We start from the raw sequence: 144179 nt of genomic DNA, 5'->3' as shown, positions 1-144179 counted from the left end.
CTGAGCCTGCGTGTCCGGAGCCTGTGCTCCGCAATGGGAGAGGCCACAACAGTGAGAGGCCCGCGTACCACAAAAAAAAAAAAAAGAAAGAAAGAAAAAACCTATTAAGGTGAATTGTATGACTACTTTGTGGCGTTACAAGATAGTCCCTGCTAACAAGGAACTATAGATGTCTTCTAGGAGTTTATACACACAAGGACACACAGCCATTTGTGTTTAGAGAGAATTAACATTACAAAGTAATAATGTATTTGATCAACTGTCAGAGGTACAGTGCTCACACATAAACATGCTCTGCGATTTCAGAGCATGAAGAAATCCCTTCCTGCTGGGGAGCAGGTAAGGTTCCATGGAGGAGGCCTCAATCAGGTACACTTTGAGCTACAGGCTTATATATTTGTATATATGAAAAGGGGAGGCAAGCTATAGACTGAGCAGTTGGAAATATTATTAGTCAAGGCTTCAAAGTGAAACTGAGCAATCCTTGTAAAGAAGATAGTGGGATCACTTAAGTGGAAGCAGAGGATCCGTGGAGGAGAGAAAAGCAGATAAATCTTGAAGAGTCATTTAGTGAGATTGCAGAGGTCCTTCATTACCAGAATAAAAGGAAAGACCACTAGGGTTAAGGAGAGATTTAGTCATCATGCCCAGCATCAAACAGTTCCAACTTTGGCTGAAACTGAATGAAAAGAACATTAGACTCAGGGGATAACAGAAATGTTGTTTTTTTTCCAGAGGCTGCCCGTCAATTAAATGTGATTTTTACATGTTTTAAATTCCTTATAATATTCAGTGTTTCAATAATTCTTCTCAAATAAGCTTGTTGAAAACCAGCTCTATCTTGTGACAATTTGACTTCGTTAAATCATATTACTATCTGGACAAGTCAGCAATGGGTTGATATGTCATAACTTTGACGAGATTTTAATTCATTTCAAATGAAACTATCAAAAAGCTAATTGAAAAAATAGTTTACATCTACCCTCAATTAAATCATTAGGCATCAAAATACTCTGTGTCAAAAGGCTGGCATGATGCCTAATCTTGGGCCATATACGGATCATAGCAGAGCCCAAGCTTACTCTGCATATTACTGTGTATATCACATTTTCATAGTGACCATGAGAGAAGGCTGAATAACTAATCACGTAGCAAGTGGAGAATCACAACCACTCAGTCTGTACTCGTCAATCCTAATCATTAACTTTGTTCACATGTAAGAATACAAGATACTTAAAGAAAGAGAAAACAAGTCTGATTTCAACAATGGAAGATAGTACTTAAATGTTAATGTATTCAAATTATTTGTCTGGAGAGTTGCTCACTAGTATTTATCAAGAATATACATAAATTTACTTAGAGATTATGAGCAGCTGATGAGCCCCCTCTGATAAGAGGTGAGAGGGAAAAAATGATATTATATATATCTGCACCTGGTGGTGCAGTGGTTAAGACTCCACACTCCCAATGCAGGCAGCCCAGGTTCGATCCCTGGTCAGGGAACCAGATCCCACATTCATGCCACAGCTAAGAGTTTGCGTGCCACAACGAAGGAGGCCACGTGACACAACTAAGGAGCCCATGTGCCACAACTAAGACCCAGTGCCACCAAATAAATAAATAAATAAATAAATAATACTATACATTTAAAAAAAATGTTGGGAATCAACTTTTAAACTATATACTCACTTGGTCCATAGATTAATTCATTTAGTAAATATTTATTGAGTGTCTATGATATAGTATTCACCATTTTGGGTATTAGGCATATAGTAATGAACAAAAATAGTCTCTGCCTCCATGAATTTTTTTTTGTCTGTTTTTATATATGTTTTTTTAAATTTGTTTTATTGAAGTATAGTTGATCATAGTGGCACTATTTATAGTAGCCAAGACATGGAAACAATCTAAATGTCTCTTGACAGATGAACGGATAAAGAAGATGTGGGGTGTGTGTGTGTGTGTGTGTATATATATATGTGTATATATATATATATATATATATATATATACACATATATATATATACACACACACACACACACATATATATGTGTGTGTGTATATATATATATATATATATATACACACACACACACACACACAATGGAATACTCATCCATAAAAAGGAATGAAATAATGCCCTTTGCAGCAACACGGATGGACCTAGAAATTGTCATACTAAGTGAAGTAAGTCAGAAAAAGAAAGACAAATACTATATATCACTTATATGTGGAATCAAAAATATGACACAAATGCCTCCATGAAGTTTTTATTCTAGAAGGAGACAGATAATGAGAAACAAACAAACAAACAAAAAAGGTATCTAGTGTTATGTCAAGGAATGGTAAGTTCCTGGAAGAAAAATGAAGCATAATGGGAGAATAGAGAGTTTTAGTGGTGTTTTGTTAAATCAGGTGATCAAGGAAGGCTTGTACAACGTTTAGGAAGAAACCAGAACCAAGAGAGGGAGATAGTACTGAATACATCTGGGGGAAGATAACTAAAGACAAAAGGATTAGCAAGTGCAAAGGTTTTAATACAGGATCATGTTTACTACAAAGGAGGAAGAGAAATAAGCCAGTGAAGCTAGATCAGAGTGAGTGAGATAGAGAGTTTGGTTGGTAAGATTGAAGAGTTAGCAAGAGGCCCAAATATAAAGCATTGGTTTAACGTTAAGGACCTTGAATTTGAATCAAAATAAGATGGGAAATCTTTGGAAGGTTTTTTGTGGAAGACTGATCTCATTTGATTTGTCTTTCAAAGGGTTCATTCTAGCTGCTTTGTGAGAAATAGATGGAAGGAGCAAAGTGTGAAAGCAGGGGAACAACGCCTACTGCAATAATTTAGGTAAGAGCTTGTAGAAACTGGAACTACGGTGGTAATTATGGATATGATGAGAAGTGGTCAGTTTGGGGAACAGATTTTAAACTTTAGACCAACAGGATGGATTGAATGCTGGGAGAGTGAGAAAAAAGCAATCAAGCATCATATCTAAAGTTTCGGGCTTGAACAGCTGAGTGAATGGTGGCACCATGTCCTGATGGAGATGCTGAAGGAGAAGCACATTGAGGCTAGGAATGAAATTGAAAAGTTTGTTACAGAAATGTTATGTTTGAGATACCTATGAACACCTAAGTGGATACGCTGAGAAGGTACTTGAATATAAGTCTGGAGTTTCTGAAAGGTCTTGGCTGGAAAGAAAATTTTAAGAGCCTTCAGCATCTAGGTGCTTATTTAAAACGATGGAACTTGTTGAGGACTTGTTTGAAGTGAGTGCAGACAGAGAAGAGATTATGAGACTAAAAGGGGGCATTCCAATTAAGAAGTTGCAAACTGAAGAGGAACCAGCCAAGGAGACTGAAAATATAGACTAGAAAATAGGGAGGACTGCAAAGGTGTCCCGGGGCCAAGTGACGATGAGGTGATCAATTACACAACAAAAACTAATATGTCAAATAAGACAAGGGCTAAGAAATAATGACCCAGTTTGTTAACGGAAGTCATTGATATTAGAAGGGAAAAACAGTTTCAGTGGAGAAATGGGGACAAAAATCTGATTGAAGTGAATTCAAGAAACAGCAAGAATAGAAAGCTCAAGAAGGGACGTCCCTGGCGGTCCAGTGGTTAAGACTCCATGCTTCTACTGCAGGAGGCACGGGTCCTATCTGTGGTCGGGAACTAAGATCCCGCATGTTGCGCAGCACGGCCAAAAAAAAGAAAAAAATAGTTCAAGGAGGTTTATATGTAATGGGGAGAAGACAGTGGGAAGACAACCAGAGGAAAAACTTGTTTTCTAGTTTATTCTGTGTGAAAAATGGACAACTTATACCAATGTAATGAGAGCAAGTGCATCTCCTTGAATGGGTAAAAACTCAACCCAATTGCTTACTGTCCAGATGCAGGTAATGGATATCAGAGAGTTTCTTTTAACTTTATTTTATTATTAAATATATCTTACACAGAAAAATGAGTATATGTACATGTATTTATACATGCATATACATATATTTGTATAATATGTGTATGTGTAGAGAAAAAGAGAGAGAGAGAGAGAGAAAATGCATTCACATTTTAATATGAAAAGGAATACCATGTATCTACCACCCAGCTTTCGGTATGGAACATTAGCAGTACCTGTGTCACTCCTTGACTGCACCTTTCTCCTACTCTGGATTTTGTATTAATCATTCTATTGCTTTTTTTTTTTTTTTTTTTTTTTGCGGTACGCGGGTCTCTCACTGTTGTGGCCTCTCCCACTGCGGAGCACAGGCTCCGGACGCGCAGGCTCAGCGGCCATGGCTCACGGGCCCAGCCACTCCGCAGCATGTGGGATCTTCCCAGACCTGGGCACGAACCCGTGTCTCCTGCATCGGCAGGCGGACTCTCAACCACTGCGCCACCAGGGAAGCCCCTCCATTGCTTTTTAAAATGGTTTCAACACATATTAATCTATACAAAACAATATTATTGTTTAGTTTTATTCATTATATTTTAAGTGGAAACACACTGTCTATAGTTTGATGACTTATTTTTTCAACAGACATTGTATTTTTGAGATTCATCTATTTTGATCCATGCAGCTACATCCCATTCAGTTTCACTGCTATATAGTATTCATTGTGGTATATGAATATGCTAACATTTATTTATCTAGCTTATTGCCAGTGGACAACTTTCAATTGCTTCTAGTACTCTGCTCTTCAGAAAATGCTGCAAAGTACCTTTTGTACATAGTTCCTAAAACACATGTACTTCTTTCTCTTGGGTATATATCTAGGAATCAAATTTGTGGGCCATAGGACTCATCCATCTTACTTGTATTTGGTAATGACACACTGTTTTTCAGAACAGTTGTCCCAATTTACACCCCCTCCAGCAGGGTATGATAGTTCTTATCACTTCAAAATCTTGTCAACACTTGGAATTCTCAGACTAACTTGTATTCATTTTGTGGTTGTGAAACAGCAATTTAACATAATTTAATTTGTATTTGCCTTACTGTTAATAATGTTAAGCAGCTTTTCATGTGTTAACATTCCATTCAGGTTTCCTATTTTGTGACATCTGGGGTTTTTTTCCTCATTTTTTACTCCTGGGCTGTTTGCCTTTTGAGAAATCTTCACAATGGCAGTATCTACCTCACGATGAACTACTGTCCCCTACAACTTCTAAGCACAGTGAGGTAACAGGTTTGACACAACCTTCCACTGAACTGAATGGCACTGGAAGGTCTTGCTTTGCTGTTTCCTAGTATTAATTGGGATAGTTCCAAGTCTGAGAAAAAGAGAAGCAAGGCAGAAGCACTCACCCATGCTTATTGACTTCACAAGCTCTTAGTGCCACGTGTATTAACTGAGCAGATTGACTACAAGATGGCAGCCTTCTCTCATCCTGTACTTCATCACTCCAAACAATGTCATCCCCAGTGCAGGACTGACAGGCACTCATGTCCGGCCTCAGTTCTGTATCCCCAATCCATTAGTATTGGCTTGAGGTCAGCTTTTTGAATACAAGATCAATTCTAATATAGTTACATTGACTTCACTTTGTATCAGAGAGTAGATAGAAAGTTGAGAGGGATCAATAAACGCCAAACAACAAATCAGAAAATACATAGTGTGCATGAACCAGTTAGCATGCATGGATTTCTCTGTGCTAGTCATTGATTCAAATATAGGTAGTCCAGAAATAATGTGCTCATGTTTGTATCTGAAGCCAAAATGGAAATCGAACTCCTCAGCCTATGTCTTTAGCTGAATAGAAAATAGGAAATGACAAAATTCTTGGCCTTGTGTTCAAAATCTGAAGTTTTCTGGGTCTGTGTTACCTCTTCAAACTTAGTCTTGTTTTCTCTCCAGTTGTTTCTGTTGGACTAGTCTCATTTGCCTTGTCCTGAATATATGTCCTTTTGTACATATTTCCACCTCTCAACTCCATCATAAACATTAATGTCCCTCCCATCTCTTTTCTGCCTATAAAAACCACCCTCTAACCAAGGCCCTGCCCAAATCTATCTCTTCTATGAAGTCTTTAACGCCATTGCTCTGAGGCTCAAACTGCCAAAATCTTCTAGCACTTATTCTCCTTAGCACTAATTTATAGCCTTATCATGTTTACCTTATCATGTCTTCCTAGCAGGGTTAGTTTGCGATCTGTGTTTGCAACCCAACAAAATAATGACACCTGAAGATCTGGGACTGTGGAATATCCCCATCTGTGCCACCCATACAGCACATTGCCTGCATACGAGTAGATGCTTAATTAAAACTGATTTGTTAGTACAGACATGTGCTTGCACTCATACACCTCCTGATAACGTCATGTCCATCAAAGTTGACCAATTTCCACTAGGACCCTGCTCTCCTTTTAACTTGAGGCACTAAGTCAGACAATTTCTACATTCCCATCTTTTTCTTCCACCCATCCTGACCACAGTTTCATCTTTAAGGTGAGCACCTGCCATTAAAGAAAAATCAAGCTAAAATAGCCAGTGTAGTCCTGGCTAAAATACGTAAGCTAACGGACACCCTATTCCTTCCTAAGGTCTACTGGCACATCTTGGTATTCACAGATTCCAGCTTCTTGTTCCTAAATCTCATCATAGAGATTTCAAATTAGTCTAAAGATGAGACAATCATGTTCCTACAGAATCTTGAGCTGTCTTTGGGCCTGATAACATATGAAGTTATCGGTATTAATAAAGGTAACAGTAAATGTTTTTGACCAAAACAAAAACATTATATAATGCATACTTCTTAGTGCTTTACAGATATTTACTCATTTAATTTTTATAAAAATTCTACAGGATAGGTACTATTACTCTGCTGAACATTGCCTCTTATCCACTCTACATCCAGTGCCCTCCATTCTTTACTCTGCATCAGGCTCCTTGTCCCCAGGCTTATCACTGAATCCAGCCACTGGGAGATACCAGCAATATATTAGAGAGTGGGAGGAGAGAAAGGTCAATATTTTTTATTCTTTTTTTTGCGGTACGCGGGCCTCTCACTGTTGTGGCCTCTCCCGCTGCAGAGCACAGGCTCTGGACGCGCAGGCTCAGCGGCCATGGCTCACGGGCCCAGCCGCTCCGCGGCATGTGGGATCTTCCCAGACCGGGACACGAACCTGTGTCCCCTGCATCAGCAGGCAGACTCTTAACCACTGCACCACCCGGGAAACCCAAGGTCAATATTTTTACTTTATCAGCTTCCTTTTCACCAGGCCATGGATTGACAATACATGCTTTTCTCTTCCAAAGTTCACAACTTCCATAGCTAGCCCACTCGTAAAGCAACAACTCTCCTAAGAGTTATTGCTCTCTCCCCTTGCCCTTTTACCTAGGAAGGGTGAGGTTTTTTTATTGTCAAAGTGTTTTATTATCCCTTGCTAGTTTTTCTTAAGCCTGCTCACATCTTTGTAAATATTCCTTTTATTAAACTCTTTTAAATTGTCCTTTTTGAGTATAGCATCTTACTGCCTGGGCATGAACCTTTATAAGTAAGGAAACTGAGACAATGATATTAAGTAACTTGCTCAAGATCATACAACTAGTGAGCAGCATAGCTGGGATTCGGATCTTGGCTGTCTGGCTCCACAATCTGTGCTCCTATCACATATTGCTCTATGCTCTCCCTGGGTCTCCAAATTTAGCCAGACAACTGGTTTTTAACACCAGTATAAGCCTCCAATATATTCTTGTCAGCTGAAGCCAAGAGCAAAGGCTTCTTTCTTTGCCAGGAGAGAAAGATCATCAGATCAATTTCAGAAGGGATGTGGGCAGAGTTAACCATGAAAAAGGAAAGTATTACATTTGGCCATGGTTTTCCTATGATGTTCTTCTAGGCTTTACTGTTGTCTGTTTTGCATTTAAACAGTAAAGATAGGCATGGATTTAAGAAAAACTAAAAATAGTACACAACTGAAAACAAAGATAAGTGGGCAACAAAGAGCTATAGTATAAAATCAAAATCCCACTGTGAAAACTTCAAAGACTCAAGTCAGTCCTTTGCTCAAACTAAAGCCAATAACGAGGTTGAATTTAAACCAAAAGATAACTTCGGAAAGGAACTCTCATGAAGTTACTCAAGGTGGCTGATGAGATACTCCACTCAAATCCTACAATAAAGCAGCCAGTGGTTTGTTCTACAATTTACCATGAAGACAGCATTGTTTTAATGCCACTGTGCATTAGATGCCTATTATATGTGAGGGACTCCACCTTCATATTGCTGTTAAATTTCTCCACATCCTTAAAAGGTAGATAATATTAGTCCCACTTATCTGGCGTAGAGTGGAGGATCAGACTGATTAAATTATTTTCTCAGCATCAAAACATGAGTGGAGAATCAGGATTCAAACTCAAATATGATTCTTAATATTATGTATGTTTTTTTAAAAAAAGCACTATAATACTCAAACGTGTAGAATTACACAATAATTCAAAATTCAGTGCCCTGGGAAAGGTGAAAACCACCTTGAATTCTATTTAAGCTTTTCCCCATTCTGTAGTGCATATGTTATTTTGGCTGACTTTTGAGATTATACAGATAAAATAAAATGCACTTGTTTTCTTTTTATAGTTCCCTGAAAGCAGCCACAAGTGAAATAAGAATAGATTATAATTCCATGTATACAGCTGGAATTTTCACACCTGATAGCTGAAATAATTTAAACTTGTTAGCTCTATCAAACTCTGCCAATTGCAGAATATACTTGTTTTTATGCAATGCACATAAAATCTTTTACAATCCAAAAATATTGGGAATCATGTCCTTTTCTGATGACTTCTGATGATCATTTAAGAAAGAGACACCTCGATTTTGGATGGAGTTTCTCTCCTATTATTCTTTTCCCCTTACTTCCCCATCCTCGGCAATGTGCTCAACAGTAAATCAAGTACCTTATTTAAAAGCTAACTTAAAAAAAAAAGTGTGCGGTTTGGCAGATGTAAGCCATGAGTTTCTATAATAATTATTCAGTTTGGGGGACTGCAGTAGATACAACCACAAGATCTGGTCCATGAGCTTTTCTTTGCTGCATACAATTTTCTACCCAGAGGTACAGAGATCGTAGGCTTCTGCTGTTGTAGGAAGTGCTGCTAACAGTGTTTACAAAAATGGTTGAGAAAACCCATGTCTGTCTAACAGCTTTTTACCACATCAATTATAAATGCATTTTCCCTTGGGTGGTATTATCTCTCACCCAAGGAATCTCCCACTGTCCTGGAGCATTTGCTGAGGAGAATTGATTAGGAAGGCGGCTTCCCAGTAGATGGAAAAAAACTGCAAATGCTTCTGTTTGTTGATGCTGTTGTCCTTGTAGCATAAGTACTGCAAGAATGTGAACAATTACAGCCGAAAATTCAAGCGAAGCTGCTATGACAGGATTGGTAATTCACCCCTGCGGAGCACAGCATACCCAGATATGTGCTGCTGGAATATAACTACCTGGGCAAAGTGATATCTGCTGGTGAGGGAATTACTGACGTCAGCCATTTGTAGGGGCAGGAGGAAGACACATATTTTGTTCGGGATGGGCTGGAATTACCTTGATTGGCCACAGTGAACAGTTCTTCACTGATTATGTTTGTATAGACCCAGTTTTCTCTTCTTTTTTGGGTTATAATCATGGAATATTAACTCTAAATTAATTATCAAGAAGAGTTTATTTAAAAATGCTTTCAACAATTCTGGATATATTTCTCAAGATCATTTGTTTATTAATGTGACCAACTTTTAAAAGTTAATAATTTTTTTTATTTTTACTATATAAACCTTGGTGGTATTTGATCCTGACTAAGGCAATTGCATCTCAACCTTCCTTTCAGTCTTATTTCATATTGGAGTTGAATGGCAAAATTTTGTCTTGAAGGACTTTTTCTGTAACACGTAGCTCAGGATCAATATATAGGAAGTATTAGATTAATTAGTGATTAAAAGAAAAAATACAGCTTAAGTTGATAGACTTATTTGGGAAAGTGAATATAAGAAGCAAAAGTCTTAAAATTGCTCAGCCTTTTGAACCAGTAATCCATGACTATGAATTTCTCTTTAGGGAATAAATACAACTGTGCTGTTCAACACAGTAGCCATAAGCTATGTTGAGCACTTGAAATTTGGCTAGACTGAGATGTGATATAAGTATAATACCTACTAAACTTTACAGCGGAGGGTTGAATTGAGAGTTTGAGACTGGCAAATGCAAACTCTTATATATAGAATGGATAAACAATAAGGTCCTATTGTATAGCACAGGGAACTATATTCAATATCCTGTAACAAACCATCATGGAAAAGAGTATGAGAAAGAAAAAGAGTATAATACATACTGGATTTTGAAGACAATATAAAAAATGTAGGTTATCCCTTTAATATTTTAATTTAATCACATGTAGAAATGAAGTATTTTTAATATACTGGATCAAATAAAATATATTATTAGAATTAACTTCACCTGCCTCTTCTTACTATTTTAATATTCCTATTAGGAAATTTAAAGTTATGTATGTGGCTCACATTTGTGCCTTGCATTTTATTTCTATCAGACAGATATCCTAAAAAGAAGAAAGGACTATATGCATGTAAAGATATTTACTACCACATGGCTTATGATGCAGGCATTTTAGTATAAAACTGAAATATATATTTATCAATGAGAGAATGGCTATGAACATTAGAATAGAGATAAATGATTAGATGGTATGCAGATGATAGAAATGGCAATATGTGGAATACACTCAACTCACTATGTATTTAAAAGCAGCAGTTGTTCACAGTGAGAGAGCACAGGAGTGCTGGTCTTGAATAAAGACCCATAGAAAGGCAACTGACTGTTAATCTATAGGTAAGAAAGTGGTTGTTTCTTTAGGTTTTCATTGTTTTTTCCGTAATCAAGAGGGGCAAGACATTGTAAGAGAAACAGCTTAGGGAAACTATCTTGTGCACTGAGACTAGAGGGATAGGGAGAATGGAGGCAGAGAGCTCAGATTAAAATATGAGACATTGTTGAGACTGGTTCAAGATGGTGGAGTAGAAGGACGTGGGCTCACTCCCTCTTGCGAGAGCACTGGATTCACAACTAACTGCTGAACAATCATCGACAGGAAGACACTGGAACTCACCAAAAAGATACCCCACATCCAAAGACAAAGGAGAAGACTTTGGTAGGAGGGGCACAATCACAATAAAATCAAATCCCATAATTGCAAAGAAACAACTAAATGAAGTAGAGATAGGCAATCCTCCAGAAAAAGAATTCAGATTAATGATAGCAAAGATGATCCTGGACCTCGGAAAAAGAATGGAGGCAAAGATCGAGAAGATGCAAGAAATGTTTAACAAAGACTTAGAAGAATTAAAGAACAAACAAACAGAGATGAACAATACAATAACTGAAATGAAAAATACACTAGAAGGAATCAGTAGCAGAATAACTGAGGCAGAAGAATGGACAAGTGACCTGGAAGACAGAATGGTGGAATTCACTGCCGCGGAACAGAATAAAGAAAAAAGAATGAAAAAAGAATAAAGAAATAAAGAAATGAAGACAGCCTAACAGACCTCTGGGACAACATTAAATGCACCAACATTCGCATTATATGGATCCCAGAGGAGAAGAGAGAGAGAAAGGACATGAGAAAATATTTGAAGAGATTACAGTTGAAAACTTCCCTAACATGAGAAAGGAAATAGCCACCCAAGTCCAGGAAGTTCAGAGAGTCCTAGGCAGGATAAACCTAAGGAGAAACACGCTGAGACACAGTAATCAAACTGACAAAAACTGAAGACAAAGAAAAATTATTGAAAGCAACAAGGGAAAAACGACAAATAACATACAAGGGAACTCCCATAAGGTTAACAGCTGATTTCTCAGCAGAAACTCTACAAGCCAGAAGGGAGTGCCATGATATATTTAAAGTGATGAAAGGAAAGAACCTACAACCAAGATTACTCTACCTGGCAAGGATCTCATTCAGATTCGACAGAGAAATCAAAAGCTTTACAGACAAGCAAAAGCTAAGAGAATTCAGCCCCACCAAACCAGCTCTACATTCTAATCTCTAGTTTACTTGATTTAACTACAGGAGTCTAAATAATTCTTAGTCTGGTTAACAAAATACTGGTTAACAAACTATTCATCTTGGAAGGCTTAGCCTAACTATCACCTTTTAATGAGGTATTTCGTCTACTGTATACTGTTTTTTTGGTACCTAACTCTGTGATCACCGAAACCTATTCAGTCCTCAAGCTACAAACAGGAGCTCAAAACCTCACTCTGTCTTCTCTTGTATCCCTTTATCAAGGCACAATTTTCTATTGGCTATACTTTCTAACTAGCTCTTCATTTCCTCTCTTCATCTCTACCTTTTCTCCATTTTAGGCTCACCATTTTTTAGATGCCTGGATTTTGGCCCCTCCTAAGTGGTCTCACCTACTCTGATCTTGTCCCACCGGCCCAACCACTCTCCTTATAACCAATAAAGAATTATTCCAAAAACACAACTGATTATTCACTCCCCTCCTTGAAGGTCATTACTTACTCTCCATCACCTTCAGGGTAACATTTCTAGTTGTTTACAAAGCTCTCGGTTGCTGGCTCTATCCATCTGGCAACATCTCTCAGTATTTACTATTTTACAGTTTATGCTCCAGCAACACCAGTTTGTTTGTTGCTAAATACAGCATGTGGTTTTTAGGTTTTGTGTCTCTTCTCGTAATCTTCTCTCTGCCTCTTTGACCATTCCCGACCGCACTGCATATAAACAACTGCATGTGACTTATTCCCTCTTATCCTTTGAAATTAAAATGAGTGTGGTTTTCTCTAGGAAATGATTCAAAAATCAGTTCTGATATTGACAGCTGGTTTCACTGCAGTTCCTCTACTCTCTCCACTCCCATGTCATTTAAACATAGAGCTATCTATTCATTTCCATGATTTTTCAAAAATATCCATGTTTGTCCCCCTCAGCAGACAGTAAACACCTCAAGAGAAGAAAATATATCTTATCTGGTTCTCTGTCACCAGCTTCTATATGTGGTGGGCACTCAATACCAGTTTGCAGAATGAACTAGCAAAGAAGGCCAGCTGAGCCCATTGAACACAAAATAGTTATAATGACAAGAGTTTAACCCAGTTTTAATTGTATTACTGCTAGTGATCAAACTAACATTTACTTAATCTAAAGGCTCTCTCTTTTTTGTTCTAACCAAAATATTAGTGCTAAAGTGAACAATTCTCTTGGCTTCTCTGGAATGTTAGTTTCCACGTAACAAAAGATCCTGACCAGACTACCTAAAGAGACAGAGAGGAAAGGAATGTGCAGGCAGATGTCACCTTGAACTTGCTGGGTGTGTTTCAAGTTTATAAGATCAGTCAGTTATGGCTTGCAAAGGTGAATTCAGGTCCAGGTAAGTGTTAGTATTAGATATTTGAGTTTTGTAAGAAAAACGTTTTCCATTGGGTTGCTCATTTTAAATACCATGACCAGAAGTGTCCACAGGGAAATCAAAGAAATGTGTTTGCCTTTACGTCTCCTTGTCCTATGTGCTATCTGTTCCAGGATTGTGACACTGGACTGCTTTTGTTTGGTGAGTATGGATTCCCTCAGGGACCCTGACGTATCTTTTGAAATTCCAGAGAAACAGATTGTCACTTTATACAGTTCATTGGATAAGAATTTATGTTAAATTTATAAAATGCATGCTACGGAATTTTTAAAAATCTGGCCACATTTGCAGATATTCCTCCTCTTATACAATTTATTATAATGGGAACTACAAATAAATCAAAGATGTCTCCAGAATAGAAAATATCACTTATAATCACATATCCATATTTGCCATTGACAGGTTTAAAATCCAGAGATAGTATAGAAAAGGGTGGAACCATAATAAAATAATTTAAAATTTTTAAAGCCTTCCCTTGCCAAGACCAGCAGGTGGGAATCATATGCAGTATGCAAAACTTGGATCAGGTTTGTAAGGGATGATCTCCATAGCCCCTGTTTCTCTACAGATGACCCACTGCAAAGTCAGGAGCAAAGGCCACCTTTCTGGCCAGTAGCCCCTCTCTAATGTGGTTAGATGGCAGTAGCTCAGACTTTACATAGCAGCTGATGGCCAAATAATCCAAGTGTAATTAAAAGTCATGTTCAGAAGACAAAAAGAAATCCTCAGAGAGTGGTTTCCAGGAGTAAAGCTATCAGGAAGCCAGACAGGAGGCCAAATACAAAGGATATATGAGCCAAAAATTACTTGGGAAGAAAAGGGACCTGGCTAAAGATGGAAGCACTGAAGAGAGAGGCTCGAAACTCACCAGCTCCAGAAGCAATGGCTGCTCAGAGCTGATTAGCTACCTGAAGTTGACAGGAAAGGAAAATAAGAAAAATCCCTGCCTTGGACCTGAAACAAGAGAAATGCCCTAAGCTCATTAGCATCAGGGAGCCAAAGGCATTGTTCCCACACAAAATTAGCTGAGAGAATTATAGAATAATGACTGTCTTTGGAAAACAGTCTTAATGCCTGGATGGAGCTCTTGTGCCCCACGTACATGATTTCTCTTATGGACAAAAGGGAACCTCTGTATGGAAGTCTGTGACATCAGCAAATAAATTTGGCTGGATTTCCCTGGTGGGCATGAGAACTTATTGAGCCAATGAAAAATTATAAAGTGGTAAAACAGTTTGATAGGAAAACCTTTTGGAAAAAAAATGTTCTTCCTTCATCAAGGCAAGTTTCTGTGATTTAGGTTAGAAAAGAAACATGTCAAATGTGTACTCCAAGAAAATTGTACTACCTGAGTCTCCTCTTTGGGCAGCTTTATAACTAAATACAGAAGGCAGCTTCTTCTGGTTGACGCATTTTTTTCTGGATTATCTCAATTTGGTGGAAGACATGATCCTTAATGAAATATTTATGTGATAGGAGGCGAGATAAATTTCCCTCTGTATAAGCAGAATTATTCGCCAAAATTACTTTCAGACTATCTGATTTCTGCTTGTTGAACAGTAAGAGGGCATTATTTGGATAACCAGTCTTACAGAGCAGAAGTGCACACGGAGCCTGGACTATTCTGTGAAGAGTGCAGGATAGTGGGACTTTTTTCTGAACAACTGCTGCTTTTAAATAGGAAGTGCTTAGTAATTAAGTATACAAAATTTTTATTTTTAGTCTAATACAGTTTCAATCCAAAAGGCTGGAAAAATTGGCACCACGTATGTAAGCATGTGGCTGGGGTGACCTGGTTTACAATACAGACTATGTACCATTCACGACATTCACTTCTGGGGCAAGTGCTCTGGAGAATCTCAAAAATATCACTTACCTCCAGAGCAACTAAAAGTAAGACTCAATGAGAGGCTTCTGTGACTGTCAACCAGGAGGGAGGAATCCTACATAATAAAATACTAGGTAGGAGAAAAACAAACAGTGTAAACTCAAAACTGAAAGTCACGAGCACAGACATTTAAAATCGCAGGCAGTGATGTGTGACTTAGCTTGTTTTCTTATCAGCAACTCTAGAATAAGTGTCTGCAAGCTTGTTTGGGTTCTAAACAATACTTAAATAGCCCAAAGATATCTTAGGGAGAGCATATATTTTAGAGAAACTATAGAGATTTTTTTTCAAAAGTATATTGAATGGAACTGGAGGCTTCTTTGGTGCAGTGAGGTAGCTCCTGGTTTTTGTCCTATAGATGAATATGGACGTTTTCATGGAGGCAGTGAAATGGAGCAGTTAGAAATGATGACTGTAAAATAAAATACAGCTAGAATACAAGCCTAGTTCTGCCTGAACATTCCTTCATTTTCCTGAACTCCATTTTCTTCATCTATGAAATGGAGATAAGAGAACCTATATCGACAATTGTTATAAGTACTAAATGAGATGATGCTTGTTCCATGCTTAGCACAGTATAGGATAATCATTCCACAATCATGCAATAAAATAAAATTAATTAAAGAGACTCAGTAAGTCATAGATGACTTTCTATTTAGTGAGCTGTTTTAGAGATTCACAGTGACTGACGGTGAGTAAAATGTTTCTTTGATAAGGAAAACTTGGTGAACATAAAGTCTTATTACGCCACGAGAGGTAATTGTAGCAACTGCTATTATTATAAGGATACCCAGGAACTCAACAGAGTATTCTTATATCTTCCACGTTGTCTCCCTGGATTTCTCAAGGTGATAAATGACAGACGGTTCCATGTGACCTTCCTTTTTCTTTCTGTGGTTGTACCAGTTTGCTTTATTGTGCCTCTTGCATTACTTGACAAGACCCGCCCATATGTAAACATTAGTAATTTATTTCTTCAAATTTTAATGACGATTTTGGATTTTTAAAGTAGGAAATAAAGGAACCAAACAAAATAACATTCTTCATGTTTGTGATGAGGGTGGAGTTTGGAACTTGAGTGAAGTGGGAGGAGAAGGAGGGTGTTGTTGGGTGTGGGAGCTCAGAAACACTTAAGGAGGTCTTCATCTCTCAAGCAATAAAGGGCTTTTCCCGACTTCCTTTTGCAGCCTGTTGTATACCATGTGACATTATATTTCTCCCAACCAAGTGGGCTCTTCTAAATCAAGCCAAGATACACCAGATAGCCCCATATTTTCAGGAAAAGCAACACTTTATGTGTAGAACATATATGATTTGGTGTTTTGATGAAACAAGTCACTGTTATTCACTGCTTTCGAGAACCATGAATATATGACACTTTATAGTTTGATTTAAAGAAATCTTGTCTTATTGTTATGCAAACTGTTATCTTTACCAGCCCCAGATCTTGAACCATCACCATTTAAGACAATTTTCAAGAAATTAGAGTAGAAAGTGAATATCACTCCTGTACAGAAATTATTTGGCTTACCAGGGGAATTCTTAAAACTCTTGAATGAAATTCAAATACTATTTTTATTTAACCTTTGTTTTGAGAGAGAGGGTAAAAAATCCATCTCTTAAGGCAATTTCACTAGGAAGTTTGTCTTCATTCATTAACTCACTCGCTGCCTGTATTTGACCTTATTGACAAAGATGTTCAATATATAACTGGAGATCATTGTTATGACCACGGCTGGTAAAGTGAGGCAGAAAGTAAATTAGAAAACGAAACTATGACCTTTCTTGGATAAGTTAAGTTTCCACTCTGGGGGGAAAGACTGTGCCTTTAAAAAAAATATTTAAAGAAGCACTTCTGTTGGCTATAGCAAAGAGTAGAGAATTTAAAAAAAAAAAATTATTTTCTTTTCAGCAATCAGAAGTCAGTTATACCTTGAAAACAAACATACAAAAACAACCACCACCACCACCACATCATAAACCCCACAGAATTTTTTTTGGAGGTTAGTTCGTTCAATAATTTCAAAGTTTAGTTAGATGCACAGAGGTTATAAATTCATAAACTCTCTCATGCTGATGTAGGTAATATCGATGATACAGACTTTGCCAAAGATTGCCTAAATGACTTGAGGACAAAGAAAGAAAATACTGGGACATGAATTCAACCTGAAGGGTTTTAAAGAATTCTCTTATTCCTTGAAGAAAGCCTACTTTCATCTCCAATGCAAGCCCTGGCAACTGTGATACTCTGCTTACCCTTACTTTTGTTAAGTTAGGGCATTCAACACTTGTTGGAATCAAAACAAAAACATCAGAATCAGCTGGATGTCAAAGTTGGTATCTCATTGAAATTTACTTCTGCGCAATAAAATGGTTTATGTTCTGTTTATTTTATACATTTTGGGCTTATTTGCCCTTTTCCAGGAAGAAGCCATTTATTTTTGCATGAAAAATGAGAGGAATAATATTTGTGAAGATTTTTATAGTCAATATATGTAAAGGAAATACATTTCCAATGCAAAAATAAGTTGCATAGGGGAAACAATTCTTGCATGTGCTTCTGCGCATTTTTCTGTGAGGGAATTTCATAGATTTTACCAAATTCTCAGAAAGTCTAGAGAGTGAAAAATGTTACTGAATAACTGGTCTGTAGGAAAACTATTCTGAGTGATTAAAAATAATAGAACCAATGAGTAAGTAAGTACAGGAAGTTTAGATTTTGAAGGATATTAAGTAGAGTTGTAATTAGTCTTTTAAATGCTGTTATTAATAGGAGAGAGAAGAAGGAAAGAAAAGGTTATCTTTTCTGAAGTTGCTTAAGAAATGTCAAGTGTTGGGGCCATACGCATCCAATATCTCAAATAAATGAAGTCAATGAACTTGTCTGTAAAAGAAAATACCAACCCCCTGCCCCCCTGCCAGGATACATTTAATTTGGAAAGTAGGTACTTCATTAATCAGAGACACAAAATCACCTAGAGAAATTATTAAAATGCAGGTTCAGATTTGGTACATCTGGGGTAGAGCCTGAGACTCTGCATTTCTAACAAGTTCCCAGATGAAATCACTGCTGTTGCTCTGTCACATGTTGAATAGCCAGGCCTAAGGCTAACAAATAAATGCTGTGGTGAGCAAAGTAAAGAGTGCATGCATTTTTTTAAAATTAATTAATTAACTTATTTATTTTTGGCTGTGTTCGGTCTTCGTTTCTGTGTGTGGGCTTTCTACAGTTGCGGTGAGTGGGGGCCACTCTTCATCACTGTGCACAGGCCTCTCACTGTCGTGGCCTCTCCCGTTGTGGAGCACAGGCTCCAGACGTGCACGCTCAGTAGTTGTGGCTCACGGGCTTAGTTGTTCCACGGCATGTGGGATCTTTCCAGACCAGGGTTCGAACCCGTGTCCCCTGCATTGGCAGGCAGATTCTTAACCACTGTGCCACCAGGGAAGCCCCAAGAGTGCATGCATTTTATCTGACTTGCTAATTTATCTTGCTTTGGCACTTGGTTTACTTTTCCTTGTTACCTACACACTAGGGCAAGCATCAATGCCTTATATCTGCATTATTGTCATGCATTATTATGCATTATTGCATATACTAACTGTTCTCTCTACCTCCTATCTCCCCTCCTCTCCAAATTTATTAATAGCATTATTATTGTTTTTGTTATTACTATCATTCATGCTATCTGTCTTACGCTCTTTTAAACTCTTCATAAATATTGGCTCATTTATCCATCTGGCTGCCACACTAGTCACCTTGCAAAGTATTATTTTTATCGTATTACTTTCATGCTCCAAACATTTTAGCAGCTCCAATAGTTTCCTTAGAATTGGTTCAGATTTTTTTCTCCTGAACTCTCCCATTGACCATCATTGTTCCAGAGTCAGAACTTCCCAGATAAGGCAAATTTGTGCCATTCTGTATTAAATGTAAACTGTAACCTACCATAAATTATCTAGTAAACAGAGTCACCTTTGATCATCTATAGTCTAGAATATGTTTTCATCTTTTCCCTAGTATACAGGCAAGGCCTTTATAATTTTTATAATTCTCTATGCATGAGAGAGAGTACCGATCATTAATGTGTCTGGATTATTCAGTGTTTAAGAGTAGATGTGAAAAAACTAAAAATAGTACTATCATATGATCCAGCAATCCCACTACTAGGCATATATATGGAGAAAACCATAATTAGAAAAGATACATGCACCCCAATATTCATTGCCACACTATTTACAATAGCCAAGACATGGAAACAACCTAAATGTCCATCAACAGATGAATGGATAAAGAAGATCTGGTATATACACACAGTGGAATATTACTCAGCCATAAAAAAGAATGAAATAATGCCATTTGCCGCAACATAGATGGACCTAGAGATTATCATACTAAGTGAAATAAATCAGACAAAGAAAGACAAATACCAGATGATATCACTTGTATGTGGAATCTAATTTTAAAAAATGATACAAATGAACTTATTTACAAAACAGAAACAGACTTACAGATATTGAAAACAAACTATAGTTACCAAAGGGGAAATGTGGGTAGGAGGGATAAATCAGGAGCTTGGGATTAACATACACACACTACTATATATAAGACAGATAACCAACAAGGACCTACTGTATAGCACAGGGAACTCTACTCAATGTTCTGTGATAACCTAAATGAGAAAAGAATCTGAAAAAGAATGAATATATATATATGTATAACTGAGTCACTCTGTGTACACCTGAAACTAACACAACATTGTAAATCAACTATAAGCTAATAAAATATTTTTTTAAATGTAGATGTGAATAATAAAGATTATGAGAACGCTCAAGGGGAAAACAGGAGGAGACCTAGTAGGACCAAAAATAAGTTGGCATGTACATCCTAAATTTTTTTGCATATCCTGATACTAAGTTCATCCATACTGTGTCTTTGTTAATTGATATAGATAGTTATAATTTAGGTGAGGAATACCTTAAAATTATGAGGGGGTGCGGTTTTCATGAACTTAAGAACTCTTGGGAAAAAGTGTACAATTTCACAAATATTCATATCAGCACTATTCACAACAGCAAAAGGTGGGAACAATCCAAATGTCCATCACCTGGAGAATGGATAAACAAATGTGGTATGTCCATACAACAGAGTATTATTCAGCTCTAGAAGAGAATGCAATACTGATACACACAACAACGTAGATGAAACTTGAAAATATTATGCTAAGTGGAAAGGGCCAAACACAAAAGGTCAGATATTGTATGATACTATTTTTATGAGATATTCAGAATAGGCAAATCCACAGAGACAGAAAGCAATTAGTGGTTGCCAGAAGCTGAGGGGAGAAGAGATTGGGGCATGGAGTTTCCTTTTGAGGCGATGAAATATTTTAGAACTAGATAGTGTGGGTAGTTTTACAACATTGTAGATGGAATAAATGCCACTGAATTGTACATCTTAAAATGACTAAAATGATGATTTTGTAGTACGTGAATTTTATCTAAATTCTAAAATATGTATATGCTTGAGAGAAGTCTGGGGTATTATATTGTCTATGTAGCACTGGATTCTTTGGTCCCATGAGGTTACTGAGATCTCCCATAACTGTCAGCAGATTGGGCTGCTTCTCTTTAAAGTTACCACCAGGACCTCAAATGGCCAAAAGGTTGCTCAGATTTCCAATCCATTCATGCTAACCTTACTAATTCAAATCAGCCTATCTAGAATTCTGGCCCTTTATAATGAGATTTATTGTGACTTGACCTTAGTAAACATAGCTCCATATAGATAAATCACCTCAGAGTCCCATGAATGCATGAGCATGATTTTCACATCCATACTTTTCCTGATGTTATTAACCCCAGCTGAAATACTCCACCATCTCCACTAGACACATCTTATCCATTCTCTAAGTAGTAGCTAAAATTGCATCAGTATTTATCACCACTCTTTTCTGAAAGATCTTGTTTCCTTCTGAACTGATGAGGTATATCCAACCCTCAACTCCTTTAAGTATTTCCTCTGCTACCTTGTCTTTTCAACCAGTTTATGAGAATTTAAAATTGAGACCATCTGTGTTAATATGACTTAGCTAAGTCTGTAGGCCACTGATCTCAAAATAACTTATTTGTTTGTTCCAAGAAAGCTTTGCCCAGAAAAGGGAAGCTGTAACCTAATAAATAATTTCAGTTTGCTTCAGGAACTTCCCACAATTTATGTGACACCTAGGAAACAGCTTACTTATTAACCACAGATTACTTATCAAGACATTCACTCTGCTGTACTGCCAATCTCACAAGTATATTACAAATTGTACCCAATACCAATCAATCCCACCTTTAAAGATCTACCTTAAACCACTTGAACTCAGAAGCCAAAGCCCTATAAATATTTGAATTCTGGTTTCCCCAGTTCAGGCATTGCTTGATTACATCAAGATGGTGCTTTCCCTTAATGCAGGAAATCCTAACAAAGGTTTAGTGTTGTTCGATTAGCAGCTTTCTAGTGATAATTTGAGGGAGTTCAACATCCTAAAGCATGAACAGGGCTTCATTATACTCACTTTATCCATTGAACCATGATGGCTGCAGAGGGATGCACTTCATAGTGGAAGAAGAGTGGGAAGGAAGGGCTCTGTGGGAAGGAGGGAAGGAAGGAAGGAAGGAAGGAAGGAAGGAAGGAAGGAAGGAAGGAAGGAAGGAAGGAAGGAAGGAAGGGAGGAAGGGAGGGAGGGAGGGAGGGAGGGAGGGAGGGAGGGAGGGAGGGAGGGAGGAAGGGAGGAAGGGAGGAAGGGAGGAAGGAAGGAAGGAAGGAAGGAAGGAAGGAAGGAAGGAAGGAAGGAAGGGAGGAAGGGAGGAAGGGAGGAAGGGAGGGAGGGAGGGAGGGAGGGAGGGAGGGAGGGAGGGAGGAAGGGAGGAAGGGAGGAAGGGAGGAAGGAAGGAAGGAAGGAAGGAAGGAAGGAAGGAAGGAAGGAAGGAAAGAAGGAAAGAAAGGAAGGAAGGGAGGGAGGGAGGAAGGAAGGAAGAAAGAAAGAAAGAAGGAAAGAAAGAGAGAGGAAGGAAGGAGGGGAAGGAAGGGAAGGGAAAGGAAAGGAAAGGAAGGAAGGAAGGAAGGAAGGAGGGAGGAAGGAAGGAAGGAGGAAAGAAAGAAAGAAAGAAAGAAAGAGAGAGAGGAAGGAGGGGAAGGAAGAGAAGGGAAGGGAAAGGAAAGGAAGGAAGGAAGGAAGAAAAAGAAAGAAGGAAGGAAGGAAAGAAAGAAAGAAAAAGAAAAGGAAGAAAGAGAGAGAAAGAAAGAAAGGAAGGAAGGAAGGAAGGAGGAAAGAAAGAAGGAAAGGAAGAAAGAGAGAGGAAGGAAGGAAGGAGGGGAAGGAAGGGAAGGGAAAGGAAAGGAAGAAAGAAAAAGAAAGAAGGAAAGAAAGAAAGAAAGGAAGGAGGAAAGAAAGAGAGAGGGAGGAAGGAAGGAAGGGAAGGGCAGGGAAGGGAAGGGAAGGGAAGGGAAGGGAAGGGAAGGGAAGGGAAGGGAAAGGAAGGGAAGGGAAGGGAAGGAAGGAAGAAAGGAAGGAAGGAAGGAAGAAAAAGAAAGGACAGAAAGAAAGAAAGGGAGAGAGAAAGAAAGAAAGGAAGGGAGAGAGAGAGAAAGAAAGAAAGAAAGATTTTGGGGTTCCAGTTCATAGAGAAATCCTATAATGTGAGCCATCATCATCCAAAGAGCATGTGTTATTAAGAGCTAAGGTCTGGGAAGAATCTAGTTGTAAGTGAGAGTTTCTCTTTTAATTACACACCCAATTATTAGCCGCCTCTGGGACACATGTTTTCAAACAGAAAAATGTCTTCCCCAGAATTTTAAGGTAATTCTTTCTTAAATTGTAGCATAGCTCTCTAAGAAAGCCAGGATCCATAAAAGACTTCCTGAAGTTGCAATGGAGAGATGACTCTAGATTCTGTTCTCTCCTATGGTGGTTGAAGTGACTGAATAATTACTGATACCTAGAATTCTGTAGAGTGAGTTCATCTCTCCATTAACATGTCTAGCACTATTATTCCCAATTGTATCCCTGTGTATCACTGTTGATAACCACGTTGATTATTCATTACATTATGACCTGAAAATTAAAGGAAGAATGAAAGTTTATAAATAAGGGAAATAACACTGACTCAGAACTAGGTACAACTGGGGAACCAATAACCCTACACTCAAACCCTGGATGGAAAAAGCCCTTAATCATGCTATTAGGAAAATCTTAGAGCTATTACTAGAGAGCAAATTATAAAGGATACCACATTACAGTATTTGGATGAAGGGGCTTTTTAGGCAATAGACTAAATCCTAATCACAAAAGCAGTAAGCAGAAGAGTGACAGTTTTTTTTTTTTTTTAACATCTTTATCAGAGTATAATTGCTTTACAATGGTGTGTTAGTTTCTGCTTTATAACAAAGTGAATCAGCTAATCCCCATATCTCCTCCCTCTTTCGTCTCCCTCTCACCCTCCCTCTCCCACCCCTCTAGGTGGTCACAAAGCACCGAGCTGAGCTGATCTCCCTGTGCTATGTGGCTGCTTCCCACTAGCTATCTATTTTAAGCTTGGTAGTGTATATATGTCCATGCCACAGTCTTTCTGAATGAATAGTTTTCTCTCACTATTGGCTTTACCCTTGCTTACTTCACAACCTTAGGATTTCCAAACACAGTAGGACATGACAAAATTTCTGGATGATATATACCCATATTTTCCTGTTTTATAATTACTAATCATGCATCCTAGAATATCTTCTTGGAGGAGCTTCTTAAAATGTATCTTCTTCCTACAGCTCAAGAATAGCAGGGCTCCGTTATTCCAGTAATTTGGGAAAACAGTGAAACTCTTCTTCTAGTACTTGTTCATAAGTTAAATAATAAATCAATAGATGATTAATAAACTAGAGATATGAAAACCTACCAAAAAGCAAAAGAAAGGTTTCCAGGCCAATTTAATTCTATCAAGATAGTAACTGAATATATTAACATATCTAGGAAAGCCTAGAAGGAGCATTGGTCCCATGAAAGCTCAGTGGAAAGATAATAGGAAAGACCAATGCTGCTCGTGTCCCCCTGGGCAGGAGTTGGGGGAGAATGTTCAGGTCCCACTGGCACGACCTTCCCTGGAAGTGCAAAGAGTGTTCTTCAACCTACCTTAGCCAAAGAATATGTTCTGAGGACTTCCCTGGTGGCACAGTGGTTAAGAATCCGCCTGCCAATGCAGGGGACACAGGTTCGAGCCCTGGTCCGGGAAGATCCCTCATGCTGCGGAGCAACTAATCCCGTGCGCCACAACTACTGAGCCTGTGCTCTAGAGCCCACGAGCCACAGCTAGTGAGCCCACGTGCCACAACTACTGAAGCCCACATGCCTAGAGCCCGCACTCTGCAACAAGAGAAGTCTGTGTACCACAACGAAGAGTAGCCCCCACTCGCCACAACTAGAGAAATCCCGTGCACAGCAATGAAGACCCAACACAGATAAATAAATAAATAAATAAATAAATACATAAATAAATAAATACATAAATAAACAGAATATGTTCTGAGATTCTTTAACATACTGTTATGGTTCCATGACTGAGATCTGGCTTCCCATGTAGGCCTTGCTACCACAAGGAGCTGGTCATGCCCACATGGGTTCTAACTTCTCTGCTTGTGACCATCTTATTTCTCAATACATATTAATAGTTTCCTTGTTTAGATATGTCTTCAACAACTGGTTACTGTGATATCTCTGAAGGATAGAACTGTTCTCACATAATGATAACATTAAACTTCTGAGCCTGCAAAAGTAAGGGCTGCTCTGTCCAACTCACTATACCATTTTATTTTGAATTCTTTTATATAACCACCATCCTCTTCAACACCATTACCCTCCTCCTCAAATATTTAAACTCTTCCTTACTCACTTTCTATGTTACAGACAAAATAAAAACCACAAGATGAGACTCCCTCATCTTCTCCATTCTCTATTCCAAACCCATCAAATCAACTCACCTACATCTTCAACCATGTTATTTTCTTTTCCTGCTTCTCTGCATCTCTATCTTTCTCATTATATGTAGAGATTAGATACAGATATACAGATAATATATGTATATAGAGAGACAGAGATTGAAAGAGATAGAGACAGAGATGAGAGTTGACTCTTGAACAACACGGAGGGATTAGGGGCTGCAGACTCTCTGCACAGTCCAAAATCTGCCTGTATCTTACAGTCAGCCCTCCTATCCGCGGTTCCTCCTATCTGCGGTTCTGCATCTGCAGATTCAACCAAACATGGATCATGTAATACTGTAGTATTTACTATTGAAAAAAATCCATGTATAAGTGGACCCCTGCAGCTCAAACCCATATTGTTCCAGGATCAACTGTATGTGTGTGTGTATGTGTGTGTGCGTGTATATACACATACACATGCACATATATATGTATATATATGTATTTTTTCTGCTTTAACAGTACATTCTTCTACTGTGCTTTGAACTCCATCTCCTCCCTTTTAACTGGCTCTTTCATGTTGCCAATATTTCATACAACACGTATTACAAAATACTTATTATATTCCATACTATTCAGCAGCACAAATTTCCTCTTACTCTCATCACAACCTCTCAAGGTTGGCATTTCTATCTGAATTTTGCAGAGAAAGAAACAGTCACAACAAGGTTAAGTACAATACAGATGGTAAATGGAACAGCTGATATTTGAATCCAGGTTATTGACTCTGGAGCACTTTTTCTTGTTCATTTATTTTTTGTGTTGCTTCTTTCCTCCATTAGAATGTAGGTTCTATGAGAGCTGGAATCTTGTCTCTGTTGTGACACATTATATCCCCAAATCCTCAGTGACTTGTGCATAGTATATATTCAATTAACAGGGAAAGCAGCTCTTTTGTCCCTTTCCTGTTTGCCCATTTTTGTTCCCCTCTAACCTTGAAAGACCGTAATCATAGGAAGGAGATCACTAGGCAGCTTAAACTAACTTCTGACTTATGCTCAACAGAATGCACACCGTGCCTTGCCTAACCTGTTGATTCTTTTCCTAGATTAAATAAGTAAGAATGAAGAATTAAGTAGTTAAAGAATGACTAGCTCTCTACCCTCAACAGCCCCCATAGCAATCCTGCAGGCAGATCACATGGGCAAGGTAACATCTGAAAGGTCAGCTGTCTTTCCCCCCCTTTTCCCTTTAAAAATTGTCATAGCTGAACAGAATCTTCAGAGTTGGTCTCAGGACATGAGTCCACCTTCTCCCCAGATTGCCAGGTTTTCCGATTAAAACATCTTTCCTTTCTACTGACACCTGCTTCTTGATTATTGTCACTTGAGTGGCAAGCAGCCGAACCTGAGTTTGGTAACAATAGTAGTTAAATAAATTCATGAATTAATAAATAAATTCCCCTTCTACTCTCATGGATATGGAGGTGGAGAATTTGTTCTCTTGACCCCTTTGTTCACTATAGCCTGATATTCCTACCCTATCCATTGCCATATTAAGTGCCTTGTGATTCTTCCTTTTTCCATGGAATTCTTTAACTTGGCCAAAATACGGCTTACCGTTTTTATACATATGTTTCCTCTTTTCTTATTTCCAATTATTTCGCTTGAAATTATTCTTTCCTGAAAGATTCTGGCTATTGCTGGAACATCCTGTGCAGAAGGCTGGAGGGGCGCAATTTGGTGTATTTATCAGTCTCTATATGACCTTGTTGTTTCAAACATCCTCAGGCCAAATCTAATTTATTGTTTGCTTCATGAGCGTGTATTATCCTAGCTTTGTATATTCACTAGCTTGGTGTGGCTCAAATCAACGTCCTTTAGCTTATAGAACCTCTAGTTTCAATTCACTTCCTCACCAGATTTTCTTCTAAGTGAACAGGTTATATTTTTTTAGATAGAAATAGCGGTAGGTATGCTTTCTCCTTAAAATCCCCTCCTCTACTACTGAGAGCTACTGAGAAGTTTTTCCACAGGCTTATTTTCCACCTCTTCCTTACCCCTTCCCTGACCCTAGATCTCATAATGCTAATCAATAGATCGTTAGATATGCTTTTTGAGGAGATCGTTCAGTTGCTAGAAGTCTGCAGTTGTGCCTTTTCTCTTGTTATGCTCTCTCCTTGGGCCCATAGTCATGGAATTTGCCAGAGCGGCTTTAAATTTTTGATCTGGAGCAGTTTGCTCTGTGGAATTTGGTGCCCTGCCCCTACCTGCTTTGCCTTTGGCCTTTTATATTGTATCTAGCAGCTAATGCAAACTAGCTATAATACTTTTTTTAAAAAGTCTGCTTTTTAAAAAATACAGATTCTCAGGGTCCGCCCTTGGAGATTCTGATTGCAGGTCTGAAGTTGCATCTGCAAATGTACATTTATAAAAGCTCCCTAAGTGATTCTGATGCTTGACTAGTCTTAGCAACACCATGCTACTGAGATGAGTTTTCTTCATAGAGGATGAGCAAAAGCAATAGGTCTGTTATTGCTATCTTTCCTAAAAATTAAATTGTGATAGAGGTAAGAGACTTGGCTTTGTTTATCTTTATTTCCAACACATTGCTTGTGAAATAATAGTTAAAACATCTCATCAAAGCTTTTCCGGATTTCCTGAGGCTGAGGCTTCTGTATCAATAAAGAGCAAAGCTGGAAGCTAGAGTTAAGTCTGTTTTCACCTAAACATAAATGAGGTAGAGAAAGAGAAAGCAGATTCTGCCTCTGGAGATTTGAAAGGACTTAAATGTTAACACTAACATACTGAACCTAATTCTCAGCTTCAGAGGTAGTCAGGGCAATCACCCAAGAGATCAATGCTTGCTCTCCCCTGGGTACAGATGCACCCCTGCCTTTCCTATTCCAGACCCCAAACCTCATTTCTGACCAACTTCCCAAGATGAAGAATAGCTGTTGTTGTTTTTTTCTTCTTTTTCTGTGAAAAATTCATTTAGGACATAACATCGTAATTCTCCACTCCCACTCGTTTTTCTTCGTTTTGTGAAAATCAATAACCTATAGGACTGGATTTTATGAAGCCTGAAGCAGTTAGGAGAAAATAAAGGAATGAATCTTTGGGCTCAACTTATTTCACACACACACCTGCTTACAGCCTTTGTGCCAGCAGGGACTAGGGAAATACCTAGGTACAGATTCCGGGTGTCTGGACAGTGTGTGTGATGGATGGGAAGCACAGACAACAGACAGAGCGAGAGAAGGATACAGACACACACACACATACAGATACAGACAAAGAGAGAGAGAGAGAGGGATAACGGGATAACAAGGCAGTTACATGAACTCAAGTGCCAAAGGTCTTTTTACAATGCTTGTTCTGTGAGTAGAAGCCAACTGTTAAACATATATTGACTAGCTGACTAAGTTAATAAAGGTATTAATAAATGAATACAGAAATGGACATTTAGCAGCAAATGAGAGGATTCAAGTTGGGAGGATGTTAAAAAATATACCAGAAGTCTTTAACTTTCATGTTAGTAGTACTGGAAGGAATTCTACCTCTCTGATTATAGGGTGTCATGATCAAAACAGAATTGAAGGTTGCTTAATCTATCGGTGGTGTGTAGGATGGATTAGGCTAGGGAATAATAATTACGAGCAATCCCATTTGGAGAATGGTATCATGCTTTTGGCATGTGAAGAAGGTCAGCCCTGGGAGAAGGACAAAGGTAATAGAGAGAAGGGAATAGTAAGGGGTAGTATGTCAGAAAAAGAAGTGAGAAGATTTAGAAAAAGATTAGATTATGGGGCTAAAGGAAAAGAATATTCAGGGGAAACATACTCCTGCATTTCAAGAAGTTATCTCCTCTGGGATAAATTTTCCATACGGCTAATCACAACCTTCTCTGGATGTTCACTGGAATTTGTACATGCTTTTTGTAGAGTGTGCACTGTGGGCTTTATTGCTATTTATTTGCCTTTTATCTTTCTTTGTATTGGATTGTTTTCTTCTTTGGAATAGATATCTACTCTCAAACAAGAAGAAACTGCACTGGTTCCAGGTATGGACTGGAGGACCCTGGGATAATTGTCAGTGAGGGACAAGACTTGCCTGGTGTCAAGTGTTTTAAAAGAAGGAAACCAAAAGACAAGTTTCAAGGGTAAGCCAGGATTTACAGCTAATCATCATAATCTAGTAGAAGCACCACCTGCAGAGTCAGGGCACAGATATATAAGGTCATAGAGCAGAAATCAGAGACAAAATGAATATATAACAGAAGGTCTAAACCAGGAATAAAAATAATGATGATGATGATAATACATTTTGAGTATTTACTGCATGCCAACACAAGATAAATGTTTTTACTTGTTAATCCTTACATCAACACTAAGTAGAATATATTCAAAATTAGAAGTCCTAAGTAACACACTGTGTGTATCTCCTCTTTCTCCTTAAGCCCATTAAAGTTACAATAAGTATAGTAATAATATGTACCTCAGGAAGACAAAGCAAGTAAAAGAGAATGCAAACATAAGCAAATATTTCTGCATTTTTTTCAATGATGGGAAGAGGTTGAATAAGTGAATATTGACTTAGCCAAATGGAAGAAGTTATAATCTAAGTGCCTCCTGACTCCAGAAATCTCTGCCCTACCCTGATGGGGATAGAACTTTTTTACAATTGATGGTGATACTTTGTGGAGAAGAATGACACAGACTTGGCCCAGATAAAAAGAAACACCCTCTGTCCTACCTTCCACCTCTTCTTCCCTTCTCCGAGCTCCTGTCCAAATTTCTGGTGCTCTTAGGATGTTCCCAGGATCTCCACTACAGCCTCCACTCTGAATCACTGACATGTTCACAACGTGATGCATCCAAAGTTCTAGTCTTTTACAGACCTGATTAACTTAGGTCTATGGAAATAATTGTTTATAAGAGATATTGCCTTCAGATATTAGTCCTCATGTACTTGTGATTTTGCCCATTTTGACATGACCTTCAGTCCTAAAGAATAAGGCAGAAACCTCAAGTCTAATGACTCTCCACTGGATTATCCAAGAAAAACATTGGATTATGTTGGCATGCAATAAAGATGAGGATAAGAGCAATAACATAAAGGCACAATGTTAAGTATAAAATTTAGTGAACCTGGAAAGAAGCTGCTAGATATTTACTTCCCCCAATCTCAGTTCTAGGCTTCTTGAAGCAGAATGTTTTTGAATAGTCAGACATTACATCATGATTCTCTTTTCTCTCTCATTCCAATAATTGTGTTAGTTTTTCCATTTTAAGAAAACAAGTCCTCAGATTTTGAGATTAGTCGCAATAATTTTTAACAAGAGCAAAACAGAAAGAAGTAAATAATATATCTTTTCTCCTATCTAGCATGTCAAATTTTGATAACATAGGAGAGTTTTCCTATATTTGTCATTGATACACAAATTATCTGGAATAGCTTATTTGCAGGATCAAAAGATTATACCTCTCCCACCAACCGCCTCCCTGCCCTGCACCAAAAAGATAGAAAAAAACAAAGACAGGGAAAAACAAAGTCTTCTCAGAAAAAAAAAATCTATCTTGCTTCCATTAAAAATGTTCCTTTCTTCTATCAGTCCTCCTTTATCATTGTTAGGTGATAAATGGTTTGGCAGGATAAATGTAAGTAATTAGACAATACTGAAAGTTACTGTAAATGTAAAATTTTTGGATAAATGTCTCTGAGTCAGGTTACTTTAACTGTATTCACAAGACAGTTTTAAAAGGCATAAATTTAAAAAAGTAAATTAAAACAGTACTTATACCATATATTTTCATGTCTGGAGGAAGCCTCATTTGTCACCTGGTTTTACCTTTTCCCATCATCCCTGATAAGTCATCACCCTTCCTAGTCTTAAAAACTCACCCCCACTAAGGAGGGGCAGTGGAGATGGCTTTAAACTGCACTGCACTTTATTTCTCTTCTCTTGCCACAGAATTTATCCATTCAGTCATTCAACAGACCTTGATTAAGTATGTCCTGAATGCCAGGGCTTTCTCAGCATTATAATAGAAGGATCTACACATCCATCCACTCTTGTGAGTTTTAGCTAGTTGTTGATTCAATGACAGGATCAACATTTGGAAACCCTTTCTATCTAAATCTACATCTTCAAAGCTTGGAGCAGTATCATAGCAGTGACTAAAGCAATCGTGGTCACAATGCCCATTAACACATACTCATCAAACAAATACAGTATACTGGAGTAGGCAGGCAGAGTGAGTTAGTATGATCTAATTTACAGAAGGTCTCTGCCTTTTAGAGATTAATTGTCCAGGAGAATTCATAACAAACAAAATTTTAAGTCACAAAAGGAAGATATACCCAATGTGTAATGAATTTACAAAAAAAAAGGGGCTACTGCTACAGACTAGGAAGTCTTCAAGGGGGGGGATGTCATTTGAGAGGCCCAACTGCTAAAAAGAGTTTGAACCCCAAATGTGTGAACTTGAAACCTGAGCCTCCACTTTTAAATGGGAAAAAAAATTCACCTTCCTTTCTTACCTCACCCAAAGATTTCATGAAGAGAGTGGAGAGGTAAAAACGAATGTGCTAATTCACAAGATTGAAAGGCAGTTTAGATGCAAAAGATGTGTGTCTTTATACAACACAAAGTTCATACAGGAATCAGCACCCAAATGTCATAGAGGCTGAAAATACAAACCACCCAGAGTATTATCTTAGAAGTCCCTGGCTCTTTACCTGGTTATGAAGGACACATAGAGAGAGACACAATTATATCCCTTATCCTGGAACATTCCATGTGCTTTCCCTCTGCCCACAGATGGGCTCATCGAAGCCAGAACACTGGTAGATATGACCTATGGCAAATATTCAGTGGCCACAATCTTCTGTAATTTGGGGGTGCATCTCAAAGCCTCTGAGGTTACTGTACCCATCAAAGCAATGGGAATATAGTAGGGTGACCAAATATGCCAGTTTTCCTGGAACAATCCCGGTTATTAGTACTCCCATTCACTCTCAAAAACCCCCTGTTTAGAGGGTATGGACACCTTAACTATAGCCTGCTTTCCATAGGACATGCAGAGGTGGGCCACAGACCCCCATTTTCCTATGAGCAGAGTTCCAAGAAAAGCCATAAGGGCAGATGAAGGTATGGTTGTAGAGAACACAAAAACTGCTTAGAAACTATACCACAGGCAAAAAGCCTTCCCATGCTCTGCGAAAAATGAGCTGTTATCAATTCAATCTGGCTTTATGCTAGCTGATATTTGACCCTCCATATATATATTTTTTATTTGCTTCATTGGGTTATCAGCTGTCTCAAGTTTAAATGAGAAGCTTCTGGAAGGCAACGACTCATGTAACATAATCAAGATGATGCCAATGATGAGAAGAGAGCATACATACCTTATTTCATCCTTCACAAAGAATTCATGACAAGTATTTCAACTGATTCTCAATTTTCTGGAGTAATTCTACTCATAAAGGCAAGGAAACTGAATCCCGTTCGTTACTGAGCATTAATCAGTGTTGAATTGATGGTGTTAGGACTTAACCAGTCCCTCTGAATACAAATTCTAATCCCTGTCCACCAGACTGTACCTGTTTTATTGATAATGATTATGATTACAACAATCAACAGCCTGACAAAATGGAACGGGATCCAGAGACTTAATGGGCTTTTTGGAGGCTCTAAATTATCTCACAGTTTCTTCCCTTGCCATCCCCTAACTCTCATCCAGGTTCTTCTCCTGCCAGCCATTTGATCTAACCTAAAAGGATTTTCCCTAACCAGCCACATACACTCCACATGTTTTTCAGGTCCTCACCTCCTCCAGGAAGCATTCCTTGGTGCCTTGGGTCCATAGGGAGTTCTCACTTCTCTAAGCACTCATGCCCTTGACTTATAGAAACACTCACTTGGAAACTCAGTTGTGGACTATTTTTATATGACTCATTTTGTTTCCCTAGTATCTTTTGAACTCACTGAGGAAAGAGAATATACCTGTTTGTTGCTTTATCCCCAACCCTCCTGCCCCCATCTACCCTTGCATCACAGGCAAGGACTTGGCAAGCAAAGTAAACCCTGACACAAGGAGACTGAATCCTCTTGGGAAGGACTGGCAGTATTGTTTCTCACTGTGAAACTCATTTTCCCTAACTGAGATTAGGCTCCTCTGTGGGCCGTGAAAAGGAAGAAATCAGGCTCAGGAACCCACAAGCAGAGGCACCTGCTCTTGGACTGCCCTGATCCCTTACATACCTGAGGACCACAGGGTTTTGCCCAGGGCAGATGCAGGGAGGGAGGCCTGAACAGATTTTGCAAGGAAAGGAAACTTCTTTCCCTGAGGCTGGAATGTGTTAATGACTGTGACAATTTCTAACATGTTCCAGTCTGCAACCATCATGTGGACTAAGCCTCATTCCTGCCGCAGGCTGTAGTGTCCATCCTTGGGTTTTAATATCAATCATGACACGCTGTATCATTTCAAGCCTGTTAATTTAACTCATATTTCAAAATGTTGGAGAAATCTCAGAGGGAGAGACAGGGCAGGCATACAATTATTAAAAATCTGTTACACCATTAAAAGGCAGTGTAGAGGAGACCTTCAAGATGGCGGAGGAGTAAGACGTGGAGATCACCTTCCTCTCCCACACATACATCAGAAATATATCTACATGTGGAAAAACTCTTACAGAACACCTACTGAATGCTGGCAGAAGACCTCAGACTTCCCAAAAGGCAAGAAAGTCTCCACGTATCTGGGTAGGGCAAAAGAAAAAGAGACAAAAGGATAGGGACGGGACCTTCACCTCTGGGAGGGAGCTGTGAAGGAGGAAAAGTTTCCACACACTAGGAAGCCCCTTCACTGGCGGAGACCGGGTGTGGCCAGGGGGAAGACTGGAGCCACGGAGGAGAGCACAGCAACAGGGGCGCGGAGGGCAAAGTGGAGAGATTCCCGCACAGAGGATCGGTGCCGACCAGCACTCACGAGCCCGAGAGGCTTGTCTGCTCACCCGTCGGGGCAGGTGAGGGCTGGAAGCTGAGGCTCTGGCTTCGGAGGTCAGATCACAGGGAGAGGACTGGGGTTGGCTGCGTGAACATAGCCTGAAGGGGGCTAGTGCGCCACAGCTAGCCGGGAAAGAGTCGGGGAAAAAGTCTGGACCTGCCTAAGAGGCAGAGACCATTGTTTCCGGGTGCGATAGGAGAGGGGATTCAGAGCACCACCTAAATGAGCTCCAGAGACAGGCGTGCACCGCTGCTATCAGTGTGGACACCAGAGATGGGCATGAAACGCTAAGGCTGCTGCTGTAGCCACCAAGAAGCCCATGTGCAAGCACAGGTCATTACCCACACCTCCCCCCTCGGGAGCCTGTGCAGCCCGCCACGGCCAGGGTCCTGTGATCCAGGGACAACTTCCCCGGGAGAACACACGGCAGTCCTCAGGCTATTATAATCTCACAACATCACACCGGCCTCTGTCGCCCCAGGCTCGCCCTGCATTCTGTACGCCTCCCCCCCCCCCCCCCCGCCCCCGCCTGAGTGACCCAGAGTCCTCTAATTACCTGCTACTTTAACCCTACCCTATCCTGTCTGGGCAGGAACAGAGGCTCTCAGGCGACCTACACGCAGAGGCGGGGCCAAATCCAAAGCTGAGCCCCAGGAGCTGTTCGAACAAAGAAGAGAAAGGGAAATCTCTCCCAGCAGCCTCAGGAGCAGCGGATTAAATCTCCACAGTCAACTTGATGCACCCTGCATCTGTGGAATACCTCAACAGACAACAAATAATCCCAACATTGAGGCGGTGGACTGTGGGACAACTGTAGACTTGGGGTTTACTTTCTGCATCTAATTGGTTTCTGCTTTTTTTGTTTTCTTTTGTTTTTTGTTTTTTTTTCTTCGGTACGAGGGCCTCTCACTGTTGTGGCCTCTGCCATTGCGGAGCACAGGCTCCAGATATGCAGGCTCAGCGGCCATGGCTCACGGGCCCAGCCACTCCACGGCATGTGGGATCTTCCAGGACCAGGGCACGAACCTGTGTCGTCTGCATTGGCAGGCGGACTCTCAACCACTGCGCCACCAGGGAAGCCCATGTTTCTGGTTTTATGTTTATCTTAGTTTAGTGTTTAGAGTTTATTATCCCTGATAGATTTGTTTACTGATTCGGCTGCTCTCTTCCTTTCTTTTATATACATATATATATATATTTCCTTTTTCTCTTTTTGTGAGTGTGTATGTGTAGGCTTCTTTGTGTGATTTTGTCTGTATAGCTTTGCTTTTACCATTTGTCCTAGGGATCTGTCTGTCCTTTTATTAAGAAGAGTTTTTAGCACTTGTTACATTGGTGGATTTGTTTATTGGTTTGGTTGCTCTTTTCTTTCTTTCTATTCTTTTTATTACTTTTTAATTTTTTTTTATTTTTAATAATTAAATTTTTTTTTTATTTTAATAACTTTATTTACTTTTCTTTCTTTCTTTCTTTTGTTCTCCCGTTGCTTCTGAGCCATGTGGCTGACAGGGTCTTGGTGCTCTGGCCGGGTGTCAGACCTGTGCTGCTGAGGAGGGAGAGCCTTGTTCAGGACATTGGTCCACCAGACACCTCCCAGCTCCATGTAATATCAAATAGACAAATATCTCCCACAGCTCTCCAACTCAACACTAAGACCCAGCACTATTCAACAAGCTACAGTGCTGGACACCATATGCCAAACAACTAACAATACAGGAACACAATCCCACCCATTAGCAGAGAGGCTGCCTAAAATCATAATAAGGTCACAGACACCCCAAAACACACCACCAGATGCAGTCCTGCCCACCAGAAAGACAAGATCCAGCCTCATCCACCAGAACACAGGCACCAGTCCCCTCCACCAGGAAGCCTACACAAACCACTGAAGCAACCTTACCCACTGGGGGCAGACACCAAAAACAATGGGAACTACAAACCTGTAGCCTGCGAAAAGGAGACCCCAAACACAGTAAGGTAAGCAAAATGAGAAGACAGAGAAACACAGCAGATGAAGGAGCAACGCAAAAACCCACCAGACCTAATAAATGAAGAGGAAATAGACAGTCTACCTGAAAAAGAATTCAGAGTAATAATAGTAAAGATGATCCAAAATCTTGGAAATAGAATGGAGAAAATACAAGAAACGTTTAACAACGACCTAGAAGAACTAAAGAGCAAACAAATGATGATGAACAACACAATAAATGAAATTTAAAATTCTCTAGAAGGAATCAGTAGCAGAATAACTGAGGCAGAAACACGGATAAGTGACCAAGAAGATAAAATAGTGGAAAGAACTACCACATAGCTGAATAAAGAAAAAAGAATGAAAAGAATAGAGGACAGTCTCACACACCTCTGGGACAACATTAAATGCACCAACATTCGAATTATAGGAGTCCCAGAAGAAGAAGAGAAAAGGAAACGGACTTAGAAAATATTTGAATAGATTATAGTTGAAAACTTCCCTAATGTGGGAAAGGAAATAGTCAATCAAGTCCACGAAGTGCAGAGAGTCCGATACAGGATAAATCCAAGCAGAAACATGCCAAGACACATATTAATCAAACTATCAAAGATTAAATACAAAGAAAATATATTTAAAACAGCAAGAGAAAAGCAACAACTAACATAATACAAGGGAATCCCCATAATGTTAACAGCTAATCTTTCAGCAGTAACTCTGCAAGCCAGAAGGGAGTGGCAGGACATATTTAAAGTGATGAAATGGAAAAACCTACAACTAACATTACTCTACCTGGCAAGGATCTCATTCAGATTCGATGGAGAAATTAAAACCTCTACAGACAAGCAAAAGCCAAGAGAATTCAGCACTACGAAACCAGGCTTACAACAAATGCTAAAGGAACATCTTTAGGCAGGAAACACAAGAGAAGGAAGAGACCTACAATAGCAAACCCAAAACAAGTTAAAAAATGGTAATAGGAACAAACTTATCAATAACAACTTTAAATGTAAATGGATTAAAAGCTCCAACCAAAAGACATAGACTGGCTGAATAGATACAAAAACAAGACCCGTATATATGCTGTCTACAAGAGACCAATTTCAGACCTAGGGACACATACAGACTGAAAGTCAGGGGATGGAAAAAGATATTCCATACAAATGGAAATCAAAAAACGGTGGAGTAGCAATTCCCATATCAGACAAAATAGACTTTAAAATAGACTATTACAAGAGACAAAGGACACTACATAATGATCAAGGGATCAATCCAAGAAGAAGATATAACAACAGTAAATATTTATGCACCCAACATAGGAGTACCTCAATACATAAGGTAAATGCTAACAGCCATAAAAGGGGAAATTGACAGTAACACAATCATAGTAGGGGACTTTAACACCTCACTTTCACCAATGGACAGATCATCCAAAATGAAAATAAATAAGGAAACACAAGCTTTAAATGATACATTAAACAAGATGGACTTAATTGATATTTATAAGACAGTCCATGCAAAAACAACAGAATACACATTCTTCTCAAGTGCTCATGAAACATTCTCCAGGGTAGATCATATCTTGGGTCACAAATGAAGCCTTGGTAAATTTAAGAAAATTGAAATCATATGAGCTATCTTTTCCAACCACAATGCCATGAGACTAGATATCAATTACAGGAAAATATCTGTAAAAAATACAAACACATGGAGGCTAAACAATACACTACAAAATAACCAAGAGATCACTGAAGAAATCAAAGAGGAAATAAAAAATACCTGGAAACAAATGACAATGAAAACACGATGGAACAAAACCTGTGGGATGCAGCAAAAGCAGTTCTAAGAGGGAAGTTAAAAACAATACAATCCTACCTCAAGAAACAAGAAATATTTCAAATTAGCAACCTAAACTTACACCTAAAGCAATTAGAGAAAGAAGAACAAAAAAACCCCAAAGTTAGCAGAAGGAAAGAAATCGTGAAGATTCAATCAGAAATAAATGAAAAAGAAATGAAGGAAATGATAGCAAAGATCAATAAAACTAAAAGCTGGTTCTTCGAGAAGATAAACAAAATTGATAAACCATTAGCCAGACTCATCAAGAAAAAAAGGGAGACTTAAATCAATAGAATCAGAAATGAAGAAGGAGAAGTAACAACTGACACCACAGAAATACAAAGGATCATGAGAGATTAGTACAAGCAACTATACATCAATAAAATGGACAACCTGGAAGAAATGGACACATTCTTAGAAAAGCACAACCTTCCGAGACTGAACCAGGAAGAAATAGAAAATATAAAAAGACCAATCACAAGCACTGAACTTGAGATTGTGATTAAAAATCTTCCAACAAATAAAAGCCCAGGACCAGACGGCTACACAGGCGAATTACATCAAACATTTACAGAAGAGCTGACACCTATCCTTCTCAAAGTCTTCCAAAATATAACCGAGGGAGGAACACTCCCAAACTCATTCTATGAGGCCACCATCACCCTGATACCAAAACCAGACAAAGATGTCACAAAGAAAGAAAACTACAGGCCAATATCACTGTTACTGATGAACACAGATGCAAAAATCCTCAACACAATACTAGCAAACATAATCCAACAGCACAGTAAAAGGATCATACACCATGATCAAGTGGGGTTTATCCCAGGAATGCAAGGATTCTTCAGTATACGCAAATCAATCAATGTGATAAACCATATTAATAAATTGAAGGAGAAAAACCATATGATCGTCTCGATAGATGCAGAAAAAGCCTTCAACAAAATTCAACACCTATTTATGATAAAAACTCTCCAGAAAGTAGGCATAGAAGGGAACTTAACTGAACATAATAGAGGACATATATGACAAACTCACAGCCAACAACATTCTCAATGGTGAAAAACTGAAACCGTTTCCTCTAAGATTAGGAACAAGACAAGTCTGTGCACTCCCACCACTATTATTCAACATAGCTTTGGAAGCTTTAGCCACAGCAATCAGAGCGGAAAAAGATATAAAAGTAATCCAAATCGGAAAAGAAGTAAAATTGTCACTGTTTGCAGATGACATGATACTAACCATAGTGAATACTAAAGATGCTACCAGAAAACTACTAGAGCTAATCAATGAATATGGTAAAGTAGCAGAATACCAAATTAATACACTGAAATCTCTTGCATTCCTATACACTAATGATGAAAAATCTGAAAGAGAAAAAAATTAAGGAAAGACTCTCATTTACCATTGCAACAAAAAGAATAAAATACCTAGGAATAAACCTACCTAAGGAGACAAAAGACCTGTATGCAGAAAACTATAAGATACTGATGAAAGAAATTACAGATGATACAGATGGAGAGATATACCATGTTCTTGGATTTGAAGAATCAACACTGTGAAAATAACTATACTACCCAAAGCAATCTACAGATTCAATGCAATCCCTATCAATCTACCAAGGTATTTTTCACAGAACTAGAATAAAAAATTTCACAATATTTATGGAAACACAAAAGACCCCAAATAGCCAAAGCAATCTTGAGAACGAAAAACAGAGCTGGAGGAATCAGGCTCCCTGACTTCAGACTATACTACAAAGCTACAGTAATCAAGACAGTATGGTACTGGCACAAAAACAGAAATATAGATCAATGGAACGGGATAGAAAGCCCAGAGATATACCCATGCACATATGGTCACCTTATCTTTGATAAAGGAGGCAAGAATATACAACGGACAAAAGACAGCCCCTTCAATAAGTGGTGTTGGGAAAACTGGACAGCTACATGTAAAAGAATTTAAACACTCCCTAACACCATACACAAAAATAAACTCAAAATAGATTAAAGACCTAAATAAAAAGCCAGACAGTATAAAACTCTTAGAGGAAAACATAGGCAGAACACTCTATGACATCAATCACAGCAAGATCCTTTTTGACCCACCTCCTAGAGAAATGGAAATGAAAACAAAAAATAAACAAATGGGACCTAATGAAACTTCAAAGCCTTTGCACAGCAAAGGAAACTATAAACAAGATGAAAACACAACCCTCAGAATGGGAGAAAATATTTACAAGTGAAGCAACTGACAGAGGGTTAATCTCCAAAATTTACAAGCAGCTCATGTAGCTCAATATCATAAAAACAAACAACCGAATCCAAAAATGGCAGAAGACCTAAACAGACATTTCTCTAAAGAAGATATACAGATCACCAACAAACACATGAAAGGATGCTCAACATCATAATTATTAGAGAAATACAAATCAAAACTATAATGAGGTATCACCTCACATCAGTCAGAATGGCCATCATCAAAAAATCTACAAACAGTAAATGCTGGAGAGGGTGTGGAGCACAGGGAAGCTTCTTGCACTTTGGTGGGCATGTAAATTGATACAGCCACTATGGAGAACAGTATGGTGGTTCCTTAAAAAACTAAAAATCAAACTACCACATGACCCAGCAATCCCACTACTGGGCATATACCCTTAGAAAACCATAATTCAAAAAGAGTCCTTTACCAGAATGTTCATTGCAGCTGTATTTACAGTACCCAGGACATAGAAGCAACCTAAGTGTCCATCGACAGATGAATAGATAAAGAAGATATGGCACATATATACAATGGAATATGACTCAGCCATAAAAAGAAACAAAATTGAGTTATTTGTAGTGAGGTGGATGGACCTAGAGTCTGTCATACAGAGTGAAGTAAGTCAGAAAGAGAAAAACAAATAACGTATGCTAACACATAATATGGAATCTAAAAAATAAAAAAAAAAAAAGTTTCTGAAGGACCTAGGGGCAGGACAGGAATAAAGATGCAGAAGTAGGGAATGGACTTGAGGACATGGGGAGGTGGATGGGTATGCTGGGACGAAGTGAGAGAGTGGCATGGACATATATACCCTACCAAATGTAAAATAGATAGCTAGTGGGAAGCAGCCACATAGCACAGGGAGATCAGCTCTATGCTTTGTGCTCTCTTAGAGGGGTGGGATAGGGAGGGTGGGAGGGAGAGAAAGGCAAGAGGGACAAGATATGGGAGCATATGTATATGTATAACTGATTCACTTTGTTATAAAGAAACTAACACACCATTGTAAAGCAGTTATACTCCAATAGAGATGTTAAAAAAAGAAAAGGCAATGTATGTTTGTGTATGTATTTGTATATATGTAAATATAAATACTCATATTGTAAAGCATTTTCACTGACTATTTATTCTGCCTGTGATACTCTTTCCCCAGAAATGTACATGGCTAAATTCCTCAGACCCTTTAAGTTTTCACTCAAACATTACCTTCACAAGGAGACCTATCCTGATCATGAGACTTGAAATTGTTACTACCTCTCTTTATACTCTTTATTTCTCATTACTCTCCTCCCTTTTTAATATCTTATTAAATCTAGTTATTTATTCCATATATCATTTATTGTTTGTCCCTTCACTAGAATGTAAACCCTGTGTGGGTGGAAATTGTTTATTGTTTTTGTTCACTGTTGAATTGCAAGCACAACAGTATAAGTGCCAGGCACTTAGTAGGTACTCAATAAATCGTTTTTATGCAATTGAATGGAAAGAATGAATGAATATCGTATGCCTACCAAACTCTGGGTGTTTCAGGATCAAACGGCTCACCTACAGATAGCATAGCCAGGGCAAGTGTCAGGAGACCTCCAAAGACACAGTGCTACCTGGGACTGTGTAAACGAGTGCAGACTCATGTTCTCTAAGAATGGATCTCAGAATCCTCCCTGTAGTATGGGACCCCCTGGGATCTTTGCTGTTACAACTATGAGACAACCTGGGGGCATGCTAGTACTACCACCTTCTAAAGACCAAGAATCTGAGACGTTATTCTTGGAAGAATACACATCATCCCCGCCTATTACCTCCAGTGGACAGACAGCATCATGCCATGTTCCCAGAATCGCTCATAGCACTTTAGCAAGGAAAAATGTAAAGGAGTAAACACTGACCTTGATATCAAGGTATCTATGGTCAGGACCCAGGGGACATTAAAGGAATAATGAGAGTAATGTGAAATAAAAGAGATGCTAGAACAAATACACGGAATCCAAACATTTACAAAACCTCTACTGTGATTTAAGTTCTCTCTGAGTAGTGGACAGATGATGAGACAACATATATTTTTTTTTTTTTTTTTTTTTTTGCGGTACGCAGGCCTCTCACTGTTGTGGGCCCTCCCGTTGCGGAGCACAGGCTCCGGACGCGCAGGCTCAGCGGCCACGGCTCACGGGCCCAGCCGCTCAGCGGCATGTGGGATCCTCCCGTACCGGGGCACAAACCCGCATCCCATGCATCGGCAGGCAGACTCTCAACCACTGCGCCACCAGGGAAGCCCCAACATATGGTTTTATCCATACATCCAGGAATATAAGGAGGGACTGTAAATGCATAATTATAATACAATGCAATAAATGCTTTAAGATTTGTATACAGAAAGTGCTGTGCGAACACAGAGATAATGGTGAACACTTTTTCACATAAATGTAGGGAAAGCTACAGTGACAGGGTAACATTTCCTTTTGGCCTTGGAGGATAAATCAGAGTTTGTCAGAAGAGGATGGTAGGCATCTCATGAAGGAAAAAATAAGTGGAGACAAGGTGCAGATACAAGGATGGCCTGTACTGGGGAAAGGCAAGACCAATACTTCCCTGAGGATCTTCCTTTGTTCACAGTCCCCTGGCATGTCTGATTCTTTTCATCTCTCTCCCAGGACATGAGAGAGTACTTACTTCATAAGACACACTCAAGTATAAATAGAGTCAATGCATGAAACAAATGAAAACAATCAAGGCCTAGGCAGATCACCAAGCAAGGCTCCTAGCCTATGTCCTTATTTTTAACTGAAGTTCTGATGTCTTAGAAGACCAGCTCTTATAATCCATGGTTTTATGAGTCTGTACTCTGTTATTCCCCCTCATTCTCAAGGTGATGATTAGACCCTGTGATCAGGGGTCACACTGCTGTTCCTGGCCCTGGAGTGCCTGGCACAAGTTTGGGCACAGAGTGGTCATTCAGAAAATGATATCGAGTTAGGACAGTATGGAGAGGTATTCAGAGAGTCGGACAGGCTGCTTGAAGGCTTCCCCTGCCAGCTATTAGTGTGTGATCTTGGACAACAACTTAATATCTCCATTACTCTATAAAATAGGAATAAAAGGATTTAGGTCCTAGTGTTACTACAATAAATAATACTATGCAAAATCTTTGAACAGTACCTGGTACAAAATAGGCACTTAGTAATAGTTAGATGTTGCTGTTATTAAGAGTTGTCACGGTACTGATTTTCATGATTCCTTGCCTACACTGCTGCTCTGTCACACCTCTGACAGGTTTAGCCAGTAGACGTAGCACAGAACCAGGAGGAGATCAAGGTCCTGGTCTTGCTTGCCCCAAACTATCCATCTCATCTAAGGTAAATAATTCTTCTCTTGGAGCCTCATTTTCTTAAGGGGGTTTTGGTTAGGCTCAGATATGACTATAGGGATAAAAGAACTGTACACACATTTCTGTAAGACTCTTTGGGTTTTCAGTTTCTCCTTGACCCCAGGACAGACACAGAGTGTTGATAAAAGTTCCCCCATGGGACTGGGGCTTTTTTTCACAACTGATTAAGAAGCAGGGCACAGAGAGAAAAATCTAGACTCAGAGATGAGAACCTGACCCCGCATCCAAGAGAACTGTGTGGATGCTTTATTGCCACTCCCCCCGCCAAGGTTCAAGGGCACCTTGAGCTGACCAGGTGCACTGCTCTGCACTCCTGGCATGTGCTAAGTGGAGGGGAAAGCTACCACCCTGAAGCAAGCATGACATGACAGGGATGTGAAAGTCAAAGTTTCTATTTTCCCTTCTACTGTGGCACTTAACTTTCTGAACTATAATTTCAGGATTTTCTCATATGTGTTTCCTGCCAGAGCACGAGCTCAGTACAAGACAGACCAAGTATTATTTGTATTTATATTCATAACATCTTGCAAGGTACCTGAGACAATAAATATTTGTTGAATGAATAAAGCAAGGAATAAATGGGTAATAGTAGTATCAACAAGAAAAAAAAAAGACTAATGCCTTTACTTTGTTTTACTCTGTGCAAGCACTGTGTAAGTGCCACTCAAACATTGTTCCAATTAATCCTCAGTGCAGGACTACAAGAGAGGCATTTCTATCTCTATTTCACGGACAGGAAAACAAAGGCTTAGAAAGAATAAGAAGCACAAACAAGTTTACACAGACAGCAATCAGAAGAACCAAGATTCACACTGCCCTCTGCTTGAATACAAAGCACTGGTACAACCAGAGGTCAGATATTCAGCATGTGAATGGACTAATCAAAGGCCCTAGGGCTCACCTCAAATTGAACTAAACTTGGATTCCATCATTTTATCCTTCTCCACCTTTTTTTTTTTTTTCCAGTAAAGCACATACACTTAAAATCTTTGAATTCCTAGTTTTCTCAGCACCAAGTCTTTACCTGGTTTGTGTCCGCAAGTCTGTGACACAAGAGTCCTAATAAAACCATCACCGACAACCAATTCCAGGAGTCCAGAACATGTATGTCTAGGGGGAGGGGAAGGAGAACTTCCAGCTCTGAAAAGTCAGCACAGGTGCTTTGCACTTTCAAAAAGATTGTTCTCCAGGGCTTCCCTGGTGGCGCAGTAGTTGAGAGTCCGCCTGCCGATGCAGGGGACGCGGGTTCGTGCCCCGGTCTGGGAGGATCCCGCATGCCGCGGAGCGGCTGGGCCTGTGAGCTGTGGCCGCTGAGCCTGCGCGTCCAGAGCCTGTGCTCCGCAGCGGGAGAGCCCACAACGGTGAGAGGCCCGCGTACCGGAAAAAAAAAAAAAGATTGTTCTCCAAAATTTCAGTCTAATTAAATCTTAATTTACCATCATATTGCAAATCGGAGTTTTACTATAATTGAAAGGAAAGCTCTACAACGTCCACTCTGGTGGGAAGCAAGATTTTTAGTCTAAAGCCCTGTTTGTTAACAGGACTGTTAGCTGAACACCATGGAAAAATAAGTGACTTCAAAGCACTGATTTGTTTGTTAGGTGCCTGATAATTGCAGGCATTGGAAATTCTGGGATAAAATAAAACTCTACAGACATTATGGACAAATTTAATATGGTAACGATTAGTTTGATTAAACACAAGTGAGAGGCTGAAGGAAGAAAGAAAAAGAGCAAAACGATCCATTTTAAAAGCACTTTTTAGAAAAGACTGATTCAGGATGATTTATTTGCATAGTCACATTATAATCTGAAAAAGCAATAAACGAAATAAGAATTGCTATTTTGTGGGACCATTGTTTCCATTATTGTTTTTCTGTGGATTAAATGTGAGGAAGGGATTGACAGCCTTAGAGAATTAAGAATCACGCTGTTTCAGAGAATGGCTGCAGAGATGCAGCCAGAGAACCAGGAATAAAAAGAGAAAAAGACTTACTAGGGAGGTGTGAAGATGCGGGGGCTGGCTCAGAAGTCTCCCCACCCCAGGAGCCATAACTACTGAGCATAAGGCAGAAGAGGACTCTGCCTTGTGGGTCATATCCAGATCACAGAATACGGGTTTCCCCAGGCTCACAGATTTGTTGAAGATATTCTGATTAAGAGAGGGGATGTCCAAAGGCCCCAGTATCGAGACAGGTGAAGTATAGATAGCTCTAATTAGGAGTGTTACAGAAAAAAAGACAGCTATAACATGGGAGGAAACACATACTAAAAGAGGGCTTTGCAGGTCACCAGGGATAAACTCAGACTAAGGGAAATGGACACTGAGGTCTCAAAGATGAGCAGTGTCAGGGCACCAGATGCCCAGTCTGACACAGTTCTGGACTGGAGCTCCAGGTTCAAATGGACAGCCCACTACTGATTTATCAGGGCTTGGTATGGGATGAGGGCAGAGAATAAAAGAGTGAACTACACTTAAGTGGTCCTGTTTCTCCTGAAGTGTACACTATAGTAGAGGAGAGAGAAAATATAAAATATAGAGATAATTGCAGGTTGGGATAAGTTACCCATGACAAGTTACTTACTCCTATCGTGTCCCTTTCCTCGACATTCAGAAACATGAAAATAATAGTGTCCACCTGGCCTAGATCACAGTGTAGGGTGAGAAGCAAATTGAAAAGCTCCTGAGAAACAGTAACAGTTTTATTCAAATAAGATGTTATTTTATTGTTTTCAGTTGCTTCGAACACGATGTTGAAGAATTACAGTCGCTAGCGTAATAGGAAAGATTAATGTGGATATTGGCTCAGAACCATGAAGGATGCCTACAACTGTTAAAAAAAGAGACATCTGGAAACAAGTGGAGAAAGCAGGCATCTAAAAGGGCGGGAAATGACTCAGCTAATACCAGTGGCCAAATTTGTAAAGCAGTCTATGCTCCCTTCCACGAGAGAGCTGTTGCTTTCGGAATTCTGGCGTCTCTCTGTGCCAGTGCGAGATGTCTGAAGAAGACAATTTATGATACGGCCAAGCACCCAAGACTGGGTGTTCTCAGGAACCAATCACAGATGATCAACTTTCAGTAATCTGAGATACTGGAGTACAGCAGAGAGGAGTGAGATGACAAGAAGAAGAGAGCACAAGAAAGGATGCTCAAGAGTGTCAAAGGAAGAAATGTAAGGCTGAGAGAGACAGAGACAGAGACACAGAGAGACAAAGAAACAGGGGCTAGGAACCAGGCAATACCTTGAAAAAAAAGAATAGCTCTCTGGGGAGACAATCACTGCAAAGGTATTTAGAAGTGGTAAGAGAAATGATGGCTACTCAGGATGGAAACATAGAAAATGCTTGGAAGATTAATGGCTACACCTCCACAAATCACCGGGCACAATCCCGTGGCCCAGAGTATGAACTAATTAAATGTTAGTTTCATTCTACTGTCCCTCTCCTTTGCTACTGTGCATAAATTACAACCAGGTGCCATCTCTCATGTTTTGGAGTGTTTTGCAGTATCTTTACTACTGCCGTACAGATGCTTGGTGATTAGGGAGAGTTTGTTGCATTTCCATTGCTATGCTTCCCTGTCAAGTGACAGAAGTCTAAAAGCCTGGAACATCTTGGTTACGAAGGACAAAAATAACTCCAAAGCACCTCAAAAGAGAGCAGGTTGGAATGTCATGCTTTTATATACTGAAGGAAGTGTAAGTGAAAATAGAGGTGTTCTTGGAGATTTTTCTAGAAGAAGTAGAAATAATGTTTGTTAAAATGAGGTGAGGGTAGTTACAGGAATGTACAGTTATGTAGAAATATTTCAAGCTGTTCACTAAAACTTTATACAATTTTCATACTTTATTGTATGTAATTGCTACTTCAACTACAAACGTGTTAGAAGGAATGTAGTAGAAAATCAATGTACTTTCTGAATTCCACAGGACACACCGTTAGTGCCACTGATGGTCAGTAGAAGAGCCGGACACATCTTAGGCTGTATATTGGCTATCCCCTGGACACTACAGCTTAGTGGGTAGTGAAGAGGACTCGAGAAGGAGTGAGCTTGTGTCACCTACACAACATGGGCCCTATGTGTGCACTTTGGACACTAAAGATTCTAAGTGAAGAAAAGAGAAAACTACTATTCTTTGAGGGCTTACCGCATGCTGTATATGCACTACCTCATTTAATCCTCACTCTATTTAATAGATGAAGTCATTGAGATGTATTTGGAGGGGCTAATTTTCCCAGGGGAGTGACGTACCATGAGGAATCAGAGAAGACATTGGCTGTGGCATAAAACTCTTCTTCATCCCAAAGCAGAATGCGATGTGTTTCTTTACTTTCTATTTTCTTTTTTAATCTGAATCTTTTCCTGACATTCTGGTGGCAGTCAGAAGCAGCTTCTCTTACAGAAAGAGGTCTAATCTACCCTATTTGTTCCCAGTGTTATGGAGAAAAGTAAACCCTTTCCCCTAGGCTGGAATTTTTATGTGACAGCCATTCCCCAGATCAACTGCTTCCATTACTGACCACGTGAAACATATCAGGAGTCAGGAGAACACAGAATGAAGCCCTGGGAGTAGGAACTGTAGTTTCTACACAATCTCCATGCATAACTCCCATTAGCAGTAATGTCTGTGATATGTGTGAGCTGAGGGAATTCCCCACTTTATTAAGAGGAAATGATATACACAGTTACTTCTGGAGTAAAATCAAACAGCAGAATTGCTATTTGTCTATGGGAACTCTTTCTTATTAGTGTCATATAAATGCAAGGAGATACTTAAAGAGATTGATAACACATGGAGCGGGTATAGCCACACCATCTGATTGACTAAAAGCCAATTTTAAAAATAGAGAGGTGTGGCTTTTTCTGACATTTTGTAATAAAATATTCCCATTCTAGAACCACAGCCTCACCCCTTAATAAACATAGTATAATGCAATATTTGTAATTCTTAAACAAATCTGGAAAGCAAAGAGCAAAATGTGGTGAGGTAAGCATGCTTTTTCTACTAAGCAAAATAAGTTAATGAGTCAACTCATTTCCAACCTGCATGTTATGTGCCAATTGCTCAAATCAAATGAGAAGTTCTTTCTAGCTCAGGACCCAGAGCTCGTGAAAGTTGTCAGATTTGATAAAGTAGGTTTGTTCTAGAAGGAAACATTCCTTGCTATTTTCCAGGGTACACCTGTTTGCCAGAGTGCATTTCCCAGCTAATACCAGTTTGTCGACAGCATTTGCAATGAACTTTAATTGTGTGCTTTACCTGACAGTCTTAATTGTAATCTGACTTCCTTCAGGTAGCAATCAGTTGAGTGAGGTAATCATATCTCCCTGAAGCCCATAAACACAACCACCTGCACCTCTTCTGGTTTGCATTCCTCTTTTTAACTTCAGTATCACACGGAGAGGGGATACGGAGCCTGAAAAGGTATCGTGTCCTCAAAATAGCTGCTATTTTCCTATCATGACAGTGGTGTATAATTAAACACAGAGTAACTGAGGACAAAAATAATCCTATAATTTTAAGCTGTAATAGTAAAGCTGTAATAGTAAACCTGCTGTACAAGCAGAGATTGGCTTTTTTTTTTTTTCCGTAGGGAAGGAATTGGTTCTACTTCATGCTTATGCCTGCCTTTGTAGGTTTCTCTGAATATTCTTCTTGGTATGTGGTTTTCTATGTGAATATCAGGGGCCTTCCCTTCTTACACCACATCTGGAACCTCTACTCTGTTCCCTGTTCTCTATTCCACTGCTCACATCTCTGATCCTCATTATCTCCTCAATGGTTCCTGAAGAGGGCTCTAGTTGGTCTCCATGTGTCCAATTTTTCTCTGTCCCAACCACACCACTTGTGGTACTCAAGTAACCTTTCTAAACTGAGAATCGGACCAGGCTACAGATGAAGCAGAAACAATCAGTGAGGTGAACTTCCCAGAAAGATGGCACTGGGATGACCAATTTACAAATTATCACTACTCCCTGCCCAAAACAGAGATGAACAAAAGCAAACAAAGGATCAAGGAAAACTTCATCAGTGTTAAAACTAATGAATGGACCCAAACCAGTGCTAAAATCATATACAGTAAATCTCATTTGTCATGATATAAATATATGCATTATATTTTAAAAAGAAAAATCTATCATAATTAGCATCATGAATTAACTTATGTGTCTCATAAACTTTTTATTCAAATATTCATCTACAATTAATGACGTACTGGATGACTATAATATTTAATTGCCTTTCAGAGCAATTTACTTATCTAGTTTCCTTTTCTCAGCATTATTTTTTTCCAATGCTCAGAAATATTATAGATAAATCAATGTGTTAGTTTTCCATTTTAACATTAGGATTAAGGTAAACAATTACTTCATCTAATTATTGGCCATATATGTTTGCATGTACGTGTGTGTGTGGATTGTGGATACTGATTCTTTCTCGTATTTTTATTGGCATGTTCATCTACTTCTTGTTCATCTGTAAGAGCTCTTTATATATGAATAGTCATCATAATGCATTTCTCTAGTCCACTAACTCTCCCAATCTCCTAAGTGACTATTTTAGTCATTTTCCTTTTTGTCAAGTCTGCAATACCTCCTCCACTATTCTTAATTTTACTCAATGTCCTTATTTCTCACCTAACTGAAAACCTGAATTAATTAGAAGAGAACTTTCACAAGTTGCCACATTTGCACTTACCAATATCTGCACCCATGTATGTTGCCTTCTTTCCTGCCTCTGCAGATGAACTCTCCATGCTTCTAGCTAAGATGCAGCCTTCCTCTCGTGTACTAGCTTTCAACCCCTTGAATGGTAATCAGAGACATCACACTAGCAATTTTCTCCTATCTTCTGTTTCGCCAGCTCCCCCCTCTCTACTGGATTATTCTCATCAATATATGAAACTGCTCTTTTCATTTCTCCTATCTAAAAAAATATTTACCCACTACTGTTTTTAATGTCTGCTCTGGCTACCAGCTCCTATTTCTTCTCCCCTTTACAACAAAAGTCCTTGAAACAGTTGTCTATATGTCTGTTTTACTGTCTCTCAATTCTGTCCTTTAATTCTCTCTTAAACCAGTTCCAACTAGACCTTCTTCCCCATAACTCTCCTGTAAGTTTTGACATATTAGTAGCATTTGAATTCTTCTTCTGCAATGTTTTCAATTAATTTATCAGATACCAAACTCATCTGATTTTCCTCCTAAATTATTGACTCACCCTTCTCAGTCTCCTTTGCTGAAGGAGATTGATAATCTTTTAACTCTTTGTGTTAGAGTGCCACAGGGCTCAATCCTTGTTCTTGTTTTTGTTGTTGCTGTTTATCTTTTCCTCTCCTCTCTTTCCTGTTTATACCCGGTCTCTCTCTCTGTTGGAGATCTCATCAGTTGCTTGGCTTTAAATACCATGTAACCGGACTGGTCTCAGAATCGTGTCTACAGCTCAGACTTATCTCTTGAACTGCAGACTCAGATTTCCAACTGCCTACTCTATGTGGTGATCTAATAACCATTGCAAACCTAATGTATCAAAAACTGAGCTCTTGTTATTTTCTCTCAAACCTGCTTCTCCTAAGCTCTTTTCTAGACCTTTTATGGCACCTCAATCATTCCAGTGGCTGAGACCAAAATTCTCCTTGATTTTAACCCACATCTATTTCATTTGCAAATTCACTTGCGGCTTTTGGATTCACAACACTGCTTTTGGATTTGCTGTACTCTCTGCATGGAGCCCTCTCCCTTATATATTATGCACATGGCTCACTCTCTCAAATAATACCCCTCCAGTGAAGACTCCTTGACCACTTGTATTAAAATTCCCACCCCAAAACCTGAATTTCCACATCACCCTTCCTGCTTTATTTGTTCCCATAGAGCTACCACTGTATAACATGCTGTATAATTTACTTATTTATTTTATCCTTTGTCCAACTCCCCATATTATACTATAAGCTCCATGAGGGCAAGGTTTTCTCTCTTATTTATTCTACTAATTTATATCCCACAGCTGGAACAGTATCTGGAACATAGAAAGTACTCAATAAACAATGAGAGGATTAAATACAAAATCCTCTGATTAAAACACCCAAGTGGCCACCCCAGTCCACACACAAGGGCCTATTGTATAAATTGTAAAAATTGTCACTGGTCAGCAGGAACATTTAGTAGTTTCAAGAGAGGGAAAAGAGATCTTCAAAGGCCACCAGCCAGATTGACAGAGGTCTGACTTAACAGCACAGTAGATTCTAGTACCTAAAGGGGTAATATCATCAAAATGCTAAGGGAAAAACTGCCAAATCTAAATTCTTTAATCAGCTAAACCACCATTTGAAAGTATGAAGTGGAAATAAAGACACTGCAGACATAAAAACTCAGTTGTTCTAACCATAACTGTGCCATTTTCTAACTGTATGACCCTTCCCAAGTTACTTAACACCCTATCTGTTGTTATCTCTTAGTAAGTGGATAATTATATTATTGTTCCATAGGGCTTATTGTAAGAATTCAGTGAGGTTTACATGCAAAGCTTTATCATATTCTCAAAATTTTAGTTATGTTTTTGATGATTTATATTATTATTTTATTAGAAAACATGGAAATATTTCTACTCCATTTTAAAAGCTTACAACCTTAATCCTAATATTCATTTTGGCTAGTAAAATAAAATATAAATGTCAATTTCACTTGTACATCTATCAATAGATGAAATATTATAGATAAAATATTACCAAATCAAATATATCAGTGTGTCCTTATCAGCTAGGGTGTATCTAAGGAATGCAATGCACGAATGGATTAACATCAGGAAATTACTATTAATGTAATTCAGTATATTAAAAGATTAAGGGTGAACAACTATGTGATTATCTCGGTAGAGTGCTTAAAAAAACCTCAACATTCATACTTGATAAAACCCTCAGTATACTAAGAAAAGAAAACTTTCTTAACTGAAAAGAGTTTCCACCAGTTACATACACTCCCTAAATTCTGGATTCCACTATCTATTAATTATGCACTATAGGCAAGTTACTTATCTCCTTTGGACCTTAGTTCCTCATATAAAAAGTGGGCATACTAAGGGTACAGTGTCATTAGTTTTTTATAAAGATTAAATGAGAAAATTAGTAAGTATTCCCTAAATTACAGTGATGTTATAATGATGAAGGCGAGATGTTCAATGTCAATTTTCTTTCAAACCTTTTATTGAGGGTCCTAGCAAATACTGAATATATTAAAAATAAGGAAATAAATGGGAGGTAAAATGTTAAAAAAGAATATCCAAAATGGTCACTAATTAAAAACAATATAAATGTTACAGAAAAATTCTAAAGAATCAACCAATAAACTTAAAACTAATATAACAATTGAATTAATTATCTGAATACACAATTAACATTAGCACAGTTAAACTGGTAATCATTTTTAAAGTGTAATATAAAAAAACCCATCTACAAATGCTGCAAAAAGCCACTTACTTCCCAGGAACACATTAACAAGAAGTGTACTAGATCTCTGTCAAAGTGATATAGACATTTATAAAGACATTTATATTTATATTTATTTATAAATAAGTATTCCTTGTTAGAAAGACCCTAAATTGCAGATGTCAATTTCTTCCATATTCATTAATAAATACCAATACGTTTTTAAAATATCTTTTATAAAGACCTAAATATTTTTACTTATTTAGACATTTATAAAGACCTAAATAAATATTCCTTGTTAGAAAGACCCAAATTTGCAGATATCAATTTCTTCCATATTAATTAATATGTAAATACCAATACGTTTTTAGAATATCTTTTCATGCTGATTCTACTGTTGATAAAGAAAAAATGCACAATAGCAAAGAAGTTTAAAGCAAAGACTAATGAGGTAAAACCTGACCCAATTCAAACCGGATGGTAACTAGAATAGCCCTATATGCAAAATGAAATGGAGATGCGTATCAATAGAATCGAGTTCAGAGCTAATGAAATTTTACTTTCTTAACTTTGTGAGAAAAAGATAAATAATTGAACATGTTTTTGAAAGAACTGGTCATCATTTGAGGAAAATGAAACCTCATCTTTATGCTTCTACTCCTATACCTCTCTACTCTATTCCCCACACTGTAGCACAGCATCCTTTTAAAATGCAAATCTGACCATTTAGATTTCCTGCTCATAACCCTCTAATGGCCTCTCATCACACACAGAATAAAATGTGAAGTCATATTTATATTCTATGAGCCCCTAAATATTATAGTATCCCGATTACTTGTCTAGACTACTTTTAACCTCTACCACTCTGCCTCTTCGTCATGCTGTTCCAATTTCCCTTGCCTCCTTGCTATTCCTCTGCCTGGAATGTGCTTCCACCAGATGTCCACTGCATCTTGGTTTTGGAGTCATCAAGGAAAACACGATTCAGTCAAGCACTGAATGGAATAACACTTAACTCACGCCGACAAAGGACAGACCAAGATCAGCTTCAGTTGTGGGTGATAGTCCCCTATGGCCAGCAGGGCCCTCCTGGCAGCTGACACAGGGCCATTAGCCTCTGTGCAACCTCTTGTGCCCCAGATTGAAGGATCCCATTCCCTTCTCTCAAGAGACAGATATAGTAGTGGGGTTGGCCAGGTGCTATATGACACACACACTTATGCTGAACAAAGGAGTGGACATTGAGTCTGAAACAGGGAAAGATATTGCTACACGAGGTGATTAGCCTAGCACAGGCTGTGAGGGCTCCTAATCTCTTAGTAAGAGTGTGATTCAGGCCCCAGGCTTGTTTTTATGCAGCCAACTGGGGGCTGAAAGACTGCATGTAAGCCTGCCTTTTCCAACAGAAAATACATATTTTTTGTATTGCTTATTACAAAATAACTAAGAATAAAAGGAAGATAATGTTTAAAGCCTAATACAACCCTGAGACATTGGAGCAAACTTGCAAGTGTTTACCTTGTAGACCCTGCTCTATGCTAAGAAGGGAATTCTTCAGGAGATTGAAGATTCCTGCATCAACCTTCTGAATTAGGTATCTTCACTTTAGACCTGGAGAAGCTAAGATCCAGAGAGTTTCAGTAACTTCTATTTGCTGATTCAAAAAATTTTACTTAATGGCAAAAACACCTGCAATGGTCAGAGAAAGTGGTGGTACTCTGATGAGGACGGGTAGGGAGAGAAAAGGGACAATGCTACACAGAATGTGATGGGAGAGCTGATCCAGGCCCTGCTCTTGTTATCCAAGAGTCATCACCAGCTAAGGTCTTGATAAGCATTTTCCAGGAGCTCCACACAGGTAGTTCAGACCAACATTTTCTCATAAAGTCAGAGTATGACCTGAAAGTGCATGTTCACCAGACTATCTCAGAGTACCCTCCCGGCCCCTGCATCACTCCAGTCAAACAGGTCAGGGAGCCATGGAATTAAATTACCTGTAAATGGTGAACAATTTACTTCTTTTTATTCCCTATGATCCAATATAATACTGACTCAGAGGTTATTGCCATTTTCAGAGAATTAAGACAGTTACTAACTGTAAGTGCTTCCTAGAAAAAAGGGAATATCTCAAAATTAAATTTTACTCCCTAAAAGATGAGCGATTTCATTCCTTCCATCTCTAAAAGCAAATAAGCACAATCAGGAGTAATTTAACAGATTAACTTCTCCTCAACTATTTTTTTTTTAATCAATAAAAGGGGAATCTTCCTTTAGAGAGGTTTTCTAACCACAAGTCATAAAGAATTTAGTGTGATTTTCTTTAGGATAAGAGATTTTTGCCAATCACCTGTCCACTGAAGGAACTAGAAAAGGAAAGGCTGAGAATAAAGAATTAAAAACAAACAAACACACAAGCAAAAAAGTTAGTTTAGGCAAAATGCTGCTGGTAAAAGTCAGATTGCCATATCCATTCAAAGAATATTTATTGATTTTCTGCTGTGCGTCCACACCAAGCCAAGCTTACATGTTAAATGTTAAGCAAATGAGAAACAAAACAGAATGGCTTCTCTTTTCATTGAACTTAAAGATGATAGAGGATGATTTCAATATATATTACAATTTTCAAGAAAACTGTAAAATAATCTCACTAAAACCAGAGATCCAATAATTTTAAATACAATACCAACCAAAATAATCACTATAACAAAACAATACACAGTATAACCAATTAGGGCTTCACCTAAAAATGTGAGAATCGTTGATGACAAGAAACTCTTAATGATATTCTTTTCAGTAAGACAAAGAAGAAAATAATATCTGATCATGTCACTAGATATGACAGATTTTAATAAGATTCTATATCTTTCTGACGAAAAACTATACAAACTAAGAACTGAAGAACCTACCTTAACATGATAAAAACTACTGACATCCTACTAACAAACCATGCCATATCTAATAGTGAAATATTAACAGAATTCCATTGAGCTTAGGAGCAAACTCATATGGCAGTTCTCACCATGTGATTTAGCATTTCTCTGGATGTCTACTTATCACTATATAATAAAATTAACTTTCTTCCATCAGCTGGAAAGAAGAAACTAATGTACAAAATTAATGTACAAATATTATTAGATGATTAGCAAGATATATAGGAAAATAAATGATTGCAAGATAAATATTCAAAAATAATTATATTCCTATGTACCAGAAATAATTGCTTAGAAAAACATAATGGGAAAATGTAAATTTAAAAAATTAAAATATCTATATTTATCAATTCCCTCATTGAAATACATTTTTGTTTCTAAATATTTTTTGTTTAGAAATAAAAACAGTAATGTAATGAACACATTTCAAATTGTCTAAAAGTGTATATGTTCTTATTTTCATTATAATAATTATTCAAAGTTAGTTTTACCGTATGTATATCTCCTTTGAATAGCACGTCTGGATTTATTTTATCTTTCCAATCTCTTAGATCCTAATAAAATGGCTGAGTTTAATAACTATATTCTTTTGTGATTACTGGTACACTAGGGCTATTTATATCATCTTATTTTATGTCAGCTTTTAATGGTTTATATTGTTTTTCTTATTTTCTGCCCTTTATTGGATTGGCTAAGTGTGTTGTTTAGTTTTGTGTTCCCTCTATTTGTTGGAAAGATGTACATACTATTTCTTTTGTTTTAGTAGCTACACTTAAACATGTAACATAAACACTCAAAATAGTGAAAAGTTTATCCACCTCCCTAGCCTCCTTCATTTAACAGAACATTAGAATTGTTTAAAAACAATCTTCCTCAACTACTGGCTTCCCTATTATTGTTTAGCATTTCAGTTCTACTAGTTTCTATACTTTCCAAATTTTTTAAGTCCTGTTATTCACAGTCAATGCTTATTTAGATTGATCCACATTTCTTTTTCTCTCATCTTTCTTTTTGGTTTCAATATCTTTCTTGCTGAAGTATATCTTTATTAGTTCTTACAGTAAAAATCTGCCAGAAGTAAATTTCCTCAGTATTTGCTAGAAAATTCCTTTATTTCACCTTCATTCTTACATAAAGTTTACCATGCTTTGAAACTCTAACTGATCAGTTATTTCCCCGAGGTACTATGTGGATATATTTCTTCTGTTTTGGGTTTGACATTGTTGGTGTAATATTTGTTACAGGTCCATTTGGTATTGCTTTGTAAAAAATAATCTAACTCTCCTTTCAGAAAACATAATTATTTTTGTCTTTAATGTTATATGGTTTCATTATAATTCAACCAAGTGTGGATGTTTATATTTACCCTGTTTAAGACTAAGTGAATTCAGCCAATTTGAAAATTCAGGCTTTCATCAATATGGGAAATTTCTCAGTACTACATTACCCCTCCCTTATTTTTTATCTCCTTTCATTTAGAACATCTAGACTTTATTTTGTCCTCCGTATCTCTTAAAACCTCTTTTCTATGTCTTTGTCACTTTGTATGATAATGTGATAATATACACATACTACATGATTTTCTACCCTCTGTCTTCCAATTAATATATTCACTCTTCAACTATATCCAGTCAACTTATCAACTGATCCAATTATTATTTTAATAAATTTGTGTTTTGTTTTTTAGACTATATGTTTGTTTGCTTTCCAACAGTGTCTTTTCCTATATCATACTGTACAGTTCTTACAGCATTTAATATTTCCTTTGTCTATCTGACCACTGTAAAATCTACTTATTTTAAATTCTCTTTTAAATTAGTTTATTGTCTCCAGTTCTCTTCTATTTAGTGTGCTTGCTGACTTCCAATCTTTTAATTCATATGTGGTTCATATAAATATAAGTTCATCCTAATCAGGGGCTATTTTCAATAAGAGTTCTATTTTTCCTGGACTGTAAGAATATCTTTTCAGAAATATTTGCTTCTAATGGACATTTTGCCTGGACTGGCTGGAGGTGTAGGATTGTGGAGTATGAATTCAGACTTCAGAGAAGGAAAATGGCCTGAGATTATGATTCATTTCAGGTCATCTCTTCTGTCCATGCCCTCAATCAGGCTGCAAGATTTTGTCCTGTTTTCCTGGATTGTTAAGAGTTTGCATAGTTTCCATTTTATGAACAAATCAGGCTTTATGCAGTATCTCAATTTTGAATCCCCATAATCTCTTCCTCTTACAGTGGGTAGTAGAGTCCCAGGCTCCAGCCAATAAGGCCCATGAGCCCCCAGGCTTTATTTTCCATTCACTGCCCCTACACTGAGTTCTCTTTTTATTTGGAGATTTTTTTCCCTTGTTTATATCTTGAGCTCAGCTATATAATTATATTTGCAGTTGTTATATTTTAAATGGCACTTTTATATATTTGAAATGGGAAGGAAGATTTCCTGGATGACTCAGTCCAGCTATTTAATGGAAATCAACTTTGCATTTACATGAAATATTCTAATTGTCAAATTTAGTTTTAGTCTTCTATGCAGAATGATTTCCTTGAAGGAAAGAACTATATTCTATTCATCTGTGTTTCTATTTGTCGAACAAATGAACTTATCACCTATGACCCCATCTTCCTCTTGCCATTTACTGATATTTCTAAATTTTGCTGGCTACTGCTGGAGTTTTTGCAACATTTGGTTCCTACAACAAAAACATATAAAACCATGGTGACCTTTAGTGTTTGGTGTGGTTTAATGAAGCTTTGTCTGAATGATGCCTTGAAATCCAGATGTAGAAAGCAGGCTTTCCCAGGCTCCATTATCAGGAGGAAATGAAAACAGAAGCATAATTATAATGTATGCCTTTAGTAAAGCTGCCACCTGGGATTAGAGGTAGGCTTCATTTTATTGAAAATGTTAAATAGTTGCTTCAAAAGTTCAATGAATCCATTAACATTTCTTTGTATTTAAGCCTGCATTTTGGGGGAAAGAAATTTGAAATTCTTTGTACCAATTCTATTCTTAAAACAAAACTGAGCAATATGATTTGTTAAATATTTTCAGCAAGTCTCAATCCAGCTGAATGATAATGTTTTAATTTGTCAACTATATTAGACATTTCTATTTTTATGGCTACCTATAATAACTCCTCTGAAGGTTTAAGACACATAGACAATGTCATCTTTTATCTAGATTTAAGCTTCCATTATTTTTGTGGTTAAAGTTTTATGGGAAAAAATATTTTCTAGATTGTGATTATATCTGTATTATATCTATTTAGATGTTAAATAGTAATGTGCCTTTTCTAAGAGGATGGTGGAATGAGTACCATTTCTTTCTCTTTTTCTTATCAGAGTTAAATCAGAATTTCTCAACCTTTTACTAATCTACACCCCTTACCACGCTTTCTCAGTTCTTTTCATATTCCCATCAGCCAAGCAAATTTCATAGAGCTTTCTTTTCTACACCTTATTTTAAGAAAGCAAGTATATTGAAAATAATGTTTCAAATTATGTCTCTGTGTCTCAGAATATTTCTTTACAGAATCGACAGCTATTAAAACAAATATGGCCTGCATTATACTAGAGCAGGACCTACCATAAATAAAATTTCACAGTTTCTACCAATAGTAAAGTTTCTTTCAATAAGAACAGATAAAACTCCTGATTGCAACAGGATGTTCTAGATTCCTACTCTAACCAGATAAGAACTAATCTATATCAGGGACTGGCAATGACCAATGAGACAAATTCAGCTCATGGCCTGTTTTTTTTTAAATTAAAGTTTTATTGAAACCCAGATACATCTATTTGTTTCTGTAATAACTGTCGCTACTTCCTGGCTATGTCAGCAAACTTGAGAAGTTGCAAATGTTGCAACAGAGACTATATGGCCCACACAAATAAAAATATTTACTATCTGGCTCTTTACAGAAAAGTTTGCTTTAAATCACTTAGGGTTGCACTGGGGTCAAATTTCCTAAGCTAATTAACACAAAAAGGGCTTAACCACTGGCATGGCTTTATAATTCTAGTGCCAAATATTAGCAAACTACTTGAACAGATAAGGTGATGACATTTTTGTTCAAAATACTTTCTGTATCTTCCTGGGAGGAGAATTATATTTTCTGGTTCCTTTAACCTCAGGCCTGGCCATATAACTTCTTTGCCCAATGAACTGTGAATTGAATAATGTGTTTCACCTCCAGGATGAAGCTTTAAAATCCAATGCATGACTTGCCATGCACTTTTTTCCATCTGGAAGGAGACTGGTGATGTGTTAGAGGTTGTTCTGACAGACTGAACCCTTAGTAAAGGCAACACAGAATAGGGCTGCAGCCAATCCACAGTATATATCATCATGCCTGAGGAATAAACCTTTATTATGTGAAAGCCACTGAGACTTCTCACTGCATGATAACTAAGCTTAAGCTGACTGATAAAAAGTTCTTTGAAGAAAGATGTTTTAATTGGCTCCTTGAGAGATCAGAAAACTAGAGTGAAGATCAAATAAGCAAAATCAGCAACAAATAAATGAATGGATTATTTTAAAAGTCTGAACCCAAATTAAAAAAGAAAAAGAACTTTTTCTTTTGATTGAGCCAATAGCATATCTAGTAAACAATATCAGGATCAATTACACAGAGAACACAACTCAAAAAAAACCACGCATAATGGAGGCTGAATTAAAATCAAGAATCCCTCAGTTTCAACAGTGCAAAGTTAAAGATAAACCTAATTTTGTCACATTTCTATTATACACAGGCAATAAAGAAATAGATGTTTAATTCTATTATTTGACCAGCCAGGTAGGTATCTGTTTTATTCCTCACTAATTCATGTACTGGCATCTAAAAGAAAATTAAACTAGTTTCAGAGCTATTATAAATTAAAAAATAAAAAAGAACATCCTTGGACCAATTGTCATAACTGACTACAAAACTCGAAAAGCAAAAAACACAAATAGTCAATAAATCTATGAAAAGTTTACACATAATAGCTATGTTAATTAATGAGAAGATGCTTTCCTCTAAAAGACAGAATAGAATCTCAATATCTAATATTGGCAAATATGTAGAAAAATATGTATCTTGCCCTTACATGTATCTTGTAAATATTAATTTACAAGAGTAGTCATCTGATCACAGTTGATAACAAAAAATTGAAAATAACATATATTTCCTAAAATATGGAACTGGTTAAATAATCATGCCAAATCTTTTTTATGGAAATCTATTTAGCAATCAAAAGTTAGGTAATAGAAAAATAATAACATGGAAATTAGGTCATGGTAGATTATCAAGCAGAACAAACCAATGCACAACAGGATAAAAATCAGTATATGTAGTATGAGTACATATTAGCATAGGAAACATTCCAGAAGATATACACAAAAGTGTGACTAATGATTAAGTGTCAATTGTTAGATTAAGGATGATATTTAATGCCTTTTTCTTGTCTTTATTTTCTTATTAGCCCATAATATATACAGATTGCTTTAGATAAATAAAATTTAAATTAATAAATCATTAAGCAAAGTAATTAAGAATACAGCAAAAATGTATATATTATACATAATATATTATGTAGTTGTGTATAATGTATTAAGTATATTATATATTTATCTCTCTAAATCTATATATATATACACACATATATGTACACATATATATATATAAAGATTTCCAGAGATTATAGACTATATATGATATTTAAATTTGTGACAAGAAAGGCATCAAAACACAAATGGATAGGAAAATAATATTAAAAAAAAAATTTTATTGGAGTATAGTTGCTTTACAATATTGTGTTAGTTTCTGCTGTATAGCAAAGTGAATCAGTTATATATATATGTGTGTATATATATATATATACACATATATATATACATATATATATATGTATATATATATTCCCTCTTTTTTAGATTTCCTTCCCATTTAGGTCACCACAGAGCACTGAGTAGAGTTCCCTGTGCTATACTGTAGGTTCTCATTAGTTATCTATTTTATTTAGTATACCAAATTAGAATATATTTAGATATTTTAAAGGTGAACAGCAAACTACAGAAATAATCTCTAAACTTATGAGAGTTTTATATATAAATACATAAGTGTCATAATGTTTATGCAATTCAAATTGCTAATTTTTAATTTTTCAATGATAATTGAAATCATTAAGGAAAATATTGATATAGCATTGAAATATTTATTTTTAAAATTTAAAATAAATGTAATACTTTTAGAAGCACTTATGTAGCTAAAATCAAATTGAAAAAGACTCATAAAAATACATAAACGGCAGGTGACTTTTTTTTTTTTTTTTTTTTTGTGGTACGCGAGCCTCTCACTGCTGTGGCCTCTCCTGCCGCGGAGCACAGGCTCCGGACGCGCAGGCTCAGCGGCCATGGCTCACAGGCCCAGCCGCTCCGCGGCATGTGGGATCTTCCCAGACCGGGGCACAAACCCGCGTTCCCTGCATCTGAAGGTGGACTCTCAACCACTGTGCCACCAGGGAAGCCCAACGGCAGGTGACATACTGATAAAAAAATATAGACATAAGACAGAACTAGGTAACTCAGAAAAGACAAAATGTTAACACGTAGAAAAATATTCAACTCAGAAAAGAAACATACGTTTCAATAAAGAATTTTACATTTTTATTAAAGCAGCAACACATATGCTGGAAAGCAATGAGGGGCAGGTTGTGAAAAGTGAACATGGTATAATGCATGGCTACATGGATATACCTTCACCTAGCAATTACACTACAAGGGTTTTAAAATACTTTGTTTTCCCATATGAAAATAAAATGTAGGGATCATAAAATACTGAGAATAAAGATTAAACTGAAGAAAGTAATGAAAATCATCTGTAATCACACCACTGAGGGGTAGTCATCACTGTTAATCTGTTAATAATATGAAGTTTTTGCTTCCATCTCTCCATTTCTCTTATTCACACTTTCTCACTCTGTCTTGCTCCCTGCCTTTTCTCTTTTCTTTCTCTTATTAGGCCTTTATTTATAATGCATTATATTATCAGCATTAACCCATGTTCTTATGTGATCTTCAAAAAATATGACTTTTACTGTCAACATGTTCCATCATACATTAGTATTATAATATTTAACCCTCCCAGTAGTATTCAATTATGTTGTTATATCCAAATTTTGGTAATTATATATAACCATTCAAATTTTTCAACATAACTCTTTATTCCCATCTATATCTCCTGACTGTATTTCTTTGAAACTGAAAATGCTGTCAAATAGCTTAATACATATTAATACCAATACAACTATAAAGATACATTCAAAGATCAATATACATATGTAAGACCTATCAGTAGAAAACGTAACAAGATAAAAAGACTCCCTCCATTCCCCATACCCTTTCCCCTTTGTTTCTATGTTATCAAATCATGCTCTCCAGAGATAATTGTTTTGGATAGGTTCTTATGTATTATCTTATCAGAACTACACACACACATACATACACACAATGATTTCATGCTGATGACATGCTTTCACATCAGAAAAACGGGTCTGTTTTGTTCTTTTTCATGATTTATGGTTACACAAGTTACGGTGGCAGGATTATCATATTTAATGCAACTCACTCCACTGCTAAACAGTAAGTTTTTCATTTCCTGTACCCTATCCTCTCAAGGCTTTCACCTGTAAAAGTATATATCGGAATGGAAAGGCTGAGACAAAGATTATGCATATTTGGCAAGACTTGCCATACGGTTTCCATTAAGATTGCCTGCATGGGAAACTGAAGACCACGTTCAGAGATCCACTAGAAGGACTCTCAGGACTCAGCATATAGTTATACTCACGGCTGAGATTTATTCCAGCCACACAGGAAGGGCACACGTTTAGAGCACAAGGGTAAAACAGGCAGTGAGTATCTGGAGGCCCCCAAGTGCAAGCTGCCATATGCTCTGTCCACCTCATGAGGGGCCACACAGAAGACACTCTTTCTCCAGCAATGAAGACAATAACATATGTGTGATCTCTCTCCCCAGGTAAGGCCCATTAGAGATACGGTGCCCAAGGTTTTTCCTGTAAGCTGTTCACATAGGCACCTTCTATCTGGCATGTACCAAAATTCCAGAAGGAAAGCGAATGTTCAGCATAAACCACATTGTTGCATAAGAAATCTAGGCACAGTGAATCACTCTCATCAGTCAGGAAAAAGCAGAAACCCTGCAAAATCCAAGTTCCTAGCCGCCTCCTGTGCAAGCAGGCCTTTGTGAGAATATCAGTTTCAGGTCTGCTGTGTTAACCCTTTCTGTGCAGAAACACACCAGTGGTATATGATGTCTCCTGTTTCCCTATACCTTGGCAGACAAAGACTCTTGTCATACTTCTTTGAGAAGTAGGGAGAGGGAGGGGCAGGCTGCTAGGTAAAGTTAATATTTAATTTTCATTTTTTTTCTTTAATCATAACTGAAGTTGTATGTGTTTTTATCTACTTGTTGGTCACTGGTACTTTGAAGAGCTTTGTCAAGGCATGCATTAGGCTAATTTGTATGCAGACAATTAGCCCTTTACTGTCATAAATGACAAAGGTTTTTTGATCAATTTACTATTGGTCTTTTAACCTCAGTTATGAATTTCTGATGACTCTATATATTTTCATATAATGAAACATTTTAATCCTTCTTGTGTAATTTCTGGGTTGTACGTTATGTTAAGTAATGCACTTACGTTTCCTTCTAGTAGTTTCATAGTTTTCTTTCTTTACATTCAAGTATTTTGTATATCTTCAATTTATTTTAAGATGATCTGTGTTTATTTTCTTTTTAGGCTTTTAAAAATATTTATCCAGTTATCACTCTAGCATGAATTAGGTAACATTGTTATTCACTTACCTGAAATACAAATTAAATAACTGTAGACTGTGTATGGGCACTCACTTCTGTCCCAGTGATTTGAGTATCCCTGGTCTAGCACCAACAACATGATATTGAAGTTCATCTAGAAGAAGTACATGAGGCTAGCCAGGACAAATCCGGAAAAGTTGTGAAATGGGAAGGGAAGGCTGAGGAGACTAATGTTGCCAGGCCTTAAAATGTGTCACTATAAGTGAGCAGGACCCTATGGGGTCTTCCCAGAATAGACCCTCACCCATGTCTTCTGCCTGCCTTTTGTCTCTAGAAAAACTTTAGTCAAAGAATAAATTTAATCAGAGAAGTGAGAAAACGCAGAAAGAAAGGAAAACAGTCAAGCAAGACAAAATAATAATACTTTAGCCATTAAGCAAAGTCAAGGACCTTTACTTCCTCCTCAAGGATCATAGATAATATTCTGAGCCACGTCCTTTGAGCTGTTTTGCAGACACTGACCCCACCCCCACGCCCCGTGGAAGAATGTAACTGTCTGCTGCCCACAAGCACGTAGACCCCAGACCAGCTGGAACCAGAAGGCTGATGATGTTGATACCGATTACCTCACCACCAACCAATGAGAAGAATATCCACGAGCTGATCACGCCTTGCTCCTTGAACACTATAAGACCCCTCACTATCCTCTCCAGGCTGGGTCACACAGTCTTGAGGGGATGAGCCCACTGTGGCCCCCTTTGCCTGGCAAAGCAATAAAAGCTACTGTTTTCTACTTCACCCAAAACTCTGTCTCCGCATTTCTATTTGGCACCCGTGGACAGAGGTCGAGTTTTGGCAATGTTACAAGGTCATGGTAATTTTTAAAATACATTTAAACAGTTTTTGTTATATACATTTATCATTCCAGATGAACTTTCTATATCATGTCATTATATTAGAAATAAACTGCCGGTACTCTGAATGGCTCACATTGAATTTATTATATTTTTAATCAATATTTTTATTCTTAATCTTCAATATTTTTAGCTATTTTAATTCTTTCATACCCTCAGAAGAGTTTTTTAAATTAATTTTATATAAGAACATATTTATTTTTATATAAGAACATATTTATCCCTAGAAGATTTACCCTATTTTATTTTTACTTTGAAGGGATATATTTTCCCCTTTGTTACATTGTGTAATTAGTTTTTATCATATAGTGTACATTGGTAAACTACTGATTCTTTTAACTTTTTGTTTTCACTTGTTTTGCTGTATTACCTTACTGTATCTAGGCTTTTCTAGCTAATTTTCTTGGGGTTTCTTTGTAAATAACCATATAATATGTAATATACAAATATGACAATTTTGCCTCTTTAGAAGCATTTATCTATCATACATTGTTGTTTTATCTAATGACATTTTTTAGTATTACCAGAACAAATGTATATAATACTGCTAACGATGAGGCATTTGTCTTCTTCTTGGCTTAATGGGATTACTTACTTTGGGTTTTCATTAAATAGAGTGAAAAAGTTGTTTTTATGGGGTGATAAAAATAGAGAAAGAGAAGGGGGCCAGGAAAAGGGGGAGACAGAGGGTCGAGGAAGTATCCATTGATGTGTCTTTTCCTAATACTTTTTACGAGGAATAAATGTTGAATTTTAGCAAAGAATTTTACTCTAAAATGAAACTCTCTTCAGGACAAATGTCATCTACTTACAGAGGCATCCATTGCTACTATCTGAAATGACACCACCAAATACTTCTATCATAGCTTTCTTATAGCTACCACGGAGCATATGTTAAACATTTCTAAATGACTGGTAAATTTCTTTATTTGGCTCCTGTCTGTTTCTCCCTAGTGAGTTTTAGCTCTCCAAAGACTTTGTCTATTATCTAGCTAGCTCATAGCCATAGTTTTTAGGAGTTAGAACAGTGACTCACACAAAGTAGATGCTCAAACGATATTTACTGAATCATGAAGCAACGTATTTAAATTTACTCAAAGGTTTAATTACTAATATTTATTTGGAATTTGCACTGATATTTATAAATGGATTGCCCTATAGTTTTTTAGTACATGCTTATCTGCTTTCAGAGTTATTCCAGCTTCATTTTTTTAAATGGCATTTAAAAAATGACTATATAGGTGTATATATACATATATATACATTCTGAATGTAATAAATTGTTTAGAGAGTATAAAAACTATTTGTCATTTAAATATTTAATTTACCTGCAAAAATATCTGAGCCCTTCAATTTTGAGCAGAAATGGCTCTTTGACCACCTTTTTAAAATTTCATATGCTTATCAGACTGTTTAGCTTTCCTCTGTGTTTTTCTGTTTTCTATGTATTCTTTATTAATGTGTTTTTTCCTAGAAATCCATATTTGATCTATATCTTCAAAATTATTTGTGTAACGTGTAAATATATATAAAATTTTCTATATCTGTTAGTATTTGTCTTTTCCTCACTAAGTACTTCTGAATACTATTTGTAACTTCCTTATTTTTCTTCTTTATTTGTCTAGCTAAATGTAAAGTGTTTTAAAATATATGTTGAAAATTTACTTATAATAGTTTTTTCCTACTCTTATTTGTTTCTATTTTGATTGTTAATATCTATTTTTGCATTTCGATTATAAGTGCCTGCCACTTAACTTGTATAAATCTAATACTTATACATTTTGTAATTCACTGATATTTTTATTTTTGCTAAATGTGTGTACACTACTGAGCATTTGATAAGAAAACTTTTCTCTTTTGTTTTTCTTTGGTATTTCATTTTTTAGAGGGTGGTATTGCAACAATTTTTATTACATTTATATCCACCCATATTATTATTCTCTCCAATTTCAGGAATTTATACTAGGGAAATACTTAATTTTCTGGACTCCAAACTAATGATAATTATAGGACATGCCATGAAATTAATACAACTCATTAAAAATGTTTAATGACCATATTAAATATACACACAGATTTTAAAACATACCCTGATTTTAGAGTAGTTAAGATGTTAAAAATATTTATTTTAGGATTTAGGGTTTATACTCATGATAAAATCATAGAGCCATTCACAAATATATTTAAGGCAGAGTTATTAAAAATAGAAAACTGACGTTTAAATAAATGCCTAAAACTAGGTAAACATCTAAGTGAGGTATACTGAGTCTAAATCTTATGCAGCAATATCAAATAATTATGAACAAATAATTACCGGAGAATATTTATGAAATTACATTAAATGAACACGAAGAACAAAAAATTATACCTATACTGTAGATAAAATTGTCTAAAAGCGTGCTTGCATATGGATAAATACTGGGAGGATGCACAGGAAAAAACAATTAAAGAGCAGTTTAAATGTTCCCTGTAATGAGACTGGAGGAGATTCTACTTTTCTTCATAACCCCCCATCCAAATTTTGTTCTAAAGTTTATTTGTGCAATAAATAAAAATAAAAGCAAATGCAGCAAATTCAGAAATATAAAGAAAGCCAAGAAAGCCAGTCTTGCATGATCTACCTCCTTATTCCCTCGGAAGGCTGAGGGGAGAAGGCAAGAGCCTAGTTGCCAATGGGCTTTTCCTCATCTTCCTACCTGAGACATCCAGATGTAAGAGCTGTCTACAGGTAGATTGGAGCGAGGTGGTGTGTACATGCGATTGAGGGCCTGATACAATAGAGTAGTCCCCCCTTATCCACAGAGGATACGTTCCAAGGTCTCCACAGGCTGCCAGAATAATACTGAACACAGTATGTGCCATGATTTTTCCTGTACTAACGGGGAGGCAGCTTATAGCGCATGAATATGCTGGGCAAAAGGATAATTCACACCCCGTGGAAGGAAGGTGGGAGATTTCATATGCTACTCAGAATGGCACATGATTTAAAACTTCTGAATTGTTTATTTCTGGAATTTTCCATTTAATATTTTCAGACCACATTTGACGGCGGGTAACCGAAAAGGTGGATGGCAAAACCACAGACAAGTGGGGGCTACTGCAGTCCAGATCAAGACCTCTGTTCACTTGAAAGGGTCCCATTTCCTAATAAAATAAAATTAATGTACTCATTCAGTTGTCTTTCTTGTTTATAAAACTTTTCCTAAGCCAAAGATTGAAGACAAATGTCAAGAAGATTTTAGGGATGGCCATAAATAATTATCTTTGTTATTCAAGCAACAACTATTTCCCATACTAAGCTTTCCCCAAAACTATTGACATCATTACCTAATTTCTCCTCTCATTTTCTTTTTGGGTTTTATAGTGCTATGACTTGCATTCCCAATAAATTTCACATTGTTGAGGAAAAGGTCCCTGTCTTACTTACGTTTTTAATGTCTGCTATGTGTTTCATAAAAGTGTTGTATATAATAGAAACCCCAATTTTTTTTTCTGCCTTGAATCAAAAGATTGCGTTTTTTAACTGGCTTTGCTATTTTTGATGCAGTCCCTGAATTTCTCCCCAAATAACATATTTTAAGGTGAAGTTTGAACCAAATATTTTAAGGAAAATCACCTATAGAATTATGCTGTTATTATTATTATCTTCTTTATTCTTCAGTGATACTGGAAGTAGAATGACTCAACAATGTCAGCATCTCACCCGATACCCCAGGTATGCCCCCTCCTCCCTTACTGGCATATTTCCTAGCCTACTGGTATATTTGTTTCATATCCTCCATATCGACAAATGCATCACTCTCCCACTGGCATCTTCATTGTCAAAATCTATTTCCTTCATGTGCCCCAAATTGTTTTTCCTGAAAAATTAATTGCATGCAAAATCCAACCTGTACTCTTTGTTTTTGGTGTTTTTTTTTTTTTTTCATGGATCAAAAGATTGAATATTATTAAAATGTCAACACTCCCCAAATTGATCTGCAGACTCAATGTGATCCCTGTCAGAATCCCAGCTGGCTGCTGCTTCTTTTTTTCCTGCTTCCTCTTTTTTTAAATTAAATTTCCTTTTTTTTGGAGTAAAATTTCTCTACAATGTTGTGTTAGTTCTTGCTAGTTCTCGCTAGTTCTTGTTGTGTTAGTTCTTCACAATGAAGTGAATCAGCTATATGTATACCTATATCCCCTCCCTCTTGGATCTCCCTCCTGCCTCCCTCCCCCCATCCCACACATCTAGGTCATCACAGAGCACTGAGCTGAGTTCCTTGTGCTATAGTGCAGGTTCCCATTAGCTATCTATTTTACACATGGTAGTGTATTTATGTCAAACCTAATCTCACAATTCAACCTGTACTCTTTGGATTAATCTCCCCCCACACACATTTGGTTTCTCACATTAATTTTTTTTTAAAATCAGGTATAATACAAAAATTTATTTGGGGGGGGGATCTGGATTGTTATTTCTGTGTTTTTCAATACTTTTTAAATGCAATTATATAAACTAATAAACTAAACATATATGAGTTTTACTTAGTCTAATTTTTAAAAGTCGAAAACCATACATTGTATGCAAATTTAAAGTGAGCACATGTCAAATACTGTTTAGCTTATTATCACGAAACCACCAGGATACTAAAGCTCTTTCAAACAGTATTGGAGATATGAAATTATTTATAGTGGCTTAAAGAAAAAAGCATTTGAATAAAATTGCTAGTTCAGGTACAAATACTTAATGTCCATGAAGGACAATTAAAACTGTAACCTTTGGTCAAAAACCATTTGCAATTTGCACGCAAACTTAATTCCCATTGCAATGGGATTAGAATCATCTACATTGCTATCAATTTTCTGCAGGCTAACATGTATCCCGGCAAAGTTGCAAAATGTCCCAAATAATAATAAATAGCAAGTCACACAGGGAATACACGAGACAAGAGAATTGGGTAACCCCTTGTTTAATGTCCAACAGGACATTTAAAAGACTTTCAGTAATCCTTTCCATACTTTGGTTCATTTTTCTTAACAACTTGAACTTCTGAAATAATTATCAATTCTTTACCTAAACAATGACATAACTGTAAACATGCCCACATTTGAGACAAAAAGAGTGAAGATTTCATCCCTGACTAGATTTGAAGAATCTGGAAGTTTAGGGATTCTTAGCCTTTGTCTATTCAGTCAATGCAGATTGACATGGACTATTCCAAGTGGGTATCCTTCCTCCAGGAAACACGGAGAGCCTGCTATGTGCCAGGTGCTGCGTGTTATACAGAAGAAAATTAAATTCTTCCTCTTTGGGGCTGAGATCCTAACTGAGAAGACAGATGTACAAACAATTACAGTAGAATATGACAAGTCTTTGCAGGATGCTGTGGGCCCCCAGAGGAGCAGCTCCTCAAGTCAGGGCCAGACTGGGTCAAACCAGACTGAATTTTACCACTGAAATCACGTTGCTCATTGACTGCATAAAGTATCCATAATAAACTTCTATACCTCATTTCTAAGCTTGAAATCTTTAAAAAGTACATGGCACAATTTTCTGACTCCTGAATCTGAGGATATAAAAATAACTTAAATTGATTAGATGACTCTGGGTCATTATGCTAAATGCACAATACTATCCTGGACTGTCCCTCACTAATGACCCAGAAACTAGTGAGTCATAAAGAACATATTTTTTCCTATAATAAATAACTCCAGCGTGCTATGTTTTTAAGTCACTAACTATATCTGCTTCATATGAGTTTACGTCTCTTGCAGCAGTCTGATGTCACTTTGATATGTACAGTTAAAATATTCATCACAGTTATTCTGTGGTGTATATAAAAATGATGTTATTGGACTGTTATTTTTCACATCGTGATAAATTATGTCGGTGCTACAATGCAAAGGAGAAAATGTTATTTACTTTAGTCTTCCCATCTGAAAAATGGGTGGAATGACAAAAAATGATGGGGTAGTAAGCTAATAAAAAGCTCAAAAAAGTCAAAAGAATCTTTACAAGGCAAGGTTTTGAGCATTAGGAAGCAAGAGGTATGATATTCTAGTTTTGTAAGGGATAATTTAATAGTTAACCTTGTTCCATATTACTTGAAAAAACTTTCAGTACCTCACTGGGTTCAAGTATACTCCTGATTGCTCAGATGGAGGAAATTTGGAAAAGTAGCAAGACACTTAACTGTAAATTGCTGATGAAGTGCTTTCTCATTGCCCTTGTGTATTAAAAGGGCAGGATATTGCATCCCATTCAAGAATCTATGAATTTTAGTTATCTTTTTAGTCTTCAGTATTAATGGCTAGTGGCCTTTGTCAAAACTTCATGGGCCTGTTTGAATTAAGGAAGAGAGCTTCTGAGTCCCAAAGACCCTCCCTTCACTCCAGATATTACTTAAAGCAGGGGCAATACTGGACTACCTCAGGCTGATGGGCATCTGTCCTCCATGACTTGATTGTTTCTGGGCTCACTTTTGTTTTATTCTTCCCCTCAAAAACTGTACCCTAGAAAGCCAAAGATTCCATGTTCTTTATTTTTTTTATTATTATTTTGGGGGGCCGCACAGCACACCCCTGATCAGGAATCAAACCTGAGCCGCCTGCGGTGGAAGCGCAGGGTCCTAACTCCTGCACCACCAGGGAATTCCTGAGACTCCATATTCTTTAGAGAGCAGTGGTTTTTCTGGAGAAGAATATATGAAACCGAATTCCATTTCCTGAACGACATCTCCCTTCTGCCTTCCGTGATACAGCTGGAGATGAACCCATTTAGGGAAAAAATTACCACAAAGATGGTATTATAAGTCACACAGTTCAGTTTGTAATATGAATACAGGATTTAGGTCCACAATCAGAATTTCTTCCTGTCAGGTAAGACATATGCTAAAGATATTTGTGTTTGCTTTCTTTCTCAGAAAGATGAAGACTCAAGAGCAAGAAAGAAAATCTATGCCTTTGAGTCATTCAGTCCATAATTATTTCTTGTCAAACATGTAAGTATAAGGAAAGAGTACTTATCTTCACCGAATACATAAACCAGCAAAAAAGATGAAGATTGGGCAAGGTTGATTAGTATAATTAGTGCTTTGTGGGTGCTGTGCCAGGATATATGGGCCTGTAGACCATGAAGACCTAGCATGGCCTTAGAGACAGGAAAAATTTCTCACAGGAAATGGTGCATAAGCTACCAGATGAAAGTGAGTTAGAGGGTGTTAGATGGATTGTGGAGAGAGGGTGTTCTCCAGGTAGACCGAATAGCATGTGCAAAAGCACAGAGAAGCTATAAACGAAGTGACAGTTTTAGAGACTCTGAGAGAAAACTCATGCGGACAAAGCCAAGAATGCAAGAGGCAGACAGCACAAGATGAAGCTAGAAAGTTAGAGGATGCCCAGGTCTTAATAATGATTTTATCCCAGGGACTGTGGGAAATCACTTAAAAATCTTAAATGTGAAAAAGTTAAGGAGAAAAATGGTGAAATACATAATCTCATTGAATTTGAAAAAGATCCCTCTCCCTGAGTACGGTGAGTAGATCAGAAGAATCAGAAGACCCCTTAGCAGATGGCTTATTTTTTTTTTTAACATAGTGAGTAAAATTTGTTTAATATGGGTTTGGACCAGAGCCAAGAAAGCTGCCCTACTAGAAACACGATCCAGAGGAAAAAAAGAACTCAAGGTAGAGCCGGTACTTGCATGCTTGCCTGACTTCCATGACAGTGAATTCTAACATGTTGGGTGCATCAAGAAAAATGTGGGATTAGAAAAAAGTAGACATGTACATCTAATGAGAATCTTCCTACTGTTGCTCAGTTTCTCTCTGTTGCCCATCCATGTTAGGTCAGAGCCTGAATATGAGCCACAGTGACTGACTACGGTTGACATAAAGCCAACACAGGTATCCAAAATGTGCCCCACTTCCTGGCAGAGCCAAGAGAACATTTCCTGGGAATTCCAGAACTACATATGTGTGTGTGTGTGTGTGTGTGTGTGTGTGTGTGTGTGTGTGTGGTCCTGCAAGGGACAAAGGTAACCCAAGATAAGTCATAGAAGGGGTCCTATGGCATAAACCACAGCTAAACTTCTTTTGATTCAGGCAGCTCAAAGCACAGAGCTTTCCATCAAGGGTGGGGTCAGCAAGAGAATCATCTCTGACAGCCTTCCTGGAGCCATATGTTCCTTCTGAAGCCCTGGGCTAAGAATCCAGGTCTCCTCTCAATGCTTCTTGAAGTGACAGTTTCCTAAAGCAAGCCATAGGAATAGCGTCTGACAGCTATATGTTATGCCTTAGCTACCTGTCATATTTAAAATATTTTTTAAAAACAAATGAATAGTTTCTATGCGTAAGCATTTTGTCTACTGGTGAGTACACAGTTGACGCCGAAAAATTATTTAATTAAATAAAATATTTCAAAGTCATCATTCTTGCCCTATTAGATATTTAGGAAATTTTGAATAGTAAATTTAAATATTTTTAACAAACAACTTTTACATTAGCAACTCCCCCAAAACCATTTGGACACAAAATCAATAGAGTGAGGCATTAACAGATATTTTTTTGTTTCTCTTAAGCAAGTCTGGGGCAATTCGATATCTTTTTTCCTTCTTCCTTTTTTTTTTTTTTTCCTGAGCACACATCTCTTAATTTTCATCCCTACAGATTACAAAATCTTGCAGAGAATTAGGTCACTACTTGTTTCACCCAACGGGAAATTTCAAAAATGTAGAAGAGAAAATTAGTTCACCTCCAGGAAGTAATTTTAACTTGACTCAAAAAAAAAAAACCTCAGGACTTTATATTGACGAAAAGGAGAGCTTCCTCTCCTCTCAGTTTTATCTTTCCCTTCCCAAGTTTCAGACTAGTGTCCTGCCACACTGCTCTTTTAGTTCTGAAAGATACCGCATGGAAAATGGCAGGAGTCGGCATGGCGCTCAGAGACATCTTCCCACATGACATTCTGGCGATTTATTTCAATCATTTCCTCTGTTTCTCTATCAGCTAGAAGACTGGAGGGTATACAGTAGGCACTCAATCAATATTGGCTGAATAAATAATTGAGTGACACATTAAAAAATCAATACATGGTAATTGTAAACATTTTGGAAAATATATATGTGTACGTGTGTGTGTAATGTTACTGCCCCGAGGTAACCACTGTTAACATTTCAGTGAAAATTTTTGGGTGATTCCCTATGAAGTTATTTGAGGGCCCTGAAGAGATCATAATGATAAAGTCCTGGAAAACCTAATCAAGGCAGTCAAGAGGTCTAGGGAGAGGCAATGAACTGTGATTTGAAAGAGAAGCTGAGAAGATACATTAGGATGAAACTTTTCAAATAAGCTCAAGCAGGCGAAGAATTATTTACTCTAGACAATCTCACTGAGGTGCCTTTAGGAACACAGTTCAAAGGAACAGCAGATTGTCTATAACGCCATGAGAAAAAAGCTATAGGTCTGGAAGTTTCTGTTTATGCCAGATAATACGTAGCACTTGACCCCTCTCACCCTATAACCTGTGAATCTCTATTATTTCCCTTGATATGTCCTAGCCTCAAATTTAATTCTGCTTTGGTAGTGAGAGTTGTTCACACTCCAATATTTACAGAAAACATCAATTTTCATAAGCCTAGATACTTATGAATTACATTAGAATTATTTGTGTGATATATGGCAAATGTATTGCTGACCTAGTTAGAATCCTTCCAAAAGTGCTTTGTTAGTGTATTTGAGAAGTTTAATGCGCAGGGTGGCCTGTTTAGAACATCTTCCACTTAATTCATCATGGCCAGCTGCGGTGACAGGTACTTTTCAGTTTGGGGCCAAGAACAAGCTTATCCAGTTCCAAATATTCATATCCGCTCCTCCTGGGACACACAGCAGTGGCCGCAGCCCCCTGGGTGGTATAGAAACCTTCCTTCTCTGACCTCCCTTTGCTCACCATATGGCCATTTCTTATTACTGGTGATCACAGATCTACTCTAAACTTTCTTGCAGAAACCATGATCCTTTTCTTTATTAATCAAGATCCCCTCTATTTTCCAATTAAGGAATTTCCAAAATTATAGCTTCTCAGACTATCAGTGCTCTGACAAACCAGAAAATAAGTCTAAAGGTAACAAAATAATTACATGAGAAAAATATGTGGTAGAACGTGAGAGTGCTCGGCCACAGAGTCAAAGCTCAAAAATATTAAGAAAGAAAAATAGGAGAAAAAAAAAATCTTCCAGTAATTTATTCAACAAATATCTACTAAATGCCTACTATGTGCTAGATACTTGGGTCAGGGCTGAAGGTACAAATAGTAAGCAAAACAGGCAGAATCCCTGCTCTGAGGAATCTTACAGTCTACAGGTAGACAGAGATATTAGTCACGTTACCTCAAGATAATAAAAAGCGGCAAAAATGGCAAATACAACAGTTGAGCTGTGCCACGCTATGAAAGCGTTTGTTTAGGGGATGTGGTGTAGCCAGAGGGTCTGGGAACATTTCCCCAAGGAAACAATGACTGAGCTGAGATTTGAGAGGGAAGAGCATGCATTAAGGCTGTGGGGTGTGAAAGAACATCCCATGTTTGAGAAACATAATGAAGGCCAGTGTGTCTGAACCTGAGAGAGGTGGTATGAGTGCTGTGGAAGATTAGTTTGGAGGGGTAGGGAGGGACCAGACAAGGCTGAGGCTTTTAGGACGTGTTAAGCGATAAGCAATTGTAGTTATTGATTTAAATAAGATCTAAAACTACAGATTCAGTCGCATAATTCATCCATGATATTGCTTTCTCACACTATTTGCCTACTCATTAATACCTCTTTTATGTTAGGGATGCTTATAAAAGGTAATTTTCAACTGGCATTGGGATAAGCTATTTTGGACGTTCAACTTCAAAGCGAGTTCCGGATGTGGATGGTTGAAACCCCTTGCCTTGCATTCCTCTTCCTAACTTTTTTTTTTTTTTTTTTGCGGTACGCAGTCCTCTCACTGTTGTGGCCTCTCCCGTTGCGGAGCACAGGCTCTGGACGCGCAGGCTCAGCGGCCCAGCCACTCCGCCGCATGCGGGATCTTCTCGGACTGGGGCACGAACCCACGTCCCCCGCATCAGCAGGCGGACTCGCAACCACTGTGCCACCAGGGAAGCCCTTCCTAACTTTTTTTAACTGTGCTTTCCTATTGGTCCATTTAGCATTCAGTGATGTGCTGCATTACCTTTTATTTGTGTTTGCAGCAACATCTCTGTACGCTGTCCAATGGAATTAGCTAGCAGGTGGGCCCTTGGAATGATTTATATCTCCCAGTCAATAACCATGGTAAAATAGCCTGCAACATTTACACAGGTGTCCTGTCACATTCTCTGATTTTCATGGTCCTGGAGTTACTGTGGTGGAAAAAATGTGAAACTTGTTTTCAACTAGAGTTTAAAAAGATATAGAAAGATACTAAAGCAATTGGCATAACTGAAATTTAAACATGGCAACAAGTGTCTAAAAGAATGAGTACCAAAATGTGGGAAAGAGAGGCTGGGATGAAAAGGAACAAAATACTGTATCATCTAGAAGCCCAACACACCCTGCTTGAGATCCGTACTTCAAAAAGGATAATTCCCCCATTAGACAGAAAGATGGAAAATAAAGCAGGTAAATCAAGGACTTTAGAATTTAGGACAGGGACAATCACATGGGGACTTGAAGGAACGGGAGAGTACAGTGAACCTCTACAGACAGATACCTATGGTGAGGGAGGTTTACAGCTGGCAGAACACAAGAGCAGGAGCAGACAGAGACTGCCAAAGCAGAGACCACAGCCAGGATTATGTGAAGAAATGACGTTTCTTGTATTCCCTTGGAGAGTCCAATAGAGGCACAAGTAAAAGAAAATATAAGCTCTGCCATCTGAAAGTAGAAGCTATTGATCCAGAATATTCTTGTGAAAACTGGAACGCGGTCCTTCTTATAACTTACATGTTTGTGGGATATATGAGACAGTCAAGTTCTATGGTGGCCATCTTTCCCTGTGCTAAAGGATGCTTAGATAATACTGTTCTTGTGTGTGTGCGTGTGTGTACACATAGTCAAAATAATGTCAAGAGTAGTTTAACGGTTAACAGCTCCTCCTCTTGGAAAATGTCTAATGCTAAGAAGTTGAGTACTACATATTACAAGATGTCGAGGTCCTGTAAGAAAGTAACACAATAACCTGTGAATTGAGAATTGAGGTCATATTTGCAGGCCCTTTCCTATACTTCCTTACAATATGTCCTTTTGCTTATTTTGATGTGAGACATCAGTGATGGGTGCAGATGTGCTGAACTGGAAGGGACTGTGCAATGTAAAGGGAGGTGTGCTTTTGAAATCTTTTTTTACCCATTTGAACTGTGAGAGCAAAATGGCATCACCTATGGCCATGTTGCTAGGAGGGACCATGGCGTCCATCGGGTTTCCTTAGTGGCTATGAGGCAGACCTGTCTCTTTTCTCATTGAGCTATCCAAAGACAAAAGTCTCTGCCTCCGACAAAATAATTAATTATGAAGTTACCACACATATTTCATTAATGTTTGCCTGCTTCTCACGAATCCCTCTAAGAGGGCAGGGGCCGTGTACAAGCCTAATCCTATTTAGCATACACAAGAAAGATACTTTGATTGTGATCTGTATGACCATAAATTTCTTTACTAGATTGTGTGTTCCTTGATGGAAATGAATTTACTCTTCATTTATTAAACAAATGTTTGTAACTTTCTGAAGATGGAAAAACTCTCTTTCCTCATTACTTTTTTTCCCCAAAACCTCTATAATGATTGGTGTATTCCAAACACGGTTCACAGCTCTAGATATATGTTTACACTAAAAGTAACGACCTTCTGAGGTAATATTGGTACTACTTCTATCTTAATATGGAAGGACTAAAGCCAAGGGAGTCCTCAAGAGCAGAGAATGATTTAAATGGTGGTGCTGGGATTTGAACCCAGGCAATTTGGCTCCTAAGTCCATGTGCTTGCCCACTCTAATGTCACTCTATTACCTTCCTCCTTTCTATTATCGTTCTCTTGCTAGTGCTTAGCAGAGCTCCTTGCAAAGAGTAAATACATTGAATGTACCAGTTAAAAAACGAGTGTTATCCTGTTAAAGGTGATGATGGTGAGAAGGTATTGGTAACAATGGTGTTAGTCACTGAGTACCTGCCATATTCAATTCATACAAAATTCATTTCATGAATTATAAGGATCACATCATATAGTCCTCTCAATCGTCATAATGTTGGTTTTTGCCCACCTCACTTGACTAGTGCTAAACCTGAGACTGAGAAAAATTAAAATAATTATGTAATGTTACACAGTTTTCTAGCTATAAAGCTAACCCTTGAACCCCGGTCTTTCTAACTATAATATTCACGTTCTTCTAGTACAGCTAAAAGTCACTGATTCTGCGATTACTTTGCTAACTACTGGCTAAGTGACTTGAGACTAATGATTTGCAGCTTCTTGTTGCACATGAATCTCTCTTCATAAAATAGGGTTAAAATACACTTTACCAAGTAGTATATTAACAATATAAAAACTATACAATAACAAAATGAAATCAGTCTCCTTCCTTCCCTCCCTCCATCTTTCTCTCCTTCTCTCTCTCTCTCTCTCTCTCTCTCTCTCTCTCACACACACACACACACACACACACACACACACACACACACACACACACACACACACACACCCATATATACAGTCCTACCCCCCAGGATGGCAAGTTGAAAGTCACTATGCATCAACCATAAATCCCAGTGGATCTAATGGCAAGAGTCTGAATGAAATTGAGATTAATATAGTAGGCAAAATGGATAAAATACAATGTGTGATTTAAGATCCATAAAACAACTCTAAGGGCATCGTGATTTATTCTATAGTAAATCCATTTCCCATTCCTGATATTCATGCCCACATGTTTGTAATATGCTATTTAACCACACATTTTACAGGCATAAACATCACCATATGAGCTTTCAATTAGCACTGATTTTCATCCTGAAGAAGTGCCTACTGGAATGAAATGGTAGGAATGGCTGGGAACTGATGTATGTGGAGTTAAAGTGCTGTTAATTCAATTGCTTTATCTGATCCAAAGTCAATTAGATTATATTAAATTAGCCATCTGCTTGGCTTTCACCTTGGAATGTCTGCCAGATGCTGAATGTGTTTACAGAGTTCATTAGCAAACCCAACCTTAACAACAACTTTCTTGTGGTAACACTACTGACCAGAAGTTTTCCTGAGAAGACATCACAGGAAAAATGTGTAAGCAACACTCAAACAAATGTTTTCGAAAAAGAATGTTTTGATTTACTATCAAATTTTTAAAATTCCTTTTTATTGGAAGGGAGTTTGGGTCAAGGATTCCTACCAAATACTGACTGATTTTCACTTAATTCTGTTTTGATAAACAATGACAGTTGATTATACTCTAACACTAATAAAAATACCAATTTACACAAATTTAGATATTTATTAATTAGCTTAGATGCACTCATGCCATATATACCAAAGAGAATCTTCTACCACTTTACACTTTTAACTTAATATTATCAAGTGAATTCCCAAGAGTGGATGATTATTCTACCTTTCAGAATAATATGATATATTATAGCCTAGTGATAGAAGTATATATTTATATATATATATATATAAACTAATTTCATAACTATGACAAATTATTAGAGGTGTGGACTGAAGCAGTTACAGTGAGTAACATTTGAGCTTGCTCTTGAACACATCAGAGTAACTACATATAAGGCATTCTAGATAGAAAGAACATTTATTAAAAGGCATTTTCAGTTGTAAATTTAATGGGGAACTGGAGAAAGATGAGGTCGAAAAGATTCTCAGAGGCCAGATCATGAAGATCCATGATTGCTTTCTAGGAAATCTGGTCTTTAATTTGTATGTTATAAACAGGGAGTCACTGAACAGGTTTAAGAAGAGAAGTCACACAGCATACATGTACTCATAATTTAGAAACACAAGGGATGTGTGAATTTTATGGAGGCATTAACTGAATCACAAGCACCTGAGCTAGGAGACTACTGTAATTAGGGAGAGAGATAATGGAAAGCTTAATGAAAACAGAGAAGGTGGAGATGCAGAGAAGGGGATGAACTGAATAGTTATTTAGGAAAAAAAACTCATCGAGATGTGTTTCACAATTACAAATAAGAATGTTCAGAGAGGAAGATGTTTCAGGTAACTTCCAGATTTCTAACAGGCACGACAGATTGATATAAGTTGAAAGTTGAGAGAAGGTTATGGAAATTAATTAGAGGAAGTATGGGGCCATGCCTTTATCTTTGGATATTTTGAACTCAATGTGACTATTAGATATGCTGGGAGAAATACCTTTAGATAGTTAGCTTTATAAATCTGAAACTCAAGAGGATGGCCTGAGCTAGAGATACAAATTTGAGTTTCATTAATGTATACTATAAACTTGGCACCATGGAAATTAAATGAAGTTATCCAGGAAGAATATGTGTGATGGAAAGAAAAGGGTGCTAAACATAGAACTCAGAGTGACATTATTTTTTTAAGTCACAGAAGGAAGGAAAGACTGCAAAGGACTGTTCAAAGAAGTAGAAAGAAAACAAGGAAGAAGTATTAGTGCAGGAGCCATTGAAAGAAAAAGTAACTATAATAAGGAAAAAAGGTCAAGACAGTCTAAGGCTGCAGAGAAACATTTTCTCCTACTCTCAGTACTATAAAGCCTACTAAACCAAATGAAAGGACCCAAAAAGCAGTAGGCCAAAAGAATAAATGAACGAGTGAATGAACAAACTGGCACAGAAACTGATGAAAAGCGTGCAATTATCCAAACTTGATTATATGTAAAAAAATTTTTTAACGATTCTGTAATACTGAACTTCATGGCTTAGTTTCTAATTTATTCATCTAGAAAGAGAAAATCAGAGGTGAGTGATAGTAGATAGGGTTCAGTAAAATTAAGAATAATATTGGCAATCTGTATATCTTCTTTGGAGAAATGTCTATTTAGGTCTTCTGCCCATTTTTGGATTGGGTTGTTTGTTTTCTTGATATTGAGCTGCATGAGCTGCTTGTAAATTTTGGAGATTAATCCTTTGTCAGTTGCTTCATTTGCAAATATTATCTCCCATTCTGAGGGCTGTCTTTTTGTCTTCTTTATGGCTTCCTTTGCTGTGCAAAAGCTTTTAAGTTTCCTTAGGTCAGCAAATCAAAACTACAATGAGGTATGACCTCACAAAAGTCAGAAGGGCCATCATCAAAAAATCTGCAGACAATAAATGCTGGAGAGGGTGTAGAGAAAAGGGAACCCTCCTGCACTATTGGTGGGAATGTGAATTGATACAGCCACTATGGAGAATAGTATGGAGGTTCCTTAAAAAACTAAAAATAGAACTACCATACGACCCAGCAATCCCACTACTGGGCATATACCCTGAGAAAACCATAATTCAAAAAGAGTCACATACCACAATGTTCACTGCAGCTTTATTTACAATAGTCAGGACATGGAAGCAACCTAAGTGTCCATCCACAGATGAATGGATGAGCAAGATGTGGCACATATATACAATGGAATACTACTCAGCCATAAAAAGAAACAAAATTGAGTTATTTGTAGTGAGGTGGATGGACCTAGAGTTTGTCATACAGAGTGAAGAAAGAAAGAGAAAAACAAATATCGTATGCTAACACATATACATGGAATCAAAAAAAAAACCACGGTTCTGAAGAACCTAGGGGTAAGACATGAATAAAGACACAGATGTAGTGAATGGATTTGACAACACAGGAAGGGGGAAGGGTAAGCTGGGACGAAGTGAGAGAGTGGCATGGACATATATACACTACCAAATGTAAAATAGACAGCTAGTGGGAAGCAGCCGCATAGCACAGGAGATCAGCTTGGTGCTTTGTGACCATCTAGAGGGGTGGGATAGGGAGGGTGGGATAGGGAGGGTGGGAGGGAGACGAAAGAGGGAGGAGATATGGGGATATATGTATACATATAGCTGATTCACTTCGCTATACAGCAGAAACTAACACAACATTGTAAAGCAACCATACTCCAATAAAGATGTTAAAAAAAAAACAACAATATTAACACTTGCTTTAGAGTTTAAAATTTTCTTTCTAGTATGTAATGCCATTGAAAACTTAAACATCATTATGAAATACTTAGAGAATTATTATTATATCATCATCCTTACCCTCATTTTATAGAGAAGGAAAGTAATACTTAGAAAAATAAAAGTGGAAGAACCAGATTGTTTCCACACAGACTGTGAGGGGCACATTCAGGACCCCAATCCAAATCTCTTGGCTTCAGGTTCTAAACTGCAGTGAAAAACTAAAATGAATTCTAAGTGCTCTGTGACAAACAATATAACAATTTTGGCTAGGTCATTTGCTCTCTCTCTCTTTCTCTTTAATAGAGTAAATGAGAGAATTGAAGCAGACAATCTCTATTCCAGCTATATGAGTCTGCATTTCTATTAAATGTTCTAAAAGTTATACAATTGTAAATGTCCCCTGGTATTAATGAATAGCTACCCCAAACTACAAAAATACTACTTTAAATTCAATTAATTTTCTAAAGAACTAAAGTTTATGTCTTGGAGCAAAGTATTTCTTTTTGATTAATTATCATTCAATATTTATAAACGTTCATGTTTCTGCAAAGTTGGAGCACTAGCTCCCATCACAGGCTATAATAAATGATGAGAGGTAATTATTATTTCAATTACCTAGATCTTTTTTTAAAAAAGATGTTCACTTGTACTACAAATTGGACAATGCTCACCCAGTTTGATGTAATGGTTCCAGGGTAACTTGTAGGCAATAATTGATAATTTAAGAGTATCACTGTATTTAGGATGTAAAATACATTGAATGGGAATGTATCCCAGGCAAGAGATATTCAGAATTAAATTAACATCAACCTTCCTGAAAACACATCAACTCTACACAGTTTACTTGCCTATTTAGTTATTTTTATTAATAGACTATATTTAGGACACTTTTTTTAACATCTTTATTGGAGTATAATTGTTTTACATTGTTGCGTTAGTTGCTGCTGTATAACAATGAATCAGCTATACGTATACATATATGCCCATATCCCCACCCTCTAGCATCTCCCTCCTACCCTCCCTAGCCCGCCCCACTAGGTGGTCACAAAGCACCAAGCTGAGCTGATCTCCCTGTGCTCTGCGGCTGCTTACCACTAGCTATCTATTTTACATTTGGTAGTGTATATATGTCAATGCCACTCTCTCACTTCATCCCATCTTACCCTTTCCCTTTCCTGTGTCCTCAGGTCCATTCTCTATGTCTGTGTATTTATTACTGTCCTGCCCCTAGGTTCTTCAGAAACTTTTTTTTTTTTAAGATTCCATATATATTTGCATATATATGTGCATATGTGTTAGCATATATGTACATACGTGTCAGCATATGGTATTTGTTTTACTCTTTCTGACTTATTCACTATGTATGACAGACTCTAGGTCCGTCCACTTCACTACAAATAACCCACTTTTGTTTCTTTTTATGGCTGAGTAATATTCCATTGTATATATGTGCCATATCTTCTTTATCCATTCATCTGTCGATGGACACTTAGGGTGCTTCCACGTCTTGGCTAGTGTAAATAGAGTTGCAATGAACACTGCTGTACATGACTCTTTTTGAATTATGGTTTCTCAAGGTATATGCCCAGTAGTGGGATTGCTAGGTCGTATGGTAGTTCTATTTTTAGTTTTTTAAGGAAACTCCATACTGTTATCCATAGTGGCTGCATCAATTTACATTCCCACCAACAGTGCAAGAGGGTTCCCTTTTCTCCACACCCATTCCAGCATTTATTGTTTGCAGATTTTTTGATGATGGCCATTCTGACCGGTGTGACGTGATTCTTCATTGTAGTTTTGATTTGCATTTCTCTAATGATTAGTGATGTTGAGCATCCTTTCAAGTGTTTGTTGGTGATCTGTACATCTTCATCGGAGAAATGTCTATTTAGGTCTTTTGCCAATTTTTGGATTGGGCTGTTTGTTTTTTGGGAGTTTTTTTTTGTTTCTGTTTTGCGGCACACGGGCCTCTCACTTTTGTGGCCTCTCCCTGTTGTGGCCTCTCCCGTTGCGAAGCACAGGCTCTGGATGCACAGGCTCAGTGGCTATGGCTCACGGGTCCAGCCGCTCCGCGGCATGTGGGATCTTCCCGGACCGGGGCACGAACCCGTGTCCCCTGCATCGGCAGGCAGATGCTCAACCACTACGCCACCAGGGAAGCCCTGTTTCTTTTTTGATATTGTGCTGCATGAGCTGTTTGTAAATGTTGGAGATTATTCCTTTTTCAGTTGCTTCATTTGCAAATAAATGCTCCCATTCTGAGGGTTTCTTTTCGTCTTGTTTATGGCTTCCTTTGCTGTGAAAGAGCTTTTAAGTTTCATTAGGTCCCATTTGTTTATTTTTGTTTTTACTTCCATTTCTCTAGGAGGTGGGGCAAAAAGGATCTTGCTGTGATATGTCATAGAGTGTTCTGCCTATGTTTACCTCTAAGAGTTTTGTAGAGTCTGGCCTTACATTTAGGTTTTTAATCCATTTTGAGTTTATTTTTGTGTATGCTGTTAAGAAGTGTTCTAATTTCATTCTTTTACATGTAGCTATCCAGTTTTCTCAGCACCACTCTTTGAAGAGGCTGTTTTTTCTCCATTATATGTTCTTGCCTCCTTTATCAAAGACAAGGTGACCTATGTGGCTGGGTTTATCTCTGGGCTTTCAATCCTGTTCCATTGATCTATATTTCTGTTTTTTGTGCCAGTACCATACTGTCTTGATTACTGTAGCTTTGTAGCATAGTCTGAAGTCTGGGAGCCTGATGCCTCAGGTACCATTTCTCATTCTCAAGATTGCTTTGGCTATTTGGGGTCTTTTGTGTCTCCATACAAATTGTGAAAGTTTTTGTTCTTGTTCTGTGAAAAATGCCAGTGGTAGTTTGGTAGGGATTGCATTGAATCTGTAGATTGCTTTGGGTAGTAGAGTCATCTTCACAATATTGATTCTTCCAATCCAAGAACATGGTTATACCTCTCCATTTGTTTGTATCACCTGTAATTTCTTTCTTCAGTGTCTTATAGTTTTCTGCATACAGGTGTTTTGTCTCCTTAGGGAGGTTTATTCCTAGGTATTTTATTATTTTTGTTGCAATGGTAAATGGGAGTCTTTCCTTAATTTCTCTTTCAGATATTTCATCATTAGTGTATAGGAATGCAAGAGATTTCAATGCATTAATTTGGTATCCTGCTACTTTACCAAATTCACTGATTAGCTCTAGTAGTTTTCTGGTAGCATCTTTAGGATTCTCTATGTATAGTATCATGTCATCTGCAATCAGTGACAATTTTACTTCTTTTCCGATTTGGATTCCTTTTATTTCTTTTCCATCTCTGACTGCTGTGGCTAAAACTTCCAAAACTATGTTGAATGACAGTGGTGAGAGTGGGCAATCTTGTCTCGTTCCTGATCTTTGTGGAAATGGTTTTTGTTTTTCACATTGAGAATGATGTTGGCTGTGGGTTTGTCATGTATGACCTTTATTATGTTGAGGTAAGTTCCCTCTATGCCTACTTCCTGGAGAGTTTTTATCATAAATGGGTATTGAATTTTGTTGAAAGCTTTTCCTGCATCTACTGAGATTATCAAATGGTTTTTATCTTTTGGTTGGTTAATATGGTGTATCACATTGACTGATTTGCATATATTGAAGAATCCTTGCATTCCTGGGATAAACCCCACTTGATCATGGTGGATGAATCTTTTAATGTGCTGTTGGATTCTGTTTGCTAGTATTTTGTTGAGGATTTTTGCATCTATGTTCAACAGTGATATTGCCCTGTAGGTTTCTTTTTTTGTGACATCTTTGTCTGGTTTTGGTATCAGGGTGATGGTGGCCTCGTAGAATGAGTTTGGGAGTGTTCCTCTCTCTGCTATATTTAGGAAGAGTTTGAGAAGGATAGGTGTTAGCTCTTCTCTGTTTGATAGAATTCACCTGTGAATCCATCTGGTCCTGGGCTTTTGTTTGTTGGAAGATTTTTAATCAACGTTTCAATTTCAGTGCTTGTGATTGGTCTTTTTATATTTTCTATTTCTTCCTGGTTCATTCTCGGAAGTTTCTGCTTTCTAAGTATTTGTCCATTTCTTCCCGGTTGTCCATTTTATCGGCATGTAGTTGCTTGTAGCAATCACTCATGATCCTTTGTATTTCTGCAGTGTCAATTGTTACTTCTCCTTTTCCATTTCTAATTCTGTTGATATCAGTCTTCTCCCTTTTTTTCTGGATGAGTCTGAATAATGGTTTATCAATTTTTTTTTATTTCCTCAAAGAACCAGCTTTTAGTTTTATTGATCTTTGCTATCGTTTCCTTCATTTCTTTTTCATTTATTTCTGATGTGATGTTTATGATTTCTTTCCTTCTGCTAAATTTGGGGTGTTTTTTTTTTGTTGTTGTTGTTCTTCCTTCTCTAACTGCTTTAGGTGTAAAGTTAGGTTGTTTATTTGAGATGTTTCTTTTTTCTTAAGTAGGGTTTCATTGCTATTAACTTCCCTCTTAGAACTGCTTTTGCTGCATCTCATAGGCTTTGGGTTGTCATGTTTTCATTGTCATTTGTTTCTAGGTATTTTTTGATTTCCTCTTTGATTTCTTCGGTGATCTCTTGGTTATTTAGTATTGTAGTGATTAGCCTCCATGTGTTTGTGTTTTTTGCAGTTTTTTTTTTTCCTGTAATTGATACCTAGTCTCAGAGCACTGTCGTTGGAAGATACCTGATACAATTTCAATTTTATTAAATTCACCAAGGCTTGATTTGTGACCCAAGATATGATCTATCCTGGAGAATGTTCCATGAGCACTTGAGAAGAATGTGTATTCTGTTGTTTTTGGATGGAATGTCCTGTAAATATCAATTGAGTCCCTCTTGTTTAATGTATCATTTAAAGCTTGTGTTTCGTTATTTGTTTTCATTTTGGTTGATCTGTCCATTGGTGAAAGTGGGGTGTTAAAGTCCCCTACTATGATTGTGCTACTGTCGATTTCCCCTTTTATGGCTGTTAGCATTTGCCTTATGTATTGAGGTGCTCCTGTGTTGGGTGCATAAATACTTACAATTGTTATATGTTTTTCTTGGTTTGATCCTCTGATCATTATGTAGTGTCCTTCTTTGTCTCTTATAGTAGTCTTTATTTTAAAGTCTATTTTGTCTGATACGAGAATTGCTACTCCATCTTTCTTTTGATTTCCATTTGCATGGAATATCTTTTTCCATCCCCTCACTTTCAGTCTGTATGTGTCCCTAGGTCTGGAGTGGGTCTCTTGTAGACAGCATATATATTGGTCTTGTTTTTGTATCCATTCGGCCAGTCTATGTCTTTTGGTTGATACATTTAATCCATTTACATTTAAGGTAATTATCAATATTTATGTTTCTATTACCATTTTCTTAATTGTTTTGGGTTTGTTATTGTATGTCTTTTCCTTCTCTTGTGTTTCCTGCCTAGAGAAAGTCCTTTAGCATTTGTTGTAAAGTTGGTTTGGTGGTGCAGAATTCTCTTAACTTTTGCTTGTCTGTGAAGCTTTTAATTTCCCTATTGAATCTGAACGAGATCCTTGCTGGGTAGAGTAATCTTGGTTGTAGGTTTTTCCCTTTCATCACTTTAAATATGTCTTGCCACTCCTTTCTGGCTTGCAGAGTTTCTGCTGAGTTTCTTCCTTTGTATTTTGTTTGTTGCTTTTCCCTTGCTGCTTTTAATATTTTTTCTCTGTATATAATTTTTGATAGTTTGATTAATATGTGTCTTGGCGTGTTTCTCCTTGGATTTATCCTGTATGGGACTCTCTGCACTTCCTGGACTTTATTGACTATTTCCTTTCCCATGTTAGGGAAGTTTTCAAATATAATATCTTCAAATATTTTCTCATTCCTTTCTTTTTCTCTTCTTCTTCTGGGACCCCTATAATTCTAATGTTGGTGCATTTAACGTCCCAGAGGTTTCCGAGACTGTCCTCAGTTCTTTTCATTCTTTTTTCTTTATTCTGCTCTGCAGTAGTTATTTCCACTCTTTTATCTTTCAGGTCACTTATCCGTCCTTCTGCCTCAGTTATTCCGCTATTGATTCTTTCTAGAGAATTTTTAATTGCATTTATTGTGTTGTTCATTTTTTGTTTGCTCTTCAGTTCTTCTAGGTCCTTGTTAAATGTTTCTTGTATTTTCTCCATTCTATTTCCAAGATTTTGGATCATCTTTACTTTCATTACTCTGAGTTCTTTTTCAGGTAGACTGCCTATTTCCTCTTAATTTGTTTGTTCTGTTGGGTTTTTACCTTGTTCCTTCATCTGATGTGTATTTGCTCCTTCATTTGCTGTGTATTTCTCTGTCTTCTCATTTTGCTTAAATTACTGTGTTTGGGGTCTCCTGTGCAAGTTCCTAGTTCCCTTTGTTTTTGGTGTCTGCCCCCAGTGGGTAAGGTTGGTTCAGTGGGTTGTGTAGGCTCCTCGTGGAGGGGACTGGGGCCTGTGTTCCAGTGGATGAGGCTGGATCTTGTCTTTCTGGTGGGCAGGACCATGTCCGGTGGTGTGTTTTGGGGTGTCCATAAACTTATTATCAATTTAGGTAGCCCCTCTGCTAATAGGTGGGGTTGTGTTCCTTTCTTGCTAATTGTTATGGGCTGTCCAGCACTGGAGCTTCTTGGTTTTGAGTGGAGCTGGGTCTTAGCATTGAGACAGAGATTTCTGGGAGAGCTCTCGCCAATTGATATTACATGGGGTCAGGAGGTCCCGGATAGTGACCTGTGCTTGCACACAGCCTTCTTGGTGGCTGCAGCAGCAGCGTTAGCGTTTCATGCCCATTTCTGGTGTCCACACTGATAGTTGAAGCTCACACCAATCTCTGGAGCTCACTTAGGTGGTGCAGTGCCTTCTGTGGGCAGACGGGGAAGGAATCCCCTCTCCTCACGTACCCCAAAACAATGGTCTCTTGCCTTTCAGCAGGTCCAAACTTTTTCCCATCTCCCTCCCGGCCAGCTCTGGTGCACTAGCCCCCTTCAGGCTGTGTTCATACAGCCAACCCCAGTCCTCTCCCTGGGATCTGACCTCTGAGGCCGGAGCCTCAGCTCCCAGCCCCCACCCACCCCAGCGGGTGAGCAGACCAGCCTCTCAGGCTGGTGAGTGTTGGCCAGCACAGATCCTCTGTGCGGGAATCTCTCCACTTTGCCCTCTGTACCCCTGTTGCTTCGCTCTCCTCTGTGGCTCTGAAGCTTCCCTCCCCCACTCCCCGCCCAGCCCCTGTCTCTGCCAGTGAAGGGGCTTCCTAGTGTGTGGATGCTTTTCCTCCTTCATAGCTCCCTCCCAGAGGTGCAGGTCCTGTCCCTATTCTTTTGTCTCTGTTTTCTCTTTTTTCTTTTGCCATACCCAGGTACGTGGGGAGTTTCTTGACTTTTGGGAAGTCTGAGGTCTTCTGCCAGTGTTCAGTAGATGTTCTGTAGGAGTTGTTCCACATGTAGATGTATTTTTGATGCATTTGTGGGGAGGAAGGTGATCTCCACATCTTACTCCTCTGCCATCTTGAAGGTCCTTTAGGACAGTTTTAATTTTTTTTTTTTTTAAATACAAAGATAGTTCCTATATGTTCCACAACCACAGCTAAATCTTACCTAAGTATGTCACATTAATTTTAATTAATGAACCAATATTGACACATTATTATTAACTAATAAATAAATAAGAACACGTTGCTGACCCAGTACAAACTGAATACATCTGTAGAAGCCCAATTAAAAAAAAAAAAGTAAAAGCCAAACTTCGCTAGGTAGATGGTAACTTAGGTAGGTAGGTGGTATCCCAAACTAGTTTTTATCCTGAGGATTTCTGACAATCTGTGGAGATCTTGAGCTTCCAAATTTACACCTACACAAATTTCTGGGATAGAAGAAAAGTCTTAGGGCCATTCAAGATAGAGTGTGTATCAGAAAAACCTCACGTAAACCTGGGTTCATAATGTATACCCTCAGTATAAGTGTAAACAAAATCTAAATTTATGTCTAAATAATTAAAGCTTATTTTATGTCTAGGCTTTGAGGCTAAATGTAGAGAGGAAATCTTTTCTGAGAAGTCATAAAACAATGGGTTTATATAGCTGAAGAGAGAATTAGTAAAATGGAATGCACATTTGATGAAAGTATGTCCACACAGCCTGGTGAATTTAAAACATGGAAATTAAGCATAGAATAAGAGAGTGTAAGAAATGTTCAATATATGTTCCAGAAGAAGCTAGTGGTGAAGGAGAAACATGTAAAGGAACTTTTTTCATCAGTAGAATCCATTAACAATGTCAAAAGCAAACCAACAAGTGGGTGATAATACTTAGATTGTATATGGTAGAGGATTTATATCAAGTACATGCAAAAAAGTCTCATGCTTGTCAATAAATGACTGGCAATCTAGTTATTGTTTTAAAAAAAGGTCAAAGGCATAACAAGGTATTTCACAAAAGAAGAAATTAAATAGCCAATAGTCATATGAAAATGTGTTCAACCTCATTAGATATCAGAGAAATGCAAAGTAGAACTATGGTAAAATACAACTATACACCCAACAGAAAAACAAAAAATTAAATGCAAAAAGCCTATTGTACAAAGGGCTAGTAAGAATGAGGAACAACTTCAACTCTCAGACATTACCATGGCAGAGTAAATCATTTAACCACTTTGAAAAACTAACAATATCTACAAAAGCTGAACATAAGCGTAGTTTCTGACACCACACTTTCATTTATAAGTATACACCCAACAGGAATGCATACATGGGTGCACCAGAAATTACGTATAGGTATATTTATAGGAGCATTTTCCCTAATAGACAGAAACTGGAAACTAGTCAAATGCCCATCAATATAGATGACTATATTACTGGAATGGGATATTATATAAACTTTATACATCACTTAGTATTAATCTCACCATCAGCAATACACTATTGCCCAAAAGAAGCCAGACACAAAAATATTGTACATCATGAATAAAATTATAAAGTTCAAAACAGTCAAAAATAATATATGTCATTGGAAGTAAAGCTAACGGGTACTTTTGGATGGAAAGGATGATGGAGGTAAAACTTCTAGAGGAAGAATTTGAGGGCTAAAAGGGAGAAGAACGCTACTCACAATGGCAAGAAAAATACAACATACTTAGAAATAATACTAAGAGAAGGTATATCAATTCTTTTAGGAAAAATTACAAACTCTTTTGAAGATATTAAAGACTAAATAAAGTAAGAGATAAACTTTGTTATAGATAAGAAGACTGAATGTTATGAAGATGTAAAATTTCCCCATATTTACTTTTTTTACATTAATTTTTATTGGAGTATAGTTGCTTTACAATGTTGTGTTAGTTTCTGCTGTACAGCAAACTGAATCAGCTACACATATACATATACCCCCTCTTTTTTGGATTTCCTTCCCATTTAGATCACCACAGAGCTTTGAGTAGAGTTCCCTGTGCTATACAGTAGGTTCTCATTAGTTATCTATTTTATACATAGTAGTGTATATATGTCAATCCCAATCTCCCAATTCATCCCATCCCCTCTTCCCCCCCCGGTATCCATATGTCTGTTCTCTATGTCTGTGTCTCTATTTCTGCTTTGCAAATAAGTTCATCTGTATCATTTTTCTAGATTCCACATATAAGTGATATTATACGATATATGTTTTTCTCTTTCTGACTTACTTCACTCTGTATGACAGTCTCTAGGTCCATCCAATTTAAGTTTAATTTCAACGGAATTCCAAACCAAATCCCTACAGAATTCTTCATGGCAAGGATGAAGTGATTGTAAAATGTATATGGAAACACAAAAGATAAAAAAAGAGCAAGGCACTCCTAAAAGAGAACAAGATGAGGTAACTTTCCCTAACAGATAGCAAGACCTTTTATAAACCATAGTTATTAAGATTCATGCACATATGCAAACATGATTTACAATTGAGCTGACACTCCAGATCACTGGAGAAAGGATAGATTACCTAATTGTGCTTAAGTAATTGGTTATCCACGCAAAATAATTAATTTTTATCCCTCCCTCACACCCTACACAAAATAATTTTAAGTAGATTAAAAACTTAAATGTAAAAACCAACATTACAACACTTTCAGGATGGAAAGGTGCTGCAGTGGTTAAGAATCAGCCTGCCAATGCAGGGGACATGGGTTCAGTCCCTGGTCCAGGAAGATCCCACATGCTGTGGAGCAACTAAGCCCATGCACCACAACTACTAAGCCTGTACTCTAGAGTCCATGAGCCACAACTACTAAGCCTGCGCTCTAGAGCCCGCAAGCCACAACTACTGAGCCCGCGTGCCACAACTACTGAAGCCCACACGCCTAGAGCCCGTGCTCCACAACAAGAGAAGCCACCACAATGAGAAGCCCACACATCACAACGAAGAGTAGCCCCCGCCCACCACAACTGGAAAAAGCCCGCGCACAGCAACAAAGACTAAAGACCCAACACAGCCAAAAATCAATCAATAAATTTTTTTTAAGTGATTAAAAAAAGAAAACTTTCAGGAAATGACAGAAACAAATGTCACCATGATCTCATAATGGGAAAGAATCTCTTAAGCAACATAAAAATGTGTGAATATTAAAAGAAAGTATTAGAAATTTATGAAAATCAAATCTGCTATCATACAGTGAGTAAATGGCAAGCCTTATATTGGGAAAGATATTTGTACTTCATATAATATATAAAGTATTAAACTCATATTAAATAGACTCCCTCAAAGCAATGCAAAAAAAAAAAAAAGCAGAAACACAGGTAAAAGGCATGAAGGGGAGAAAAAATAGGAATGATCCATAAGCATGTGAAAAAAGTCTACCTCATGAACAATGAGAAATATTTAAATTAAAAACATGGTACATGGTAAAAAGATAAATAAACGAGTACCATTCCATACCCATATGACTGGCAAACATTAAAAAGTCCAACAGTACCAGATGTTGGTGAAATTCTGAAGCAAAACAAATTCATCCACTTATTGTTGTGCAATCATACAGTGGCCCAACTCTTTGGAAAATGATTTAACATTACTGAGTGGCATTGACAGCTTGCATACCCAACCATTCCACTTCTAGATATACGCTCCAGAGAAACTCTTGGCTGTGTGCAACGTGAAACCTGTACAAGAATATTCACAGTAGTATTTTTAATAAAGGCAAGAAATGGAAAAACCCAAATGTCTATCAATCATAACATGTACAAATATATTCTTGTACATTCTTACAGCAGTAAAAATGTGAACTACAACGACACAGTGACTTGTAACTACATGGGTGAATAATTGAAGCATAATTTTGCTGCAAAGAGGCAAATCAAAAAATCAGCCCTACAACATGCTGTTGAAGTGAACATGAGTAGATAACAGACTATATTTACTAAAAGTTTGAGGCTGATGAATGCAGAATCCAGAAGAGCAGTTACCTCAGGGAGAGAGAGTCGGATGCAGTCAGAGGGCCGCTCTGACCATGTCTAAGTATGGTGATGTTCTTCTAATTAAATGGAGATTTGACTACCTGGGTAATCATCTGATTATTCTTAAAATGTTACATATGTATTTTATAAACTTTCTATATGTGTAATATATTTCATCATGAAAAGTTTAGATTATTAAGAAAAGAGAAAAATACTAAGGTTTTATTTTTTAGCTGTTTTAAAAATGAAGGAACCCCTAAATTCCCAGATGAGAAGCTAAAACATAAAAGAAGAATATTTTGAGATTTCTATACAGGTCTAAATGCTAGAAAATAATTGTTCTTTGTAATCTGAATACCTACAAATTAAATGTGTGTGTGTGTGTGTGTGTGTGTGTGTGTATGAAGCTTAAAATATCAAGAATATTCTAGAAGACAAGACCCTCAATGTTTTCCTCTTTGTGTCTCCACAGGTCTCCCCGAATGGGATTCTGAAAAACTCAGATAAAACCAGAAGCCTTGCCAGAGGAAGCTGCTGCCTCTTTCTCCTTCACTATTTTTGCCTTTGCGCAGTTCATGGCAGGTCCCTTTTTGTACCCCTGCTAAATGCCTCCAGACCACACATCTTCTTGCCGTCACACATTCCTGACCACACTGCAGCCTCTTGCCTCTTTCAATTTGAGGACCACTGTACTAAGCTAGAAGTGCACCCATGGAGACCCCATCGCTTTCACCTCCTGTAGAACCTTGTGGTGGGGCAGCTGCCCTCTGATTGCTGCCATCTTGGGCTTTTTGCCAGTCTCAGATATCTACTTATAACCCTTTTCTGCTAGGTAGCTGTACATCTCTTCTCATTTTAGGATTTTCTAGAGGAGAGTCACAGAGCAGAATGAAACTCTCGTTTTCTTTTCTATCATAGCCTTCTTCTTTCAAAATACAAAATTAGGGAGTGGTGGGGCCAGAGGATGTGAGTTTTATAGGCAAGAAGAGACCAGACACATCTCCATGCTTTATCTGCACTCTCTGCATCTTTGAGGCCTCACATTGCATCTGGACTACAGGGTCCCTCCTCCTTCCCGGGTGTGTCCTCTCCAGGTCACATTTGCTTTCCCTGTGCACTGACTTCCCTTTGCCACCACCCCCTTCTCACATTTATGAAACATGTCTGCATGTATCCATGACAAAATTATCAAGACACAGAAGAAAATGAAAGACTGCAAGAGAATAAATGACCCCAAAATATTAACAGATAATTTACCCCAAAGTGTCTGATCTCTCTAGTAATGCAGTAAATTCAAATGATAGCAAATCAAATAATGTTGTACATGCACTGACATATGAAGGTAAAGATAATATCATTATCTAATTCAAGCACAATTAAAGATAGTTGATAAACTAACTGCAATACCATTTAAAAATAATACACTGGGAAAGCAAAATGACATAATATAAAGAAACAATAGAGATATTTGTAAAAGGAAACTATGCAACATATGAAATATGGATGCCCAGTATATGTCAGGGGAGAGGCATATACTGTAACGTATTAAAGCAAAAACAAAATTCAGCTCACCACCACTATCAACACCACAAAACAAAATTAAGAAAGCAAGTTATGTGTTCAGTATTAAGCTACTTTAATAAATGACATCATACCAACAGATAAAACATTATTTGTTCTGATATTTAGGAGCAAAAATATGTATGCTATAACAAAAACTGATAGTTCTAACTATAAATCTATATATGCACATTCTGCTTGTAGACTTAGAGGTGCACATTCAGAAATGGGCATTTTGTCACGGACTGTAGTTGGATGGCAGATTTTATGTTACTGCTTGAACAATATGAAACTGCCAAATTTCACCTGCTTTTGACCTAATCAAAAGGAAATGGCATGTGGTTAAGTCTAATATATTAAAAATGCTGCCTCGGAAAAAAGGCACCTACTGTCCTGCTCTCAAGGAATGCCAGTTAACAGTATTTATAAAGGTAATGTTAGAGTCCACAGATTTCTTAAACATCTTCAGTTTAATTATAAGCCCTTCTATGTTTTAAAAGTCCTTTGAACCCCTGTATTTTTTAATTTGCTACACATCCTAAGTGTTTTCTAGTCTTCCCTTCACTCATAGGGCTGCAAGCACATGACAGTGATGAATGCAAAGCACCTTATGGCACGCAAGCCCGTATTTCTAATAAAATTCTAACGCGCCCCCCCCCCACACACACACACATAGTGCTTCAAGCCTAATGGGCTGTCTTTCAGCCTTTCTTGCCTATGCAAACCCATTTGGCCAAAACAACCTGAGAAAACTAGAATTATTTGCAGAATCACTGCAAAGGAGTTCAAGCATGGAAGAATCATTATTCATAATTTGCTGCCTATGGTAAAAATCAGTACCAGTCTGTTCATTTTCACTTACTTATTCACTTAATAAATCATCGAGTAGACATGATTTTCAACCTCCCCCAAGAAAGACAAAATTCTTTCAGAAAATAATCACTCAATGATTTAAGCTGAAAATATAAATGTAGTGCACACAGTACATAAAAATCTCTCTCAGCTATATAAATCTTATACACATCCTCCTTCTCTATTGTGATACGACAATGCTCAGAGACCAAAGAATGTTTGTAAGCAAGAGTTTTCAAATTGCTCAATGTCAAAAGTTTCTCATGGACATTTTCGAAAATAAAATAGTTTGCAAAGAAGCCCCACCCTGGGTGAGTCAATTTGGGAAAATGGACTTTTTTTTTTTTAAACTCTGAATAAGAACAGATTTCTGGCAGAGTCTTTTATATAAGTGAGTTGAGAACACAAATGAGCACAAAATCAGAAATTTAGAGGGGGAATAAAACAGGGAGGAGAAAAGACAGGGGGTAATTTTTTTTTTTTACAAATTATGATAGAGGACATAGACACGGATGGTGAAAGAGAGGAAATAGGTATGTGAATGACTACCGTTGACCTGTATTAGTCATCATGTGCTAGGCTATGTTGTGTTAACCAACAACTTCTAATCTCAGAGGCTTAAGAGGATAAAGGTTTATTTCTCACCTTTGTTGGCTGAGATCCAGGCTGATGTAGCAGTTTGCCTGCAACTGGGACATGCATTCTTACAGCACAGGAAGAGAAGCAATGGTGGAATCATGGTGTGGCTCTTTAAACTCAGATGTGGGGTACTTCACTTCTGCTGGCATTCCACTGGCCAGAGTTACAGGGCCAAGCTAGACACCAATGTGGGGTAGTATACATTCTTTCCGCAGGAAGGGGCCCTGCAATGAAAAATGTGACAGACTGGCAGCAAACAGTTGGGAATAATACAACATACCACAACTTCCTGCAATACCTCTGATCCATATCAGAAGGAAATTCCTAAATAAACTTATCTTCAATCAAAGGTAAGTTGTCTCAATGGAAGTTTAACATAGGGATTAATTACAGTGCAATTCTTTTTATGACTCTTGTAAACGGACGAGATTTTTTTATTATGTAGTAGGTACCCCCTAATTTGTTTATGTTCATACTTGAGATAGGCATTATAGTACAGATTAAAATTGATGGCTACCTGTCTAATTTTATTTTTCTTATCTCATAGCCTAAGGTTGAAGCTTTAAGGGGTTTGTAAGCATTGTTGCTTTCTTTTCTCCCTGAGACTGGTACTGGTTGTGCAGCATATAAGACAGAAAAATGGAGACGAAAATATTATCTGCATTTACAGTAAAAAAAATACCCAAAAAACAGTTGTACAATATAGCATTAGATCTGCCAATAAAAGAGCATTCTCACTGCTCTTATATTAAACAGATTTACTCATCCTTTACTGGCAAAACTGGAGAAATTCTAGCTTCCAACATTGGGAAAAGCACTTCCCCACATGGATTATTACAAGTCCAACTTAAGTGTGTACCATATTTATAAACATCATCTTAATAAATAATCTTCAATGAATTATATTAGAAATGTATGGTAGACAACTGATTTGTCCATCAGGGTCACAAATGACCTTTATTAATATGATAAAGTCTTAGATAGCAAATATAAAAGGAACTATTAAAAGTAATATAAAAGGGCTTCCCTGGTGGCTCAGTGGTTAAGAATCCACCTGCCAATGCAGGGGACACGGGTTCGAACCGTGGTCTGGGGAGATCCCACATGCTGCGGAGCGGCTAAGCCCGTGTGCCATAACTACTGAGCCTGCGCTCTAGAGCCCGTGAGCCACAACTACTGAAGCCCATGAGCCTAGATCCTGTGCTCCGCAACAAGAGAAGCCACCGCAATGAGAAGCTCGCGCACCACAACAAAGAGTAGCCCCCACTCGCCGCAAGCAGAGAAAGCCCAGGCGCAGCAACAAAGACCCAACACAGCCAAACATAAAATAAAATTAGGACGAGGGGAAGATGGCGGAAGAGTAAGACGCGGAGATCACCTCCCTCCCCACAGATGCACCAGAAATACATCTACACGTGGAACAACTCCTACAGGACACCTACTGAACGCTGGCAGAAGACCTCAGACCTCCCAAAAGGCAAGAAACTCCCCACGTACCTGGGTTGGGCAAAAGAAAAAAGAAAAAAACAGAGACAAAAGGATAGGGGCTGTACATGCACCAGTGGGAGGGAGCTGTTAAGGAGGAAACGTTTTCACACACTAGGAAGCCCCTTTGCGGGCGGAGACTGCGGGTGGCGGAGGGGGTAAGCTTCGCAGCCGCGGAGGAGAGCGCAGCAACAGGGTTGCAGGGTGCAAAGCGGAGAAATTCCCGCACAGAGGATCGGTGCCGACCAGCACTCAACAGCCCGAGAGGCTTGTCTGCTCACCCGCCGGGGCGGGCGGGGCTGGGAGCTCAGGCTCGGGCTTCGGTCGGAGCGCCGGGAGAGGACTGGGGTTGGCGGCGTGAACACAGCCTGCAGGGCGTTAGTGCACCGCGGCTAGCCGGGAAGGAGTCCGGGGAAAAGTCTGGACCTGCCGAAGAGGCAAGAGACTTTTTCTTACCTCTTTGTTTCCTGGTGCGCGAGGAGAGGGGATTAAGAACGCTGCTCAAAGGAGCTCCAGAGACGGGCGCGAGCCTCAGCTAACAGCGCGGACCCCAGAGACGGGCATGAGACACTAAGGCTGCTGCTGCCGCCACCAAGAAGCCTGTGTGCGAGCACCCCCCTTCCGGGGAGCCTGTGCAGCCCACCACTGCCAGAGTCCCGGGATCCAGGGACAACTTCCCCGGGAGAACGCACGCACGGCGCGCCTCCGGCTGGTGCAACGTCACGCCGGCGTCTGCCGCCGCAGGCCCGCCCCTCACTCCGTGCCCCTCCCTCCCCCACCCCCACCCGGGCCTGAGTGAGCCAGAGCCGCCGAATCAGCGGCTCCTTTAACCCCATCCTGTCTGAGCGAAGAACAAACGCCCTCCGGCGACCTACACGCAGAGGCGGGGCCGAATCCAAAGCTGAGCCCCAGGAGCTGTTCTAACGAAGAAGAGAAAGGGAAATCTCTCCCAGGAGCCTCAGGAGCACCGGATTAAAGCTCCACAATCAACTTGATGTACCTGCATCTGTGGAATACCTGAATAGACAAAGAATCATCCCAAATTGAGGAGGTGGACTTTGAGAGCAAGATTTATGATGTTTTCCCTTTTTCCTCTTTTTGTGAGTGTGTATGTGTATGCTTCTGTGTGAGATTTTGTCTGTACAGCTTTGCTTCCACCATTTGTCCTAGGGTTCTATCCGCCCGTTTTTTTGTTTTGTTTTTTTTAATTTTTTTCATAATTATTTTTATTTTAATAACTTTATTATATTTTATATTTATTTTACTTTATCTTCTTTCTTTCTTTTATTCCTTCCTTCCCTCCTTCCTTCCTTCCTTTGTCCCTCCCTCCCTCCCTCCTTTCTCTTTCTTTCTTTCTTTCTTCTACTAATTCTTTCTTTCTACTTTTTCTCCCTTTTATTCTGAGCCGTATGGATGAAAGGCTCTTGGTGCTGCAGCCAGGAGTCAGTGCTGTGCCTCTGTGGTGGGAGAGCCAACTTCAGAACACTGGTCCAGAAGAGACCTCCCAGCTCCACATAATATCAAACAGCGAAAATCTCCCAGAGATCTAAGTCTCAACACCAGCACCCAGCTTCACTCAATGACCAGCAAGCTACAGTGCTGGACACCCTAGGCCAAACAACTAGCAAGACAGGAACACAACCCCACCCATTAGCAGAGAGGCTGCCTAAAATCATAATAAGGCCACAGACACCCCAAAACACACCACCACATGTGGACCGGCCCACCAGAAAGACAAGATCCAGCCTCATCCACCAGAACACAGGCACTAGTCCCCTCCACCAGGAAGCCTACACAACCCACTGAACCAACCCACTTAGCTACTGGGGACAGACACCAAAAACAACGGGAACTACAAACCTGCAGCCTGCAAAAAGGAGACCCCAAACACAGTAAGATAAGCAAAATGAGAAGACAGAAAAACACACAGCAGATGAAGGAGCAAGATAAAAACCCATCAGACCTAACAAATGAATAGGAAATAGGTAGTCTACCTGAAAAAGAATTCAGAATAATGATAGTAAAGATGATCCAAAATCTTGGAAATAGAATGGACAAAATGCAAGAAACATTTAACAAGGACCTAGAAGAACTAAAGATGAAACAAACAACAATGAACAACACAATAAATGAAATTAAAAATACTCTAGATGGGATCAATAGCAGAATAACTGAGGCAGAAGAACGGATAAGTGACCTGCAAGATGAAATAGTGGAAATAACTACTGCAGAGCAGAATAAGGAAAAAAGAATGAAAAAAACTGAGGACAGTCTCAGAGACCTCTGGAACAACATTAAACACACCAACATTTGAATTATAGGGGATCCAGAAGAAGAAGAGAAAAAGAAAGGAACTGAGAAAATTTTGAAGATATTATAGTTGAAAACTTCCCTAATATGGGAAAGGAAATAGTTAATCAAGTCCAGGAAGCACAGAGAGTCCCATACAGGATAAATCCAAGGAGAAACACATCAAGACATATATTAATCAAACTGTCAAAAATTAAATACAAAGAAAACATTAAAAGCAGCAAGGGAAAAACAACAAATAACACACAAGGGAATCCCCATAAGACTAACAGCTGATCTTTCAGCGGAAACTCTGCAAGCCAGAAGGGAGTGGCAGGACATATTTAAGGTGATGAAGGAGAAAAACCTGCAACCAAGATTACTCTACCCAGCAAGGATCTCATTCAGATTTGATGGAGAAATTAAAAACTTAACAGACAAGCAAAAGCTGAGAGAGTTCAACACCACCAAACCAGCTTTACAACAAATGCTAAAGGAACTTCTCTAGGCAAGAAACACAAGAGAAGGAAAACACCTACAATAAGGAACCCAAAACAATTAAGAAAATGGGAATAGGAACATACATATCGATAATTACCTTAAATGTAAATGGACTAAATGCTCCCACCAAAACACAGATTGGCTGAATGGATACAAAAACAAGACCCATATATATGCTGTCTACAACAGACCCACTTCAGACCTAGAGACACATACAGACTGAAAGTAAGGGGATGGAAAAAGATATTCCATGCAAATGGAAATCAATCCAAGAAGAAGATATAACAATTGTAAATATTTATGCACCCAACAATAGGAGCACCTCAATACATAAGGCAAATACTAACATCCATAGAAGGGGAAATCGACAGTAACACATTCATAGTAGGGGACTTTAACACCCCACTTTCACGAATGGACAGATCATCCAAAATGAAAATAAATAAGGATACACAAGCTTTAAATGATACATTAAACAAGATGGACTTAACTGATATTTATAGGACATTCCATCCCAAAACAACAGAATACACATTTTTCTCAAGTGCTCATGGAACATTCTCCAGGATAGATCATATCTTGGGTCACAAATCAACCCTTGGTAAATTTAAGAAAATTGAAATTGTATCAAGTAACCTTTCCGACCACAACGCTATGAGACTAGATATCAATTACAGGAAAAGATCTGTAAAAAATACAAACACATGGAGGCTAAACAATACATTAATTAATAATGAAGTGGTCACTGAAGAAATCAAAGAGGAAATCAAAAAATACCTAGAAACAAATGACAATGGAGACATGACAACCCAAAACCTATGGGATGCAGCAAAAGCAGTTCTAAGAGGGAAGTTTATAGCAATACAAGCCCACCTTAAGAAACAGGAAACATCTCGAATAAACAACCTAACCTTGCACCTAAAGCAATTAGAGAAAGAAGAACAAAAAATCCCCAAAGTTAGCAGAAGGAAAGAAATCATAAAAATCAGATCAGAAATAGATGAAAAGGAAATGAAGGAAACAATAGCAAAGATCAATAAAACCAAAAGCTGGTTCGTTGAGAAGTTAAACAAAATTGATAAACCATTAGCCAGACTCATCAAGAAAAAAAGGGAGAAGACTCAAATCAATAGAATTAGAAATGAAAAAGGAGAAGTAACAACTGACACTGCAGAAATACAAGATCATGAGAGATTAGTACAAGCAACTACAGGCAAACAAAATGGACAACCTGGAAGAAATGGACAAATTCTTAGAAATGCACAACCTTCTGAGACTGAATCAGGAAGAAATAGAAAATATGAACAGACCAATCACAAGCACTTACATTGAAACTGTGATTAAACATCTTCCAACAAACAAAAGCCCAGGACCAGATGGCTTCACAGGCGAATTCTAGCAAACATTTAGAGAAGAGCTAACACCTATCCTTCTCAAACTCTTCCAAAATATAGCAGAGGGAGGAACACTCCCAGACTCATTCTACGAGGCCACCATCCCCTTGATACCAAAACCAGACAAGGATGTCACAAAGAAAGAAATCCACAGGCCAATATCACTGATGAACATAGATGCAAAAATCCTCAACAAAATGCTAGCAAACATAATCCAACAGCACATTAAAAGGATCATACACCATGATCAATCAAGTGGGGTTTATTCCAGGAATGCAAGGATTCTTCAATATACGCAAATCAATCAATGTGCTAAACCATATTAACAAATTGAAGGAGAAAAACCATATGATCATCTCAATAGATACAGAGAAAGCTTTTGACAAAATTCAACACCCATTTATGATAAAAACCCTGCAGAAAGGAGGCATAGAGGGAACTCCTCAACATAATAAAGGCCATATATGACAAACCCACAGCCAACGTCATCCTCAATGGTGAAAAACTGAAAGCGTTTCCACTAAGATCAGGAACAAGACAAGGTTGCCCACTCTCACCACTCCTATTCAACATAGTTTTTGAAATTTTAGCCACAGCAATCAGAGAAGAAAAGGAAATAAAAGGAATCCAAATTGGAAAAGAAGAAGTAAAGCTGTCACTGTTTGCAGATGACATACATAAAGAATCCTAAAGATGCTAACAGAAAACTACTAGAGCTAATCAATGATTTTGGTAAAGGAGCAGAATACAAAATTAATACACAGAAATCTCTGGCATTCCTACACACTAATGATGAAAAATCTGAAAGTGAAATCAAGAAAACACTCCCATTTACCATTGCAACAAAAAGAATAAAATATCTAGGAATAAACCTACCTAAGGAGACAAAAGACCTGTATGCAGAAAATTATAAGACACTGATGAAAGAAATTAAAGATGATACAAATAGATGGAGAGATATACCATGTTCATGGATTGAAAGAATCAACATTGTGAAAATTACTCTACTACCCAAAGCAATCTACAGATTCAATGCAATCCCTATCAAACTACCACTGGCATTTTTCACAGAACTAGAACAAAAAATTTCACAATTTATATGGAAACACAAAAGACCCCGAATAGCCAAAGCAATCTTGAGAACGAAAAACAGAGCTGGAGGAATCAGGCTCCCTGACTTCAGACTATACTACAAAGCTACAGTAATCAAGACAGTATGGTACTGGCACAAAAACAGAAAGATAGATCAATGGAACAGGATAGAAAGCCCAGAGATAAACCCACGCACATATGGTCACCTTATCTTTGATAAAGGAGGCAGGAATGTACAGTGGAGAAAGGACAGCCTCTTCAATAAGTGGTGCTGGGAAAACTGGACAGGTACATGTAAAAGTATGAGATTAGATCACTCCCTAACACCATAAACAAAAATAAGCTCAAAATGGATTAAAGACCTAAATGTAAGGCCAGACACTATCAAACTCTTAGAGGAAAACATAGGCAGAACACTCTATGACATAAATCACAGCAAGATCCTTTTTCACCCACCTCCTAGAGAAATGGAAATGAAAACAAAAATAAACAAATGGGACCTAATGAAACTTCAAAGCTTTTGCACAGCAAAGGAAACCATAAACAAGACCAAAAGACAACCCTCAGAATGGGAGAAAATATTTGCAAATGAAGCAACTGACAAAGGATTAATCTCCAAAATTTTTAAGCAGCTCATGCAGCTCAATAACAAAAAAACAAACAACCCAATCCAAAAATGGGCGGAAGACCTAAATAGACATTTCTCCAAAGAAGATATACAGAGTGCCAACAAACACATGAAAGAATGCTCAACATCATTAATCATTAGAGAAGTGCAACTCAAAACTACGATGAGATATCATCTCACACCAGTCAGAATGGCCATCAACAAAAAATCTAGAAACAATAAATGCTGGAGAGGGTGTGGAGAAAAGGGAACACTCTTGCACTGCTGGTGGGAATGTGAATTGGTACAGCCACTATGGAGAACAGTATGGAGGTTCCTTAAAAAACTAAAAATAGAACTACCATATGACCCAGCAATCCCACTACTGGGCATATACCCTGAGAAAACCATAATTCAAAAAGAGTCATGTACCAAAATGTTCATTGCAGCTCTATTTACAATAGCCTGGAGATGGAAACAACCTAAGTGCCTGTCATCAGATGAATGGATAAAGAAGATGTGGCACATATATACGATGGAATATTACTCAGACATAAAAAGAAACGAAATTGAGCTATTTGTAATGAGGTGGATAGACCTAGAGTCTGTCATACAGAGTGAAGTCAGAAAGAGAAAGACAAATACTGTATGCTAACACATACATATGGAATTTAAGAAAAAATTAATGTCATGAAGAACCTAGGGGTAAGACAGGAATAAAGACACAGACCTACTAGAGAATGGACTTGAGGATATGGGGAGGGGGAAGGGTAAACTGTGACAAAGCGAGAGAGAGGCATGGACATATATACACTACCAAACGTAAGGTAGATAGCTAGTGGGAAGCAGCTGCATAGCTCAGCTATGCAGGGAGATCAGCTCGGTGCTTTGTGACTGCCTGGAGGGTTGGGATAGGGAGGGTGGGAGGGAGGGAGATGCAAGAGGGAAGACATATGGGAACATATGTATATGTATAACTGATTCACTTTGTTATAAAGCAGAAACTAACACACCATTGTAAAGCAATTATACTCCAATAAAGATGTAAAAATAAATAAATATTTTTTTAAATGTAATATAAAAGAAGAATGAAATTCTAAGTTGTATTTACTTTACCTGTAATGATGAGTTCCCTTTTTGACCGTATCCTAAGCATCTATATTAATTATCCCAGGCTGAGAAAGGCCTCACAAGAAGATGTCATAGAACAGCTAGTTTTGAAGGTTATTTATTCCAGTCTAAAAATGTTTAAATTTTCTCTATTACATTTCTACTTTCTCTATTACGTCTTCACTAAAATCATCCAGACCATTCTACTCTGCCATAAGATAGGATCCAGTGTATTAAATCTCACCGAACATGATGAGTAAATATGTGTTTATCTAAATCCTACTGTTTCAAGATCCACTGTGTATCTCTTCTATTACAAGAAAGTCTCCCAAAGTCTCAAAATTTTATGACTATACATTAAAAAAAAACTGTATGACCAGACATCATTATAAATGCATACATCTTATCACGTAAATAGATGAGATGACTGTATGGACATAATATATACTATGGATATTTTCAAGATGATTTGAGGTAATCTATAATAAAATCACATTTAAAATAGAATAACTAAAAATAATTATTCTAGAAAATATTTGGAAAGTCAATAAATATCAGGTCAAGGTCAATTCAATATCCTATTCTGAACTGCAGATATCTGTGTGTCTTTGACCAATAAGAGGACCAGATGGCAAAGCTAACAGTCATTTATGCAAATAAAAGGGTCAGACTTCTTTTCCTTGCTAGTAAGGAGTCATCCTATCACCATGTTGTACCCATGGAAAGATAATTTTTTCCCCAAAGTTGTTCTTCTCCAAGTATGTAATTCTTAGTTATTCATGGGATAGAGATGGACAACAAAATCTGGACTTTTTTTTTTTAAAGCAAATTAACTGCTTTCTCAGAGTGGCTTTTGTAGAACATATGAATTTTGACTGTATCTTCTTTTTTTTTTTTTCCCCAGAATGAGACACTGTAAAATAAATACCTAGTAGATATTTGGTGGAATTCATGGTTTGCTCATTTTCATGCTGGGGAATGGTAGACAAAAATAAATTTTGTCATTTTGGTTTAACCATTATTAAAAATAATGAAATATTCTGTTTGATTTTTTTATAGTAATACCCAGAAGTTTAAGGTAAGTACTGCAAAGTATGCTAGTAATATCCAATAAATTAATCTATCAAATAAATGTGTTGCTCTTTATAGCCCCTATGTAAGGAGTTGGATCTACAAAAGTAGAATGGATAAGACCCAAAGGTCTAATAAGGGAGAAAAACATGAAAATATGTAATCATAAGACACTGTGCTAAATGCTTAGATAATGGTACATACAGTGAAGCTATGAATTATCCATTGGAGGAGTCTTGATTTTGTCATGACAGATGATTATGCTTGCAATTATCTAAAAACTGAGTTATATTATTTGAGAACATGTTAATGTATTAGGGATTCGGAGGTAAATCTCTGCTATATTACTTTATATGTACATTTTGTATATGTATAATCAATGCACTATTTCTTCTCAGTCTGGTTCTGGGATTTATATAAATATACAATTGTTAATGCCCACGTTATGTACTTTTCCTTGGATCTGACTTCAAGCTAGATATTCTTTCAATAACTAATATACAGAAATATATATCTAGCAAATATAGTATATATATATATAATATAGAGAATATTGATTATTTATTGAATGACCTTTCTATAGCATTTGGTTATTCATTGTAGTTTTCTACTACTTTTGTTTTCAATTCACCTTCAAGTACATACAAGGAACATTGTGACAATCAAAAGCTCATTAAGCGATTGAATATGGATTATGTAAGTTACAAAGCAGAATATTAATTAGATGGGTGTTTTTTTTTTAAACAGATTTGCCTTTTTAAAAAATTGAATCACTTAGAGGATTCAGTGAAAAGTAAGACTTAGAAATTAGCAATGTACAAAGACTTACACCATTCTTCTGGCTTGCTCCAAAGATTTACACCTCACTTTAACTACTGAGTGTTCAACCAAATAGCATTTATCAACTGAAACAAGGGCATAATTATCCTCAAGCAATCTACAGTCCTCCTACATCACTATGAGAAGTATAGGCCCACTGGACAGCAAAGCCCAGACCCACAACTTTGGCATCGCCATTAGCCTTGAACTCTTGGGTGAGCATCTGACATCTTCCTGGCCCTATGCTAGCCAGGGAGCTGGGTGAGCGATAACATCATACTTATTTTGATGGAGCTTAAACTCTTGATTTCTCTCTCTCTCTTTTTTTTTTAACCCCCTCTAACATTAATCTTCACAGTTAAACTTTCTTGCATAAAGGAATTCTATCATTGAAAATTCTTTGTCTCACAGCATTGTCCACATGAAATATGTTTAATCAAAAATACTGAGTAGTTGTATATGTGAAAAAGTGAATGATGAATTCAGCCACATGATACATTGGCATGCCAATTCTCCTTAACTCCTCAAAATTGTGGATGCCTCCTACCTCGAAAGCTGTAGGCTTCCAAATACAAGATTTACTTGAGTATACAAATAATTATAAAAGAAGAGCAAATGGTTCATTAACTTACCAAGTTAATATTAGCCTATGTTGGTCTTCAGCCAAAAACCTTACCAGTAGGTGGTTATAAAGTAAGCTTTCCTAGGTCCAAATGACATCTATGTTCTATTAAGTGCTTAGAGTCGTCTGGTGTGCCAGTAAACAAGACTATCGCCCCCCAAGATCTGAGATGTGACATACGATAATGAGCTAAAGCTCTGCTCTATCCTCACATTCAATTTGGGGATCTTTCCGGATGAAAAGGCTATGAAGCCCAGAGATGTCATAGCCATCAAAGCATCAATATAAAAGTCATTTATTTTTAAGGAGCTTTACTTCATATGTTAACCTTTCCAGGGTTAGATTCTAAATTCTCCAGGATCAATTAGAATTAATCCAAAGCAGAATATTAGACTGTGCTTCCCTTTTATTTATTTATTTGTAATTCTCCTGCCAGAAACAGACAGGCATACCGAGTTTGCTGATGAACAGCCCTGTATAAAGAAAAATATTTCCTGCCTGTGATCACTACACAATGCAAATTTTTCCCTGAGAATCTTATAATCCATCGTGCTAAATAGGAAAATAATATGGCCTTAGTGTGGTCAACTGTAAGTTCCAGGAAGAAAGCTCACTCGTTTCTTGATGAGTTAGGACCACTGAGTTGGAAAGGAGTGACGCCCTCCACCTCCATCTGCTGTGGCTTCTTTCCACTAGGGATTAATTGACTTGAGCTGAATTAGCAGGTACTCTCTGTGCAATTGCTTGATGAGTTGACGATGATCTCAGTTCAACCACTGATCAGCTTGTTGGAATGTCCAGGTGAGGTGATCATTGTTTTAAAAACCTGAATTTAAAACTAAATTTCTGCTGACAACATTGAAGAAACAGAACTTAATCAGAGAAAACATGTGCTCTTTATTTACTGCAGCAGGAAGCAAGCTCTAAAAACCAGGTCTAACTCTGATGCATGTGCTTTAAACACCGATGGCATATCTGTCATCCATTTTTCATTCTCAGACAGGGATGGTTAAAAATATTATGTAAAGAATGTATGGTAGATTTTTGAGTCAACAACTGTGAAGAAACAATGTGAATAACCAAATTAAAGATGTGACAGTTGAGAAATTGGAAAAAAGTTATTATGGAGCATGTGTACACTCAAAGTTCCTAAAACGTTCTTAAAATAGAATTAATCCTTACAAGCCACTAATGTTTCTGAACTAGATTAATGTTACTATTCACAGAGGCTGATCATCCCCAAGGAAGTTCACAGTACATCAAACTAACACTGTTCACGAAAGGGCAATTATATTTGGTAGAAATAATCCCCTTGAAAGTAGAAAAAGAAAAGAAAATCAATCACTTCATGATTTAATGGACTACACAACAGCAATGCTAGCCATTACCAAATACAAACTACTACGGTAATAATTAGAACATACTTTACTATGGAAAAAACACTCACACTTTGGAACACTTTAAATTCAAGCCCACTAAAATTTAATTCATATTGTCTATACAATTAAAAAAACAGCAATTTGGAAAATTTATCACAAATTTGAGATATCCATTAATTATTTGATTATTCTGTCATTTAAGAAATATTTATTTATTGTCTTTAATATGCTAGACACTTAGTCTCTTTTATACATATTAAAAAAGTTATTCTTTTTAAATATAGATGTACTTTCTTCTGATCAATGTCGGTCTCAATAACGGCAGTTAAATCTTATGTTAATAAATTCAGGATATGTTGAATGGAATGCAGAAATTGTAGCAAACAAATTCTTTTGTATCTATTAAGATCCTAGCCTTGTCATTCATCTCCTTTTCTGTTTTCCCTATTCCCAAGTCTTTACCTAACATGTCCTATGTTGAAACATGGTCTTCACTTGCAGCTTTTACACGTTGGTTTATGCTACCCTTTTGCCTGTACGATTCAGCATTTCCATCTCTACCTGTCAAAATCTGTTTCTTCCATCTAAGCTCTGTGTCAAGGTCAAGTAAAATTAGCAGATATTCTCAGTCAGAGCTAATATCTCATTTTTGGGCCTCCCGTGTCATGGTATACGTATTTCTATTATAGCACTTTTCATGGCTTTACATAGTTGACAACTTAACAAATGTTTCTTCCCCCTAGACCTAGAGATTCTTTTTTTTTTAATTTTTCTTTTATATTATAGTTGATTAACAATGTTGTGTTAGTTTCAGGTATGCAGTAAAGTGACTCAGTTATACATATACATGTATCTATTATTTTTCAAGTTCTTTTCCCATTTACGATATTACAGAATATTGAGCAGAGTTCCCTGTGCTCTACAGTAGGTCCTTGTTGATTATCTATTTTAAATATAGCAGCCTTTACATGTCAATCCCAAACTCCCCTCTCCCCATCCTTCCCCCTGGTAACCATAAGTTCATTCTCTAATTCTGTGAGTCTGGAGATTCTTGAAAGAAGAGAATACATCTTTTTTAACCCAGAGACAGAAATTTATGTAGAAAATCTGAATTATAGAAATTAGTATAGAAACTTGCAAATCCATCTGGAAAGAACTTTATCATCCCTCATTGATGATTTAAATTAGTGGAGATTTTGCAAGCCATATTCTATTTCTATGAAGGCTATTGCAGCATAATTAGTGGTTAATTAGTGGATGTGGAGTTCAAGATCCAGCTATGCCACTTATCCACATGAATGTCTGTGGAGAAATTCTTTAAGCTCCTTAAGGCTCAGGTTCCTTATGGGAAAATGGTGATAATAACAATACTTATTTAATAGGACTTTTGTGAGAATTAACTGAGTTAAGTATATAAAGAGCAAACTGTAAGTGGTATAGTAAAAATATACTCTTACTAGACTGGAACTCATGAGCATACATGAACGGAACTGCTATGGAAGTCATGAGAACCCTGAAGAACTCATAAAAAGATAATAAATTTTAGTGGATTTTGAGGTTATCAATAAATAAGTCTTTGAGAATAATCTATACTACCTAAAACATCTGCAAAACTCTCTTTTCACTTCTCTTTCACAGGGGAGAATCTAAAAATTAAGACCCAGTTGGAGATTATATATTCCATATCAGGGTTTCTCCCTTCATTTCTTTTTTCTTTCTTTTTTTTTTTTTTTTTTTGGCTGTGTTGGGTCTTCACTGCTGCGCATGGGCTTTCTCTAGTTGCAGCAAGTGGGGGCTACTCTTCATTGCGGTGCGTGGGCTTCTCATTGTTGTGGCGTCTCTTGTTGTGGAGCATGAGCTCTAGGTGTGTGGGCTTCAGTAGTTGTGGCACACAGCCTCAGCAGTTGTGGTGTACAGGCTTAGTTGTTCCATGTCATGTAGGATCTTCCTGGACCGAGGCTCGAACCTGTGTCCCCTGCATTGGCAGGAGGATTCTTAACCATTGCACCACCAGGGAAGCCCTCTCCCTTCAGTTCTATGGATTATTTTCATCTCTATCTCAAGTAAGAGATGTTCCAAGCAGTAACATTTTAAGCTACAGTCACAAATCAAAGGCAGGACTATGTTCACAGTTCTAGAGAATACACTCATGGTATCTAGTGGTAACTGAAACTCACACCAACATCCTCAGGCATGGGCAGATTTTGCCTGACTCTCCATGCTAGGCACCCTAGCTTCTCTCTGCAATATGGTGACATTTTAGTCAACAAAAAGGATATTTATTATTTATTATTCATAATGAGCAATAGAAATAAAGCAATTTTTGTTTACTTCCAACACAATTCCTAGATCTATTATTGATGTATATAAACTGCAGGGACACTTCAATAACATGGCGAAGAAGAAACCCCAAATAATTCCAGAATTAGATACAAAAAAAACCACAAACAATGCTTCAATACGTAAGTAAATCTCCCTTCTTCAATATTAAATCGTGTTTCAACATTTCCATAGTTACAGAAAGCTTGAGTATTCCTGGAAAGGATTCTATGCACAGAGAGGTTTAAATGTTTCTTTTAAACTGAGGGTCATTTGTCTCATTCTAGCTATACACAACACTCTTCAGCGTTAAGAACCTTGATTTATGCCTGTACATAAATCCCCTCCCTCGTTTTCCTAATGAGTAAAGCCTGGTAGGAAATAGAACACATTTTGATTAATAGTGCTTTGATAGTTATCACTTCTTTGTCTAGGAGGAAGCTTGCTCATTGCCTCTTATTTGCAAATTAGAAAATGATACTTGAGTCATCCAGGCCTCTCTATGGTCTCTGAGGCAACTCAGTTCTAGTTAATTAGCATTAATGAATGTTTACTCTTTTCCTGGCACCGTAACCAGTGAGGATAAAAACAGGAACGAGCATGGTGCCTGACCTCAAAGAGCTTACAGCACAGTTGTTCCTCGGCATCTGCAGGGGATTGGCTCCAGGACCCAGACAGATACTAAAATTCTCAGATGCTCCAGTCCTTTATATAAAATGGTGTAGTACTTGCATACAACCAATGCACATGTGCCATATACTTTAAATCATCTCTAGATTACTTATAATCTTTAATACAATGTAAATGCTGTGTAAATAGTTGTAAATACAATGTAAATTCCATGTAAATAGTTGTCTGCATGTGGCAAATTCAAGTTTTGCTTTTAAAAACTTCCTGAAATTTGGAGGGAATATTTTCAATCTGTGGTTGGTTGAATTCCCAGATGCAAAACCTACAGATAGGGAGGACCAACTGTATAATCAGGCAGACAGACATACAGACACATAAGTGAAGCAGTGTTATTGAAGGGTTGCTTCTATACCCTGTACAGAGGAGAGGGAAAGATGAGGCACAATAGAGGAAGAAATAAGTTCTGTAGGGAATGGGAATGTGTAAAAAGATAAACTTCCATACCCGGAAGTTTGTAAATATAATGTGGTCATATTACTGTATTAATGACCCTAACCTGTTGATGTCATAGTTCCCCATGAAGTCTCCTCAGGTGTTTCCTGGAGACCCCAGGTGATGTGTCTTATGTGCTCCTAATATGTTTCTCTTTTATCTGTTCTGATCTCGCTTTCCTGTTGATGTTCGCTGTTTACAAACCAGCTGAGGGATTTCCTCTTCACTGACCTGGAGAGAGGTACCCTCCACGGAACCTTCGGCCTTCCTCCCAGCATGCCAAACCTGACGCCACTGACTTGCCCAATAGCAGTGTGATCCTTTCAGGCCCCACCCTGTGGGAGACACACTGGGTTCTGTGTCCTTTTCCAGTCTCCATGTTGCATTTTCTTAGCTGCTTCTGAAGCCCTATTGCTTGTGCACAGTTCACACAATGTCCTGCATCATTTTTTTCCCTTTATATTCTACCTGCAGCCTCTCCCTCTAATGGATTCAATAGTAGACACTGGCTGTGACACACACTCTCTAATCTCTAGACATCTGAACGTCAAATTTCTTCCCTATTGAGTCTTCTCTGCAACCCTCCTATCCCCTGATTGTGAATGACAGTAACTAGATGTTACATGGGGAATATTAGCTCACCAGTTCATGAAAAAGAGCCATTTAGGCTTAATCCCTGCTATAACACCTAGAAGAGATGAAGCCTGAATTTGAAGTTACTAGACAGGAAATGTGGAAAAGCCATCCCAGGCAGAGGGAACCACCTGGGCACAGCACAGAGTGGGAGTCGGGCCAGTGTAGTTTAGTCCAGTGAGAAGAGCAGTGTGGCTGGAGAGAGAGCAGGACCAGATCACAGAGAGCCTTGAGCACTCTGATGGGAAACAGTAACTTACTTGGGTTGGCCTTAGGGAGCTATTAGCCCATTTTACCTGAAGGAAATAACATAGTTTTAACTGTACACAGTGATTACTGTGATCTACAGAAATGTGGAGGAAGAAATGGAGGATAAAACTACTAAAGAGAGGGAGACAACTGTGATCATTTATAATGGAGGAAATTCTAAAATGCAGCACTGGCTCTGTAGTAGCTGTAAAAAATCCTAAGAGGATATAGGCAATTACAGGACAAAGTTGCCAGATTTTGAGGTTGTCTAACATCGAACATGTTGGTTCCACTAGCCAAAACAGGAAATTGAGCTAGAAAAGCAGGTCTGAGGGTAAGACTGGGGAGTGGGGAGAATAATAAGCCTGTTGCAGATATGTTGAGTTTCTAAAGCCTCTGCTACATTGTAAACGGAGTACCTGAATTTGCATGGCTTAAGCTTGATCCCAGGAGGCAGCTGAGTTGAAGATGTAGATTTGAGTCATCAGCCTGTAGATGGTAGTTTAAATCAGACCAGTGGGTGAGACTGCAAAGCTATTCAAAGCTTGAGTAAGAAGAGATGAGGACCAAAGAGGAACACTTCGAACAAAAAATAATCTCTAACGCATACTTGCTAGACTAGTATATGATCCTTAAAATAATCTGTCCTGTGCTTTCTTACTCATATGATTCATTCTTAGACCTAAAGGCTTTAATTTTTTTGATACTTTTTCTAATTTTTTTAAATTTCATTTTTCCATTGTTTTGCCTTTTTTTTTCTTTTCACCAAGAGGCCTGGTAAGTGTTGTGCTCTTACTTGTTCTGAAGATGAATGTTCTGTTCAGAAATGAAGCCGAAAACATTGCCCACAAGACTGGCTTTCTGGCAAACAACTGGATCATGGTACCTTAGTGCCTGGTACTTTTTTGTTTTACAATGCCACTGCCATGGGGGCTAAATTTCAGCAGGCTTGGCATTGGCCCAGGTTGTTTTGCTGACGTAAGAGATGGTCCTTCAGGGCACTTACCCTTGCTCAAGGTATGAAATGTACTGATTAATAGCATGACTTTGTAACAGTGGGCCACTGGGTATTTGTATCAACTTGATGGCACTGTTTATTGATAACCGAGACTAATGGTTTCAGAAGCCCTTGCCAAGATCTGTCTTGGGCTCCCTGGTTCTGAGGTGCTTTCAAGAGAGGAAGTATATCCAGTATGGCCTGAAGGAAGGAGGACTTTTGAAACTCATGCCGGGTCTCCCCAGAAACTTTGCTGTGCGGCAGCCTTTGACTGCAAGGCATATCCTTACTTTAATGCTGTTTCTAAATTGTGTCATTTGCCTCTAATAAATCACAGATTTGTAAGCACTATCATTCTGGTCCTGAGGGCCTTCTTTAGAAATTGAACCCTGTCTGTCTGCCATCATTAGAGCAGTGCCTCTGAACCAAATTAATTAAGTAGTTAGATCCAAATAATCATAGTCATTTATTAACAACTTAGTAGTCATTTTAAAATATACATACATTGAAAGAAATAAAATGTCCATTTCATTTTTCAATAACTACAGTTGGTCACTAATGGGTCGTGTACACTGAGGATTCTGTATAACTTCACAAACCCTGTTATCAGATTGGACATCCTCACTCTTGTTTCCTGTTCTGTGATGATATTCACACCATATTTTCTGGTTATCAAAGCAACCTCCTGCAGCCCAGTCATGTAAGGATATGACATCATCTGGAGGAAAGTAACTCAATCTAGTATTGAAACTGCAAACTACTTTGGGTAGTAGTTTGGACCATGTCCAACAAACACTGTTGTTTCACTCAGACATTGAAACTATCGTGCAAGGCCCATGTGAGGTTGCTGCAGCACTCTGGAGCACTTTAGCACACATTATGGGAGCCACAGATACAAAAGAATGATACTAAACAAATCCCTTGTTCATAGACGGTCTTCCTACAAGAGTCAACAATAATGGTTTGGAGGTGGAAATGTGATAGAGGTGGGGTGGGAAGACAATATTTACTTTTTAAAAAGTCCTAGTATTTACTTTCCAGAGAAAGAAATTTAAAAGGTGGCTGAAATCAGAAACTTAGATACACCTGAAAAAGAGCTTTTCTTATCAATGAGCAGTCCTGCCACCTAAATAAAACAACATTATTTCCTTGTACTTTTTACTCTGGAAAGCCTGTGGGTAGTCTCTGTACAATGCCTCAGTAAGATAAAGAAGCCAAATTTATCAGAAACAGGTGTTTTCAGCAGGTGAGAGGCATATTTCAACAGACAGGGGTTTCTCTTTGTGAAAATTTACCTTTGAAGATGGAGAACGTAATTTTAGGTCTATAGATATCTGATCTTTGAAAAATCAATAGAGAAACTTTCTGAATGAGATTCTTCAGTACATATTGCATGCCTCGTTCTTGCACTCTGCTGCTCTTAAGGACGGCGATCAACTTTTTCTATTTATTCATTCATTCACTCATTCAGTTATCAAACATTCATTGACTATCAGCTCTGTGCCAGGTGTACTATTCTAAACACTGTAGACAATTAACGAGTAGAATGTTGAAAGGTAATGTCCACTGGAATTTGGAAATAGGGTCGTCTTCTACATTTTAGATGTTACTTTTGATTCTACAAAAGCCAGAAGGCATTTAAAAGACTAGTTGTCTCCAACAGGAGCTGAGAAAATGCATTTACCAGTTAAGACGTTCTTTGTTCGTTGAGGTGTTTCTGGACATAAATTCCCATGTGTCTGGTTTCCAGTGCAGTCATCTTTTTCCCGTGGTCTTGAAAATGAATCCGAGCCATATATTCTAAGGGTATCACAGAGCTGTCATAGTGGAAAAGAGAGAGTACCCAGCTGTGGACTTTTTATCCCATTTTATCTATGGCACTATCATTTTTATCTGTTCTATGTACTAGACTTAAAATAAGTTTTCAAACAAAGGGATTCTCTTAACAAAAGAAAAAAATTGAAAACTATCACCCTTTATTCTGCTACCTCCCCTTCATCAAAAAAAAAAAAAAAAAAAATGTATTCTCTAGCAGGGAAATTCCAAATAAATCACATGCCTCTGGACTTCCACGGTCTTGTTCATGTTTGTCAGTAGTTATGGTTATGTTATTTACCATCATGCATGTCTTAGCCAAAATGCTTTGCTTTCTAGTTCTTTGGAAGGAATTAATACTGAGCTTATTAACTGAAGCAGAAGAGGATATAGTGAGATCATTCTCATCTCATAAGAGGGCATTCAGAGGAGTCTAACAACAAATTATAGAGGAAAACTTCAGTCGTAGTTGTTGGAGTTGAAGAGGAAGCAATTGTTGTTGCCTCTCTATCCCAGTTCTGATCTCATTGAAAGAAATTAATCAGGAAGATAAAGATGAGTGTATCACATCTATTGCTCTCAAAAGCTAGGTTGGAGAATATGGATTTAAGCCTGTTAACTAGGTAGACTTGTTAATACTACATCGTTGAATTTTAATTACCCACCTCATTACAAGCACTGCTAGGAAACCATAGGCCTCACCTGAAAAGTCAGCTTACCACGTGGCCAAAGGCAGACCAAGCTTAAGCTCTGGGCATGCAAGCATATCCCAAAGAGAAAAGGGGAGCGTCTGTGTTTCTAGGCTTTAGTTCCTGCTCCAAGAAGTATTAATCAGAATGTACTCCTCTTTTCCTGGAAAGGAGTGAGTTAGGAAATAGAGCAAGAATCTAGGCATATATAGGAAAAATCTTTCCTGGGGGAAACCACAGGAGTGGAAATAAGCAATCCATACTGATATTGCATAGCATCACCTGTGAATGAGGACTCAGGATGAGTACTTCCCAGTTTGTAAAGGAGTGTATGTATGTGTGGGGGGAGGATGGCATATGAACCTACATCATCTGCATCTAGTTGGTCAGTACTATGACATTAAAACCATCACATTGAATATCCAAGCTTGGACTCTAACAGCTACAAGTAACAGGATCAGCCCACCAAGTAACATCTTTAGAAATGTGATCATGAATTTATTTGCAACAAAATTCTGGATACTAGAAAGGTAGAGGGGAGGCAGGTTAACACCAGGATTAATGGATTCCAGTGCTACCCAGCAGTATCTCCAGAATGAATCTGTGTCTGAATACACTGAATTAAAAAGCATCCTGGGCACATCCATTTGATCAAAATAAAAGAAGATAACTAAGGCTATGTGAGATATTAAAGCAAACACTAAGGGAGGGCACGGAGGAGGAGAAGGAACTAAGGCAAGAATGATAATAGGAAGGTCCACGTGAGCTTTCACCACATCCTTGATAAAACTCAGAAATTTATCTCCTCATTTCTCCTTTGCAAAGAACTCTCTTTTGAGAAGAGAATTTTTTTTAAAAATCATCATTTTATCTTCCTCACTACCTTGTCCCTAAGTATAATGATTCTGTTGATCTAGGTAAGTGACAATCTATAAAGAAATTTGAGCCAAATTTACATTTTCTCTAATACCCAGCAGTCTATAGAATCACAGGCTCCAAATACATATGCAATGCCTTTGAAAAATCCAAAGTCTGCTCTCAAACTCGATTCCAAAGGCTGTTAGGATTCACTCACTCATCAATCAAGTATTCAACCTTCTTAAATTAATTGAGCACATGGTAGGTACCTTAGGCACCTACAGGACCCAGTGAAGAAGAAAACCACCACGACTTTTGTAGAGTCCATATGGTCCGTTTTAGACCTACACAGAGAAAGCTCATCATGATGTTCGTGATGTTATCCTACTTCAAATCCTTCACCTCTACACTGCTTAAAGAACAAACGCTAACCTCCTTTTATGACATACAAGCTCCTCCTTACGCATTTTCAGCTTCATTCCTCATTACGCCTCTACAGACATCCCATACTATCAGCCACACTTAATTACTTGCTATTCCTCAAACCCATCATGTAACGTCATTGCTTTAGTTCTTTGCATAGGGTGTTTCCTCTATCTGGAATGCCAGTCACTTCATTCTCTTTTGGAAAATGCTGACGACTTATTCAAAATTTCTGAATGAAAGAAAAAAAGAGAGATGGAAGGGAACAAGGGAAAGAGGAAGGAAAGGAAATGCCTATATTCTCTTGGCAGTATTTGATTCTTCTCAGGTCTGGCTGTCATCTGGACTGGGTTTTCTCATTGTTCATTTACTCATTATTCAATGAATATTTACTGAAAACTAACCAAGTAACTAAGTTTGCTATTTCACTTCCACTTGAATCTGGGCTGGCTTTGTGACTTTCTTTGACTAATGGAACTCAGCAGATGTGACACTGTGCCAGTCCTGGGCCCAGACTTTAAGAAGCCCGGCAGCTTGAGCTTCCTTCTCTTGGAATCCAATCACCATACACTAGGGAAGCTGGTCTAGACTAATAGAAGAAGAGAGACCATGTGGAAGAGAACTGAGCTGCCCAGCCCACAGCCAACATGCCTGACAAACATGTGAATGAGGCTATCTTGGACTTTCCAGCCTCAGCTCAGCTGCCAACTGAATGCAGAGGACTGCTCATAAACTCACAGAACTGGAAATAAAAAGAAACTGCTATAATATTAAGTTACTAAGGTTTGGGGTATATTGTTATCCAGCAATAGATAAATGAAACATTATACAACTGATGCTATGCCAGTCACTAAAAACAAAAGGTAGAAGTCTACACCTGAGAATAACTCAGTTATGGCTAGAAGAGATGGGTGTATAAATATTGAATGACACATTACAAAAACATGTATAAGTGTGATGAAAACTGTCTTATCAGTAATCTCTTTTTGGTGCAAAAGATACATCTTCCTTTGCAGTGGTAATAAATTAAGAAAAACAAAAAACAAAACAAATAAACAAGTAGTGAGACGGTCCATAGACCAACAGAGAGGTGTCCTGGCAGAATCCCACAGATTTTCAGATCTGTCCTTTCCTTAATCATTAAATAATCATGAAGCATGAGTCTGAAAATTCCTTGCTAATTGCCACTTGGCAATGTGAGAAGGAAAAAGAATTGTGAGAGAATTTCTAATTTTTGTCTCTCCAGTTTTTCCAGAGTCCTCCAAATTGGTTTTTCATTAAATGAGTATTAATAATTTCCAATCAAGTTGTCTGGTGCCAGAAGGAGGTTTTTTTTTGATTCAGTACATATATGAAAATTTAGAATGTACAGAGTAGAAATCATTATTTCTTAGCTGGCGTTATCATCCTCAGAGAATGTGTTGGCCTCAAAGCTAGTCCATTATATTAAGCACCTTCTTTATGTTCAGTGCTCTGCTGGTCATGAAGATAGAAAAGAAGCAAGATACATATGCTAGAGGAAACATATGCAAACATATTAGCAAACTTATTTGGCAGAAAGTGCTTTATTCTGTACCTGTGAAAGGCCAAGGATGGTACTGAAAGACCCCAGGGGTGCGGAGAGTGGATCCAAAGTGTATTAGGCACAGCTTTGACCCTCCATGAAGTAAGTCTCTGGTGGAGAAAAAAACTCTGTATAAACACTAGTTCCCTAGGCTGCTGATACTACTACTAATACTGTTAATAATAATAATTTGATGATGACAGTTCTACAATAATGGGAATAATTCCATATAAATGTGCTTCACATTTCAAAATGAAATGAACATTGTAGTATGTTCTGTAGGAAATAAAATTTATATCGAGGCAGACACTTTTGAAGCTGTCCCTAATTTCAGGGAATGGATTTCTACATTAATGAAATGCTACAAATGCTGACATATATTTTCTAAAATGAATCTCATGGGATTTTTTGTTTCAATGCAAACACACAGCAAATCAGACATTTTTGCTGCATCTGTGGTTGTTCAGCCTTGTCTAAGGGTTTTTGAAATATTGCTTTTAGTGAGCATCATCTTGCAACCTCACTGAGGCTGACCTGCCTAAAAGTGGAGCGTACAGTTCTTCAGCCCTCCACAGACTTCTGGGACCTTCAAGAAAAGACTGATTTGATTTCTCAAGGGTAATGGAGGATTGAGCTGTTTAACTTGGTGCCAGAAGGGCAGCATCTTCTGAGAGCTCACTGTTAGCATTTTAAACACATGTCTAGGGTCTGTATTTACAGCACGTTCATTCTGCTGCTTTTTTGACACTTGGGGACTTTGCATTGTTTCTGCATGTCAAGGTTCTCCTGTGGGTTTATTTTTAATTGTGGTCAGGCTTTAAAAGCCTGTTATTACTTTTAAAAAAACCCAATCAAGCAGGCTTTCAAAGACCTGTTTAAGTTGTGAGGTGTCAACATGATACTTCCCTACCATCCCCATGATTTTATTTATTTATTTTTGTAAAACTCCAAAACAGAGATGTAGAGAAACCACTGTATACCTCTAATTAAACATCTCTTTACTATTGATATTTTAAATGCATCAAAATTTAAAATTAAAACTCAGAAGGAATTTAAATTTGTTTCTATCACAAAAATATAGGTAGAAAACTTGAAAGGTTCTCAAATCTTGCTGAAGTGTTTAATAGATTTAATTAAAGTAGGATTTTACACATGTTGAACTTCACTTAAAAATAAAAGTAAGACCAATAAAGACACATCAAAAGAAACAGTAAAAAACAGCCACAAGGAAATGTTGTATCTCCATGGTTGCATCAGTTAGATTTGCTGCATAACGATCTACCCTAATACTTAGTGGCTTAAAACAACATTTTTTTTTAATAGTTGACAATTACATGGATCAGCATCTTGGGCTGGGCTCAGCTGGGCAATCCTGCTACACTTTCCTGAGCTCATTTATCCAGTCGCAGTCAGATGGTGGATCAGCTGAAGGCTAGTTGGTCTTGGATGGCCTCACACTCATTCCTGGCATTTGGCAAGCTGTTAATATGGGGGTAGTTTTTCTCTCATGTGTCTGATGGCTTGATGTCAGCTGGGGTGATGCCTACATGTCTTTCATCCTCTAGTAGTTCATTCACATGATGGTGGAAAAGAATACTTTTCAAGCTTCTGCTCGCATTACGTCTGCTAGTTTCCCATTGACCCAAGAAAGTCTTATGGCTAAGCTCATATTCAAGAGGTGGAGAAATAAAGAATTCCTTTTGATGGGAGGAACTTCAAAGAATTTGTGGTGATTTTCTACGTGTGAACAAAATACTCATAACCTTCCTTAATGTTTCCCTGTCTGATTATAAAATATAAATACCTAACATCTGTTTTGTACCAAGCAACCTTCTTATTATGTGCTAAACAATTTTGTGTGAATTACCCTTTGTCATCTTCACAATGCCATGAGGCAGATAATATTATTCACTGCTATTTATAAATGATGAAACTAAATAACAGAAAGTAAGCTGTCTAATATAATACAGCTTGTGTGAGATGAAGTCAGGATTCTAACCTATTAAGTCCAAATCTAGAGTTCATTTTCTTAACCAAGACTGTACCTACAGAGGTTGAATTATTTCTCCTTTTAGTAAGATAAAAGTTTAAGACTAGTAATTTCACAGGAGAATTGAAGATAATTATATTCAATTAAGGCTAAGATGCATATTTTAACATGTCTGAAATTAAATTGATCTTGCATTTGCTGAGTATCTTCATGTAGTTAGCTGCAGTATTTTTTTCTGTCTTAATGGTACATAAAACCATGGTGTACCTGCTATCTAGGGTATCTTATATTCAATAAACATGATAGTATCATCATATGTCACTTGGTTAACTTATAGCATCAATGTACTCAGCAACAAAGAGCGTTAAGCAAAGGGATCACAGCCCAAGCCCAGTGGCTCAGATACTGCTTAATTTATACTAAATGATGAACAAAACTTATTATAGGCTCAAGTGTTGGCATTCTTTGCATTTTACTCTAAATTTTATCATTTTGAATGAAAATGTTAGTTTTGATGATATGTTGTTACATGAAGCCAAGAAAGGCTCCAGAAAAGACATTTTCTGAACACATTAGAGATTATTTGTCTCTGTTATGTACACATCAGTGGTTTATTCACTAAGCATTTTGTTCATTTGAACTATTCTGAGAAAACTCAGTATATAAAACTAATGAACTCAGAAGTGTACTATTTAATTGGGGCTTGTAGAGCATTAGAGAGGCGAGTGGACAACAGAGTACCTACAATTCAGAGACAGGGTAGTGACTGGGAGTGGGGACTCTGGAATTCGATTTCCTGAGTTTGTAATCTTACCTGGAGTGAGTCACTGTTACTATCACAACACTCTCCTCATATGTAAAATTAGAGGCTATTAGTACCTGCCCCTTGGGTATAAGGCCTGGTAAACAGTCAATAGACAGTATAAACTATTATTATTATTGGCACAGCTCCTTCCATAGGAGAGCTCCTGGGGTGGTGAGGTGCTGTGTAAGGGTAGAGTTTGTAAACTATGGAGTGGCAGCTTTTAAAGTTAAGGTCTTTGAACCACAAAACCATAGCCAAGTAAACCACAGCAGCAATATGTATGAAGTGAATGCTACACATACTTACTAAGCAGATAGTGGCTCTGTACTATGCAGGGGAAAAACAAGAAGTAGGACATAAACTTTGCCCCTTCAAAAGACTTACAGTAACTTAAATTATAGGCATAGTGTCTTAGGAGGAATGGATTGATGGCCAGACTCACACATCCTAAACTATTCGTTTGGGGCAATTATATTGGTGGTGATGGTAATAAGGGTGTTGGAATCAGCAGACTGATGTCATTTTCCCTTTTCCCATGAATTCTCTCAAAATTTCTTCAAAGTGTATGAATGTATCTGTGCCTACTTTACAGATGGAAAAATAGGGTCCCATGTAAATTATAGATTCTCTCCAAATGAAGTGCAAAGAAGTGCAAGCTAAGTATTCAGACTTCCAAAGTCTCTGTCTACTTAGAATGCTTCTTGGTAGGAAAAAACCAACAACAACAACAGAGTAACACAATTGATTTCTTTCTGCTGAAACTTTCAATCTTGGAGTCAAACAGGGCTTCAGAGCGAAAAATCCTTGCCCGTTTTACACAATATATTCATCATAAAGGTCTTGGCCGAGTCAGTTAGCAGGGGGTGAGATCAGGATTTAGGGGTTAATCCCTGAGAATGGTCTCTCATAAAATGTTATTTTGTTCTTAGTGACAATTAACTTAGCAGAGCACTTGAATCAAAGAGCAAGCAAGGTCAGTTTGCAGTTGGTGCTTTCTCCTCCATTAAATGACACACGGTGCCTATATTTTTAAATTATGCATAGGAGGTGGCAGCCTCCTGAATGCATTCCAAAATATATCACAGACCAGGTGTTAAAGCACATTGCTATTAAGCTCAAAACATGAGCTGAAATCCATAGTAATAAAGTGAGAGACTTTTCTACAGATGTGTCATACACAGTGTAATTTTTTTTCTAATGTTACACAGACAAAAGGAACCATCCTTTTTTGAGTGACAGCTGATGGAAATAACAAATAAAAGTAAAACAACTTCCCTAAGCATACAGGGTGCGAAGCCTATAAAGTCAGGGAAAGGTTTTAAAGGTGGACCTGTGAGCAGAGAAAGCACCTCTCCTTGGTGTATCTCCTGTCCATCATGCATACATCTGTTATAGCAGTGTTTCGCAAAGAAGCTCTGTGGACTAGGTCATCAGAATCACCTGCAAGGGGTTTTGTTTTTAATACAGAATTCTGGGCCCCACCCTGGAAGGTTCCGTTTCAGTATCCCTGGAGCTGGGGTAAGAAATCTGGGTTTATATCAAGTATCTAGTAAAGTGCAGTCATTTGTCTTTTCTCTTATGCTCTCCAAAGGATTCTTTTCTCCATCCCTCGTTCTCTGTCCCCTTAACATTTTGGATTAGGAATTAAATATTGGAGGCAAGACCGAGGGAGCTGGAGAACATGGGGGATGAAGTACAGTAAGGAGGAAGAAACCATCAGCTAGGAGAACACAGGTAGAACCTGGCTGTGGATCAGCTCTTACCATTGCCCATCACTCTCCACTCCATAAGGGGGTGAGTCTCCGTGGTCCCTCATGTGGACACACAGTAGCTCAAATCTGGGGATCATTTCCTGCCCGGTAGCTATGAGTGCAGACTCTCTGGATGGCAGCACTCCTCTGCTTCTGCATATGTCTCTCCCAGCCCTCATCTCATCATGGTTGCACATGGTGACATACTTGTCTTTAGGGAATGAAAAGGAAAGGAAGACTTTGAGAGACAAAGAGAGATAAAATCAGTTGGCATTAAAATTTCCTCTCCAAGTTGACTGGCCTCTATTTGGTCCTGGTCTCAGAACTCCATAAAGGTTGTCAATAATTTTGGCTGCACTGTCTATTAAAAAGAGTCTCTTTAAGGCATGATTGGTTTCTCTTTAGAAAATTTTAAAGTGTGTGTGTGCGTGTGTGTTTGCAATTATAGATATATGGGAAAATAAAATGAAATTCTTAAAATGTAGGTCCTAAATTCTGTATGTAATTCATGATGCTCATCACCGATGGTGTCTTCCACAACAGGACCCTCAGACTCACAGCTCTGACCTGACTGGGATAGTGCCCATTGTCAGCCCTCTACATTCCACCTTTCAGATGTTTTAGTGGCTTCTGACAATGGCAAGTTACCCATGTTCAAGTGCATTCATTCTGATTCTTATACTCTTCCTTCATATTTATGGCTTCTGCCTTAAGATTCCATTCCAAGACAGAGTACTATGTCTTAACTCAAGCCACTGACTTCAGAATATCCTTCATATATTTCCCAGACTCCAGAGGGGAAAGAGCCTTTTCGGAAAGCATACATGAGAATAATAATTAGTGGCTGAGTTCCCATTTTATCCATGGCTACATGCTGGGTTTATATAATTTAAAAGATCAAAAAAAATGTCGGTTGTGGTAAATGACTATTCTTTCCTCATTACCCAGTAATCCTAGACCTAAAGGTTTAAGAGTGATGTGAATCCATAGCTTGAGATTCTGATCTTCCCCATGAGCTCAGCTTCACTTCAGATTAAATATGTGCCCAAGGATTAGACAGTAGCCTGGCCAAATGGGAACACTGGGATTCTGCAGGCAGCCTCTCATCTGCAAGCCAGGGATTGTGCTGGGTAGAAATATTTACACATAGTCAACTTTGTCCTTACCTTCTTGTAGCTCCATCTCTAGGATACTAAGGACTTCTAGAAAATATATACTTCTGATACCTGACTTTAAGCTACTGCCCTACCTTGCAATCTCAGAGACAACTGTTTTTCAAGTATGACCCTTCCCCCTTGTAACTCTTCCAAGTTAATTTCTCTCAAATTAACCACACACCCCCCCACTACTATATCAGTACCTGGCACACAGTCGGTGATTAATAATTATTAAATTAATAAATCAAAAGAAGAAGGGAAGGGGCTTCCCCAGTGGCACAGTGGTTAAGAATCCGCCTGCCAATGCAGGGGACATGGGTTCAAGTCCTGGTCCAGGAAGAACCCACATGCAGTGGAGCAGCTAAACCCGTGTACCACAACTACTGAGCCTGAGCTCTAGAGCCCTCGTGACACAACTACTGAAGCCCGCGCGCCTAGAGCCCGTGCTCCGCAACAAGAGAAGCCACCGCAATGAGAAGCCTGCGCACCACAATGAAGGGTAGCCCCCGCTCGCTGCAACTAGAGAAAAACCCACACACAGCAACAAAGACCCAATGCAGCCAAAGATAAATTAATTAATTAATTAATTTAAAAACAAAGAAGAAGGGAAATGTTACAGTGTGAGAAATGCATCATTCAGTCCTCAAGTGCTTCTTAAGTACGTATGTCCAAAAAGATCTCTGCCTTCATGGAATCTAGAGTCTTGGGATGAGGGAGTTAGAATAGTGGGAAAAGACATAGGCAGCTAAACAAATAAGTAAACAAGACAAGTTTATAAAGTTCTGAATGATAGAAAGAAAGTGAATTTTGATGCTGTGATAGAAAGTGAGTAGGGAAATGGGGAATTACTTTATAAAGGATAATCAACGATGTCCTCTCTTAACATTGAGATGATCTGAGAAAGATTATTCCAAGCCAGGGGTCAGAAATTAGGAAGATTTCCAAAGATTAATGGGTAATGTTGTGTCCAGACATGGAAAGACACAGTCTGTACCCTCCTAGAGCCCCGGGCCTACTCTGAGCTTCTCCCCATAAGAACTGCCTGGATTACTTTTGCACATGGCTGTAGCAAACAGGTCTTGCCTTGCTGCTTGGCTTCCTCAATTTCTGCTCTATTCTTGTAAAACATTTAGAAAAATAGCTTCAGATGAGGAACAGCCTGATTTCCTCTGTGTCTGGTAGTGAGAAGAGGGCATTTCTGATGACAGTTCAAGGTGGACAGCCATCATGCAGGACATTTCAATGGAGCTTGTTCTTTCTCCGCTCCTATGAACAAGTCTGAAAATCATCATTCTGGACTTGCTATTAGCCAAAGTTGAATGTAAATGATGGGATGTTTTTTCACTACTGCATTCATTCATTCACTCACTCATTCATTCACACATGCCTTCATCAGGCATTTGGTCAGTTTCTCAAACACAATTCTGGGCACTGGGAATACAAAGAATACTTCCCTTTCAGAGGTGTACACACTAGTCTAGGGATAGACAGGTAAGCCCAAATCACAGCAATGTGATGCGTGCTCTGAGAGATTTGCAGAGGTTGGTGTGGAAACACAGAAGCATAAGTACTTAATTCAGCCAGGAGAGGTTATAGCAGATTCCTGAAGGAGATGATGCTTGGCCTGACTCTCAAAGGCCACATAGAAGTGTGCTAGGTGAGCAAAAAAATGGGAGAGGATTGGTGTTCTACAGAAAGAGGGTGTTGTTTAGGCATGCAGGTATGACATGCATAGTGTATTCAGCGAACTAGAAGCCTGTCAAGGAGCAGTAAGAAAATTTAATAGGTGAGGGAAGGATGGAGTGGGAGTTTGGGATTAGCAGGTGCATACTAATATATATAGAATGGATAAACAACAAGGTCCTACTGTAGAGCAAAGAGAACTACATTCAATATTCTGTAATAAACAACGATGGAAAAGAATATGAAAAAATATAAATTCAGTTAATATGTATAACTGAATCACTTTGCTGTGTAGCAGAAATTAACACAGCATTGTACATCAACTATACTTCAATAAAATAAAGCTTTAAAACTTTTTTTAGAAAAGAATATTTCATGAATTAGAAGGGGAACGTTGCCTCAAACGTCAGTTTTCTGTGGCCATCAATTTTGCACCCCTTGTTCTAACAGTTCATTATTTTTTTAAGACAGTCATTTCACTAGTTTCCAGCCTTGTCTGGCTGTGACACTGTCTCATTTCCCTTGGGTGCTCACCAGCAACCTTAGCTCTTCTCTGCTCTCCCAGGAGGGAGAGGGGTGCCTCCAACATACCGGGGAACATGGAAGGGGCTTGACAACCATCACCTCATATTCTGACTGTGCAAGGTGGTTACCATTCTTAGAATGGAGGTGAGGAAGGGTTGGGCCACCTTGCTTAAGGTCACAGCGCTAGGAAATGGCATGGTTATGATTCAGCTTCAAACTTGGTGCTCCTCAGATTACACTGGAGCAGAGCTGGTCGTAAGTCAGGCTGGCAGTCCACTGAGCCTGTGGTTTTGGCTGGTGTGAAGATGTTGAAGGAAGGTTTGTATTAAGATGCTCTGTGGTTTTGGCACAAGAGCTGTGGAAGCTTATGGGCCCCTGGAGAGGTTAGCAATATGAGCAAGAAATAGCAGGATGAGATTCAACTGGAAAAATGCTAACGAATACATCTGGAGACCAACAAGTGGAAACACACACAGTTAATGGGAAGAAGAGCGGCAGGGACCACAAGGGCTTGGAGAAAGTGGACACTTCATCATAAAGACATTGCCAAGAGGAGATGGGAGCAGACGTGCAGGAATCACTTGGGCTGTGAACAAAAAAGACTTCATCGAACCCAGGCAAAAGAAAAAAAAAAAAAGTCTTCTGCGTGCCTGATATTTTGGACCTGCAATGGCATTTTCACTTTGGGTCTCTGTATTTTAAACAGGCCTCTACTAATGCTGGGGAATTCAGAGAGAGAATCATACATATGATTTAATACCAGAGTGGATGAACTCAAGAGGAACAAACAAATAAGAAAATAAGATCCTCTTACATCTCCACAATTCTGAAAAAGGCAACTGTAAAAATAGCTGAACTGAGAATGTGCAAATACGAAGGGTAACAGGGCTCCTACCAGTACCAATTAAGGCCCTGGGTCTCCTCCGTTATTTGATCTTCTGCCAAAGATAACTGGGAAACTGTCTCCTAAAATGTGGGTGTTCCATGACTGAAGTCTGGCACCAGCCCTGTGGAAGCTCATTTCATGCCGATGCCTATAGAGGGAAGGCACTCAAGTCCTTGGAAGGCAGCCTGTTGCATTTCTGACCATCTCTTAATCTTATTTAATGACAGCTCACAAATGATGCCTATGGATGCCTTGCAGTATCTTCTCTAGATGTGATGCAACGGACCTCCATTCCTGAGCTACAGCCACAGGGCAGGGAATGACACCATTTCCCAGTTTTTACTCTATTTTTTTCTCCTTCTGTCAAAGAACACTGGGTAGATTGGAAATGACCCAAGTGGCTGTCTTAGTAATTCCTCAACCAAATGTTGTTTTTCAATAACCATCTATCTTAGAAACTGTCTCTCCCATTATCTTTATCCTAACTGCTTGAAACAGATGGTACTTTGTACCTTAAACTCATATCCAAATCGTTTCAACTGCCACTGCCCTGTGATTTGGGACTCTAGACCTGAGAGGGGGAAAAGCACATTATAAGGTGTGAAAAAAATGCTTCAGTTTTGTAGGGGAACAGAAGGTACTAGTGATTTTGGTGTATCATGTTATGGGCCTCTAAGAAATAAAGGGTCACGTTCTTGGTGAAAATTCCCCATGTAAACCCTATGAGTACTGTGCTAAATTAGAAGATTCCCGAATGGAATTCCGGCATATGCTGATGTACCCTGGATGTGACGAGAAAAACGTTGAACTGCCACCCTACCGTAAGTTTTAGTTTCTCCTCATTCATTCAAGATTCTAAAAGGCAATATTCTCCTTTTGAACATAAGAAGTGCTTCAGAAACATTTGCTCAATGCATGGATGGGTGACCTCAATGATGGAGCAGAGTCAGGACTTGGCTGGTTTTGGTGCAGTGGAAAGTCCCAAGTTTGGACTTTAAAGTCAGACAGATCTCATTCAAATCTTGCCCTCACCACCTAAAAATTGTGTGTTTTCAGAATAGTAACTTCAGTTTTATGTCCTTGATTTCCTTGTTGCTGTTGTTATTTTTGTTTTTAAGGGACCATTTTACCTAACTCACAGGGCTCTGGTGGGGATTAAATGGAAAAAACAAAAACCAAAAAACAAAACATGTCTGATGACTCGCGTGATTCCTGGAGTATAGGAGAGGTTTAGCTAAAGTGCTTTTGCACCTTTTGTCACTGCTTTGGGGACCACCCGTGACAGTTTTCTGGCCAATATCTCATTTACTCCCTTCCTATCCATGGTCCAAAGCCCCAAGGGAACTTTCTTGACAAAGCTTCCCCTTCCCCGTGTGCCTTTCTCCTTTCCCAAAGCTCTTTCAGCAGTCAGTGTCTACATAATTCATTTAGACACTATGCATATCTAGCTGGCCGCACCGTATTCCTTATTTAATTGTTACTTTACAGATTACATGTATCAGTTATGTGTCCTCGAGTTGAAAACTTGAAAGCAGGGGTTGCAAAAGGCTGAGTCCTAACGCAACAGGAACTTCATGGGATATAAATTTAGATAAGCGTTAAATGAACACAATATGTCACTCTTAAACCTTTTGAACCAGAGATTCATTTGTGAAGGATATAATATGTACTCTACTTACTTTTTAGTTGGGTTATAAGGATGAAATGAGATGATGTATGTGAAAAATTTTGTAATTCTTAAAGCCTTCAGAAATGTATATAATTCTTCTCTTATGATTATTTTATCCTATTTATCCTTTAACTACAATTTCAAGTATGAAAAGATGGTTTCAGACTTGACTTTGAAGAACCAAGCCCAGAAAGTGTAGTTAGGTAGGCAATATCAAATCCAGTACTAATAGCTGGCTCCCCCATGTCCAAACACCTTCTTTCTACTACCTATGCTTATAGTCACCATATTATTTAATTAAAAAGCAGGATATGGGATTTTTTTAAAGACATGTCAGCACAATAGGAAGATATATGTATTGCCTATTCCTTCCCTCTCTACAGCATCCATTGCATATCTCTATTAATGGATATTATATTTTATTGAAAAGATCCATGAAGACCTTTCAGCTGTGGCCCTGATACAGCATTTATGAAAACACACACACAAACATTACCAAGTTGAAACAGTACTAGAAATTCTAAATTTCTCAATGCTCTGCCAAAACCCTGGAGGAATTTCTACTAACCAAAGCACAGATGAAGCTTTGACGGAATAAAAAGATGACTAGCAAGGGCAGATGTGGAGACATGGGAAATTGATGAATTTTCTGAATTGTAATTTCTGCATTATGGCAACAGAATGATCGTAGATTACATTAATTGTTCAGAAATAGGAACTCCTCTGTACCATCAGTTGATCAAACAGTGAAAGAAGATATAATTTTAAGTAAAGCCCAGGAATGGGAATAAAATAGACCTAGGTTTGCAGGCCAACTTGCTACCTAGTAGCAGCAGGGCTTTGATAACCTTACTCAATAGTTCTAAAATTCAGGTTTTTTACTGATACGTAATTGACATATAACATTGTGTAAGTTTAAGATGGACAACATGTTGATTTGATACATTTATATGCTGTGATATGGTTACCACCACGACATTAACTAACACCTCTATCATGTCACATAATTGTCATTTCTCTTTTGTAGTAAGAATATTTAAGGTCTAGTCTTTTATCAACTTTGAAGTATGTAATAAACAGGGATAGTGTTAGTGATTCCTTTATATAGTCACTATGGAAATATATGTAACGTTGCTAGTATGGTGAGTAGAACAAGGTGAAGTTCAGTAATATTAGTTTTATTATTTATATTATTACTATGTGCTGGAGATTGTCTATCTGTATTCAGGCCTCCTCCCCCCAGCAAAAAAAAAAAAAAAAAAAGAGAAAGTTATACACATACATACATTCACACCCACACATACACATCTAAGCCTCACAAAGTCTGGAAGCCTGGAAAGCACCTTTCTCAGATTCATGGATTCTGACTTAGATTCCATCAATGAAAGTCACCTACACAAAATTAGGAAGAGAGAAGAGAAAGAAAGCCATTATTCTCATCCTCCAGTGGCAGGTAGACGAAAGGGCAGAAGCAAAAGTGGGATTCACAACTTTCTGGGTCTGCTCCTATGAATCACCCACCCTAGAGCTGTGGGTCTTTGAAATCATGTGCACAAATTCCTGGAATTCCTACATTTCTTGATTTGCACAAAGTCAGCTGCTTTAACTGACCCTCACTCTTGGCTTCCTCAGCTTTCCCCAAGTTTTATAAGTAGCTAATTTCCTATATTAAATCCTTCCCACTTAACATATCTAGAGTGAATTCTATCCTTCTGACCACATCTTGCATAATACATATTCTTTCAATACTCACAACTGTTGTTTGATTCAGCTGTGTCTACCAGGTAATCCGTGGGCAGGTATTGACAATTTGCACTTGAGCTGGCCTCCATCTCAATCTCTGAAGGAGAAAATCTCACTCCAGAGGCTTATTTCTCCCTAGACCTAGAACAGCAAGATTGTAATGATCTTTCCTCATTAAAGGAAGAATAAGGAGAAGACAACAACAACCATAACAAGTCAAGAAGTACAGCCAATAAAAGGTGCAGCAACCTTGCAACCAAGATGTGAACGAAAAGAATAATTTTTCTGATTGTTACAAAATTTTCTCCAATAAGCTTCTACTACCGACACAAAGGAAGGATAACACATTTCCAAATGAAATAATAGCCCAGGAAAAATAAAAGTGAAAAAAAACTTAGCTAATAAGGTTTGTACTCCTCAAATGATCTGAGAATTTGAGGAGGAGAGGAGGAAAAGCAGGAGGAAAACAATCATGTTTAACTGATATTCGTATCCCAAGCACCTTGTGTAGATTCTGACACACATTTGCTGAACTGAAGGGAAGCTGGAAATCAGGATTAGCCTGTACTTCAGGACACAGGGAAGTTGGTGTGATCTGGTTAGTTCCAGACCAGCTCCGGAGCCAGTTTTCTTCCTCTGGGCTTTCCCTGCCCACCTTCCCCAGCTTTCACCCCTTTTAGGCAGAGGTCCCTCTCTGTGTACAGAGCAGCGCCAACTCCAGGCTCCCTCTCCAGGCCCGCCCTGTGGATTTGCCTTTCCCATCCCCCCATCTGGGCAAGCGGGTTTTAATAAAGAAACTTTTCCAGATTGGCACCCCTACTTCTGATTCAGTACTTTTGGCATTCTGGGTTAGCTAAAATAAAAAGTAATGATAATAAAATTCCAGAAAGCTTAATTATTTAAAAGATGTGCTTTAATTTTACTAGAAGCTTACAATAACATTTATTTCCCATTATAACTGACAAAACAACTAAAAGTTGTGAAGAGTGTTACAGCGTCTCTGATGAGATAAATCTTTATTCTCAAGCACATAATTAACTTCTCTGAGAAGGCACGCTAAGTCGAAAATTCAAGCACGCTTATTTTTAAATTTCCGAAGTTCTGAGATTCCACATCATCAATTCAGGCAATGCGTTTTACCTTCTGTTAAAATATTTTAACCTCCTCCTCCCATACATGAATTTTTGGTTCCAATGGTTGTTAGACCTATCCTTGAGAAACTATGGATTCTTTAAAGCTGACATACTTCTGGCTACAAGAGCCCAGAAAACAAATCCTCCATGGGTTTTCCATGACACTTGTATCTGGGAGATGGGTGAAGTTATCAGGTAATCAGTAAGGTTCTGTCCATCAAGGACAGAATGCCACTGACCCATGGCTATTTACTAAGCTTCCTGTGTACCTTGGGGGAGGGAGTGGTGGTAGTTTACCTACTTTTAAAAATATTTTCTTGGGCACAGAAGCCCAGACGCCACTCTTTGGCTCTCATTCCTGATACAGAGCACTACATTTAGAATGTCCATTCTCCACAGAGGTGACAGGGCACCTACTGCCACAAGACTGTTTTTTATAATTTAGAAAAAAAAAAACAACACACATCTTGCAGCTGAGTATTTACATAAAGGAAGAACCATGAGGATAAGGGTTTCAAGGTGATGGATCATTCAATAATTATGGCAGCCAAAGCTACTAATGACCCCCCAAAAAACCTGTGCATAGACTACTGGTTTTATGTAACTGCACTGAATTCCGAAAAAAACCACAGTTATCATAATGAAACAGAAGATTAATGTGGCATTCCTTGGTCTCAGTGACAAAAGGATTGAAGGCATCAGTCAAGAAAGAAATGTGGGATATATAATAGATGCAGCCCAACTGCAGCTGTTGATGTCAGGATCTCTGAAATGAGGCTATTCTTCACGCAGATGCAATTCCATTCAGAACGTAAACAAGTGAATCATTTGGATTCAGGTGAGAACTGGAATTTCGCACTTCTAACGTTGCCATAATCCATCCCTGCTTGCTGCATGATTCATATACTTCTTGTACATGAAGTATAACCGTTAGAACTAACAACTGTGATGTTCACAGCTTCAGAATGCTTTTCAGTCTCTTAGCTTGAGATATAGTCCAATCTTAAACAAGCAGAATAGGAGTTAAACTTCGCATCTTTTAGTAAGGGATCCTTGTATTTTCTTTGTCTCATGGTGTACTATAGATTCTCTAAGTCAGGCATAGAGAGGGTGGGGATACTCTTGGCTCAAGAAGTTTAAAACTAGGGCAATATTTTTATGGATTAGAGACCCATCCTCATCTCAGATACGTCCAGTGAATTCAGAGTTCCCTATAAGAAATTTGGGGAATTCTCTGTTTTTTCCAGTGTAGCCTGATCCCCCATAGAGACGGCTGCTGAAATCTCCATACTTTCGTACCCACTGAGCCCCAGTGGAGGCTACACGGATAGCCTAGAACCTGAGAGGATACTAATCCAAGTTTTTCATTTTGACATCCCAAACTGAGGCCACGATCTGGGCCCACATGGGGATTCTGTGGGCTCTGAACGCTTGCCCCATCACTAACACTATCCTGTAGGTCCTGATGCCCATGTGAGAATTGATCCTGCTCTGCTGTGGATTTAACCGAGCTGAGATGAGCAAAAATCTGTCAATCACTGGGACAGATTGAAAGAGCTTGGGCATACCAGAGTGTGTTGCCACTGCTTCTGTATTGTAATGAAAATGACAATATATTCTACATTTTACACTGCAGTATGTCCTCTTCCAGGAGATATTTGCTATTGGTGAAAGCTACATAGGTCATTCAATGTCAAACTGTTTATATTACTTCAAACTGACAATTTCCCTTTCTTCAGGCGTCAAAAAATAAAAAATATCCTCAACCTCCTGCTAAAAATGCAATGTCTAATTATAGCACCATTCATACAACCTCTGAAAAGACAGCCAAATCTGATAGTTAGTCACCAGACCTATTGCTTCCTATATTTGAAGTTATTGTTTCCTAATTCTATAGCTCCATCTCCCTTATTACAGGTATAAGGCATAAACTAAGTGAAATGTGCTGTGTGTTCTGGTCATGGCATAAGTCACCAGTTTGGCAGAAGCAGTTATTAGGAAATCAAAGATTATCATAACATCTTCAAAATAGCAACCATCTAGGAGTTCCCCGGTGGCCTAGCAGTTAGGATTCTGGGCTCTCACTGCCGTGGCCGGGCTTCAATCCCTGGTAGGGGAACTGAGATCCCACAAGCCGTGCAGCATGGCAAAAAACAAACAAACAAACAAACAAACAAAACAGCAACCATCTGAACACTGGTATCTGGAAGTAAACCCTAAGGTAAAGGCAGCAGGAAGGGAGGACCTCAGATAGTTAAAACCACATTTAATTATAAGAGCATGTCAGATCCCTGGTGGGGAGTGGTGCTGGGAGGTGCCAGGGGAGGGCTCATGACTTGGTGGCTACAGGATGTTTCCTGGAACCAGTGATTGTATCGTGAGTGTTACAGTGCATTACTCAGGGAGGAAGGAGGCCGTGGGACCTGAGAGTGTTCACGGTGGGTGGGCAGCATGGTGGGGGAGAGGAAAGAGTGCAGTTACAGAGAAAAGAGGATACTTAAGAAGTCAACACAAGCTGGGTGAAAATATTCACAATATAAGTGGGACAGTGTAACAAAGGACTTGAATCACAAATATATAAAGAGCTCTGACAACTCAATAATAAGGCAACTTTTTACTTTTCATTTAAATTAGGATAAGGTTTGAAGAGACACTTTAACAACAACAACAAAATATATGAATGGCCAATAAAGATATGAAAAGTATCTCAACGTCATAAGACATCAGGCAAATGCTAATTAACACTGTGATGAGATATTGCTTCACACCCAAATAGAATGTCTCAATTTGAAAAAGATTTCTAATACTACATGTTGGCAAGGATGTAGAATATGGCACTAGAATTGTCATGAATTTCTTGTGGGAATGTAAAATGCTACAATTATTTTAGAAAACATCAAGCAATTTCTTCTCAATTTTATAATATACATACTATAGAACTTAACAATTTCATCCCTGGATATTTACCCACAAGAAAAGAAATCGCATTTCCACAAAAAGTCTTCTACGTGAATGTTCATAGCAGCTTCATTCATAAGAGCCCCAAACTAGAAAATTCAAATGTCCATTGATAGGAAAATGGGTAAACAATTTGAGTTGTGCTTGTACCGTGGGAAACTACTCAGCAATAAAAATGAGACATAAAATATCACGCTTGAATCTCACAGACATTTTATTGCATCCAATAAACCAGATATAAAAAGTATATACTCTAGGATTCTAGTTTAAGTGAAGTTCTAGACTAGGCAAAACCATTCTATGGTGACAGACATAAGATGAGTGATGGTTTGGAATGAGGAGTGTGGGATTAACTACACCTAAAATATGTATATTTTATTGTATGTAAATGATATCTCAAAAGTTATTTTTTAAACAGAAAAGCAAACCAAAAAAATACTACCAGATATTTCATAGGTCACTGTAAACAGGAAGAGTAAATATTTAGAGTCAAAGAACCAAGAAAGGGGGGCAAGAGTAGAAGAGATGGATAGTGAACCACCAAGTGGAGGGTTATATGTGTGGCTGACCTTTCTGTGCTCTCTACACCATGTGTGAGCAAACCAGCTATGTATGGAGGGGACAAGTCCAGGCTGGTGCAATATCCCCTCACATGTGCAACTAGCATCTCAGAACGTTCTAAACTGGACTAGATTCGAACTCCGGCTATGACCTGCTTAGCTGTATGATCATAAGACAATTGATTTTAAACTCAAGGAGCCTCTATTCTCTCAATTGTGAAATGAAAAGGATATTGGTTCTTAGGGTTATTAAAGGATTAAACTAAGAGAAGATATGTAAATTACTTATATACCTCAATACACTTAAGTATTACTTTTATCCTCATACTCAACCTACTGATGGGGCAGAGAGCAGCCCAGACTGAGATGGCCAAGAGCCCCGTGGGCAGTGTGAGCAAACCCAACAAACACAGTCTGAAGGACTGTGAGGCAGACTCCGACCACCGATCTTGCTCTTCTTGCTTTCTCTGATCTGCCCAATGATTGCAAGACAATTGGACACAAAGACACGGTGATATTGGAACATAGAAAAAAAAAAAAATCTTACTACTGTCCTACAAAAGAAAAATGCAAGCACATCATAGAATAATTAATATTAAGCTCAATTTTATCTAACTGAAAACAATAAATTCAGATGTAAACATAATCAGCCAAGCCATTCTAAAAATAACCACAAATCCATCTGTCATTTACCAATGACTGGAAAATACTTAGAACATATTTGGCAATGTTTTGGACACCTTGCTCACAGTCTTCGTGCCTCTGGTTCCCCAGAGTGCTTTATGGTGCACGAATCACAGGTCCAAGGTAACAAAGCTTCTGTGTTACCTCCTTTTAAGACCCTCTTAGAGCTATAGCAAAAGTTTGCCTTCTTCCCTCTGAGTTTTCAGCATTAGCTGTACTGTTTACCTCATGTCAGTTTAGTCATCCCAAAGCAAACAAATAAATCACTTCTCCCCCTATTACTTCAACCATGACCAAAAAAATAAACCATACATGTGATTTCAAAAGTACAGGTTCATTTCAGAACGTGGCTGCAAGGGGGAAAACCTAAGTGTGTAAACTATTATTAATTTGAAATGTTTGTAAATGTTGCTGAGAGTCAAAGTGCCTAGATTTTCCTACAGCCTCAATTACTCAGCCAAAGCATGGTGGCCACAGCTCACTAAATCACAGGAAAGGGGGTGCTTTTGCCTCTGAAACATCCAGAGGTTACCTCTAGGTTGTCCCTGGGATCAAGAAGAAACATGGGAATTAAGACACATTAAAAGGGGTTCTTCAACAATGAAGCCCATGGACATCATCCAGGAAGAAGCCCAGACCAGCCCTACTGTAAACACCCTCTCTGGGGGCTTGTGAGCAGTCTGCCCAAGGGAATGGAGATAACTCTTGTAAGAGCACAGAGCAGATAACTCTTATAAGAGCACAGAGTCACAGACAGAGGAGCCAAAACACAGGGCATTAAATAACATTTGGTGGTTTATCATCTCATTATAAAAGTAATAAGAATGAATTATAGGAAATTTTAATACAGAAAAATTTAATAAAAGAAATAAAAACCTGGTATAGGCATACCACCCAACATTAAATATTAATAGTCTCATCTAATTTTTTCTACAGATACACGTACATGCTTGCATGTACAGAGTATTTTTTAAAAGATGGATTAGGCTGTAAATATTTTGTACACTGATTTTTTTCACTCCTCATATATAATAAAAGCTCTTCCACCTAGTGCCTTCAGAGTTAGTAACTGTCAATTAATCAAAAAGTTCTGTAAAGCAGATAATCCTTAAAAAACACACACATTGCTTAAACATATTATTTTCACCTAAGATATACAAATGTGCATTTATTAGCTATGCTTATGTTGTAGGGCCAAAGTCTTTTCTTTGTGTTCAAGTCCTCTATGACAGTTCCACAAAATTTTCTTACAAAAGCAATGTTTATGTTGCATGCTCTACAATTCTCTTTTTTGATATCTTTGAGAGTGAGAATGCAAAATCTCTGGAGAGTCAATCTGAACCAAGAATTCTAGAAGTTTACAGCTTCCCTCATCTTTTATAATTGTCTAACTATACCTAATTCCACAAAATTTTTAGCAACTTACCCTCCTAGAAAAAACAATCTGAAACATGTTTTTCTTGCACTTATGGCTCATTGATTTGCATAATATTTAATAGAGTTATGCAATTACAATGGCAAAGGCAACCGGCATAAACATATTTACTGACTCGTGATAAGCTCCCCAGCAGTGGTGGGAACAGACTGGCACAGGAACAGGGGTGAGGAGCCTGTAGGCCATGAGATAAGCATGCCTGGACACTGCTCAGTGTGTTTACAAACGGAGTGCGTGGCTAAATTATTCTGATGAGTTGGTTACGTGAAGGTTGGTTAGACATCTTCTGTAACGATCAACTTCACTATGTTTCAACAATGAAAAAGTTCCCAGACTCTTGAACCAAACGGAAATGTTGTATAGGGGTTGGAAGAGATGAGTAATTCTACACTTAGGTTTATACTACCTCTAAGTGGTCCACCTGTGGATTTGGTGATAGTGAAACCTAGCAGCATCAATCTATGAACTCCTTCTTTAAGAAGGAAGAATACAGTTAAAGTCAGGGAGAAAAGTGAAGCTTAACTCACAAGCAGCGATTCATCTTTTTGGCAAAAGATCAAGAGACCTGCTTCTATCCCATTTCGGTATCAACAGTCAACTTAACTTGATGGCTTTTGCATAATAATTCAGCAAGGGATGATGACATCATCTTAGATTAGGGGGACTTCATAGGCTTGCTGTTTTTCTAAAAGAAGCCTGATATTTCTACTTTTTGTTTTGTTTTGTTTTGTTTTGTTTTGCGGTACGCGGGCCTCTCACTGTTGCGGCCTCTCCCGTTGCGGAGCACAGGCTCCGGACGCGCAGGCTCAGCGGCCATGGCTCACGGGCCCAGCCGCTCCGCGGCATGTGGGATCTGCCCGGACCGGGGCATGAACCCGTGTCCCCCGCATCGGCAGGCGGACTCTCAACCACTGCGCCACCAGGGAGGCCCCTCTACTTTTTACTGCAATGTATGTTCTCACAAGAGTCAGCAGTGTTCTAAGCAAGGTGCCTGGGCAAAGTGCTAACAAGGAATTAACAATGCACTCATTAGTAAGGCAGTTAATGCCTCTGATGACCCTTAATCACATAATGAAATGTTTATTAGAAATGTTTTATTCCGCAACTTTTTCCAATCATTATTAATTATTAATTAGTGAGGAGTTGTGAGTGTTATCTTTTGATAAAAAGGAATTGTACAAAAGAACTAAAGAATTGCATGATTGGCAATCTTTCAATTTAATGCATATAATGTTTAATTCTATGTATCTGGAACCTTAGCGACATGACTCTTTTTCTCAATACAGGTAATTCTGTCTAAGACATAAATGCCGTATGTTTAAATATGGTCCAATTATTGCATTTATCCATTTTCCATTTAAAACTAATGCTCTCTTGGGCACCTTAGCCTGGGGCTATACATCTGTTAACCATTTAAGAAGTCAAGTTCTGTGACTGGGTCTCTTTGAAAGAATGCAGACACTCTGCTTAACTGGCACAGTTTAAAATTGATCAGTGTGGATATATATGTAAAATATATACTGTGTGTGTGTGCCTATAATGCTATATATGTAGTATACATGTGTATTTTATATGTGTATACTTAGATGTATATATATGCCTTTAAATAACTTTTAAAATAACTTCTCTCCTTTACTAGTAATCTTTGTTAATGGCTTCACCATCCATAGACTCAAACAAGCCAGACCTCACAGAGGCATTCACGATGCCTCTTTTTCATGTACCATATTTCATAAGTCAAGTCATTAGAATTTTACCTTAGAAATATCTCTTACATTTCTACTCTGCTTTTGTTCTGCTGCCATCATTTCTCATTTCTCATCATTTCTCTTAAAGAAAACATTTGTATCTTCCCTATTTGATATTCTTTCTGATTAAGAGAAGAATTAGAGCAGGTTGTGAATAGGGATGATGATGAGAGTAGGAGACAGTTGGGCCATAATGCAGGAGGTCATGTCTCAAGTTTCATAGGGGAAGATGGTGCTTGCTGGCCTACCCAGTGCATGCAAGAGAGAGAGAAAACAAGCTTCCTAAGAAAGTCTGATTTTCAGAAGTCATAGGTGAAACAAGTCCTAGAATCAGAGAATACTACACTTATAGATCTAAAAGGGGCCTCACCCATCATTCAGTCTAACCCCAAAAACACTTACACTTTGTTATGGGCTGAATTGCATGAATTCCCTCAAAATTCATAGGGCTTCCTAAATCACAGGGCCTCAGAATGTGACTATTTGGAGATCAGACCTTTATACAAGGTGATCAAGTTAAAATGAAACTAGGCTGGGCCTTAATCTAATCTGTCTAGTGCCATTATAAGAAAGAGCAACTTGGACACACAAAGAGATGCCAGGGATGCGCACACAGAGGAAAGACCATGTGAGACACAGGGAGAAGATGGACATCTGAAAGCCAAGGAGAGAGACCTCAGAAGAAAGCAGAGCTGACAGTACCTTGAACTTGGACTTCTAGCCTCCAGAACTGTGAGAAAATAAACATCTGTGGTTTAAGACCCCCAGTCTCTGTTATTTTGTTATGGCAGCCCTAGTTGACTAATACACTTTTATTGACTCCAGAGAAGGAATGCTATCCTTTCCTACATCTCAGCACACTTTACTTTTTCAGGCAAAACAATATAGGAAAGAATAATTTTCATACTGGAGAGCATTTAGGGCTGTGTAAATCTCATAGGAAAGCATGATAACAAGAGATTTGCAGCAATTAAACTTTAAAAAACCTCTCAAGATCTCCCAAATGTAACGTGCACATTTCAACAAAGCCAAGTGCTAACAAACACATCCTCTGAAGCAACACCACTAGAAAAACACCTTCTCTACTCCCTCGTGATTCTAATCGGTTACTTGATAACTTCTTATCTCAACCAAATTCCCAGCGTGGATTCGGACAGTGGCTGGGTTGAAGCTGTAATGTGCCATATTGAAGGTATGAATCTAATGTGAAAAAGGGAAGTCCTGTAGTTCAAAATGACGTATCATCAGTACTTTTAACACAAAATAGACAATCATCAGACACAAAACATATTTCACCCCAAGCCATGCTTTCAAGAATCTGATCTCTAGTCTGAATTATTGCTGTACTGAATAACTGGGTAAGGAATTGATTCTACTCTGAGTCATTGCTATCATTGTCCAAGGCCACCTCTCCTTCCTGGTGGCCAGAGGCTCAGAGACAGAAATATGTCTTCCTGTGATGTCTATTTCTGACCTCTGGCTCTGAATAATATATGATTCAAGGTTCCCATCAGGGCCTTAGTGGCCTGAAGAGCCGTCAACAGAATGTACTGAGCATCAATCTGTACGATTCATTGATGACTAAAGAATCAAAGCTAAGTTACTCATTGGTGGCCCTTTCTGGTATTTTCTCCTTCAATTTTGTAATTAATTTTCTAATCCAAGTAATATTCAGAGGTTTTTAAACTGAAGACTTTTGGACTCCTTATGGCTATAGATTAGTTTGGAAGGTACATTTTTTATTTAAAATAGATATGTATTTGTATATAAACATCAACACTTAGATGTGGATTATACACACTCTCGTTTGCCACAGTCCTCAGGGTCCTCACTATACTTCGCCCTCTTCGTAAGATACTTGAAGGGACCCTAAAGTCATCTGAGTTTTTGTGGCCTTTGAGAGACATTTTGAGATCCCTTATCTGTAATCTAATTGGAGGACCCAAAGGTAAAAGTACTGTCTGAAATACAAAACTTCCAACAAGCAAAGTTGTTCTAAAATGATAATAAAACACAGGGACTGGTTAGGGCAAGCTCCTTGGATGCTGTACCACCCAGTCACCAAAAGCTGGGCCGTCTTCTAAAATCTGACTTCTATTCTCTCAGCAGCAAACTGACTCCAGTGTGATTTTCCCTAAAATTCCTTTCTAAAAAGAAAATATATATTCTGAAAAGAGTAATAAATTAATCTATGAGATCAGGGATCTTATTTCCCAGAGTATGAACCTACATATCACTTTTTCATAATATAGGACAGGAAAATACTGATTGAGAATTGAGGAGACCAGAATAAGAACTTCAGGGGAGGGATGACAGTGAACATGAGGGTAGAATTCACAGAGCCTGAGTGCAGAAAAGGGGAACCAGAGACAAATCACCTAATTCTCTACTAGCCTTGAAGTTAAGCTTTGTGTGGAAGGTGACTCTTGACTTCTGTAGACAAGGCAACCCTATAACTTGAATTTCCCTCTGATATCTTAGGGTTAGTCACTTTTATTCTTTAAGAAGAAGAAATACATGTTGCTGAATAAATAAATTATATACAAATTGAATTTAATTTTATGTCTGAGACTTTCTATAAAAGCAGATTATTATATCAGGAATAATAATTGATAAAATTAGATGTTTCTATTCAAGAAACATGCCCAACATGTTCTCATCTAGAAAACAGGCAAAATCATCTTGACCTGTTTAGTATCATTAAGATAATGCTAGGGAAGTACTTTGATTTATACAGATTTAGGAGGTGTTACCTTTACTGCTATCTTGGTTTATGGAAAGTACATTGAGTAACACAATGAAGATTAATTCATAAGAGAACCTAGTACTAATCTTAAGGGAGCATTAGGTGAGATTACAACCTTCTCTCTCATGCATCCCTGTTCTAGCATCTACACTGCTATCTAGATCTTCTTGCCTCCATTCCTGAATTTCCCTGGATTTCTAACTCCCCTCTTTCCTGTATGTGGAACAATTCATCTC

The sequence above is a fragment of the Pseudorca crassidens genome, chromosome 14, assembly GCF_039906515.1.
Source record: "Pseudorca crassidens isolate mPseCra1 chromosome 14, mPseCra1.hap1, whole genome shotgun sequence".
Lineage (NCBI taxonomy): Eukaryota > Metazoa > Chordata > Mammalia > Artiodactyla > Delphinidae > Pseudorca > Pseudorca crassidens.
Note: the sequence above shows the minus strand (reverse complement) of the source record.